This window comes from Lynx canadensis, chromosome B1, assembly GCF_007474595.2.
Source record: "Lynx canadensis isolate LIC74 chromosome B1, mLynCan4.pri.v2, whole genome shotgun sequence".
In the NCBI taxonomy this organism is placed as follows: domain Eukaryota; kingdom Metazoa; phylum Chordata; class Mammalia; order Carnivora; family Felidae; genus Lynx; species Lynx canadensis.
Window position 1 is genome coordinate 54,256,848 of NC_044306.2, and position 144,179 is coordinate 54,401,026.

The following is a 144,179-nucleotide window of genomic DNA, read 5'->3' on the forward strand; positions in this document are numbered from 1 at the left end:
TCATACAGAAATTTTGGAAGAAGTCAATAAACTTTGGCAATGTGCTGTGGGCATATGAGCTTGTTGGAGAAAACATGTAGTGATCGTGAAGAGGTGATGACAATTTGGGGTCCTCTTCTGAGGCATCTGTTTTCATTTATATTCAGTTGTTCATCTGCTAGTCATTCAGGAAGGTTTATTAGTAGCTTAGGCATATTTAAGCAGTTGAATAGTTGAATCTACATAGAAAACTAATAGTTTTTGGTCAGAGATGTTAAGACAGAATACATTGTATATATAATATATATATACACACTATATATATATATATATATATATATACACACACTACAGTAATAGTTCTTTTTTAGTTGTAGACTTAGCACTTTTATTTGCACTAGAACACATTATGAATGATGTTGTGGTTCTAAGGCAAGTAGCCATTCAGTTGTTTGATTCACAGCCTAGAGTCCATTTGTTCTAAAGTTGTGTAGTCCTGTGCCACAGAAAAAAATGTAGGCCTTTATCCCGGAACATCAGGTAAACTCATTCACATGTAAGGCATTATTTTTATGTTAAGTCCAGTAAGCTTATTTTATTAAATAGAATTCCAAATTTGTTTGGAAACAAAACACTTGGACCAAGGCACACTATACCTTTCGACCTCTATGACTACACTTTGCCTCTTTTAATGGCTTCTCATTCATTCATCCACTCTTTTTTTTTTTTTATGTTTTTTAATTTTGAGAGAGAGAGACAGAGTGTGAGCAGGGGAGGGGCAGAGAGAGAGGGAGACACAGAATCGAAGCAGGGTCCAGGCTCTGAACTGTCGGCACAGAGCCCGACACGGGGCTTGAACCCACAGACTGTGAGATCATGACCTGAGCCGAAGGCGGACACTTAACCGACTGAGCCACCCAGACGCCCCTCATTCATCTATTCTTAAGCAGAGCCCCAAATGCCCAAGACATAAAAGAAAATCATTGGTAAATTAGACTTCATTAAAATGGAAAACATTTGCTCTTTAAAAAATGCTATTAAGAAAATGGAAAGGCAAGCCAAAAACTTGGAGAAAATATTCACAACACAGATGTCAGATGAAAGACATGTATCTAGAATATATACAGGCAAGTAACTTAAAAAAAAAAATGTCAGACTGTTTGCCAAGGTGGTTATATAACACCTGCCAGCAGTGTATGAGTCTAGTTACTTATTAACTGTGTGATCTTTGGCAAGTAATGACAACTCTGACTCAGAAACAATGGTAGAATACAAAAATAATCACATCGAATCTCTTTCCAAGAAGTAGAGTCAGTCTCCCTTTGAACACTCCCCCCTGCCCACACCGCTACCATATTTGAAACCTGGTAGGACTTGTGACTTGCGTTGACCAACAGAACACATGAGAAATGAGGCTGTGCTAGTTCCAAGCCTGGGCCTCAAGAGATCTTACAGCTTCTACTCCGGAGCTTTGGGAACCCTGAGACTACCCCATGAACAAGCCCCAGCTTGTAGGCTGGGGAATGAGAAGCACTGTAGAGAGGCTCTGTCTGCTGTCTCAGCTAAGGCCCTTATAGACCAGCTCTGACTCACCAATTCATCTCAAGGACCAGCTAGCAAAGCCCCGCCCAAATTGCCATCCCCAGAACCAGGAGTTAAATTAAATTCTGGACTGATGTTGTATTTATTTATGTTTTCATTTACTCATTTTTGAGAGTGAGCGAGACAGAGCGTGAGCGGGGGACGGGCAGAGAGAGAGGGAGACACAGAACCTGAAGCAGCCTCCATGCTCTGAGCTGACAGCACAGAGCCTGTCACAGGGCTTGAACTCACCCACTGTGAAATCATGACCTGAGCTGAAATTGGACGATTAACCAACTGAGCCACCCAGGCTCCCCCTGGGTTGATGTTTTAAACCATTAACTTTGGAGGTAGATTCTTAATCACAATGGATAACTGATATGGACTTCTCATCATTAAGGTGGGACAACACAGGGGCGCCTGGGTGGCGCAGTCGGTTAAGCGTCCGACTTCAGCCAGGTCACGATCTCGCGGTCCGTGAGTTCGAGCCCCGCGTCAGGCTCTGTCTGGGCTGATGGCTCAGAGCCTGGAGCCTGTTTCCGATTCTGTGTCTCCCTCTCTCTCTGCCCCTCCCCCGTTCATGCTCTGTCTCTCTCTGTCCCAAAAATAAATAAACGTTGAAAAAAAAATTAAAAAAAAAAAAAAAAAGGTGGGACAACACAAATACCTCCCTGTTTGGATTATTGAGATTTAAATGAGATTCAGTCTATCAGAGTAAGTACTGGAGTATGTTAGCAATGATTAGTGTTACTGTAATTTTAGATAAAGATGGTTTTGTGGGGAGGATGCTTTTTCAAAAGGCTGCCACTGCACAGCAGCCTACTGTATTATCTGATAGCCTATAAAAGCTCCCATTTTGAAAAAATACATTATGAGCTAACTGGCTGAGAATGACTCTTCCTGACAAGAAGGGTGGAGATGCTTCTCTTCCAGATTAGGGCTCTTACGTGTAAATACATGGTTGGCGCAGAGAGGAAGACACTTTATGGTTCTTCTTCCTACTGACCTACCAGCTCATAATCTTCTATCAAATCAAGCTTTTTGTCTTGTGTGGCATCAAGTTGAATCAAAGAGATGTCAGGGAATGATGTGGGAAAGGACAACTTGGAATTAATATGGTTAAAAGACAAGAGTTTCCAAGAGGAATACACGGAACAAGCTTGAGCAGAATATCTTGATTGTTGTTTCTATGTTAACTGGGACTTTTAGCTGCATTCCATTAAGTTACTGCAAACAATGATGCTCCTCAGAATATAATATTTAGAATTTTATTCCAATGCATCTTTTCATGTCCCCGAGCCCAAAACTATAAAAGATATTTCTTAAATACATATTCTGAAAACTCTGAATGCTGATCAAATGTTTAGTCTTAGCATTTTTAATTTTCCTTTTTTTTTGCATAATTTTAAATTTTTACAAAGTTTTTCTCAGCAGTGAGTGCATTAACTGTTATACTAACAAGTGTTAATGTAGTTCCTGTCTTTTCCCGAAAGGACTATAAAACTGCAAGGCTTTTAGGATTTAAGGCATAGATATAAATATTCAACCCAGGTGTTTTTAAATCACCTTCCACAATCTCAAACGATGCTATACTTGAATAGCTCTGGCAGAATGTCTTAGAGTGTCTTCTGTTTGTATCTAGTTATGTTATATCCAGAAGAAATGCATACAATAAAGCAAAGCCTGCTGACATATTTATTTTTAGGATAGTTCTGTCATATGAACTTTATAAGCATATTTGAAAATCCAGCTGTGGAAAGGTATGCATACTAGATAAATGGCGGTTGGGCGTTTGCCAGACCACAAAGTTAAACTGTACGAAGCAAAGAAAATTCTAAACCAGTGTTAGAGCAACTCATTCTTTTAAGTTAAAATCTTCAATTAACCACCTAATTTCTGTCAATATCAATATAGCAATCTTTTTTATGCCTATTGAAAGTAAGAAAATATATTACAGTGTTTTTCTGAAACACTCCTAAGAGTGATGTCTTTTTTGGCTTTTAAAAGTCTTGTCTTATCTAAAGTGTTTCTATAAATATAAATGGCTTTTGTGCCCAGTGTAATCAATTTTCCATTTTCAGTAAATTCCAAAGAACTCAACCCTCCACAAGAAGTGTTGGCTCAACATCCTAGTGGATTGTTTCTATTAGCAAATGCATTATTTAGAGAGGAATGTCTCCATGTGTTCTAGACTTCAATTCTGGGAAGGCAATAGGTTCAATCCTAAGCATTGTTTCCCTCCAATTAGAAACAAAATTGCATTTATTCCCCCCAAATTAGATTCCTTGAGGCAGAATTTATGGATATGTTTAACTTGAATAATTTTCTCTTTAGAATCAGGCACACTATGATTCTAGTCCTGTGTGTGGAACAAACATCTGAACCCGAACAGTAAGTAGTGGTGATTAATGCATACGCTGCCTGGGATGTTTGGTTATTCAAATATGAGGCACATAAAATCTCTGTCACTTTGACACCCAGACCATTTGGGGAGATGTTTTCTGTCTTAAATACGGTCCTAAAAATAAAAGTGAATTTTTTTTTTTTAATTTTTTTTTTCAACGTTTATTTATTTTGGGGACAGAGAGAGACAGAGCATGGATGGGGGAGGGGCAGAGAGAGAGGGAGACACAGAATCGGAAACAGGCTCCAGGCTCTGAGCCATCAGCCCAGACAGAGCCTGACGCGGGGCTCGAACTCACGGACCGCGAGATCGTGACCTGGCTGAAGTCGGACGCTTAACCGACTGCGCCACCCAGGCGCCCCGTGAATTTTTTTTTGATGGGAATGATGTGGAAAAAAAAATGTATGTTGGCAATTTGAGCAGTCAATAAATGCAATGAGTGGAGCTAAGGCCTGCAAGATCCGGCCTGTGGAATTGCGTTTGTAAGATGCGGTGATGCAGTTACTGCAGTGAATCGAAAGTGTTGCCCATGTTGCAGGTTCAAAGATTAGCAAATGCTGTCACCATTATTTTCCTTTCTCTCCGTTGCCACAGGTTTTCCTGCTCCACTGAAATGAATGGCATGTTTTCGTGTGGAATGTATAATCAACACAAGAGTAGCGATGTGTCCTCGATATGAAGGCCTTATTTTCTCATTTCCTCAGTTTATGTGGAACATTCTGACCTTAGTGGGGCAACCAAACCTGCAAAGAACTGACTTTCCCTGCCCAGCTCTTTTGTCTGCTGCTTCCATTGTTAAGCTATGTTTTTAATTCCTACCTTGCTTACCCAATGTTTTTGCCCCTTTTGCTATTCTGGAGATAGAGGTATATATATGAAACGCTTATGTGTAGATCTAATAAACAGTTAATAACACAGTGAGAGGAAACCAAGGATGGGTACTTCGGTACTTCTGTAATGTTTGAATTTTTCTCTAGTATCTTGTACTGACTTTGTAGATTTTTTTTCCCCTAAAGTTGATACAAATATTGAAGTTAATGAAGCACGTCTTCCTATTTTAAGAAATGCATTTTTCTAGCCTCCATACTTCCCATTTACGATGATAGTAAAGAAACATTAAAGCTATTGACCCATTTTAAGAGAATGGATGAAGGGTTATCAGCAGAGGTTTCAACAAATGGCTGGCAAATGGAAATCAGGTGAGAGTGCTGCCTGGGCAGGAGGAAGGAAAAAGCCCTAGGCTGGGGTGTACCCACTCAGAAAACTGGAGCTGAGAAGGGAGCCAGCTTTTCAGGCAGAATTCTGGAGAACCTCTAGACTTAGTAAATGAGCTCCAAAAAACTTCAGAGGATGGCAAGGAAAGAAAGACACGGGATCTGAGAGATAAGGATTAAATGCCGGAGGAAGGCCAAGGAAAACTCTAATGAATGGAATGGAGTAAGTCTAGAGAGCAGCCAGCACAAGTTGGAATGAGAGGGGAGAGTACGCCATGTGGGGAGATTCTAGGAAGAAAATGCAAAATGATACATGAATATAGGATATCAACATATGAGTAGGGTAGGTAGATAGTAATTAGCGTGCTCTTGTCCCTCTTCCATAATAAGTAGGCATAAGATAATGTCTAAAGTAGACCCAACGAACAAAAAACGTAACTATATTTAGAAATACAGGGGCGCCTGGGTGGCGCAGTCGGTTAAGCGTCCGACTTCAACCAGGTCACGATCTCGCTGTCCGTGAGTTCAAGCCCCGCGTCGGGCTCTGGGCTGATGGCTCAGAGCCTGGAGCCTGTTTCCGATTCTGTGTCTCCCTCTCTCTCTGCCCCTCCCCCGTTCATGCTCTGTCTCTCTCTGTCCCAAAAATAAAACAAAACAAAACAAAAAAAAAAAAAAAACGTTGAAAAAAGAAATACATAGGCACCAGCAGAAACAGTTAAAATGTTCAGAGATTTTTCCTCTGGGAAAAAGGTGAGGAGCCATGGGGATAAGAAACCTCCGTAAATTATCTTATTTTAATAAAAGAATTAGTAATAAATGTAATGATAATATGATTTATGTACTAATTAGTAGATTTATAAATGAAAATATTTAATTGTGAGTTTACACTTGAACAAAAATTGCTATAGACAAGTATAACTTGTATAGACATAAAGTTGGAAATAGATACCAACCACCCTAATCACCGTTACCCTCAAAATACTTCCTAAAGAAAGAATACTACAGATAATCAAAGATTTCCATGTAGAGGTGTTTATCATGGCATTAATTTTTTTAGGAACTTTAGAAATCAGCAAAACCCACAGTAGAGACAATTATTTGAAGGATTGTGGTGTTGTGCTTGGCATGTTGAAGAAGGTCAAGTGTTTGTTGAACTTTTAAAAGACAATGTTTTGTAGCTATTAAAATCCAGACGGTGGGCGCCTGGGTGGCGCAGTCGGTTAAGCGTCCGACTTCAGCCAGGTCACGATCTCGCGGTCCCTGAGTTCGAGCCCCGCGTCGGGCTCTGGGCTGATGGCTCAGAGCCTGGAGCCTGGTTTCCGATTCTGTGTCTCCCTCTCTCTCTGCCCCTCCCCCATTCATGCTCTCTCTCTGTCCCAAAAATAAATAAACGTTGAAAAAAAAAATTAAAAAAAAAAATAATAAATAAAAAATAAAATCCAGACGGTGCATTTGGAAACATATTCTATGATGTGGGAAAAGCCAGGGAGTTTCATGAAAAAATAAAAATTATGTCTAAATTATATAACATTTTTTAATAACGCACACAAACCACATAAATACACACATAGAAAAAAGTAAAAGGAAAAAGGTACACGAAAACCTTAACAAAGGTTATTTCTTTGTTATGAATTCAGTACAAATTTGCTCTTTGTACTTTTAAAATCTGTCCAAATGAAAATGTTATTTTTAACATCTTGACAAATGAACATGTGGTCTATATTCAGAATAAAAACAAAAGATTGTATATTCTTATATAGTCATTTTATAGGAAGTATGAAAGTTAAGCTATAATAAGTATTATCTAAAAAATTCAGGGGCGCCTGGGTGGCGCAGTCGGTTAAGCGTCCGACTTCAACCAGGTCACGATCTCCCGGTCCGTGAGTTCGAGCCCCGCGTCAGGCTCTGGGCTGATGGCTCGGAGCCTGGAGCCTGTTTCCGATTCTGTGTCTCCCTCTCTCTCTGCCCCTCCCCCGTTCATGCTCTGTCTCTCTCTGTCCCAAAAATAAATAAACGTTGAAAAAAAAAAAATTAGGGGCGCCTGGGTGGCGCAGTCGGTTGAGCGTCCGACTTCAGCCAGGTCACCATCTCGCGGTCCGTGAGTTCGAGCCCCGCGTCGGGCTCTGGGCTGATGGCTCGGAGCCTGGAGCCTGTTTCCGATTCTGTGTCTCCCTCTCTCTCTGCCCCTCCCCCGTTCATGCTCTGTCTCTCTCTGTCCCAAAAAAAATAAATAAACGTTGAAAAAAAAAAAAAATTCAAATTTACATATTCTTTCTGACCTAAGGGTAGAGGAAGTTATTTGTAACTCATCCAAACTCATCTTTAAAAATTTAACAGGATAGTCCAGTAGTCTATTTTTACCATAAATCTATCTTAGGCAAGAATGTTGATAACCTGAAGGTTAACATATATTCATTAGCATTTTTTTTACAAAGTCAGAACAACATAATCCAAACAGTCTTATCCTTTTTTCAAACCTAAAAAAAACAAAAAAGAAAGAAAAAAAAAAAAACACATGAAATACCTTTTGAACTTTTTCCCTTCAGTTTCTCATAGCATAACATTTTTAGTTCTCATGAGTAAAGTACATTCTTTAAGCTATAAAGTGTGAGAACGTTATCCTGGAAGCAAAATGTTATTGTTAAACCACCGGATATATTTTAGCATTGACCATCTCATAACTTTGAAGATATACCAAAACAATTAAAAAACATGTGTCCTTCAACTTTAGCTTTCACAACTTAAAAATCAACTAAAACTATACTATGAGGCTAAGAACTTCTGAAAATTCTTATGATTTTCTTATGATTCTTATGACTAACTCTTGTAAGTTTTGTGTGTTTTACAAAGTGCTTTCCTGTGTATGTTCCCATTCATCCTAATTCACCTTCCTAATGAAATGGGAAAGTAAATAATTGCCATTACTTTTTACATTCCAATTTTAGATGGTAATGGTTTGTCATAAATTTTTCTATGTGACTTCAGATTTTAAAAAACCACTTTAATTTATATCGTTAAAGGATATTTCGGTCCAGGAAAATCCAGAGCAATTGATACTGTCTATGTAAAATTCAAGTAGCTTGAGTTGTATAATATACAGTATAAAATCTTTTACGTGTGTCAAGTGTTATGGTTAAAAATCATAGTTATTGAATAGTTCTTCTTTGCCATGAGAAAAGAATTAAAGAAATAAGTTTGATTTTTCCTAAAAATTACACACAATTTTCTGGATATAACATTGTACTCACAAGGCCTCTAATAATCACGGCAGTATATTGGTTCACGCAAATTTAAAGTCCACAGACGTGGCTTTCGAAGACGCTTCCTTTAGCAATTCACATACTGTTTTTAGCATTGTGCCCTTTAAGATACTGCCTTCTTTGGGTTCACATGGCAGCTTATCCTCAGGCGTAAATAAGTATCAGCTCCAGACTCGAATCCTCACACTATGTTGTATAGAGTAAGAGAGTCTCTGCTGGTAGCTAATATAGAAAATGAAAGGGGCGCCTGGGTGGCTGAGTCGGTTAAGCGGCTGACTTCAGCTCAGGTCATGATCTCACAGTTCGTGGGTTCGAGCCCCGCGCCGGGCTCTGTGCTGACAGCTCAGAGCCTGGAGGCTGCTTCCATTCTGTGACTCCCTCTCTCTCTGCCCCTCCTCCACTCACACTCTGTCTTTCTCTGTCTCTCAAAAATAAATAATAAAAATGTAAAAAAAAAAATTAAAAAAAAAAAAGAAAGAGGTTTCTCTTTCTCAAAAAGAACAAACTCTTTGCCCACAGTTGGGTTACCTGTTCACCTGTCAGTTAGTGTCTGAGAATAAGTAGAATGGGTTAAAATGTTAAGTGGGCCCACACCTGGATTCATGTCACTTAAAATTACACGCCTCAGAAAGGGAAGGCATTGTTGCCCATTAGGAAATTTGGGTGAAGTCTCCAAAGGAAGAGAAGTGTGAGAGTGCACGGCAAGTAAGTGTCTACTCTATCCATGACAACTGTATAGATTATTTTGTATTAATAATTGTTATACTTCCTCACTTTTCAGACAAAACAATCAAAATAAAAACCAATTCTATCGTCCTCAACTCCATGACCAAAGTGAACAATGTAACATGTTTTTGACTTGAAAATAGGTCCTGGATTGACGAATTCACCAAGCCTGCTTTTTCGGATCATTGGAAGAACAGAGAAGACAGGGAGTCCCATGACATATCAGAAACCGCTTTAGGTAGTACTAAGAAAAAGAATTGTATTTGAGTCCCTTAGGATAACTTTATGAAACTTCTGCCAGAAAATTATGATTTATGCAGAAACTGAATCATTGTTTGCAGTAGACATTGCACTAAACTCATATCAGTCGCATATAAACAAGCCCAAACAAATCAACATATGTAATTTTCTAGAATTAGAGGTGGGAGATTATTTATCCTATTGGACCCATTTAAAGACATGGCTCTTCAGTGATTTTTCACAAGAGTACTGTCAACATTCTTTGTCATCCATCTGAGACAGAAACATCGTTTTCCTTATCCAGCCACTCATCAATTCTTTGATTCTATTTCTTCAGTATTTCTCTTTCCCGTCTCCCCTTTGTCTCCAATACTAATTCTTAACCATAAGCCCCTCTCTCTCCTGGACAGTGTGACAGGTCCCTAACAAGTCCTTGTGCTTCTACCTTTGTCATCTTCTAATTCCCTTTCTAAAACTCACTCCCCGCCCCCCCCACCTTGGGGAATCTTGGTAAAATGAAATTCTAGGCCCCATGACTTGCCATTGTTTCACAAGGTCAAAGCTCCTTAGGATGATACAGTAAATTCTACCTCTCCAGTTTCATTTCTCACTAATGCCTGCTACCATTTTTTTTTTGACAATTTCATGCAATACTACCATGAATACTATGGATATTCTTATATAGCCTTTAAGTACCTGTCAGAATTTATTTAAGGTGTATGCCACAGTGTGGTATTGCTAATTCTCAAGATAATGCACATCTTTACCTCTATGAGATTTTGCCAAAGTATTTGCAAAGCAGTTGTACTGATTTGTATTCCTACCAAAAGTGATTAAGACCTCCTGTTGACTATAATCTTATCAAAACTTAATATTGTTTTTTTTCAATTTTATGAATCTAAAGGGTAACTCAGAGTATATCTTCATGTGTGTACTGCTCATTCAGGATTCCTTTTCTCAGTAATTCCTATTGTTTTCTGTACCCTTTTCTATTGGATCTATTCATGTATTTATAGGTGTTCTTTGTATAGGCTGAATACTAACCTGTTTGTTATTTCTACTGAAACTTCATCTTTGCTTTATCATCTCACATTTTCATTTGATGGACGAAATATTTTTAAGAGATTCTCGAATTTTTAGTGATGAAATTGCATAGGAATAAATCACACAAAAAATTAAAAATGGAGAATAAAGTATCAGCTGAGATTATGGGGAATAAGTGGTTAGAGGCCCTGGGGTTCCTCTGGGAACTTTCCTGTTTTCTACCAAATCCCAGAAGTAACTTCTGGAATCTCCAAAAAGTACATGGGCCCAGTTTGAGAACGAGGGCCCTGAAGCAAATTTCTCTGTACAGAGAAAGAAACCAAGGCTCAGAGAGCGTGAACTAAGTGCCCCAGGAACCCTAATAGTGGCCTTTCAACCAATGCCATCAGGAAGGAAAAGGTGGGGAAATGAAGGAAATAGGCTGGAGCGGCAAGGGCATTCCCATGGTGACCTTGATCTTAGAGGCTTTGTCCTCCACAGGTGTGCAAACTGAAGGCTTCAGGCAGTATTACCTCATCCCTGACCTTGTACCCTTGGCATCCAGACTGCCAGCTCACTTCTCAGTCTCACTGGCTTCACTGTGGATATAATATCAACGAAGGAATTTGAGCCCTGGAACCATTTTCTAAATGACTCTGTTGGGGAAAACCATGGCTGGCAGAGCAGGAAGGATAGATAAGGACGGTGTAGAAAACGTGGGTGTGGAATGATCCAGCCATTCTCCATGACTGGCAGTTTGAAACCTTTTGCCAGGTGAGGCTGAAAGGCTTTCCAGGTTCCATGTGAAAAAGGACACCATTTCCAGTTCATATAAAGCAACTGAACAGCTTTCGGGAGTTGGAGGTCAGTCAGGCTTGACAGCACATGCTCCTTGTTGACCGTGTTTTGTCCCTATGAACATCTAAATTACCCGAGAGACACAAGGAGTGTCGGTTTTAGAGCTGTTAAACCTCTGTAACATTGACATTTTCTCAGGTTCAGGGAGTCGTCCCTCAGTCTACGCACCGCGTCTTTGTGGCCAGGTGTCCAGTGGGTTGGCAGGGTGGATTGTCACTGGCAATCCTGCATTGGCAGGGTGGCTCATTGTCATGAGCCACGCCATGGGGGCACACAGTGGCCTTCGCACCAGTGCCTGATTCTCAAAAGCGTTCAGGATTGGAATTCCCACATGGCTACAATTTAGCTGTTTTCCTCTCCTTGGTGAGATTTCTGGGCCTCCGCACATCTAAGGTTTCCTTTACTCATCAAATCAATTACCTTTCATGCTTAAGCTAGTGTATGTCAAGCTACCCGTGCAATAGATACGGGATGCTGAAAATAGCTTCAAGTACCTTCCAGTCTGACATATTTGCGGGGCTAACTGCCGTGTGAGCAACCAATCCTCCAGGAAGACACCGTCTTTCCTAATTCAAGTATTTAGCATTAATGTCAAATTTGTTTTTTGTCTTTTACGGTTTGTGCATTTGTGTTTTAATCACTATTTCCCTACCCCAATGTCATAAAGCTGTTGTATATCGGTGCTTCTCCCTAGGCATATTTTTTTAAATGTAGATTTAGCTCAAAGGTGATGTTGATACTGCTGTTTACAGACCTTTCTCTTCTATTTTCATATTTGTCTTTGATCTACTTGAAGATGTTTGTGAACGGTGTAAAAACAGGCTGTAAATGCATTTTCCCTTATATCAGTAGCCGTGTATCCCTACAACTATTTACTCTATAATCCATCCTTTCCCCACCGATGAGTAACACAATATTTGTCATATATCTTATTCTATATAGACAGTCTGTCTGGGGGCTCTCTGCTCTAATAGCCAACTGCCCTACAATTGTTTAAGAATTCTAATTACTGTTATAATTACTACAGTTTTATAATATTTTCAAATATCTTACAGGACAAATTGATACCCCATTTTTCCTCAAAATTGTCTTAGTTATCTTTGAGGGCTTTTCTGTCTTAATTTTTATGATCTTAAATTCTGGAGGGAAAAACTGAAGGTTTTGGTTGGAATTGGGATGAAATTGTAAACTGGGGGAGAATGGACAATCTTTATGGAATATTCCTAGCATGATGATGGTAGGTCCTTCCATTAATTTAGGTTTTCTTTGTTTTTATTTTACATCAGCTTTATAATTTTCTTTTTTTTTTTATTAAAAATTTTTTTTCAACGTTTATTTATTTTTTTTTTTTTGGGACAGAGAGAGACAGAGCATGAACGGGGGAGGGGCAAAGAGAGAGGGAGACACAGAATCGGAAACAGGCTCCAGGCTCTGAGCCATCAGCCCAGAGCCTGATGCGGGGCTCGAACTCACGGACCGCGAGATCGTGACCTGGCTGAAGTCGGACGCTCAACCGACTGCGCCACCCAGGCGCCCCTACATCAGCTTTATAATTTTCTACATGAAGTTCATACACATCTTTATTACATTTGTTACTATGTACTATATTATCTACTCCTTTTCTACGTATATGTATATATATGTATATATCTATATTTAACAAAAATCTCCATAAAAAAATAAATAAAAAAGAAAATCTCCATGGCTCTACAGAAATAAAATTAAGTTTTGCATATAGATGTAATACCCCCAATCCACCAAATGCTATTATTTATAAAAATTTGTCTAATTTTGTTCTTTTCTACATAGCCCTTCTCATTGCTGAAAATTAGTGGTAAAGAGAAATCTTAAGTAAAAAGTAGAGTAAAAAGGCAGACTCTGTAAAGAACCAAAGATAAAAATGACAGACTTCTCATCAGAAATAATGCAAACCAAACAGTAGAGAGGCATCTTCAAATTGCTGAAAAAACAAACCTGTTTACCTAAAACTATATACCTGGAAAAAAACATCTTTTGAAAATGAAAGTGAAAGAAAGTCTTTTTCAGAATCGATCAGTAGCAAACTAGTGAGAAAAGTTAAAGAAACTCATTCAGACAGAAGGAAAATGATATGAGGAGAAAATGTGGCTCTACATAAAAAGCAACCAGAAATGGTAAAAATGTGGACATCTATGACTTTTAAAAATTATTTAAACCTCTTTAAAAAAGAAGGAATTGTCAGAGCCTGGGTGGCTCAGTCCCGTTAAGCGTCCGACTTCGGCTCAGGTCATGATCTTAAAACTCATGAGTATGAGCCCCGCATTGGGCTCTGTGCTGACAGCTCAGAGCCTGGAGCCTGCTTCAGATTCTGTGTCTCGCTCTCTCTCTCTGCCCCTTCCCCGCTCACGCTCTGTCTCTCTCTCCTTCAAAAACAAACATTAAAAAAAAAAACAAAACAGTCAAAGCAAAATTATTGGCAATGTTTTGTGGAGTTTATGCCACATTTAGAAGTAAAATATAACAAAACCTTGAGAAGGAATGGAAGGATGTTATAATCTTGTTATGACCTACTTGAACTAGTGCATACTTATTAGAAGGTAGCCTGCAACAAGTCAGAGATGTATACTGCAAACCTAAGAGCAACCACACACACACACACACACACACACACACACACAAACACACATACACAAAGTATATTTATAAGCCAATGAAAGAGACAAAATAGAAACATAAAAGATTCAATTAGTGCAAAATAATGCTGGAAAAGAAGCCAGAACAACAAAAAAGGAACTAAGAACAAATGGGAAACAGAAAACGAATAAGAAAATGGTAGATTTTAAGCCCAGCCATATACATCATCCAATTAAATGTAACTGACCCAAACACTCCAGGGATTTTCAGACTGGACAAAAAAAGACCAAATTGTATATTACCTTCAGGGAGCCCACTTTAAATACACCCATAGATACACTAAAAGATGGGAAATAATTACTGTACGACACTTTGTAAAAAAAAAAAAAAGCTGGAGTGGCTATATTAATATCAAAGTAGATTTCAGGAGGATATTCCTAGATAAACAGGGCCAATTTATAATGATAAAGGAGTGAATTTGTCATGAGGAAACAGTCAATGTTTATACATCTAACAACTGACTCCAAATACATGATAGAACTAAAAAAAAAAAAAAATTTGTAGCCTCCAACAATTTATAGTTGGAGATTTCAACGACCCTTCTCTCAATAACTAAAATACATCAATTGGATGTTATTAATGTTTAAAACTTCCGCATTGTGAGGGTAACATCCCTGACGTTATGGGGATGGCCCAACAGATGACCATACAGGGCAGGTGAGATCAACAGCAGTTTTAAGTTACATGTACTCACAGCCTATGGGAGGGGAACACTGCGTGCCATGCAGGGCCACATGGCAGTAACATTTGGAATCAGTGAACAATTAGGGGCTGTGGGAAGTAAGCTTTGTAGCATTATGAGGGGGGTGTGCCTCCCGGTTGCTGCATAAGGATGCGATTAATTCTGTGTCTTCTGTGAATAATTCTGTGTCTGGCACGAAACTGAAACCTGCTGCTCGGGGATAAGCAAGAATTGTGCCTGGTCTCCCGGGGAAGGAGGGCTGTTTGGCTAGGGAATCTATGCGTGGCCGCAGGATGGGTTGGGTGTGGTTAGACCATGTGAGGCCCTCCCCATTTTACCAGATGCCACGACAGCACCCAATTTCGGCCTTTCGGTCTTTCATGGCACACACCCACTAAAAGGTTGACAAAACCAAGTGTTGGTGAGGATGCTGAGAAATGGAACTCCTAAATCGCTGGTGCGAAAAGTAACACGGTACAGCCGTTCTGGAAAGCAGTGAAGCAGTTGCTCATCAAGTTAAACATAACTTTATCGTGTGACTCAGCTATCGCGCCTAGGTATTTACCCAAGAGAAATGAAAATGTGTCTTCAAGCAAAGACTTGTATTGAAATGTTTGAGCAACTTTGTTCATAATGCCCCCAAACTGGAAATAACCATCAACAGATGACACAATACAGAAATCATGGTATTTCCACATAATAAAATAATCCACTCAGCAATATGAAGGGAATGGACTACTAATACACACAATATGGATGGATCTCAAAAGCCAAATAGTATAGGATTACATTTACCTGAAATTCTAGAAATGGCAGAATTAAAATAACAAAATGCAGATTAGTGGTTGCTAGGGACCAAGGATAGAGGGAGAGGATTAACTAACTACAAAGAGTCATGTTCTGTATCTTGATTAGAGTGATGGCTACAAGAATATATACATTTGTCAAAGCTTAAAATTGGTGAATTTTGTTGTATTTAAATTATTCCATAATAAGACTGATGAAAAAAACATGAGGGAAAAAACCCTCCAGGCTTTAGGTTTCTACTATCAGCAAATTACCTCAGGGCAGCTGCTATTTTTGGCAAGTTCAAGACTACATTTCTGCTTCCTCTTGTCCCATTGGAATTTCTTCTAATTTCTTGTGATGTTTCTTGTTATTTTCTGTTGACTCTGATTTATTGATTTTTTTAAATATCTTGTCTGCCATATTGCTACAAGCAGAAATCTCATTTTCTTTCAAAATCCACTGGTTTTTATAAGATCTATGTACTTTTTTTGTGCAAAATTTCCTCACTTTTTTAACAGGAGAAACTCCTATTAAGGCTAAAAAATATCAATGCTTAACATGGAGAATGATTTTAAAAGTTCACAACTTGGAAATTAATGCTACGTGCTATTTCCCATTTTTAAATGCATTATCTACCAGATACAAAAATGTATGTAAATAAAGAGCCGGTTTAAAATTGAAATGAAGATGTTGAATTGAGCAATCAGTAAAAGTTGACTACAAAATTTGTATTATCACGTAACACGGGGGCTAGAGGAGATCTGTGTGTTGATCTATCAAACCACAAAATAAACTGAGAATGTCCTATGTGCCAGGCATTGAGCTAAATGTGGGAGGGTACATCAGTAAACAAGACTCAGGATGTCTTCTCACATGTAGCTTCCGGTATGGCAGGGAGGACAGACTTTATGCAACAACTGTCAACAATGGTTTTTATAATGTACAAATTGAAATGAAAAAATCCAGGTGCTTTAATATGTAATGGCAAGCCTAAGCTATGTTAGGCAGCAAGGGAAAGTTAACTGGAGGAAGTCAGGTTTGATCTGAAACCATGGGGTAAGTAGAAGTTGGCTAGATGTGGTACAGAGGGTAACAAACAACGACTGGGGAATAAGCAGCATTTCAGGTGAATGGAACAGTATAAGGTCATCGTAAGTCCAACACATTCAAAAACTGAAAAAGCAGTTTTTGAAGAGGGAAAATGGAACATAACACAGTAATTCAAAACATGTTGCAAAATTGAGAAAAAGATAAATGGACTACTGCGATGCTTTTATTAAAGTCTTCAACTGTGGCGAATATTTTAGTTTTCTAGTTTGAATGTCAACAGACTAACCATCAGCACTCAAAAACACAAATCAGATTCTAGACTAGTAAATTCAGGCTTACTGAAATGATGAGGCTGAGGGCGAACATTCTGATTGGGTCAAGTTTATGAATGCCTAATGGTTTCTGCCTTCCTCTCCTTTCTGTCTACTCAGACCTAATCCATCTATTGATACCGTTTCCTAAACATATTTTTTGAAATATAAGATGCATTTTTTCCTCCCTCATTTTAAAACTTCTCAAATTGGGTTGTATGTAACAATTTTTTTTTAAGTTTGTAAGACCATTTATCCCTGAATTATAATTTAAATGTAAAATATGGATTCCCAAAATCATTTTCCAGGTTTTCCAAAAGGTGACTTTAGGACATAATACGGAAAAGTTAATATGTATGCAGAAGAGGATTGCTTTTTTACACTTTGGGCAATATAATTAAGATAAAAAACCGGGAAATTTCTCAGCATACACACAGATATTTCAAGGATAGAAGATATTGTTATGAACTGTGCATGCTTAGTGAAGAATCATTTCTGATGAGACCCCAAACATTAATTTGTACAGTTTACACCTAATTTTGGAAAAAGAATGTTTTAACTCCTAATTATACATAATTCAACTGAATAAAGAAAAAAAAAAAACTAAATGCATTCAAAACCCTAAACTATCCATTCAAAAGGGAAGAGTCCAAGATACTGAACATGGGTTGTAAAAAGTTATATTTAAAGCAATTCAAAAGAATCTGTATTTAAAAGTTTATACTCAAATGTTTATGATAATAAACAATTATTGGAGTCTAAGCTCTAAGCAAGAGGTATGTAAAGGTAAACTAGTGCTTCTCAAATTTAAGGCACCTACAAATTACTTTGGGTTCTTGTGCCATATAAATCTGATTCAGCAGATCAGGTAAGTGGCTTCAGATTTTGTATTTTTAGTAAGATTCCAGTCCAGGACCAGCTAGGTAATGTATCAAACCAAACATTAATGTATTAATGTATCTCCCACCACGCAGATACTAAATTGAAGATTATCTTTAAGATCAATTTATTTTTTTTAATTTTTTTAATTAATTAATTTTTTTAGAGAGAGAGAGAGAGAGAGGAACAGAGGATCCTAAGTGGGCTCTCTGCTGTCAGCACAGAGCCCGACGTGGGGCTCGAACCCACAAACTGCGAGATCATGACCCGAGCCGAAGTCGGACACTTAACCAAATGAGCCGCCCACGCGCCCCAAGTAAGATCAATTTAAATCAAATTTAAGATAGTCTTAAATTAGAAGAAATACATTTTCTTTCAGTCCCATTGTTTCCCTCCATCTCCAGTCATCATAAACCGAGTCACCCTTATTATGTTTTTCGTAGATTACTGTCATGGCCTCCTAAATGGTTTCTCTGCCTCTAGCCTTGGCACCTTACTCATTCTCCATTATACAGCACTAAAATGCTCAGAGTCCCATCTGGTTAGATATTCTGCTACTTACCTTTTCACTAAATACAAACTGCCCCTGGGGCCTGTATGAAGAGACCTCTCACCACCATTCCCTCCTCCCACACCTCATGACACACACTCATTAAGCTAGTTTTGGTGAATTTCCTTCAAATGACCTTCCTCTCAAGACCTTTGTTTATGCCAGCCCTTTTGCTTAAATCATCCTTGGCTATCCCTCATTCATCCCTTAGGACTTAGATCGACAGCATTTTAGCTTTCTCTCCACCCCACATTAGTCAGATGCATCATGCTTCTCTTTAGGTACTTACTCTTAGGTACTTACTAGATACTGTCATTACTTATTTTAACTGTCTTTTCCTGCTCAGGCTTTTAGTGTATTGAGAACAGGAACCGTGTTCATCTTGTTCTCTGCTTATGGTCAGCGCCTGGCACACTGACCTACACCCAGTAAACAACTGAATCAGCTTTCATTCTAAATAACTCATTAACATAGAAACAAACTATGATGACCCTTTTCTAGAACACATGCTGATTAGATCCTCCATCAATACGTGTCTTCCACTGTGTGGATATAGCAGGACTGACCAGACTGCAACTTTCAACTTGATAAAATCTTACTTATCTGGAAACCTTGATTATAACTTATAACTTCATTATAATTTGATATTCACTCAGCCAACAAATAATTACTACGTACCACTTAGCTTGTAATAAATAAGCAAACAAACTATCAAATGCTAGGTACTAGGGGGAAATAAACATTGGAAGAAAGACGGAAAACCAAAAGACAGAACGGACACTAAAGTCATATAAGCAACTAATAACTACAAAATCGGTGTACAAATCAAAATTATAAACATGGCACTAAAGCAACAAAGAGGAGCATGTGCTTTGGCTTCTGCAGTTGATAAAAGGCTTTTTAAGGAAGGTACAGTGTCTTAGAAGAGAAGCAGAAATTTGCCAAATGGAAGGAAAGCCATTTTCAGCCAAAGAAACTGTGCAAAAGCACAAGTGAAGAGAGTACTGTGTATAAAGACTACAGAATTGGAGGAGAGGACTCTGGAAATGTAGATGAGACCTCAAAGAAAAAGATCTTCGCTGTCCAGGGTAAGAAGGGCTTTGCTCAGTAGGAGGAAGAGAAACTTAAAACATTTTAAGCAGCAGCATAGCATAATCGAAGAACAATTCAGAAAAGCAGTGTGGCTACACTGAGGGAGGAAGGCTGTAAGCGGGGGGTCCGTAAAGAGCACCAGCACCAACCAGAAGAGGGAATGCAGTGGCAATGGGAAAAGAGGTACAAGGATTAAGAGGATACAGGACTCCGAGTGGTCGGTTAGGAGTAGTAATCTCTGGCTGAGCGAGATTCTGTTTTGTTTCTTGAGAGCAGCTGTCACTGAAACACACCGAAAACAAGCCACCCGTATTAAAATTTAGAGATGGTAATGTGTGTTTCTTCACCAGAGTGGGGGATGAGGAAAATGGAAAGTGAGCCAGTAGTAATGGGTCTAAAAAATGATCAAATCCTGGCACCGCTCTAATACAAATGAATTGTTTTCCATTTATAACAATCAGTAACCAGCCCATAGTTTATTTTATCCATTTTTCATAAACATCCTAACAGGCATACATTCTTAGAGAAACTCAGAAGTTTCAGAAACGGCAAAATAGAAAAAGAAGTAGAAATACCATCTAGTAAGGACCCAGAAAGAAAGCACCTCGTTGGGGTAAATTTTACCGATACAGCATGTGAGAAGCTGTACGAGTAGGTGAGGCATGTACGGTCCAATCCATAGGGACAGTCAAAAGAGGTTTCAAAAAAACAGGTATAAAATAACTCTAGTGCATATGTACAAGTGTCTTTCAGGATTTCAACACCAAAGTAACTGAAGAGCTCAACCCAATTTATACGTTCGGGGATACTTATTAAGTTCTCTGTTCTTAACTTTAAAATGTTGAACACTTTGCATTTAAAATCTTCTTTAAAAACTCAAATTAAACTTTTCTATTAGTGATTTAGGGCTTGAGAGAGAAAAGTAAGACGTGCTATACACACGGTCCCTATTCCTACAAGTATTAGGTATAAATAACAATCATTATCAAACTAACATGAATTGTAGCCACCACCTCCCCAAATAAATTTGTCTCCATGTTGCTCCTGCTGTCAGTTCTGGTTTTCCTGCTTCCTTCACTCGGAACAGTATAAGAAACCTGCCATTTTCACCAGAAACATTAAAAGTCAAGGGACACAACAATTAAACTTTTAATTTTGTAGTTTAACTTTAAAGTTTCACACTACTCCACCTCTTCACCTTCTAAACAACCTGCAGCTGAAAGAAAGGACAGAAGAATCTGGGGACTGTTAAAAAGTAAAAATTAAATCTATCATGTTGTTATTTGAGCTCCGAAAGTGTTAGAGTTTGTAAAATTGACAAGGTTCTTTAATTTTTAATGCTTCCCCAAGTGCCTGTCAATTATATAAAGCCATGAGTAATGAATGGCGTAAAACACAGTTCCAAGTTTTATTTTTTAGTGAGTATATTCATTCCATGTTAAAACATCACATTAAAAATGCTACAATAAAACAAACAAAAAATATAGAACTTTTTCTAACTTATTAATCCTTATCTTTGCCTAGGATTTTTCACACAGCTGATGTTACTTTTCTTTAATCTACTCTGACTAGTACTTTCCCTTACTCATTCTTTATAGTGTTCCTATATAATCTTCATCCAGACCTATTCTCTAGTATAGACAGGGCAGCACAAGCTGCAGATGCCTCTGTTGGTAGTAAAATAAATACTTCTCATCTGGGTTATGGGAGAATTAAGGGGATGGAGTTAGTGAAAATTCCAATTAAGGGTTTAATAACATAGCTCCAAATAATCTCTCCAGGATTCTCCTTTCTCACTTTCTCAAGACCCTCAAATTAATCAAAAGGGTTTAAGGTTACAAGCTACTAACCAAACTGTTTGAGAGAAAATTTTAATAAGAGTAAAATAATAATTTGGCTATCACTTCAATAACTTCAAAGTCAAATTAGCTTTGTTTTCCACAAAAACTATGTTGTCAGGGTAGTATAAGTGTAAATGTATAGTGTTATTACGAGTTGACTTTTTTAGTTTTTGTTTCACGTTGTTAGACAAAAATATTTTTAAGATTGGATTCCAAATTTCTACTTGATAATATAAAACAACTTTTACTACATTTTCAATAGTTCCTAGTACTTATAGTATATTTGCATATACTATATGCAAATTAGGATTAAAGAAGTTTCAAATCATCTAATTGTTATGCACAGTTGACCCTTGAACAACAAGGGTGTTGGGGAAGTCTACCCTCTACGCAATCAAAAATCTGCCCATAACTTTGGATTCCTCAAAAACTTATCTACTAATAGCCTGCTGTAGACCAGAATTCTTACCAATAACTTAATGCTATGCAACACATTTTTTTTTTATGTTATAGGTATCACACACTGTATTGCAATAAGAAAAGAAAACGTCATTAAGAAAATCATAAGGAAAAGAATATACATTTACAGTACTGTGCTGTAAAAAATCCATGTTAAAATGGATCTGGGCAGTTCCAGGCAGTTCACACCTATGTTGTATAAGTTCACACCTATGTACTGTATATGTATGCTATATAAAACAAAAGGACAGGGAGGGAAAAAAGAGACAAAGAGAAAAGGGGACATTTTTTTCTTCTGTTTTAAACAAGAAAACTTGAAAAAGGTTTTTTTTTTTCTTTAATTGGAATTGAGTTTCTCAAAAGAGGAAATATAAAGTACGTTTTATGGGAAATCACTTGTTTTAATAAAAGGTAAAATACTGATATATGAACCACAAGGTGGTGCTATAATTCCATGTTGGTACTGATATTTTAGAATATAAAAGCAGTATTTTTTCTTTTATGACTGTAATATCTTGAGTTTTATAAATCTTTTATAATTGAAAAAATATAGCTAATTGGATTCATCAATTCTAGAGATATCTACTTAATACTAATTTTTAAAGTTGTAGGCTAACTTTAAAAATTCTTAAAGTCTAAAACTATGTACTAGAACACTAAAAATACTTAAAAGTTATTTCCACACAGAATTTTAACGAAATGTTAATATTTCACGTGACAGCTATCAAATCGAACATATAGACTATAAACAGATGAACCAATAAAATCTAATTAGATAATCTAAACAATAATAAAAAAGAAAAAATACTCCTTTTTTCCTTCAAAATAATGTAGTCAATTTTCTTATAGATTACCCAGGGCTATTATTACACTTTTTAATTTATAGAGATAAAAAAAGATAATTTCTCTAGTAATTTCTCTAGTAATTTCAAGTGAATTTCATTTTTTCTCTTGGTTTAACTTCATCTAAGACCTTTTCTCTCTCTAGAAAAATATGTAACTTCCCATCACCTAAAAAACCCAAAAAGACCTTACTGTGTACCTTGTAATACTGGATGGCCACCATCTGTGTCTGCGCTGCTGGTCTTAAAATGTGTTATGGAATAGAGCACTAAAATACTCAACACATTTCTCATGGTGAACTTTCTGACCTATTTCCAAATACAAAAGGAGAATCATACCCTTACTTTCTCAGCGTTAACTGAAAATGTACTGCTGCTTTTTGATTAACATTAGAATTATATTTTTATTTAATTTGCAATGAGCATTTTTGATTTTTCATTACAACATATTAGTCAGTACAGATGGCAAGATGGTATGCACGAGAGCCTCCTGGGTACAATATGCAAGTCCCAGCTGGAGTGTTTCCAACAGGATGTAAACCATGGTCCACAAGCCTCTACTTTAGAAAACATATTACTTAGCACACTGCCAACAAATGTCAACACAAAAATACAGTGCTATAATGACTTCACTCTGTAAAAGACACATACTGGCACGTAAGTTTTCCTTAAAAAAGTAAAATACAGTAAAGCAGTGTAATCGTAGCATAAAAATATTTAAGTATTTACTCAATATCGAAAAAAACTCATATACCAAATGGAATTCAAAAATTCTTCATAAAAATATTGCAGTATGTTAAAATTTATAGAAAATCCTTAAAATATACAACATGTACAGTAGCCAAAGTCCTAGAGAAGTTCACGCAGAAAATTCTATAATTAGTGATTTGGACATTTCAGTAACTCCGCAGTTTCTTCAAACCTGAAATATAACAAATAAATAATATGTTAAGTAAAAAAAAAAAGTCATAATGAGGCATAGGATTTAAGTGGCTGAAAATTATGCTTTTGAGCCCAAAATAAATTTCCTACTTTTCTTATTTACAGGTATAAAAAATAAATTAAGTATATACCATAGCCAGAGGGGAGAAATACCACTAAAGTCAATTATGAGTCTTTAATTCTTAGAGCATGAGTTATTTTAGTACTTATGAAATTTCAAAGCAATATAGTCCCCTGAAGTAGGATGCTGCATAATCATCTTACACAAGTTCATTTCATATTTCCTTTCAACTGCTTTTACTATTTCATATTTGTACAAGACACAAGTATCATTTTTAGTATTATTTTACCAATAACTGAAAGACTAGCAATACTTTAACAATACTTAAAATGTCTCCAAACCATCTACCTACATATATTTAATATCTTGATAAATGAGTTATCAAAGGTAGATAATACTTTTGATTAACTTCAACCAGAAATATCTCTGCACTGTTTAATCCTACAATTAATTCCATTAACAATATTTTACATCACTTGTTGGAAACCAAAATAGTGACTCATCTCACAAACACATAACTGCAGGGGGATTTATTATCCACTGGAGTCCTGAAGGAAATTCCACACCTGATTGAGAGACCTTTAAGGTTTGAAACACATATGCACTTTCTATATATACTGTAATCCAATACAACTCCCTACAGAGAAATGAATTTCTGTTCCCCCTTTCTGTTACTTACATTTTTTTCATCCTTTCCATTTTCTGGATTGTTGTTTCCTTTAATTTAAAAAGCAACAAATTTAGGCGATTTCTCAAAGTAAACCATCATCAAAGATGGACCGTGAACATATAAAACAGTCTAAAACATTGCATTAAGTACTGTTTACTTATCATAAAGAATTTTTACGAGAGATTAAGATTTACAGTTTCACTATTTTTCTTGCCAATGCATCTACAACCAAATCTAGTGCTTGCTTATTATCCGGCCCTTAGAAAGGAAATCATCTAAGCAGTTGCCAGTTTTTCTTACCTCTGAATTCTCTTTCAGACCACAGTAACAAACCATTGGGGTTCTGGGAATTGAATCTGATGACACTGTACTATAACCAGAGGATAGAGGAACACTCGTTTGCCTCTCCTCTTTGCCTTTTCTATCTGTGGAGAAATTAATATTTAGGTTATCTTCACAGTGTAGTCACATCTAAAAATTTTATTTGTAAATGGAAGAAAAACAGACATTTTAATATAAAATGGCTACTGGTATTGACCCAGATAAATTGTTATTATTCTTTTAAGATTATACCTAGAGATCTGGGTGTTAAAAACTGGCCAGTAAAAATTATAAAAGGTACTACTATCTTTATCCTGATAGTCCTGATAGCAAGTAGGCAAGCTCATAATTTATTTTTAAGTATCAGCTACTGACTCATGAATATTCTTTTCTGAAGATGGTTGTAACTATTACTAATGCTGAGTATACTTTTGAAAAATCAATAAAGATTCCCTCCTAAGTTAACCTGTATGGAAAAAAACAATGCCTAAAATTCAGGGTTTAAAGATTTTTTTTTTTCTAAAGAAGTGAACAACTTTCCACCTCGTACACTGATACCATTCATGCGACAAAATGATGGCAAATCTTTCCTATGACTAAATCAAATATAGAACATCACTTATAAGACATGCTACTATTAAATCAATCCCATCAGCCCTATGTTTTAGTCAAGATATATATGACTGCAAAATCAAGGCCAGAAAAAAAAAATAAGCACCCATTTAAACTGGTTTATATAGACAGTTTTATTGTAAGCCTACATAGACAACCTCAATTAGGGAAAAGGTATTAGCACCTGAAGACTGAAACAACTGGAAAGACTTTTATTTTCATTTCACACAGAGCCAGTCTCTTTTGTCTACTTCTCTTACCTATTTACTCCATACATCTGCTTACTTATCAGCATGAACTTGGAAGAAAAAGGCCAGCCTAGCCCAGGCTCAACATCTTGACTGACTTAGTATCCTAATTCCAAATTCCCAAGGGAGAGAAAATGCTCTGGCTCAACACCTTTTGAATTGGCATTCCCTGGATTAGGTGTTTACTCTTGATTCAGTTGGTCAAGCTCAGGGATCAAGATCACATAGTACAATTTTGAAGATTATCTATACCCAGCTCTTTTAACAGGGGCTTTTGGCAATAGGTAATTTCAAGGAATAACCTGAAACTAGGCAGGAACTATATCTACCATTCCCTAATCTTGGATTATTTTCCATGGATAGAGATGAGTGTCCTTGGAAAGAGCTGAACATTTTTTAAGCTGTTCAAAAATAATGAGGTTTTAAGTCCTAGGACAGGAAATAAGAAGTGGGAAGACAGAATGGAAACTGAATGGAAGGTGAAGGAACAGCTTTCTGCTCTGCTCTCTGGGGCCTAGACTTGGAAGTATCTATCTAGCCTTCAAGGGTATATACCTCACAATGGGAAAAAAGCTGGTATTAGGCAGGCTATGGAGGCTATTGGGAAAGCCACATAGGGCATTCCAGAGATTACAGAATGGGACATATACAGAACACAAGCCATATTTTAATAGCCAGATCAATGAAGTGTGTATTACTTTCTGTAACGATTTTTCCTATTGCTTTCCTAAGTCTTTAGTATACAGTCTTCGTTGTTTAAACATAATGGCTTTTAACTGTGCTATGGGAAGTTGAGAAAAGATTTGGCAACTAAGTTCAGGTTGGAAAAGATGGGGTGCCTGGGTGGCTCAGTTGGTTGAGCGTCCAACTTCAGCTTTAGGTCATGATCTCACAGTTCGTGAGTTCAAGCCCCATGTCGCGCTCTGTGCAGACAGCTCACAGTGGAGACTACTTCAGATTCTGTGTCTCCCTCTCTCTCTGCTCCTCCCCCCTCTGTGTCTCTGTCTCTCTCAAAAATAAATAAACTTAAAAAAAAAAATTTAACTTCAGGATGGAAAAGAAAGGGAAGAGTAGTAGTCCCTAGGGCAATTATTGTTTACAGTTTCAGAGTCATTGCCAATAGATCTCTATGAAGAAAGGGGATCTGTAAGATCTAGATTTTCTAGCCAACTTCCCATGACCTTTAATCTTTAACTGACAACTTTGGAGAATTACCTTACTGCATTAAGAGAACTAGTTAGGTCCTTTGCCATTTAACTATACAGGTATCTCCCGCTTATCAAAAGTTCACATTATGCCACTTTGCTTTTAAAGAAGATCCACATTAGTACCTGTTTTTGCTAACCAAAAGAAATCAAGGAGGATTTTCACTTTTTTTGAATAAAGGCAAAAAAATGAAAATAGCATTCAGCACTTGTTTCACAGCAAGTTATTTTAGAGGCATCACACACCTGGAGCAGCGAGAGTGGCCCGCAAAGCTCCTTCCCTGGGAGTTACACTCAGCATCTCAGCATCAAGCCGCCATAGCTTTGAACTGTTTCTGTGAGCAACTGCTTTATCGGGACTTATTTTGTGCATCCATTGGCAAGATGTGTCCTAAGGCATCAAAAAAGCCTACAAAAAGTTATTTTTGAGGTGTGGGAATGCTCAAAATATTTTCCCTATAAATTCATGGTACTACTTTGCTTTATGCATTTAGGCTTATGAAAGGTTTCATGTTAATGCTCCTCTTTCCAATAGTGGGGAAAACTAATTTGTAAACCAGTCCTTCCCAATCAAGGGAAAATATGTCCGACTGATTTTTGGATATTTTGTCTTAAGTATTTCATACATAATTTCGTATTTTCAAAAGTGAATCCATTTTTCTCCAACTTTCTCCTTAATTCTCTATTAAAGAGTACCAACTATGTACCCAATCACACAAGTCAAATACAAGTGGTCCGTTTTGACTTTTTCCTCTCTCTTTCACCACAACTTCTATCAGCAATCAAGAGCTATCAATTCTAACAACTAAGTAATTTTTTTCTTAATCCTTACTATCATAGCCTTAGTAGACACCCTCATTATTCTGAGATAAAGGATCTGAAAGACGCTTCAAATTACCACCCTTTCCTGTGTTACTTTCCTATAATGAATCACTTTTCTGTTTTAAGATGATTTCTCTGAAATATAAATCTGATTGTATTTACTTTACTAAAAATCTATGACCCCATATAAACTCCATGATTTTACCTTTCTACTCTTCTCTTTCAACTTCCTTCAAATGCCCACATGTACCCTTCCTTCTAGTCATACTGGATCCATACACTTGTGACACTATAACTTTATTAATTTTTTTCTTATGAGGAAAAAGGCACAAAAAAAGCAAAGCAAAAAACAAAGAGCGTTCATGGTCATGGCCTATCCAATAATTAACAACCAGGTCACTGTATCCCCAACTGAACATAATTATTTATGTTCATAGAAAACCATCATATGAGGTCACTTCATTACCTTGATGAAACAAAACAAGACCAACTCTGTCATGTCTGAATACAGACAAGGACACCATGTAAGCAGCAAACACACAAAGGACCAGCTATAGTGCTCTCCCAACTAATATTAAGTACTTCTTTTCCACTGAAAATTTCAGCATTCATTCTTATCATCACTCATCAAAGTGTTCCCGCTTCCTAACAGAACACAAACTACAAGAACGCTCATTTTAAACAGTCTCCAAAATCACCCAGTGTTAAGCGCAATCCTTATAATAAAAGTCTCTCCTCACTGATTTTTTACCAAACACAGAGACGCCTTACAGCCCCCATGGAAACACTATTTCTAATAAAGGGAAAACAAATCTGAAACTTCTCAAAAACCATTCCCAACTTAACATAATCCTAAAATGAAATTGGTGAATTATTGCTCTCAACTTCCAAGTGAAATCAAACTCTCTGGTTCCATGTAGCACGCATATTTAAGGGACAAAGTGTAAGAATTTATAAACTTAACTCTTTTAACTGATCACTGTTAGATTATAAGTTTCTTGAGACCATATATTTATCTTGTTCATAATCTACAACCCATTTCAGATGACGGCCTATCTGCCTATCACTCTAAGTCTTAGTACATTGGCTTATATTTGGTTATGTGTTAACTCAATGGCTTAAAGGTAGGTCTGTAAAAATGTTAATAAAATTATAATTGTGAACATGCAAAACCAAACTTGGAAAAGGCAAGCGTTTGCAAACAGCAGGCATTCAATACTCTTAAACTACATAAAAAACTGAACACCATTATATACAGATATTGGAGCTAGAAGTACAGACCTAATTTCTGTCTGCTATGCAGATCATAAGGTAAAGATCCTGACCTCAAAGATCTCAGAGCTGAGCTTTGACATTTGTTGAATAAATGAATGAATGATAAATTTGAAAAGGAAACATTTACCAAACCTGAAATCTGTAGTCTAATAAATTTACTGCCTGAAATAACACTTCAAATCATTATATAGTAACCTAATCATTGAAACTGTCCTGCCATAAAACTGACATGTATACTAAATATGTAGTAGTTAAGAGAAAACTTCAGAGCCAAGTTCCCCAGATTAAAATATGCTCCATTATTCAATTGCTGTGTGGTCTTTGGCGTATTTATTTAATCTCTCTGTACCTCAGTTTCCTCTTCTGTAAAATATGGATAATTACAGTACTTGAATGTTTGCTATGAGAATTAAATTTGTTAATACAGCAGTTAAGGACAGTGTCAGGTACATAGTACTATAATGCTGGTGTTGTTATACACAGTAGCTGAAAGATTTAATGATATTAAGCATCCATAGATTTTAAAATGTTTTTTTGTTATGAATTCTCAGTTTGACAAAATATCTCTTCTGCAAATATGATTTAATTATTAGCATAAGACGAAATCTAGAACTTTGTCTATTCAAAAAGTATAATAAAAAATAAAAGCTATCACCGAAAAAAAGCCCAGAAATATTAGCTTTGCTGCTCAGTCACAATGAAAATGTCAGTAATCCAGTGGAAGTAAGTGATACGGAGAAGACATTAACATCATTTAACTGATTAAATTCAAGAGGCTTGTAATACATTACAGGTTACTGACAAATGTTTTTTTTACTTATGTTATTTACAGAGGTGGAAGCTATCATGAGTTTAAATTAAAAACTCTGGAGTTCCATGTTTATTCTAGAGCATTTAGCAATTAAAAGAGTAAAATAAAATGCCTCTATAAAAGTTTGCAATTTTGTACACGGGACTTTATTCAACCACTACCTCGCGTAAGATATGTAAACTGGCTTTATTAAGCAATCCTTGGCTTCAGTAGTCCATAATTTCAATACTGTCTTTTTTCCTAGGAGATTTGCAGCTTCTAAAAAATAAGGCTTGGGACTATTAAAATTATCAAATACCTATAAAAATCATCTTCCTGAAAACCCTTTACCTTACCACCAATACCACTGCCATAATATTACAACTTACCAGAATTCAGAATATCCAAGTCATTACTGGATTCATAGTCTTCATTCACTTGACCAAAGTTTATATATTCATCATTCTGGAATAATATAATTTAGTATTTAGAATAAAATGAAAAGTGTTCTCATTTTATATTCTTACTATTCTATACTATATTCTTACTATTACTATTCTTACTATTAAGCATAAAAGATAACAAGATAAATGTTTAACTTTTAATTGTTTGTAAAGCAATACATAAATACCACTATGAATATGAAATAACCTTTCAAATGTGGAAGCAGAGGTAACATTCTTGAATCAACTAACTTTACTGTTAGGAAGGAAAGATAGACTAGAACCAGAAATTGAAATCCTAAGCAAATCAAAACAAATTTCTCAGACTTCATAAGGCAATGGCAAATTTGGTAACTGTTTCCAGGAAATTTATAACTTGTAAATAAGAAAAGGAAGTCATAATTTTATTGGTTCCTGTTCTGTCCACTTTTTTCTTTTCACTATAAAAATAGGACCTTTGTACAATTAAAGAATATAATTTCAAGCTCTTCATAAAAATCAAACATTATCGTACCTTTTTTTAAATGCTTACAGTATCAACAGCTCTAAAAGCTGAACCTACAGAGGCTTGCCAGATTATCTCAGTTGCTAAAGAGAAAAACAATAACCACAATAGCAGCAACAAAATGGGCTATATCTAAATAGGGCCTCATTTCAACTAAACACTTTCCCATTACCTAAATATTCTTTTAGTTTTTCTAAAAGAATACACACTTAACAATATATCTGAGATATCCCATAAATGTTAAAGATAGGAAATACCTTTTTAGACAAAAGCATTTCTGTTTCAAGAAGAGTGACACGACTTAGAAGATTAGCCCAGGTTTTTTCATTTACCATCACTTTTCCTTTCATTTTTTCTTCCAAAGAGTCTAATCTACTCTCTACCAAAGTCAGTTTCTTAAGTTTTTCTTGGCATTCAGCAAGCATAGTCTGTAGTGCAGTAATCTCATGATTAATTTTAATATCCTAAAATGATTAGAAAGGTTAAAAATTGTATTAGACAGACTGAAATTGTTTTAAAAATCAATGTATTTCCATTTCCACGGCGTTATTTCAATAGTTATAACAGGCATACAGCATGAGAGTTAAAAGACTATGATCTATACGGGCAGAATGCTCAGACACTGAAACTACCCCTTCTGAGATGTGTGACCTTGGTGTTTCAATTTATATATAAACGTGTTGGGGCGCCTGGGTGGCTCAGTCGGTTAAGCGTCCGACTTCGGCTCAGGTCACGATCTCGCGGTCTGTGAGTTCGAGCCCCACATCAGGCTCTGGGCTGATGGCTCAGAGCCTGGAGCCTGCTTCCGATTCTGTGTCTCCCTCTCTCTCTCTGCCCCTCCCCCGTTCATGCTGTGTCTCTCTCTGTCTCAAAAATAAATAAATGTTAAAAAATTAAAAAAAAAAAAAAAATATATATATATATAAACGTGTGTGTGTGTTTGTATGTGTGGGTATATATACACATATATATATATATATATGTGTGTATATATATATATATATATATATATATATATATATGTATTAGAAGAGCACCTGGTAGTATAATAAAACTATCACTAACTAGCTATTTGTAACAGCACCCAGCACAAAGCTAAGAGGGAATGACCAAAATATGACAGTGCTTTGAAACTGTTCAGTTTGCTATTAACAGGAAATCAGCCTAATGCCAATTATAAACTGCGGTGTATAGAAGTTACAAGAAATAGAAGATAGAAAAGGAAGTCAGCAGAGCAGTATAGATAAGACACTATAAGAAGGTCTGTGGCAATAAAGTAATAGAAAAGGTATTCTAAAAGTAAGAGAAGAAGATAGCAAGGGCCCAAAAAAGAAAATAAAATGGCAGGAGGGAGTGTGCACCAGTTTTTTCCATTCTTCAATGAGAGGGATAGATGATACAGAACCTTCACTGTACAAAGCAGTGTATTTCTGTCTCTAACCAGACTTTAAATTCCTTGAAGCAAAGTACTGTCTCTTATTCATCTTTGCATTACCCATAACACCTGGCCCCGTACCCTAAACATAAGCAGCAAATAGTATCTGTTGAATTATAAACAGTAGACTTACTTATTCTTAAATAAAGTGTTGTGTCATAAGTAATAATGCAAAAAGCTAGAGATATTCCAAAGTTTAGGTGCTGAAGTAATCATGTACGTCAAAGTAAGAAATACAGGCATCTGTTAAAGAAGTCCAAAATTCTTACTTGTTGTTCAGACTTGATTTCAGGGAACTTTACTTCAGGAACCTTTATTTCAGTAGTCTTTAAGTCACACACATCAAATGCTCCACTAACATCTGTTACTGTACTTCTCGTATCTTCAGGAATGTTAACACCATCTTCATTATACAGGTGACGGATCACCACAGCTTTTGTCTGCATAGAGAAAAATATGTCAGAGCTGCTTCAATGTTCTTCTCATACAATTATTTTCAACATATACATAATTTTGAAGAAACACCTTATCTTCCCTTTAAAATTTATGAAAGTTTAAATTATAACAGTAAGGTATATATCAAACATTGATTAAACTGTTAATATTACTAATATTTTATGATGATGCAATTGTAGTTATTATTTTTGGAGCATTCTTACATAATAGAAAAATTGAAGTAACTATTTAATAATGTCTGGGATTTGATTCATACTGCTTCAGAATTGGGGGGAAGATGTTGGAAAAGTGGTTATAATAAAGATGAAACAAGATTAACAAGGGGTCGATAATTTTCTGATAGTGGGAATTGGTACTTTTATAAATGTTTGAAACATCCCATAATAGGTTGCCACATAATTCACATAAATAATCAAGAATTGGCTCCGTGAGTAGGACCCATTACAATTTTTTTCTATTAAACAAACCGGAAAATATCAGCTCTTCAGCTAACAATTCAAAATTAATAATGACAAAAGTCCTGAGAATAAGGCATTAGGTCAAACTATGCATTCAGACAAGACTCTCCTGCCTACCTCCTTTACCTTAGACTGCATACGCACTATAAAAATATCATATAATGTAACACAGAATTCACAAATCATACTCTACAGAAGGAACTGGGAAAAGAGATAATTTGTTTTAGTACTGACTTAATCTCTAACTGTAAACAAAGGAATGTACTTACTGATTCCAACTTTTAATATTAAAATTTCTGATAAAGATCCGATGCAACTGATTAAAATGTGACTAATAAACAATACTTTAAGAAAAACAAGTCTAATGCTGTGAAATTTTGCACCTTTCCTTGTTAGGACAATATATATTACTACTCAGCCCCAAAACTAAAATAGAAGATTGAAAAATACATTTAGTTATATCAGCTTATATTTAGTAAGTGCTTATAGTGCCTGTACTAAGAACAGGAAGGTTAAAAAAAAAAGCAGTATAGGGATGCCAGGGTGGCTCTTAAGTGTCCAACTCTTGGTTTCGGCGCAGGTGATGATCCCACAATTAGTGAGACTGAGCCCTGGGTCAGGGTTTGTGCTGAACATGGAGCCTGCTTGGGATTCTCTTGGTGCCAGCTTGGGATTCTGCCCTCTCCCTCTGCCCCTCCACCACTTGCATGCACTCTTTCAAAATAAATAAAAAAAACATTTTTAAAAAAGGTGGAAGATGGGGCGCCTGGGTGGCGCAGTCGGTTAAGCGTCCGACTTCAGCCAGGTCACGATCTCGCGGTCCGGGAGTTCGAGCCCCGCGTCAGGCTCTGGGCTGATGGCTCAGAGCCTGGAGCCTGTTTCCGATTCTGTGTCTCCCTCTCTCTCTGCCCCTCCCCCGTTCATGCTCTGTCTCTCTCTGTCCCAAAAATAAATAAACGTTGAAAAAAAAAAAAAAAAAATTAAAAAAAAAAAAAAAAAAAAAAAAAAAAAGGTGAAAAAAATTTATTATTTATATTAATTCTTATATATTGGGGAAAGATACTAGATATAAACCACTTAAAAATTAGAAAATCATATAAAACTAACAAGAGTTAGGTAAGACAAGTTATCGACAGGAGGCGCCTGGGTGTCTCAGTCGGTTAAGCGTCCGACTTCAGCTCAGGTCATGATCTCACAGTCCGTGAGTTCAAGCCCCGCGTCGGGCTCTGTGCTGAGAGCTCAGAGCCTGGAGCCTGCTTCAGATTCTGTGTCTCCCTCTCTCTTTCTGCTCCTTCCCTGCTCATGCTCTGTCTCTCTCTGTCTCAAAAATAAAGAAAAACATTAAAAAAAAAAGTTATTGATATAAGAATGCTTTTCCTACAGTAAAATGTCATTATCTGTTATAGAGGCATACAAGTAGCTTTTTAATAGATTGTTGTAACTCATGTACATTGTACTAGGAAGAAATAATTCTCTGGATTTTACTTCCACCAGAAACTATTCACATCCTTTATCTAATTGCACGTTGGTTATTTATCTGATATTCTATGCTTTAATCTCAGAAATGGTTTGCCCCAAAAGGAAGATTGGTAAAAGTATACTGACCATTATAAAGTAATACCTTGAACTCAATTTCTCTTGGAGATAGAAAAGCCATCCCTAAATGTATGAGACTCATTAAGCCACAAATGCTCAGAGGAGGCAAGGGTAGGTAAATATTTACTAACAAAGAGAAAATATTAAAAAAAACTTACCCAAAACCAGATTATAGATTTAGGGACTATCAATCACTGGATAATATACACTCATGGTACAGAGACAGAAATTTGTGCAAATGAATTATCATAATGTATCACTATAACTAATGGTATGCTCCTCATACATTTCCATGTTTTAGAAAGACTAGATACATAAATAAGAGTACATGTCATGATCACATTATACAACCTTCCCAAATCATCGCTATTCTATCTGGGAAATGAGGCAGATTTAGGAAATAGAAATGTAAAAACAAACCTTGTTCATTTTATATTTCTATCTTATATGAGGACTGTTCTCCAGGTAATATACAGTATACATTGTCAAAACTCCTTAACCAAATCTGACTAAAAATGTTTTACCAGCTACTAGTCAGAAAAGTGAATCTTGTACATTTGATTAATTAGGTAGATAAATCTTTAACACCTACATATTTTCTTAGTATCTTCCTACCTTTCCTGAAGTCATAAATCTGCCAGTGATATCAATGCCAACAGATTCTGTAGATGTCTTCTCAGTGCTTGAAGAAGGTTCTGACTTAACAGAACTGATTTTCTTTCTTTGTTGTGATGGAATCTAAAAAAAAAAAAAAAGTACTGAGACTAAATGTACGTGAAAGCTGACATTAAAATTATATATTAAATTACATTATTTGAATTTTCATATATGAAATATGACTGCCAAATTACAAATCTAATGAGATATGTCTTCTGAAAACTAAAAAGTAAGGAAAACGCATTATGTTTGAACTGTTACCTTAGCTAGTAGCTCAAAGTCACAAATTTGTAAAAACAAATGACCGGTATTTAATAAACAGGTCCATCTGACTCCAAAGAATGATCTCTCTTTTTTTTTTTTTAATTTAAATTCAAGTTACTTAGCATACAGTGTAGTCTTGGCCTCAGGAGTACAACCCAGTGAGTCATCTCTTACATACGTCACCCAGAGCTCATCCCAAAAAGTGCCCTCCTTAATGCCCACCATTCATTTAACTTACTGCCTCACAACGTACCTCCCCTCCAGCAACCCTCAGTTGGAGTCTCTCTTTTTCAAAAAAAAGTTTATTTATTCTGAGAGACAGAAAGAGCGAGTGGGGGAGAGGCAGAGAGAGAGAATTCCATACAGGCTCTATTAGTGCAGAGCCTGACGTGGGGTTTGAACTCATGGAACTGTCAGATCATGACCTGCACCAAAGTTAAATGCTTAACCAACTAAGCCACACAGGTGCCTCGGAAATGACCCGTATTTAAAGCAAACATCAGGCATAAGGTTGCCTAAATCTGTGAACAATGCAGTAATTGTACTTATGTGTTAGTTGGCTATCTAGAGTATTGAATTTGTCCGCTAAAATACCAGGCAACTTAGAGTAAGTTAAAATCTATTAATAAAATTACCTTCTCAAAACTACTCAATTCCTTGTGCTTTTTCATCACACAATTCAAAATATCACAAACAATTTGGATTTTCCATTCTGCAAACCCACACTGGAGAAACTGCTTTTTTGTCAAAACTGGTTTATAATTAAATTGATCACGAAGAAGCTGTAAAGAGGAAATAGATAAAAATCCAAAATGATAAATGGTCACCTGGTCAGGAATGTAATACCATCTTCAAGAAGGAGGATCAAGGCATTAGATGGAGGTACTAAAGAGATTTGTAGGCATGGTGGTAGTCAGGACCAGGTAGGAGGTATCCAGGTAGAAAATGGGCAGCTAGGAAGTAGCAGAGAATAGATGCATGTCCAGGGAGATAACAAAATACAGTCAATGATCAAAAGGTTCAAATATCCTCATAGGTACTAGAAAAACTCCTTAACTTAGTAGAAAATAAAGAATGCCATACCAGATGTTAGAAAACAACAGATGTTTAGTTGTTATTTGTTTAGTTCTTCCACTATATGATTTCTTAGGTCAGTAGGCCTCTGAGTTCCAATGTTTCATTTGTAAAATGAGAGAAACAGACTAACTAGACCACCAATTTTCAAAGCCTATGCTCTAGAACCCTAGGATTTCTTAGAAGTGCCTCTTAGTCTTTCAAGGAAGCTGCTGGTGTTAGAGGCAAAGACAGGGAAGATTAAACAGAGACTCTACACATAGAAAAGATCCCATGTCATTAAATGTAAACTCGCAAAAAAAAAAACAAAAACAACTTGATCTGATAAATGGGTTTTATTATTTTAACAACAGTTTGAGATAACCACTGCTTGAGTAAAAATTAATAATGATCAGAAGGAATTTTTTAATCATGAGATTAAGTTCAGTCCCAATATAGTACAAGTATAGATACTAGAATAGATAGAAGATATGGTCCCAGACATCAAGGAACATGAAATCTCAAAGCTATAGTTCTTTCTTACTAACAACTAAGTTACTCATAATTCTACAAACCACAAAATTTACTCAACAGTCACATTTCTAACTTATGCCAACATGCCAAATTTTACTAAAATTTGATATAAAAAGAGTAAATGGTAACCACAGGCAAATGTTTACCAACTGCAATTTATTAGATTATAAAACATAAAGGGGACTTAAATTATATTTTGATTATAATAGGAACTGTCTAAATGAGAAATGCATATGAAAATACTGTCAACTCTATGTGCTGTACATATATTTAAGGAGTTATTATAAAACATTAATCTTAAAAAAATCATTATGACTTCTGAAATAATGTTTCATACAATCAAGTACCTTGTAGACAGTATCTATAAAGCGTAAGTCATTCTTCGCTATGAGCTCTATATTGGATTCCATCAGAAGTTCTGCTACATAAGGTGAGTATGAGGTAAGGGAATAGCTGATGATGGGCAAAGATGCAGTTGTATCTCCCTTTACCAAACTATTAGGAAGAAAAAGAAAAAGTTTTAAGGAGCATAATTCCACAAAGTTAGATAGAAAGGGAAATGAGATGCCAATAATTTGTAAGTTAACGTTATAGCCAAACAATTAGGAGATACACAAAACTCTTTTGATTCCATCTCCTACTCTAAATCAGTATAGCCAGATTGCTATGAAATAATAGCTTATTTACTTATTAGTTGGCATTTCAGTAATAGTACGGTCTATTCACCACAGTATTTGATGTTCCAAAGCTTAGCCTTATTTGATCAGTCCATTTTCTCTGATTAAACAAATGTACCACCTTATAGTGCTCCAGTACACTTTACAGTTTGGCAAACACTTGTTACATTACCTCATTTGCTCTTTACAATAAACCTGCAAAGGTAAAATATTATGAATTTTAAATTACAGAGAGGAAAATAGGGCTAGAAACTGTAACTGGGCTAATCAGTTTGCATCTTCCATTTGTATCAAGCTCATTAGGAATTTGTGCCTTAGATTACGTTAATTCTTCCAGTCTAGAAAGGTATCCCATTCTTTTCTACTTGTCTGTTATTCACTATGAATTATTTGTCAAGTTTCAAGCCATCCATAAAGCCATCCTCAACTTTCTGATCCAGACTGATCTCTTCCAGAATGAGCCCCAGGGTATTCAGTGTTTGATGCCTCAGGTTTTGTCTTGTACTGTTTTCTAATTGTCTACACATATGGGCATTATTTTCTCAATGTGAAATACCTTCACTGATTCTGCCACAACAAAGCAAGGAGGTATTTGTTCAATTATCCAGTTACGTCTATTCAACGGAAGTAAAAATGTGCTTACACAAAACTTGTTTTTCCACAAAATTCAAGACATAAAATTCCCCATCGTCACCCAATTTTTTTTAAAAAGGCAGAGAACAAGTACATATTAAAATTACATTTTATTTTTCAGTACAAATATAAATCCTCTTTTACATTTACAGGTATAATAATATTTTACCCAATGATAAAACTGCTGGCAATATTGTCTGTTAGTTCAAAACAGGAAATGAGAACAATACTTTTGAACAGCAAAATCTGTCCATTTTATGCACGTTAAGACTAGAAGACAGCCAGGTATACATTTAATACCTCTTGTTTTTTTGTTGTTTTTGAAAGTTCATTTTACTTGAAAGAGAGAGCAAGGGTGGGGCAGAGAGAGAGAGAGAGAGAGAGAGAGAGAGAATCCCAAGCAGGCTCCACGCTGTTAGCACAGAGCCTAACATAGTACTCAATCTCACAAACCATGAGATAATGACCCGAGCTAAGACTAAGCGTCAGACACTTACCTGATTGAGCCACCCAGGTGCCCTTAATACCTCTTGTTTTAACTCAAAAATCTTTGTTATCTAGTTTCTGAGAACTTTGATTAGACATCGTAAGAAAACATATTACAAGTTGGCATACTGGCCCCCCAAAAAATCAGATGCTGAAAGAAAACATTTTCAAAAAATGGATAAGAAATAGAAAGAATCAAAATATGTGTGGGAGGAGTGTGTATGAGTGTGAGGGGGGCAATCTGAATAAGCAGCAGCAAGCAGTGTTATCAATCTCAATAGACTCTGCAGAGTTACTACGTTGTGAAATAGTCTAAAAGCAATTGTTCTTAATGATACTCCTGATAGAAAATCAAATGTTTAAATGCTATACTCAAAAGACAGAAGAATAATCAGTATATTTTAGAAGTATTCCTATCCAAAATGTGTCTTAAAATGATGCTTAAAAGTAGTAGGAAGAAAACTTGGCTACTCAAACTGGTTAAATCCCAGGAAGACTAGATTTCCCTGTTTAAGGAACCAAGACATGATTAGTACATACTATGGAACACCTTCTGTTTCTCACACAGAAGGGCTATAACTGGTCATTAGAACTCAACTTTCTCCCCACTCTCCTCACTATCCTTTCATTTGTAGCCATCTCTTGGAGTTAACTCTCCCCAGTGTCCAACAGAACATTCATTCTTGTACGTAAAGCACATTACTCCAGGATTCTCTTTTTTATTATTTTAACCAAGTTTCACTCCACTCCTTGAACATATACCTAATCTGGGCTTGTCCACTGATACTAAGTCATTGAATAAATGTCTAATTACCTGCTAATATGTACCAGGCACAATTCTAGATATGGGGATACTACAGCAAACAAAACAAAGTACCGGACTTCAGTTGTATCCTAGTGGGGAATATTTTTTTAAATTTTTTTTAATGTTTATTTATTTTTGAGAAAGAGAGAGAGCATGGGGGGGTGGGGGGTAAAGACAGAGAGTGAGTCACAGAAACCGAGGCAGGCTCCAGGCTCTGAGCTGTCAGCACAGAGCCAGACATGGGGCTCTAACTCACGAATCATGAGATCATGACCAGAGCAGAGGTAGGACACTTAAATGACTGAGCCACCCAGGCACTCCCAGTGAGGAATATTTTTAATCAATAATCCCAGATAAGAAGAAAAAGGAAATATAGGACAGAAGATGACAAGAGTACCATTAGGTTAGCATGAATATAGAAGGAATGCATGTTGCTACATTTACAAAGGAAAGCAGTCATATTGGAAAAGGAGAAACTAAAGCAAAAGTTTCAAAGTGGGGTCTATTAAATGAGTTAGCTTGGTAACAATCTTTGAGCATGGTGTAAGTTCTCATAAGCAATCTATTAACTAGAATCTTCCAAATCAAAAAGAAATATCATCCAACCCAAAATATGAGAGGATAGAATACTGTACAATTAATGAAATCCATTATATTATTTTTTATGAATTTAAAAGTTCTACAGAGGGGCGCCTGGGTGGCGCAGTCGGTTAAGCGTCCGACTTCAGCCAGGTCACGATCTCGCGGTCCGTGAGTTCCAGCCCCGCGTCAGGCTCTGGGCTGATGGCTCGGAGCCTGGAGACTGTTTCCGATTCTGTGTCTCCCTCTCTCTCTGCCCCTCCCCCGTTCATGCTCTGTCTCTCTCTGTCCCAAAAAAAATAAATAAAAACAAACAAACAAAAAAAAAAGTTGAAAAAAAAAATAAAAGTTCTACAGAAACTATGCCTTACACTGGGGTATATATTGTGGTTCTACTTCTAAGAACATATTTTAAATCTCTTCAGTTAGATACAATTTTTCATTAATTCATACTTAGTAAAAAAAAAAAAAAAAACCTCCTGTAGTTACTTGCTGTCTAAAATATTTTAAACATTACAGGGAAAATTTTCAATTGACCCAGATAAAACCTATTTAAATACCCCCCCCAAAGTCAAATCTTACCTCAAGTCATTGCCAAAAAGAACACAAATAACTTTGATACATAGCTTACCCTACACAATCCACTTCTTTAGGATAATTTAGCGAGCGAAGCACTTGTTCTAAGTTCCGTAAGCTTCTTTTTAAGTCACCAGTTGCCATTATTTAACATCACATTCAGCTCCAGCTTTTGAAATGATCTGATTTTTCACCTAAAATTAAAAATCCATAAAACACTGGTTAGGTCTGTCTGTTTCTGAATCTTCTATTTTATTTGCATCCCTTATAGGAACTAACCATATTTATCTTAGCTATTTCTCTACTAACTTGACTTCCCTACTAGGCTAGTACTGTCTTCTACTGACAGTATAGTATTCCTGAATCTAAGATATGCTTTTACCCTAAATATTTTTTCCTTACAAAAAAATGTTTGCCTTATGTTCATGTTTTTAAAATATGTCCCATGAGGGACACCTGGGGGGCTCAGTTGGTTAAGCATCCGACTTCGGCTCAGGTCATGATCTCACAGTCCGTGAGTTCGAGCCCCGTGTCAGGCTCTGTGCTGACAGCTCAGAGCCTGGAGCCTGCTTCAGATGCTGTGTCTCCCTCTGTCTCTGCCCCTCCCCTGCTCATGCTCTGTCTCTCTCTGTCTCAAAAATAAATAAAAACATTAAAAAAATAAAATAAAATATGTCCCATGATACTCTACCAAATACTGTATTTTGAACAAAGTGCCATTTGGGAGGAAACATGAACTTGAGATAATCTCCAGCAATAACTATTTTAGATGCTTATAAAGGTTACATTTTAAAAAACCCATAAAAAATGGAGACAAGGGAATTTAGCACAGATTTAGTCATTATTCCCAGGGCTTTGACCTCACATAGTCACCAATAGGATGCTTTCTTTAAAAAATAAAATGACAAGTTAAAAAAGATTCAGGATTCGGCTGGTAAAATATGGCAGATTAAGCGCATGTTATCTTCATTTCTTTTCTTTCAACACTACTAAAATGAAAGTAGATGATTAAAAGCCATGTATACTCACCAGGGCAAAATGAACTAGAGGGGATTCCACATGACAGAAGTACTAACAAAATTTTGAAAGACTGAAAGCAGATGAAGGAGTGATAACCAACCTAGCAGAGCAGAAACAGGCTAATCCTATCTATTTACAAGGAAACCAACACCAGCAAGATAGTTTTAGAAATAAGTGGCCCTTAAATGCTTAAGAAAGGCTAAGGGATAAGGCCAAGGGGGTTGAAATATGGATGAGGATTTGAAAGTCCATGTAAGGAGCTGCTAAAGCTAGAATTTTACTCCCCCTGCCCTCCCATAATTTGTTCAGGTGAGCAACTACCTGTTTCCCTGGGTTTAGCAATGACTTAGATAGTATCAGAGCACAATCAATAAAGCTTTAAAAAATGGTAAGTTGTACTTCATTAAAATTTAAAACTTCTGTTCTATAAAAGACATTATTAGCAAATGAAAAGATAGTCCACAGACTGGCAGAGAGCATTTACAAAACAAATACTGAATAAAAGAAGTGTTTCCCAAATATACAAAGAACTCTTATAAGAGTAAGAAAACACCCAGTTAAAAAATAGGCCAAATAGCTGAACATACATATCACCAAAGATTATATACAGATGACAATAAGCATATAAGAAAACACACTCAGTATTACATATCACTAGGTGACTGCACATTAAAAAAAAAAAAAAGATACCAATACACACCTATTACAATGGCTAGAATCCAAAAAACTGGTGATACCAAATGCTTATGAAGAAACAAAAGAGACTCACTTATTGCTATCATTTAGTCATTTTGTAAGACAGTTCAGCAGATACAAAACTAAATGTAGTCTTACCATACAATCAGCAATCATGTTAACAAAGTTTTCACCAAATAGAATTGAAAACACAGGTACATATAACATCCTGCTCCTGAATGTTTATGGCAGCTCTATTCATAATCACCAAAAAATGAAAGCAGCCAAGATGTCCATCTATAAGTGAATGGATGAAAAATGTGGTACATCGATACAATGGGATATTTATTCGGCAATAAAAATAAATGAGCCATAAAACCACAAAAAGATATGGATGGACCTTAATGCATCTTCCTAAGTGAAAGAAACCATCTGAAAAAGCTACACACTGTATGAGTTTAATTATATGACATTCTGGAAAAGACAAAACTATAGTGAAAATAAAGACTATAGAGATCAGTGGTTTCCAAGGATTCAGAAGGAAGAACACAAGTTTGAATAAGTAAATATAGGGGAATTTTTTAGGATAGTGAAACTATTCTGTATTATACTGTAATGGGAGAAACATGACATTATGCATTTGTCAAAACCTATAAAACTTTACAGCACAAAGAGAACCCTAATGTATATGACCTTAAAAAACCATGTAAAAGCTAGGAAACCCCAGGAAAGAATGCAGACTGTGACAAGAAAATCAAACTATATTACCAATGTGTGAAACAACCTCATAGAAGGCGTTGGATGGAAAAGGTGCTAACTTTGGAAATGAGTGGAGCTTGAGAGACTAAAGACAAAATCAACTGCATGTAAACACTCTACTCTAGTTTATAAGATGTTTCCCAAGGACTTATGAGGTAATTCTGATACTTCTATGCATACACCCTGGAATTGAAAAATTAAGTAAATAGATGGTAGAATAGGAGTCTGGTTTCTCACTGCTGGAGTGGGAATTTACAGATTAGCAAGGAGAGGAGACTAGAATGAGCCATGCTTACCTAATGGATTAGTTAGAAACATCAGTATGATGAACTCATGTTTGAAACATCAGTACGATGAACTCATGTTTAGCTTTACATAGATACAGATAGTTATATATCGAAGTATTTCAAGACAGCTTAGCATACACATTTCGTTTCTCTGCCAGCGGGAAGTGATTGAAAGCAACAACTCTCCAGCAGTAAAGAGCACACCTAGCATTCAGGTCTTGGTGTGTAACATTGTTCTCCAGTAAAAGGAACCAGGACTCCCTGGAGAAATGGTCAATTCTAAGACTGGGACAGAAAATTTGTAAGATGAGCCTGAAACTTTATGTAGTTCCAGAAAGTAAGAAAGTATACACAAAACAAATGAATCCCAAATTGGTGGGGTATGTCAAAGGGACACAGGAGACAAATGAAACAGTTCCCAGTGGTCAAAGGTGAAACTCTTTGAAAGACAAAAGTAATTTAATAATACTGGATTAAATGCAAAGTATGAGCAACACAAAAATTGAATTACTATACTTCAATGCATCAACAAATAAAGGAGAAAAGTGTTATTATTTAAATACATGCGGAATAGGCATTTCATAAAATTCAACATTCACTAATGATATAATACTTAGGACGTTAAGAATAGAAGAGAACTGCCTGCATTTGATAAAGGGTATCTACAAAAAAAAAAAAAAAAAAAATACAAGAAGAAATAAAAGGAATAAAGACTAAAAAGGAAGAAATAAAAATATCACTATTCACAGATGGCATAATTGTATATAAAAAAATACAAAAAATAAGTGAATTTAGGATGATTGCTGGGTACAAGGCCAATATATAAAAACCAGTTGTATGTCTCTATATTCCTCAGTTAAAAAATTTATTTTAAAAGTTATATGTGTAGAAATCAAGTAGCCACAAACATCACAAGCATGTGACTAAGTCTAGAATAGATATGTAAGACCTCAAAACAAAAAAACATAAAACTTTATTCAGATATATTAAAGAGGCCCTAAATAGAAAACTATATACTTGTTTAAGGATTGGAAGACTCAATAAATTGATCCATAGGTTCAATGCATTCTACCACCCCCACCCCCACTGAAAAAAAAAATATCTAAAGGATTTTTTGGTAGACACTGCTAACACAATCTTGAAAAAAAATCAAAATTGGAGGACTAACCACTGGATAGCAAGACTCATTGTATAACTTAAATTTGAATTCGTGAAAATACGTACAAATAGAACAATGGAATGGAAGACTCCAGAAAAATGACCATGCATATATTGACACTAGAATTATGACAAAGTTGATTCTTAAGAAGCTATGAAGAAAGGATGGTCCTTTTCCATAAATGGTTCTCTGTCAACTTAATATCCTGATAGAGTAAATAAATCTTGACCTCTTAATGTAAATGGTACTTCACATCTTTTACAAATTAATTCCAGGTTTGTTGAAGATCTAAACATATAATGTAAGACACCTAGGCTTGCTGGAGATCACAGAGGAGAATATCTTTGATCTTCAGATAGAGAAAGATTTCTTATCTTAATGACTATTAAAATGAACCCCATTAAAATTAGCAACTCTGTTCATCAAAAGACATCCTTGAGCGTGGAAAGACAAACTATTGAGAGAAAGAGATGTTGTGGATAATGTAAAACCAACAAAAAGATGTGTATCTAAAATATGTAAATAATTCCCTTCAGAGCAATAAGAAAAAGAAAGACAACTCAATAGTAAAAAAGGAAGGAGACCTGAACAGGAACTTTAGAAAAGAGTAAATGTGAAAAAAACATTCAGTCACATTTATCATTAGGAAATAACCAAAGGAAGCCCAAAATGTGGAGCTCTAGAACATTTGAAACACAGTGCTGGGAAAGGGTAAATTGGTACCACTACCTAGGAAAACTTAATGGTGATATCTACTAAAGTTGACATATACTGGGACTATGAAATAGGAATAAAACTCCAGAAAATATATGTTACAAACAGTATGTGTATATATATATATGTGTGTGTGTATATATATATATATATATATATACACCAACAGACTAAAACAATATTTGTGATTTTAAATAAAATAGGTCATTTTTGTAAATCTCAAAGAAAATATCATGTAATTATATTTTTAAATGACTCATTGCATACTTGTAGGGCTTTCATTAGATTCTCAAAAAACATTATTCCCAAAAGAGACTCATAAAATAAATAAATGTATTGGTAGGTAAATAAATGCTTATGAACCTTTGCTAGAAAGCGCTGAAAGGCTTCTAAACTGTAAGTAGTCAATCAGTAAGGCAAAGGTCAATAAGGCACTTAAAAATATCTATTTGTAACTGACCGTGGTCATTTCATAGAAGGAAAATATATAACAATACCTTGAAAAATGAATCCTCTGGAAATGAAACCCCTTTAAAATGAAGTCATTACATTAAAAACAAAACAGAACAATTTATAAATCAGGCAGAGATAGTATAATCTTCCCCCTCCCCCCCCAGTCAACAGTCCAGCAGTTGCCCAGGACACAAATCATCTCCTTACACACTTTCTCTGTTATCTATGCATAACTAGATTTGCAAAATCCTATATTTAGTAGGTTTTCTATTTTAAGCCCCTAGCCACACAATTCTGTCCCCTTTTCTCCCCTCTTTAGGAACACAGTAACTTCCTGTTCCAAGACTCCTCTCCTTTAGCAACATGGTAAATAAGATGTTTTTGAATACAATTTTATACACTCATACTTGGATTTCAGTTTGTGTTTTCAATTACTTCTAAATATTTCAATTTTTAGGCAGAGGGAATTTCAGGTACCATCAAATGAGAGATAACTAGAAAAAGAGGAAGTGATCCTGAAATCACATTATACAAAATACTGGACAAGAAAATAAACCTTATTTAACGTCTTTTAGGATGACCTGGGGATAAATAGATATAGGGAAGCAGTAAGAGAGATGACTTCCAAAGTCCAGCCTTTACTTTCCTGGGACAGAGGAAGTGGTAACTAATCTGCTTGTAACTGCAAAAAAACAAATAAACAAACAAAAAAAACCACATTCTTAGGTACTGTATAGGCCAGAATATTATTGCATTAAGTTCCAGACCCACCTATTTTAATATGATTCTTCTCCTGGTAACTTTTCCTCTAAGACATTCTATAACTTTAATATAAATATATCTCTTTTCAAAAACTTCCTTTAATTCTTCTAGATGTATATTCCATCTTTCTACTGCATGCAACTTTGCTTTATTTAACACTTTGTGGTATCTTTCCTTTCTCTGAAGTCCTGGAACATATCAATGTCTCATGTTATTTCTACCTCCGATAATGGAATTTTTGACAACAAAGTATGTCCTTGGAACACATCCTCTTCAGTACCAGCAGAATAAATATTTTGAAGAAGAGTAAGATACAAGTACAGGTTGAATCTGTAGGTGAAGGAGGTAAGTAATAAAACGGGATAGAAAAAATACAGAGATAAAAAACTGTGAGTATTACACACACAAAAAATCACAGCTACTGCTATACATTGTCATGAAAGACTGCTAAATCTATTATAAAAATGAAAACCACTAAAATTAGGGTATTAGAAGCCAATCTACAACTTAATCGCAGTTTAGCATAGTACTTTCAGAAATGGAAAATAACTTACTTTTTAAAAAACTGATTAACATTTTAAATTTATAACCCTTAACAAAAGAAATTAACAGAAAGGAACTATTACTCTGCTATTGTAGTATAAATTCAATCATTAAGATGGAATCAATGTTGCTTCCTCCAGAGAGTTTCTCTACAAGTCATATCTGCCCAACAACTAAATTTATTGGGGGAAGGTGATGAAAACGGCATCGATGGCAGTTTATGATTTTTAATCTAGTTTACTCGCATTGCTCTCACAGGTGTTAAGTGATGCCTCCCAATGGAATGCCATTGAACTCAGTGATTTTTGTTCAGAATGAACAAGTACACTGACTTTAACGATCATGGTCCATGGCTAAGAGTTTGTGACATAGCTTACAACACTAGATAGTATCTAAAACCGTGAATCAAAAATAAAAGGAGGAGTATATGTGAGGAAAAGCTAGGTTTATGAAATTTTAGCAAAAGATATTAAGGGAAACCCTGCTCTACAACAGGGAGAAAGATCTGGAAAAGGGAAAACACTAAGAAAACAGAGAAAAACAGGCAGTACGGAACAAGAATAGAGCTCTGTAGGACTGCTGTGTTCACAGCTAAAACTGTCAGAAAGTTTGTGGGTTATTTTAGCAAAATAGCGTACCCATAATTTCGGAATCAAATGCCAAGACTGATATTTTCACTGAGGGGAAAAAAATCGGAAGTTGCCTAGAAAGATACGGAAACCCAGCGAAATGCGAGCAAAGAAAACTCAACTACCTTCACCTCTTTCTTCTAGCCAGCCCTTCGGAGGAGTCGGATCAGAGTTCAGTGCTTCCGAAAGAACGAATCAGTCTGTAACTTCCCAGCCCAGACCCTAAACTGTAACCTAACCTGAGAGAATTAGCTTCCGCGATTCTTCCAACTTCGCGGTTTATCATAAGGGTATGCCAGTTGAGTATATAAGCAAGGGGTCTCCTCCCTCCATTTGATTTAAAAGGATGAAAACGCAGACCTGGTCATTCGCTCCCGCCCGTGGTTTCGGTCAAGGCAGCAGGAGAGAGGCTTCCCTTGCTTAACCTGGGGCGCAGCCTCGCCAGCAGCCGCCAAGCAAACAAGTGGGCCCCGAAGGCCTCTGGCCCCGCACAGCAAGGACAGAGGGAGGTAGCATATGCGACCAGTGGTAGCCAGTGGAGCCCAGACTCCAGCAACGCGTCGCTGTGTCCCGACGCCGGCACCGAGGCGCACCCCTCGCGACGACCGTTTGTATTTAAACAGTGGGTCGCGGCGCGCCACGCGCCCGGCCAGCCCTTCAAAGCTGCAGGCTCCTAAGTGCTTCACGATTCCTCGCTGCAGATTCCACACTACTTTTGTCCAGACCCCTGAGGTGACTGACTCTGCAGAGGGGCTTTTCAACGGCCAGTCCGATCCCAAGTTACGGATTAAAAGTTTGTCTAGTGTTCAAGCTCAGAGGGGCTCGGGCTGCTAAGCGAGAAACAGGGAATCTATAGCGAATCATAAACATCGGGGATAAAAATGCTTCTTCTTTAAGGCTCAGAACCCGAACGTCACTTCCGGCAACAATAGGAAACGTCAAAAGTCGGGCAGTCCGCAGCTCTGGCTGCTACAGCTTGAGGCGAGCTGAGTCCAGAGGAATCCTGTGCTGCTTCTGATATCCTCACTGCTGTCACCACTATCGGCGTGAACAAGTGAAGTTTGAACCGGCTTCTCCATGGCCCGGGCACCGGTTCCCGGCTGAGCCATTTTCTTTGTGACTAAAAAAAGCCCCCGCCCAGAGACCGATTCGTCGCGGCGGCGGTGGGGATCGCAGGTCGTTCAGGTACAAGCATCAGCCTAGATATGTCAGAGCTCTTGCCTCTCTTCTTTGCATACCCTTACTTTTCTTCTCGGAAATAGACAACGGGTGCTTGCCAGTTGGCAGAAACTTGCCAACCAGCGAGACTTTGGGACCAATAGCTGTGCAGAGCATTTAGAGTGACAGCTGTGATGGCTTATTAAAATGTGGAATCTGTATCAGGAGGCGGGAGTAGGTGTGTTTCTTGTGTTTCTAGGCCACTGGAGTGTAGGTGAACTTGGGACCCCAGGTGATGACCGGCCTCATTATGAAATAAAGGCAAGAAATGGCAAGGAATCCTTTTTCTAGCCCAAGTGTTGCTTTTCAAACAGTGGTTTCTTGATGCATAGGTACCATTTTCGGTTCTTTACTTTTCAGTAATAAGAATGCAAACACTTTTTAGTTAAGGTTATGATGGATTTGCCAGTTGCTTCAGCAGTCAAACTTGTATTATAAATCTGGCATATTTTTAATCTATCTCTTGTTTGTGACTGGGGTCTACTCACGGTGAGCGTTCCAATGAAATATTATTAGGTGAAAATACATAAATTAATTCCAATCCTCAATGAAGTTTTTTGTTCTTATTTTTAGGATCTGTATGTATTAGTAATTTAGTAACTGAGTCTACTTATTTTTTAAAAATTGAATTTTTATTTTCTTGGATCCTAGATGTTTCTCTCCAATACAATATATCATGATCTTTATTACTGCAAAGTGAAGCTAATTTGTGTTTTTCATTTGAGCTTTCCTTTCAATATTTGGAGTTTGGCAACCGTATTTATGAGATAGGAGGTTTTTAAACCCCCCAAGAAAATGGTTTACAAAAGTGAGCAGATCTGAGAATGAAGAAAAAAATTTATTCTGTTTTTCAAGTTGAGTAAGAAATTTGCCATTTTTATTCACTTTAACTTGATATTTTGTCTGATGAGATACTGTATTAGTTATCCATTGCTGAGTGAAAATTACTCAAATTCAGCAGCTTAAAACCACAAACGTTGATTATCTCACAGTTTTTGTGGGTCAGAAACTTGGTTACAGCTTGGTGGAGAGCCTCTGACTCAAGGTCTTTCATGAGTTTGTAGTCAGGCTATAGGTGGGGACTGGTCTTATCTGAAAGCTTCTCTCAGGGGTAGAAGGATCACGCTTCCACGTGCACTCACATGGTTGTTTACAGACCTAGGTTCTCCACCACATAGAGAGTACAATTGAGAGTATCCAAGACTGTCAGTAGTCTTTTGTAACCTAATCTCTGAAGTGGTATTTCATCACCATTGCCACATTGTAATAGAAGTGACTCAGTAAATCCAACCAAAAGTCAATGTAGAGAGGAATATATAAGGGCACCAGTTCCAGGATGCAAGGGTCTTTGGGGGCTATCCTCAAGACTGCCTAACACAGACAGCCTGGCTGATAACTTTTAAGAGTTAATGGATGGGCGGGGGGTGGGGTGCCTGGGTGGGTCAGTCGGTTAAGCTTCTTCTGACTTTGGCTCAGGTCCTGATCTCGCGGTTTGTGAGTTGGAGCCCCAGGTTAGGCTCCGGGCTGGCTCAGAGCCTGGAGCCTACTTCAGATTCTGTCTCTCACCCTCTCTGCCCCTCTCCTGCTTGTGTTCTGTCTGTCTGTCTCTCTCTCAAAAGTAAATAAACATTAAAAATGTAAGCGTTAATAGATGGAAATAACTGAGCAAAAATGCATCCAAGTGAAATGCAGTCAGAGAAGGAGAGATGTCAACTTGTAAAGCAATAAATTTGGGCAAGCATTACCTCTCTGAAAAAAGTTGGGCTTTTGTTTGTTTTTTGTCTTTTTGTCCTTCTAATTACCTGAAGAGGGGCCTACTATTTTTCTTGGGAAATTCTGCCTGAGGGACAATGTGTGTGAGAGGAATGTTTGTATTTTTAGGGTCTACATGAGCAGAGCATATCACAGCTGGAGATTGTGTACTCTTTACCCAATTACCATCTTATATAGTTGAAACCGTATTAAAATACATGTGAGCAAAGATAGCTCTCAAGGAGGAAAGAAGTTAGGAAAAGCTAGAGGTGTGCTTTTCTGGTATAGAAAGAATGCAAGTCAGTGGCCCTCTTTATGATGGTGGAAGATCAAGTAAGGATGGGAGAGGTGAATCTGAGAATAGAAGTGTACTTTGCAGGTCTGTTTTTCAGCATTATTAGGTGGCAGGTACCTCCTATCAGCATTTCCTGGCTGTGCACCACCAGCACAGATTTTGTCAATGAATCGCATAAGCTTATTAGGAATTAAAGGTGCAGGCTTTCAGGGTTTGTTGTGACACTCTGTTGGCTGTGATCTGCTGTAAAAGTGCCTGTGCTCCTTCCAGGTTTGAAAGATGTTGTAAATCCTTACCCGCTCGTAAAGTGTAATTCAGGTTTATCTTCTATACCTTAAGTGTTTCACAGTAGCCTAAATGTGTCAATTCTCAAATTACAAGTTTGGCTTTTAAATTGGGATTCTCTGTCAGGCTAGTATTTCATTTATAGTGGTTACAGCCAGTTAACTAATGTGATTTTGGACCCTTAGATATATGCAAAATTTTAAACAGACGCTTGAGAAAATAATACAGTTGAAACACTTCCACCCACAAAATACCCTATAGTAATAACTGCTAAATAAGCTGAAACAGGCATTATAATTTCTTGTATGTGATCAGTTTAATAGGGATTTTTTATGTGTTTACTGTGCTTTTGTATAGGTTAAAAGATAGTCATTTTCCTTACTTCACAGTGTAAAATAAAACCATTGAGTCACCAAGAGATTATCTTTGATCGCAGTGCATTGAAATTACTGAAACGTCTGGTGTTACAGTTCAGTACTTAACCAAATTGTGTACAACTGTCTTTTTTCTGTATTTTGATTCAAATTTGGAAACTGAGGCTAATCCCTTGGCTGGCCTGTGATAATGCATCAAAATCATTAATACTGAAGTCTGAAATACATCTAACTCATATTGCTTTTTCATTGAATTACTTAATAATTTTAAAACAACTTTAATGGAATATAGCTACTTCTAGAAATTTCTATTCCTTATTTGTTTTTTCCTCATCACTTTGTTTTTCTGACAAATTTATCGACACAGATTCTATAATAAAATTAAACATCTTGGCTTGAATAATTTACATCGTACTTGTGGCACATACTTTAGTGACAGAGATGAAAAAAGATTTGTGGTTTCAGGCTTAGGCATTAGGTTTAGGGAGTTTAGCTCTGTGTTCATGTGTTTGTCAGGAATAGATTCCGTAAGATTTCATAAGCTCTTTGAATGAAGAAACAAGATTTTAGTTAGTGAGCCGTATTAGGAGAATCCCTATCTGCCCACACTGAGTAGTGATTTGTAGAAGTCATGAACACAGGGGAAAAGAATGGAAAGAACAGATGCTTAGACACACACACTCTCTATCACCTCTTCATTTTATTTTATTTTTTAGGATTTTTTTCTCATTGTCAGAGAAAAAAATGTTTTTCTCATCTCTATGTCTCAGAATCATAGAATTTTATAGCTAAAAGAGACCTTAGGGATCGATCATCAGGTTCAAAACTCTTGTTTTACAGGTGAGGAAACTGAGACCTCTAATTTAAGTGACTTTCCCAATACAGCTAATAAAGAGAAGGAGCCCAAATAAATGTATATTTTCTGTCTGTCTCTTTTCATTACTGGATATTTCCTCACCTCATTTCTGTCTTTCCTTGTATTCTGGCTGCCCTCAACATTATAATTTCTTGTTTTGTTTGTCTAAAGGCAATTCAGTGAGAATTAGTTTTTGTTTTGTTATCTTAATTCCTCAACTGTCATAGCAATGGACATTTTGGTCCGTGGGCACAGAGCATGGTGTGCCCCAAGGAGGTGGGTTGAAATATGCTGGTATGGCAGTTGCTGATTTTCAGTGGGCTTGAGTAAATAGTGCGGTTAAGTAAGAACCAGCGTAATTAACAATAATGCTGATGAGGAGTGTAATAATTCTTTTTGTTTGAAAGTTAAAACAGGTGAGGTATGATAAATGTATTTTATTTAAAGGTTAAAATAAAACAGTGGAACATTTCTTACAAAACAAGCCAAAGAAATTAAATAAAGCAAAAATTCTCAGCTTTTTTTTGGTCACATTTAAATGGCACATTTTAATTTTTAGATTTGTTTAGATGCCGTTTGGTGGCCCTCATTATAGAATCAAATTAAAGAACTGGAAAAAAGCTTCAGAAACCCAAGTGATATTGTAAATCTTTTTGAATTAAAAAAAAAAAACAACTACAAATGGTATGCCTTTTAGTAACAAAAACTGCTCTTGCAGACCAGATCTTTAAATTTAATGAGTGTGGGTTTTTTGTTTTTTTTTTTAATGTGTTTAACGTACCTTGTGACCTCTTAATACTTAGCTATTTCCCTTTTCTTAGAAAGACCTCCTTGTGGACCTACCCTTCTTTCCCTCAATCGTTGCCATTCAGTTTTAGGGATGTGATTTTGGTTATCACATTTTTTTTCTTCTCTTTTTTTTCTTTTCTTTTTTTAAATTTCTCCACCCAGTGTGTTCTGAACTACTTTGGTGGTCCATTCTTTTGGAAGTGGAGAAATAAATGCTGGGCTGCCACTTGATTCTAAATGTCTTAGAAAATATTTTCTCACAGAATTTCTGATGTTCTTATGCCATTGAGTAGTATCACATGGTATCAGTGAAGGATAAATGATAACATAATCAGAAAACCTAAAATAATCAAATTCTAGTTGTTACTATCTAATTGAAGAATACTGAAAATTTCTAAGAAGGTAAAAGTGAATTTCCTCATCTTTAAGTCATAATAAGATTAACATTTTCAGACTAACTTTTCTGGTATACATTTTAAATCTTTATCTGAGATAGGAAATCTCTCATTTCTGAATTCCACTATTCAGATGTTTAGGAATTATTGAAGAAAACTAACTTTCTATAGTGAGTTATTTTAATGAGATTATTTATATGTCAATCATCACAAACCAGTGATTCACAGTGTTTTCACAGGAAGAAATTTATGGAATTGGTTTGCTTCAAACCAAAGTATTTAAAGAAGTAGGCTTTTTTGATGCCTCCAGACTCATTTCTGCTTTTCCCATCTCCCACCGTGTATTTTCTACCTAAATGGTATGTAAGCCATTCTTTATTACGTGGAGTTATCTCCACAGCATGTGGAATGTTTACTGCCATGGAATTACTAAACGTACTAATTCATTTACCTTTTTCTTATAGAATAGTATTTCATTTGATGTTTGTTACATAGGGATGTTTTGATTAAAGCTGCTTAACATTTTACAGATAAGCTGTATATTAGATATAGCAACAGCTGTTACTAAAATAAATTAATCTTACTTTTTCTGGAAATACTCTTTTGAAAAGAGAACAAGACATTACAAATACAGTCAAGAATACTGTCTGTTTTAGAAATGTAGCCATCTACTAGACTAGAAAAGTATTACGGTTCTCATACCCTTTAATAAGTTGGTGACTAATATAGTTGATGATTAATTTATTCTGGCTTCTTGGTGGAAGTGCCATTGTGCTCTGTTTTGACTGAAACTGTATTTCACTTGGTAAAAATGAGAAAATTACATCTAAAATCATGTCAGAAAAGTATTGCTGTTTCTGCAATCTTTGCATTAGAAAAAGGTCAGGATCTACATACTGCTTTACCAATTAAAAGATGCTTTTATGTCATATATATATATATATATATATATATATATATATAAAATATATATATATATATATCTGTCTCATCAATTAAGACTTAAAGCAATCCTGTAAAATAGACAGGAGTGATTTCCCGTATTTTATAGGAAACAGAAGCTCACAAACCTTGTTTGAAATATCTAAGGTCATACAACATATGGCATAATTGGAGCTGTAACTTTAAATTCACTTTCCATTGTAACAGTGTCAAGAAAACTTACACATTTCTCTCAGGCAGACATCATATAGCCTACATTCTCCAATCTCAGCATAATAAAACTAGAAATAAAGTTTAAAACCCAAAGAGGCCTAAACACTTATTTTTTTTAAATAAGCTTTTCCAAATAACCCATCAATACATAATAAAAGTATGTATTATTATTAATGTCACCGTTATTATTTTAATAGAAACAAGGATTTTTAAGAATATAAGAGATGTAGGGGCACCTGGGTGGCTCAGTCGGTTGAGCGTCCAACTTCGGCTCAGGTCATGATCTCATGGCTCATGAGTTAGAGCCCCAATGTCAGGCTCTGTACTGACAACTCGGAGCCTGGAGCCTGCTTCAGATTCTGTGTCTCCCTCTCTCTCTCTCTCTGCCCCCTCCCACTCACTCACTCTCTCTCTCAAAAATAAATAAAAATATTTTTAAAAATTTTTTAAATGTTAAAAAAAGAATATAAGAGGTTTAAACAAAACTTACTCTGACTTTTAAAATCATAGTATTTGATACTTATTATTAAAATCTTCTTAGTAAATTATCAGTATTTCTATATGTTAGAAATAAGCTTATTTGAAGCAATCCGAATTAAGTTTATGTACTTTGATTTTTAATAAGTAATTATACCAGTTTTCTCTTTAATGTATTTTGCACTTCCATATTTATTAGATCAAAGAGGAGACACACAAATACCAGTTCTTTAGCATTTTATACCTTTGCCCAATTATTTTTTTTAATTTTTTTTAATGTTTATTTACTTTTGAGAGAGACAGAGCATGAGCAGGGGGAGGGGCAGAGAGACAGGGAGATATAGAATACAAAGCAGGCTCCAGGCGCCAAGCTCTCAGAAGCAGAGAGAGCAACACGGGGATCGAACCCACAAACCGCAAGATCATGACCTGAGCCGAAGCAGGACGCTTAACTGACTGGGCCACCCAGGTTCCACTTCTCAATTATGTTCTATCCAATTATTGATGCATCCTATGTAAATAGAACATAGGATTTACATCTTTCAGGATTTGTATTCCTTGATCATGTCTTCTTTTGACCCATATAGGAAGTTCCATGAAGTCAGAGATGATTCATAAGTTATAGATTTTTAATGATTAGTTGAATTTCCTGAAATTTAACATAGTTACTATTTGTCAAATGACGCTACACTTGCTGTGTCCTTTGTCATTCTCTTTAGAGCAGGCATTAGAGTTTCTCTCTGATTCTTTTTTTAAACCAGTTTACTGCTTTATCATTCACATATCAAAATTCACCCATTGTAAGTGTACAATTTTACCCTCCCCCTTTTTTGAGGTGATTGTGGATGCACGTGCAGTTGCAGGAAGTATACAGAGAGATCTTTTGTACACCTTGGCAGGTTTCCACGGATGGGGACATTTTGCAAAACTGTAATCTACTATCACAACCCAGACATTGATATGAATACAGTCTGTCAATCTTATTCATATAACCCCAGTTTTATTTTCACTCCCATGTGTAAATAGGTATATGAAACTATTCACAGGTTCGACTATCCAGCACCACAGCCAAGATACTGAGCAGTTCAAGCACCACAGGGATTCCTCATGCTGCCCTTTTATGGTTAGACCCACTCCCTCCTGGGTAATGATATATTGAATGTGTCACCATCTGCTTACGTGCCATTTGTTATATCCTCTTTGGCAAAATATCTGTTGCTTCTTTTTAAATTGAATTTTTTTTATTGTTTTGGGAGTTGTTTATGTATTCTAGATAGTGGTCCTTTGTCAGAATGTAGTTTTCAAATATTTTCTCTCAGTCTCTACACAGCTTGTGTTTTCATCTTCTTTACATAGGGCTTCACAGAGCAAGAGTTCTTGATTATAGAGATATACTTAATCAGTTTTTACTCTTACGGAGTTTTACTCTTATGGATCATCCTTTTGATGTCAAGTATGAGAACTCTGCCTAATCCTAGATCCTTAAGATTTCCTTCTATGAATTTTTCTAAAAGTTTTACAATTGTACACTTTACATTTAAGTCTGTGATCCAATTTGAGTTAATTTTTAAAAGATACGTGAAGTTTAAGTCAAGGTTCATCTAATTCAGTTTTTTATCATTGCATGCCACTCGTCCATTTGTTCACTCAAAATATTTACTGAGCACTTTATAGGGATAAGGCACTGTATTTGGTACTGGATTTATCCATGTAGCCTGTTGATTGGAATCAATTCCTCGTCTTAGTACTTAAACTCAGTTCTTACTTTGCATGGTACCATTGTAACTGAAATGTGCATATTAGAGCTTTTCACAGTCCCATGGTCACTGTTAATAGTTAGCACAATGTTGTACAAAGCAAGGACTGCCTATATACAGGCCTACCTCGGAGATATTGAGGGTTTGGCTCTGGACCACAATAAACTGAATACCACAATAAAGCAAATCAAAGGAATTTTTTTTGTTTCTCAATGCATATAAAAGTTATGTTTATACTGTACTGTAGTCTATTACAGTGTGCAATAGTATTATGTCTAAAAAATGTGCACACCTTAGCTACAAGATATTTTATTGCTAAAAGATGCTAACCATCATGTGAGCTTTCAGTGACTCATATTCACTGATCACAGATCACCACAACAAATAACGATAACGAAAAAGTTTGAAGTGTTGCAAGAATTGCTAAAATGTGACACAAAGTGCAAAAATGCTGTCGGGAAAATGGCATTGATGCACTTGCTTGATGCAGGTTTGCATCAGTCCTTCAATCTGTAGAAAACTAAGTATCTGCCAAGTGCAGTGAAACAGAGCATGATAAAACAAGGTATGTATACATTTTTAAAGATTTATTTCTTTTACTATATATAATATGATAAATGTGAAAAAATGCACAGTGTAATAGGTTGTTCCAAAGGTATTGTCTTAACGAACATGTTTGAATAAATATTAGTATTCCGTAATTAAGAAATATGCTTAAAAATATGAATCTCAACAATTGTAACATTAATTTTAAAGATCTAATGAATTACCATGCTATTCACAAAGTACTTTAAAATTTAAATTACTGGTGATTGCTGATGTTCTAGAGATCTATAGTAGAAATTTCCTCTTATTAATTGACAGATTTATTTTGTCATGCTACCGGAAGTGACTTTGACATGTTGAATCTTCCTATGGAGTCTTAAAGTTTTCATTTCTAGAAACATTGATGATGATTAAAGATGATGGTAGTGCTTAACTTCCAAAAAAGTATCTCTGTTATCACTGACTGATGACTAAGTACTTGGCCTTAATTGTCAAACTTTGTTTTTATATATAGTGTTTCAATCTAAGCAAAGTTAGAATCTTTTTCTTACTTTATATATTCACCTAGCAAAGGTAAATGGCATCTCTCCCAATTTCTCAGATCCTAAATTAATGAAATTCAGAAGCAGGACTATAACTACTCACTAATTAAATCCAAAATAATCAGGTTAATTTGAAATGGAAAAAGCAACGTATGATTATCATTTAAAGAAGTTTGAAAGATGGCCACGAAACTACCTGTTACTCTGAATTAGGTTCTTTAAATGTTATCCCCTGTAAGTCCCATGGGATAAGAATTATCCATTATCTTACCGATGAGGAAAATGAGGACCGCAGTCTATAGGTGAATCAGATTCTGTGTTGGAGTTTTAACCAGATCTGTTTTCTCATCAAAGCCTATGAGAAAAACCGCAGCCGGAAACAACAATGGAGGTAATAAGCAGTAACAGGAAAAAGAGATGAGAGCCAGCGCCGAAGAAACAGATGGTAGATTGCCTGTGCCATCTGTGGCCTCTAACGGTTCTGGGCATAAGGTTTGGTGGTTGAGAATAAAAGCTTTGGACTCACATAGACCTAAGCTTGAATCCTAAATTTTACATTCGCCAGCTATGAGATCTTGGGCAAAGATGTTTAACCTCTCTGGGTCATATTTCCTCAGCTACAAAATTAGAATAATAATCTCTACCTGTTGTGGTTGTTGTGAGGATTAAAATGAGGTAACATATAAACGCTTTAACAGAGTATTTAGCATAGAGAAAGTACTAAATGAATGTTTTATGGTATAAAAACAATATTATGTTTAATATTTATATTATTGAATATTATCCACATAATGTTATGTACAGAAGGAGAGAACACAGCCATGAATGCCAAGTCTTAAAGATGAACACAAAAAGAGTTAAAAGGGGCATTTCTTTCTACTTTCTTTCAAACATTTTCTCCATCCTTTAAAATAAAACTTTTTGTCAAAAATGGCACATCCGTTTTGATGTTTTCCTTGACAGGAGTCTCCTACCACTGGTAATCCATAATGCTGGGCATTTATCTCCTGATTAATGGTTTTCAGTCTGTATTACAGTAAACTCTAGAGCAGTAATTTTAAACTGAGTGCATATCAAACCAAGAGTTTTTTTCAAATTCACATGCCTGGATTCCACACCAAATTTCTATTTACGGAGATAGACGTTACTATTTTTCTGAACCATCTGAGACTAGGTTACGTATGGTATGCCTGAAGTGTGTTTCCAAAGAACAATAATATACTGTGACAGAGCCACTGCACAGTTATCAAATTCAGGAACTTTAACAGTGATATGATATTTGATCCAATCTTTAGTCCATGTGTTTAGTCTTTCAGTTGTCCGAATAATGTTCCTGAACTGTTCCTCAGCCTTTCTTTGACTTCATAGCATTTTTGAAGAGAAAAGTCCTATCATTTTAGAGACTCCATTTGGTTTCCTCTGATAGTCCTTATGGTTAGCTGCAGTTTATACATACATTTTTGTCAGGAATACTGCACAATTGATTCTGTGTCCTTCTCAGAGTATTGGGGCCAGAGGCACATGATATAATTTGTCTCCTATTGATAAATGTTAATTTTGGTCATTTGGTTATATACTGTCTTCATAATTTTTTTTGTAATTTAGGAGTCATATGTGAAGAATCCTGGGAAACACTATAAATATTCCATTCTTTATCAAATTCCAGATACAGCATCCACTCATAATCTTTGCCAGAATTATTTTTCCTATGATGCTTGTGAGATGATTCTTCTAATACCCCTGTATTCCTTTTATCTTTATAACATTTTTCTGTAAAGAAGAGCTTTTTATCTCCTTTATTTATATGTTTATTTATTATCAATGTAAACACATGGACTCTTTTTGTTATGTGATGGATTATAATCCATTAGTGTGCTTATTTTTATTTGGATGCTCAAATTTTCATATGGGTTGGCCAATAGGAGCTTTTTCACATCCACTCCTAATATTTCTTTTGATATTATTCCACTGCATTTGTTTTGTGTTGATTATCTTCTAGCTCACTGGACATTCATAATCTGCATTTAAGAAACACTGCTTTAGGATTTTCTGGGTAGGCCTTGAGGATGTCCCAAGTGGACTGGAAAGGTTAAAGTTGGGAGAAGGATGTACCCTTCTGCCATATTTATACAATGCAGAACTTCAGTGGGTTCCTTCTATAAGCCAACTCTCAAATATGTAATATGTAGAGTTTATGATTTTATTTATTAGATTAAGATTAAAATTAACTTTTAACTCTTGTTGAAGAGTCACTGGGTAAAATAAGGAAAATAAGCCAAGTGGTCATTGTGCAAATGCTTCAGCATTTGAATATGATTCAATGATTAATGATTGAATGTTAGATATTTGAGACAAAAAGTTGATTTGTAGATGTATGCACCTATATAAGGTTGGTGGCCCTTGCTTTGGGATGACTGGTTTGATAGCCATTATGTTGGGCTGCTTCTAAATGTTACAAGGGGAATCTTTTCTCTAGGGTTCAGTTTCTTTAGAAGAAACACTTCTTCATTTAACCCAGATAAGGGAAAGGGGTTGGAGTAGATGCCTAATCATTCAAGACACTTGTTGCATGTGTGTTGAAGGATAGCTTCTGTTGTCTGTTGTTCCATTTTACTTCTTAATAAGATTGTAAAGGGGCTAATTTTTGTCAATATTGTGTAAGGAAGGAAACAGTGAGCCAGTGATCCCTTGATTTTTGTTCCTCATTTTACTCTGAATTAATTCCTTACTTATGCTGTGCTTTGGACCCTCAAAAGCCTTTTGAAGATTCTGCAGGATAGATAAGCTTCTGTTTAACCCCATGCACTATTCCATACTATCTTTCTCCTTCCTCTTCATGGCTTCACTAGTAACCACTACTCCTTCCAATGTCATGTTACAGAAATCTGGTCAAATGTTTTGTTCGCTCAACAGCCTGTTTTCCTTCTCTTTCAGGTTTTTAAGTTTCTCTTTTTTATTTCCTCTCATTTTAATAGGAAGGAAAAGTGATAAATATATGTATTCATGCTTCAACTTTTAACAAGATGCTAGGAATTGACCATAAAAGATTTTTCCAAAAATGAGTTAGAACATTCTTTCTTTTATCTACTATCCAATTGATATCTCACAAACCATGTTAATGAGATGACACCCTACCATATATATTTATCCTACTTAAAACCTGTTTCTGAAACCATATTAGCATGCATCAAAATAGTGTTAGAGTTGAGAATACTAAAATCAAGCAATGTAATACCAAAAAAGCTTTTTTTTTGGAAGGAAAAGCAACATATATACATAATAACTCTGGATGTAACATGCCTAAAATGTTGTCAGGTAGAGGTGAAACAGATGATTTAGAGGTGATAGTGGCTATTTTTTCTATAAATGGACCTTTGGCTAAGCAAGAAGTTTTATTCATGCTTATTGCTCAATATTTATCAAAGACTATTTTTGAAAAATGCCGGAATCTTCCTAAAGTAATGTTAATTTCCATTTATTTTATTCCAACTACTGTGCCACCGTAGCATAGGACTTTAGGAACACAAAGTTAAATTTGAAGTGTAAGATAATAAACAAAAATAGGAAATTCTTATGCATGCAATTAAATTAATAAAATGGTTGACTCTTTCAGCTACTGTGACATATTTATCCACAGTACCACTGAGTGTTCAAGGCGGCTCAGGTTGGTTACCCATCCCATAACCAGTAGTGCCAGGCTTCTGAGTTTTCTGTCCACCTGAGACATTTGCATGTACATGAACTCATGTACATGAGTACATCTGCAAATAGTGGAGAATTGAACATAAATCTTTGGCCCTTACATGAAAACTGTATGTAATAGCTCTGAGATATAAGGAGCATTACATGACCACTGTATTAAAATAATCAAGATTAAATTGATAGCAATGTTTGCATAATTTCAGGAAAAATGAGATTCTTGAATAATATCCATTTGCATGTTTGGCCATTGCTTCATTTGAGAGTCTTCATCCAATTTAAAAAGGAGTTCTGGGATTTATTTTATTTTGCCTTGACCATTTTCTGTAAAATGTAAATTCACACTTAACTAAATAGTATCTAAATCTCTGCTTTTAAGTGTCAATTTTATTATCATTCTGAAAATTAAGACACTATCGCATCTGATTTACCTTGATTTTTTTTCCTATAATTTTTTCTCTTTTCTAAAAGGAAGAACTTCAATTTTGAAATCTTGTATGGAATTTTTATCAGTATATTTCTCCTGTAACCTATATAATTATGGCATTTTTATTTCCATCAGATGGTAAATAATGAAGCACTGTTTCTACCTTTGGAGACCAAGAGAAAATATCTTTGGTTTCATTTTGAAGGTCCTTAGAAAAAATCTTCTAAGTCTCCTGAACATGATAAACTTTAAAGAAAATAAATTCAAATCTGGAGGAAAAGGCATGGGACCTCTTCAACAGTATTACAGTCAATTTCCTAACTTGCAGATTTTGTATTTGTGATTTCTCCTACTCGCTAAAATTTATTTTTTGATCTCCCAAATCAGGACTCCTGGCACTGTCACAGTCATTCTCAGACAGGTACAGACCTGTAGAAAATTTGCATCTGTGAGGTGCTGTTCCCAGCTAAGGTTAAATTAAGGCAATGCTCTGCTTTCTTGTTGTAGCTCTGATATTATAAACAAGTGTCCTTTTTGTGATCTGTATAGTGGCACATTTGTACATTTCTGTCCCTTTGTGTTGATGATTTCACTGTTGAAAATGCCCCCCATGATTACTACTCATGTGCTGGGTAGTGTTCCTAACTGTAAAAAAGGCTGTGATGGTGCTTTATAGAGAAAATGTCTGTGTTAGATGAGCTCTGATCAGGTTTGGTGAGTTCAATCTTAGTGAATCAACAATGTATATTAAACAAGGTGTCTTTAAACAGAAATATGCATAAAGCAAGATTATGTATTCATCAGTTGGCAAAAATGCAGCCAGAGGCTGTAGTAACCTAACGGCATATATCTGCTAGGAACAATGGTTTAGTATTTGCTAATTCACTGTATGCAGTGACTTTATCCCACCAAACTACCACAAATTACAAGAATTGACCATATTTCTTTTATTTGTACATAGAATAGACTATGCTCTTAAGAGTACTGTTTCCTAGGAGTAAGTATCTATATTTCTCAACCTGTTTTGAGAGAATAAAATTATCAGCAGTGATTTCATCACAAAATCTATATTTATACCCAAACTATTTATTTCAAATACACAGACTTCTTTGGTGATTATTTTTTTTTTCAATTTTAGACTCTTTGTATTTTCAGTGATTCCACTGTGCAGCTTGATATTTTTTAGACTGAATTGGCACAAATGACAGAGTATTCTATCTTTTATGATGCTGTTTTTAAATTGTGAAAATCTTTATACTAACATTTATGAAAACTTTAAGACAAATCTGAATATTTTGTACTTTGAAGTCAGTCCAGATAACTATTTTCAGGAATTTGACATCATGTAAGACCCCAGCGTGAAACTGTCATATTTTATATCTCTTTTAGCACCAAATGTTGACAGATTACTAATAATAACACAAGGACCTGTTTCAGGCCTTGTTAGTGGCACTATCATAAGGCATGCCGAGGTTTGAAATTGTTTAGTGGACACAACACAGTCTTCTTTGTTTTTCAGGTTTGGGTTTACTTGGTTGGTTGGTTGGTTGGTTGGTTGGTTGGTTTGGTCATCAATATAAACAACTGCATTTATGAGGGAAAGAATAACCATGGCCAAAATATGAAGTAACTAAAAGAGATGAAGAATAGTGTGCATCAGCATGAACAAATGAGTTTATTAAGCAGGCATAACATCTGGACAATTGAAGTGCCATTAAATAAGTTTTGCCAAAGTGCTCATCAATTTCACTTTATGAAAATCTTTTCACAACAAACTGATAGCTGATATTTTCTTGATTATTAGGTGTGGAATGAACTTTATAAGCATTATCTCATTCAATACGATGATCTTTTGAACTATAGATATTACTATTATGTAATATGCAAATGATCACATACATATAAAGAAGCTAAAGCTTAGAATAGTCAAGTATATTCCCCCAAGGTCCTCTGTAAGTAATAACTAGTGGAGTCCAGATTTTAAACTCAGGTCTGTTCAGTTTCAGAGTCCACAACATTGTGTTCCCTCCATGACTCAGTTCACAGCTTCTGCAATGGATATCGTGTTGTTTTGAGAGTTTTAGCACTTTTCTGACAGTCCACCCACATTCCACATCTCTGTTATCCTAAGGAAGATGGGGAATGGGGATGGAACTCTATAAACAACCTTTCCTTTCTCCAAAGCATAAATTTATGATGTGAATCTTCCCCAAGTGGTTTATCGTTTTATGTTCTTTCCCAGTATCAAGAACTGCCCCTAAAAGAAAGGGACATTCCAAGGGGGCAATTTATGGCATTATTCAGTAGGAGAATAGAAAATGCAGTTTCCTTTGTCTGAATTATGCTTATATGAGCCTCAAATTTCCACCCCCAACCCAAGAGCCAGCTGCTAGCTTTACCTCTTTCTACCTGCCGGATGCTTTCTGAATCACATTATCCAGTGCTCAATTTAAGCGATCCCCATTAAAGTCCAGAGCCTAGGGAAATCACCCTGATTCTGTGTTCCCTAGCAACATCCCTGAGACTAACAACAGCTGCTTAACAGCTGCTTAACCAGAAAGATGCTGTAGGGAAAATACACAGAAATTGGTATTAAATGCCTTAAATCTTGAGATTTCAAACATTGTAGTTACCATGTTGTATTATTTATGTTTAGTGGTACAAAAGCAAAAGAGAAAAATCAATGTAAGTAATCATCAAAAAGGATAAGATATGCTAAATGACCTTGGCAGGCAACATGATTTTAGATATTTTCTTGCTAAGATAAACAGAAATAGCCGTGATGGAAATAAAATACCTTTCTTTATGACTTTGAATCATTTTGAAACATTTGAACATTTTGAAATGTTATGGTTGTTAAAATTAAGTTATGCTTACGTTGTTGTATGGCATGGCGTACTTAAACATTAACCAAAATTAAAATTCCTTACAAATTTTGTTGATATTCTTTATTTTTCTGTGTTAATCATATTTATTCTCTGTAGTTTGCCTTTTCCAGAATGTCAAATTATTGGAATCGTACATTATGTAGCCTTTTCAGATCATTTTCTTCCACTTAGTGATATGCATTTAAGTTTCCTCCCTGTCTTTTTATGGCTTCGTAGTTCATTTCTTTTAGTCCTAAACATTTCAGTGTATGGATGTACCACAGTTTATGCACTCACCTTGGTTGCTTACAAGTTTTGATAATTGTGAGTACAGATGTTATAGACATTTGTGTGAAGGTTTTTATGTGTACAGAAATTTTCAACATATTTGGGTGAATACCAAGGATCACAAATGCTGGGTCATATGGTAAAAGCATGTTTTGTAAGAAACTGCCAAAGTGACTGTCCCATTTTGCATTCCCACATCTTTGCCTGCATTTGGTGTTGTCAGTGTTTTGGATTTCAAGTATTCTAATATGTATGGTATTTACTATCTCATTGTTTTGGTTTGAGATTGTAGAATAACATGTGGAGTGTCTTTTTATATGCTTATTTGCTATCTATATATCTTTTTTTTGGTGAGGTGTCTGTTGAGTTTTTTGCAAATTTTTACATGGGCTGTTTTCTTATTGTTGACTTTAAAGTTCTTTGGATACCAGTACTTTGTTAGATAAGTGTTTTGTAAATATTTTCTGCAGCTCTGGAGCTTGTCTGTTCAATCTCTTAAGAGCCTATATAAAAAATACAAATTTGGGGTGCGTGGGTGACTCGGTTGGGTGTCCGACTTCGGCTCAGGTCATGGTCTTGCGGTTTGTGTGTTCAAGCCCTGCATCGGGCTCTGTACTGACGGCGGAGCCTGGAGCCTGCTTTGGACTCTGTGTCTCCTTCTCTCTCTGCCCCTCCCCAACCTGTGCTCTGTCTCTCTATGTCTCTCGAAAAATAAGTAAATGTAAAAAAAAAAAAAAAAAAAATTAAAAAAATACAAATTTAATTATTCTAATCACCAACCATTATTGTCGTATGTGTTATGGGGATAAAAGATTATTTTTTGTGGTTTCTTTGTAAATAAATCTCCCCACGTTTGAAAATTATTAATATGTTCCTTCTCTTTGTACCGCTCATACCTTAAGCTGTTGGGGTTGCAAGCAGTCAACTGTAAGGAGGAAGAGTGAAAAATTATCCTGGACTGTTTTTCTGTTTTGATCAATGAGTAACCTATTACAATGTCCATTATCTAAATAATAGCCAATAACTCAGTAAACATAAATGTGGATCATGCCTCTTTAAATCCTGAAAAAATATCTTTGACATTCTTTGAAATTCTATTCAATTTTCAAATTCCTAAGAATTTTCAAAATTTCTATTCATCCATGGTGTTTTTCTTTCTTTCTTTTTCTGTTAATTCTCATTGTAAACAGCTCATTAAAACTATTTTAAGGTTACATGATGCTATGAAAGTTACTTTAATGCCTTTATATGAAAAATAGTTTTTTCTCCCAATTTTTAAATTGCATGCACATACACACATGTTAGCAGTCAACTTGGGTTTGTAAAACAAGAATATTTTGGAAAAGAGATCATGGAATATCTGTGTTAGTTAAAAGCTCTTCCTGATTTCATTTTTCTCAATAAATTTATTAGCCTGGGAGAAGTTACTTATTTTAAAGCCAAGATCAAATAGGAAGCCTAGGCCAGTAGTTTCCTAATATTTGTATAGCAGCAGTCCAATATTTCTAACAGATAAATGTAGAGCCGCTCTGGTTTGGAGGTCAAGTGAAGGTAGAGGAGGCCCGGGGCACATCTTCTTCTTCTCCTACCTTTTTCCAGGTGCCTCTGAGGAACCCATGGGTCTGTCTGGAGAAGAACTGGAAAATCAGTTTAAATTCTGATTTTTATTTAAAGAAACAACAAAACCAAATAGTCATTACTAAGCTATTTATCACGGAGTTCTAGGTGTCTAATTTATAAGGTTTCTGAATTAGACTTCAGGGCCTATGTTACATTTTATTACAGTCTACAACTTAAGTGTAGACTGGCAAGAATTAAAGGAAAAGCCTGTTTCACAGCTGTTATGCATCTGGGAGTTTGGTTAAAAGGGGCTAGCTTAGCTTAGCCCGAGTTGTGATAAAAAGCAGGGTCTAGAGGCCTTTTAACTAAAGTCCTGTGCTCTGATCAGAGCTGCATTTAATACTGGCCCATAAGTCCACATAATTATAATTTGTAAGAGTCTTTAGGACATCAGTAACTTTTAAATCTCACCATGTGAAAAATGATTATGTCACCTGTGGACTTTAAAAGCAGCTAGCAAACTGGGATAAAGGTGATTTGATATCAAATCAAATATTTCTGCAACTTTCTCTGTCGAAGTTTTGTACTTAGGAGGTTCCAGTTCTTCTTTGTAATCTACTACTCCTTTTAACATGCTTTAATGAGGAAGGTTAATTCTGGTAAATTAGTGCTTCGGGTCAGAGTTAACCTTCTTAATACATTCTGGCTTTCTCCCAGGCTTGCAGATGGGTCAGGGGCTGTGGAGAGTGGCCAGAAACCAGCAGCTACAGCACGAAGGTTACAGTGAGCAAGGCTACCTCAGCAGAGAGCAGAGCAGGAGGATGGCTGCCAGCAGCATTTCTAACACCAGTCATCGGAAACAGGTCCAAGGAGGCATCGATATATATCACCTCTTGAAGGCACGGAAATCTAAAGAACAGGAAGGATTCATTAATTTGGAAATGTTGCCCCCCGAGCTAAGCTTTACCATCTTGTCCTACCTGAATGCGACTGACCTCTGCTTAGCTTCATGTGTTTGGCAGGACCTTGCAAATGATGAACTTCTCTGGCAAGGGTGAGTTCAACCTAACACATTTGATTCAGGCATCTCTAAACACAACGGTGCTTGCATGTTCTCTTTGTAATGGATGTATATGCATTATGAAGTATTTCTTTTAAACCTGGTTTGTAGTTTGGCCCTTTATTAAAATCTGGAAAGACATGGAGTTATCATCACAGTCAGGTTTGGTAGTGGGAAAAGGACAGTTTAAAAGAAAATTTTACAGTTAGAAGTAACCAGTCAGGAGGTGGCAGTTATCGTAAATCAGAAATGACCAGTTTAATCTAAAAATACAAGCTGTTGGGGTGCCCGACTGGCTCAGTCAGTAGCGCATGCCCCGCGTCGGGCTCTGTGCTGACAGCTCGGAGCCTGGAGCCTGCTTCAGAATCTGTGTCTCCCTCTCTCTGCCCCTCCCCTGCTCATGCTCTGTCTCTCTCACTCTCAAAAAGAAACACAAAAAAATTTCTTTTAAAGAAAAAAACCCCATGGGTAAATAGAAATTTTGAAAATCTCGGGGTTGTAAGTGGATGTAGAGATTACCTTAAAAATTAAAAAATCTAAAACTTACAAATTAAGTGAGAATTTATAATCCAAAATTTAGAGTGTTTACGTCCCTGGTATAGTTTGTGCTTCCCGTATGAAGATTGTGTGTTTTCTTATTTACGTATTTCCTCTATCATAGGTGCTCGTTAACATCAACTTTAAATGTTTCATCTACTTTTTATTTTTTCTAACCAATATTTCATCAATGAAGTAGTCAGATAGTAGAAGGCAAGGAGATAATCTCCTTGCTGAAGTGAGGGTAGATGATAGAAATTATAGCAGTGATTATATCAGTTTAAATTTAACCTATAAATTTAAGAATGTTTGGAGTAGAATCTGTTTTATGGAACTGACATTACTCCTTACATAGCATCATATACTTGGGTGTGAAAGACCCAAACCTAAAAGAATCATTGGCTATTGAGCTTTCTAGCATTCTTTATTAAGGTTCATTTAAGTCTCATTCTTTTCTCTTTTTCTTTTTTTAAGTCTCATTTTTTAATGGGACTTTAATTATGTAAAACATATCTGAAAGCAAAGGTCTTTTTGTGACTATAAATAATTTCTAAATGAAAACGAAAATCTAATGAGAGAATTAATAAATTATCCAAATAGTCAAACTTTAATAAAAAGGCATTACCAACAATGGCATTTCTAATTGAGGCTTTCTCATGCTACAAAATTACAGTATTATATAATTTCTCAGCCTCTACATAGATAAAAATCATCAGCATCATCTTATTCTCTCATCGTCGTGTTATAGCTTGGGTACTAAGGACATAAGAGGAAATTCTATTAATTCGTAGTGTTTAAATTACAGTTATTAATTCCCTAACTGGCAAAAGAACAAATAAAAATACTTTAAAACTGGCTCATTATTTATTTAAAATTTCTTTTCTGCATTTTAGTATTCCTAGCAAGCTTAATTTGTAATTCTGTATATGAACTTTGAAAAAAAAAAAGCTTATTTCTAAGCTGATCTGAATTCAATCAGAATGTATTCTTCATCTGGGATTTAAATCTGGTGTTCTTTTCTGGAAGAAGTGCTTCCTTTATTCTTACCACATTGTTATGCCTGTTTTTATGACACTTGGATTTTTGTTTCTTAGTGATAAATTGCTTCAATTTTAAATTAAAGGCTACCTTAATTTTATTTTAACTTTGGATGTGTGGAATACTTAATATTGAAAGGTTCTGTTACATAGCTCAGTAATAAAGGTCAAAAGCTAGAGGATTAAAGAAGCTGCAAAAATATTGATAATCTTCTGAAGTTCCTAAATTCACTATTTTAGAATCAGTGACTACGTTTGGTTGCTAAAAATAATGCAAGGATATAAATGACCTATTAAGAAGTTATTCTCATATTAAATTGCATATTTTACCCACTATCCTCACAATTTTGATGTTACAGGTTGAAACAGTAACTTTTGCTTTTTAACTTGTACATTATATGTGTGTGACAAGAAGTTTGAGCCAAAAATCAATTGAATGTCAGAAAATGAAAGTATTTTAATGTCTGTTACTAAAAGTAGGTGTTTTTGAGCACACAAAATCCGATAATTTGGGGATAGTCATTAAAAGTGCACTAAAATAGAATTTCAGTATTCTGTGTGTCTCTAGAGTAATGCACTTAGATTTCATGATCTATGGCATATATCCAGAATGTCTGGGCATTGTAATTATATAAAACTTTAGCTTTAAAATAACCAGTAGCTACTCTTTGCACAGAGTTGGACACAACTATCCCAGTCTTCAAAAATAGTGTGTTTTGAGATGAACTATTTGCATTTTAGGTTTCATAGAATTTTTAAACAATCATGTGTTATTGTGATAGTAAAGAAATAGTATTTTGAAGCAGGATTTTAAGCAGCTAAGCTTAATGACACACACAACTATGTCTGTTCTGAAGCTATAGCATTATAATTTCTGTTTAGTTTGCCTGCTATCACTATATGTATTGTTAAAAAAAAAAAAAAAAGGTTCTCTCCCTACCTAGCAATCTTTACCCCCACACAATTTTATGTAACGGAGACATAGCAACTTAATCCTGTTTAGTTGTTTTGATTAAGATTGCTAACTCTGGAGTAAAACTCCTTGGATTCAAATCAACTTTTTAATCTCTTACTGTGTCTGTGTTTCTTTATCTTTAAAACCAACATCATAGCATTGTTGTAAAGATTAAGCAAGTTAATACTATTTCAATGTTTTAAATAGTGCCTGGCATCTACTAAGTACTCTGTAAATGTTATAAATAAATATCTGTCATTGCTATTATTAGCAATAGGTTATATTTAACTTCAGATGAAACTCATGAATATTAATCTTTATAACTCAGAATCTTTATCAGAATCGCCACATTGAAGGCATTTGTCAATCATACTCTATAGGCAAACAAACAAGTTACAGAAGTTAACATTTTCAACATTAGAGCTATAAATTACAATTTTATTGTATGTTACTTTTATAGCGTGTATATACATATTTAACTTGTATAGTAATGTTTTCTCATCTGATTTCATCTTATAGGTTGTGTAAATCCACATGGGGTCACTGTTCCATATATAATAAGAACCCACCTCTAGGATTTTCTTTCAGAAAATTGTATATGCAGTTGGATGAAGGCAGCCTCACCTTTAATGCCAACCCAGAGGAGGTAAGTGGAGAACTTGAATATTTATAATAGATGAACTTGATTACCACCTTGTCTCAGCTTTGCTGCAATATAATATAATAAACTTGCAAGTAAAGTAACAGGTCGTTGAATGTTCGAAACTATTTAATTACCTCTTATTGTAATATATTAGGATGATCAAAATGTGAAAACAGTGCTTTCACTGATTTTTCCCCTACTTTCATTTTACTATCATTCTAGAAAATTCCAAATTCTCAGAAATTTTTTTTTTCTCAGAAATGTTTAAATGTCTATTAGACTTATTCTTAGAAATATAATGGAGGGGCTCCTAGGCCGCTCAGTTGGTTAAGCATCCGACTCTTGATTTCGGCTCAGGTCATCATCTCAACAGTTGTGAGATCGAGCTCCGCGTTGGGCTCTGTACTGACAGTGCAAAGCCTGCTTGGGATTCTCTCTCTCTCCATCTCTCTCGGCCTCTCCCCATGTTGGCACTCTCCCTCTTTCTCTCAAAATAAATAAACATTAAAAAAAAAAAAAAGAAATATAATGGAAATTATACAGCACTCAGAACTACTGCTTCTAGGTGACTTATTTTCTGTGGAATAAAATAACTGGCAGTGATATTAATTTAAATTTTCAAAAACCAACTTTTTTCATCTCTTGTAGGGGTATTAAGAACTATTTAAATCATGTAGCCAAATACTTTTTATACACTTAAAAAAATTTTTTTTTAAGTTTATTTATTTTGAGAGAAGCAGAGACAGCACAAGTAGAGGAGGGCCAGAGAGATTGGAAATGAGAGAGAATCCCAAGCAGGTGTCATGCTGCCAGTGCAGAGCCTGACACAGGGCTCGAACCCATGACACCATGATAACATGACCTGACCTGAATCTGAGACAGACGCTTAACCAACTGAGCTGCCCAGGTGCCCCGCAGCAAAATATTTTTAAAAATATCTTAACTTTTGGTATGTTAGAATTAGAAAAATGTTTCTCCCCCATGCACAATATTTTAATATTGGACAAAAATACTGATTTTACAAATGTGCTTATCATAATACAAATGACATGTTTTTAAAGTTTCTTTTGAGAGAGAGAAAGAGAGCAGGGGAGGGGCTGAGAGAGGAGGGGATAGAGAATACCAAGCAGGCTCCGCGCTGTAAGCGCAGAGCCCGACATAGAACTCAATCTCATGAACCAAACCGTGAGATCATGACCTGAGTCAAAATCAAGAATGGGATGCTCAACTGACCAAGCCACCCAGGTGCCCCAATGCAAATGACATTTTTAATATTAAATTGATTTTCACTTATTACAAACGATTTCTTAAATTTTTCTTGTACACAAGTAAAAAAATAACACCATGCATACATTATCAGTTATGTCTTAGCACCACAAATATAACAAAACATATGTATTATAAAGCCTGATATAAATATTGAAATTAAGAAATTTGTTCTCACTACTGTTTGTTTCGACTTTCAGTGAATAGAGGACTCTTAATTTAGAAGGCAAATGAATGGATAAACTAAACTATCATAAATTTAGGTTTTGTAACTTGGCCCTTAATTGCAATTTTGTTCTGATGCATTTTATCATAAAATACATGTTTTTACTTTATTTTTGGTCGAATCCAAGTTCTCTTCCATCTAAATATATAGCAATAGTAAGCCTGTCACTTTTTGATCGTGCTCTATGGCATAGCTACTGTGTACGAGAGATTCTTCTATACTGACATGTTTGAAGAATGTCATAGTTTCAGAGACTTCATTATTCTTGTTTGTTCAAATTAGACATTACTTGTAGCTAACTAAAATCGTTCTTATGACGAACTTTATAATAAGATACACATTTTGCATTAATCCCTTAAGTTTAATCTAATGATGATTGCTGGAGAACTGAGGCAGAATAGTACATAAGGATGACGAAAGGCAGCTAACACCAGCGCCAACCTTTTATGTCCAATTTATCAAGGCATTCTGGTTCCTGTCATGAATTATGCTGATAATGAGTAAAACTGTCATCTCCAATTCATATCACTTGCAAATGTTACATTCTAAGGGAAATATAACTTGGTAAGTACTGAGTTTTAGATTTACAAAGTCAGAAAAGTTGGATGTAACTGCTTATGTTGATTATGGTAAGTAGTCATGCCTTGCTAAAGGAGTATCAATTTTTAAAACAAATTATAAACCATCATTTTTATGCAAAGATTAAACCATAGATAGGCCCTCATATAGTAGAATATGATATCGATAGTTTTAAATATCTAAATTGGAAAAGCTAGATGTCAAAATATGTTTCCATCTTTGCAGCTACATATATCAGACTACAGAGTTCTTGTTACACCTCCTCTACTGTGTTTGGAGGGGTGGGCAGAGGAAATAGGGTAAAATTAAAAGACCTCTTTTTATCTCACAAAACTTAAAAAAAATTTTTTTAAGTCGAATGTTTACTAAGAGAGGGGATTGAAGTTATTAGGTAAAATAAGATTTTAGATCTTCAGATTTTACTTATCCATCCTACCTTCCATTATTATTGAGAGTTGGCTGTATTTTCTTTTTCTTCATTCCCTTGCCTGGTATCCTGGAGCATTCCAGAAGTATTGAATTCACTATTCTGAAAGGGGCACATAGTGCCAGGAGGCATAGAGCTGAACCTTTCAGAGTGACTCATGGTTCCAGAATTCTGACTCTATGCTTTTATGAACATCAGTAACAGCATGTGTTGCCTGATAGCAAAATAGAATCCCATCTTTATCAGAATGCACCCAGGTTGTAAATAGACAAAGAAGGACATTGAAATATACTTGTAGATACAGAGAAATGAGGGAAAGTATTTTAATGACTATAATCTTTACTTTATTTCATTGACTAATATACACAATATCAACTTGGTTGTTTATCTGAGTCAAGCCTTCAGAATTGGAATCATGTAATTCAAAGAGTTATCCTAATAGATATTTTTATATAGAATTATCTGTATGAGTCATACTTTTAGCCAGGTCTTAGAATGACTCTTGCCAAGTTTTTTGAGTGCTAGAAATCAGAAAGTACTTTCTGGATGTTTTTTTCTGCCCTCATTGGAGCACTGTCATGAAATGTGTTATTTTGGGTTCATTTAAGCCTGAGAAGTAAATTAGTTTTGATGATATGTTTAAATATGTGTTGTTTATTGTTAGTACCTGAGATATGATGTGTGTAATTATTCAGTGTTATAAAAACTCTACTTTTCCATAATTTCTAGTTCTGTACTTATCATTTTGATAGCAAGCATCATTAAAATATTATAAAAATAAGAATACTTACAGCCACAGGGAACAAGATTCTCCAAAGGACATCGTTCATGTCACGGATATGGGTAACCAAACTCCACAGCAACTGCTGGCAGTGGCTCATGGGGTGGGGGAGAACATCTGCACAGTTTGTGGTACGATTATCTAGCACGCTGCTGTTATCTGCATGACGTTGTGATCTCAGCTGTATGTAAAGTCTTGATCTTGTGCATGAGCTTGTGTACTTTGTGGCAGGTGACCACATTCTAGTAAAGGAATGTGCTGAAAACCATCCATTATGTTAGGCTGTTTTCCCCCTGCATGTACAAGTTACGTGTGTTGATTTTATTCTGCTAGCAGTATTATAATAAAGTAATTTTTTCTTATCCCCCAATTAGCTATATTCCTTGAGTTCCATTTAGTATGAAACATTTTCTTAGCAAACATGATTTAATTTCAAGATATTATAGTTTTTATTTTTGCTTGTGTAAGCATGTTTTTAAAAAGTCTTTTATATTCTCATTGGGGTCAGGGAAAAGTAGTCTTTTTTGTAACTATACAAGCACATTTTCTTTGTGTTCATAAAGGATGGCCCACAAGCATACAATTTTATGCATAGTTATTAGTGATGTGGGATAGATAGAGTCTATTATGAGAAGAAATATTTTAAATTTGACCTGTGTACACATTTTAGAGGGAAGTGCATAAGCAGTTTATTTTAAAGATAATGATTCTTTTTGTTGTTTGTCCAGCTAAAATATAAACAGGAAATTGTAGTTCTCCATTATAAAAAGGAACTCAGAAGTTTGTACTCAGATGTTAAATCTTAGTTTTTGCTCTAATATACAGCAACAAAATGCTCATTACCATTACTTCATAGCATAGCAACAATGATGAAAACTATTTTTATTCCTAAGGATAGAAAACCCTATCAGAAATTGGTGTCATCAGAATGTACAGATAAGCATTTCCCAAATGTATTCTTTGGAATAATTGTTCCACAGGATAATAGATAATCAAAAGAGTTCCCCAATCTAATAAATGACATGTTATGATTAGCTGGCTTATTTAAAGAATAACTTTTCAGAGCCTTTATTATATTTATATACAGTTTGAATATGAAAGAGGAAGTTATTGTATACGGTATTATTCAAATTTATCTGACATAGTGGCTTTTGGAGTTTTTTGTTGTTGTTTGGTTTTTTGGTAAAATAACATTTGAGGGGACTCGTTCTGTACATGCTAATATAGATTATCGGTAATCTTACTATGTGTAAATAAATATGTGTTCCTAACCGGATAGACACCTAGCTTGAATAATTGAAATGCCCTCTTGTTCACTGACAGTTAATCTGATACCTATTTTACTTGTAATCCTCTCTCTTTTTGAAAGTCTATGAATCTATATCTGTTCTCTTTTGTATGATAGTATTATAAAAAAAAAAAAAAAAACACCTTAAAACTGAGAGTTGTGTCTTGAAAGATTGAGAGATTTATCTATGTTCTGGATTTTGGTTGTCATCTAATATGTTAAAGAAAATGTTACTTTGGAAAATAAGGGCAGGACAACAAACCTGATAGGCATATTGAATTCAAATATTCATATATGATATGAGCAGTTATCCCAGAGTTATTTCCATGATACACTGATCATATCATGGACTCTCAAGGTGTGTTTACTTTTGCCTTCTTTTGATAAAAAGTTGTCCACCATCACTCAAAACATAACATGCTCATATGAAAGTATCCTCACCACAAAGAGCACAAAGAAATTCTCTTCAAATTCCTTACGCTTATTAGGAAGAAAACTATCCTTTCAGGTGCCTTCAGTGTACTTTTGTTGATTCCTAATGGACATACTGAATCATGGGAACATTCCTAGACCAGTTAGGAACAGAATAGAAGGGATTGCATGATTGGCTTAGAGTTAATCATGACTGAGCAACCGTGGCTGAAATTCTAAAGACAAGGAAAAGACTGAGATTGCTTTGGGCTAGGTCTCCAAGCATCCGCAACATTAGTTTTACTAGTGAGCCACTTGTAAAATTTGTTATTCTGCCTCTCTTATTTCTGGGCTCTACTGGTTTAGAAGTCTTACCCAAAGGAAGAATATTGATAAGAGGTACAACAATTCAAATTGGTTGCTGACACGACCTTCTTGCCACTTTAGGTCCTCCTGCCACTGAGCAAAGAAGATACCCTTCCCCCCAAAAAATGAGGATCAGTAATTATTCTGTGGTTGAAGTAATTAAGCCTAATTATCAGTGGGAAATAGTTTCCCCCACAAAGTGGGGAAAACAGAAGGATATAAGTGGAACTCAGGAGATGTCTTCAAATTCCTTCTACTACTGCTATATCCTATTGTAAAAGTAATTTTAAAAAAATCACACTAACCCTATGTGGGGAAGGTTGAAATCACATCACTTAGGCTACTCACTAGGTAAATAATTTGAACCAGCTGAAAGGATTGATCCATTTTCAGCCTCCGAAGTTGAATACAGATGATTCCAAAACCATCATGTTAATTTTATTTCCCTTGCCTCTCATGGCATCCATGCAATTCAGTTCTGGCCTGTAAATTGGAGGAAATATGTGCAGAGAAAATTTTAAGTTTCAAAAAGAGACAAAAAAAAAAAAGTACTGTGGAGTATCTATGTGTATGTGTACATACCTGTCCATGTGTATACTTCTGGCACTAATATGTGAGCATATAATGACGGGAACGGAAGCAGCCATCTTGCAGCCATGAGGGCTATTAATAACAGTGCTAGTAGCACATTAGGAAGAAAGAATTGGGTCCATGAGGCTAACAACTGTGGAGCCAAAATACTTTACAATTTGTTTGTTACACAAGGCAACAAATCCTTTACGGTTTTGAATTGGGGCTCCTGTTGCTTGCAGTCCAAAGGATTCCACTGCATCGTCATCACTGCCATCATCACCCAGACTCATTAAGAGTTTTATATGTAATCCTGAACAAATTATTTTTATAAAAATAAACAATACTAATTTTCATTAGCAAATTAATTTTATCCCCATTTTGCTGATGAGAATTTAGTCAGAGCAAAGGAGCTAGTTGACACTGAGAGGCATCCCTCACTGAATATAGCTTAGAAAGCTTTCTCCTCTATTGGAATGATTTACCCAAAACAGCTAAAATACTCAAGCTGATTGGCAAAACCCCTTCCCCTTGATTAGCATTAGAGTCAAAGTGAAAAACTGTGCCTCGCAGACACTAAATATTATCCTCTGGCTAGATAATTATGACTAGTCAGGTTGTACTGAACTGGAAGCCATTTACTTTTTTGCGGGCAACGTGGCATGTGTATGGGTACGTATCAATATATCTCTTTTTTTTTTTCAACGTTTATTTATTTTGGGGACAGAGAGAGACAGAGCATGAACGGGGAGGGGCAGAGAGAGAGGCAGACACAGAATCGGAAACAGGCTCCAGGCTCCGAGCCATCAGCCCAGAGCCTGACGCGGGGCTCGAACTCCCGGACCGCGAGATCGTGACCTGGCTGAAGTCGGACGCTTAACCGACTGCGCCACCCAGGCGCCCCAATATATCTCTTTTTAATCTGATCAATCATGTGTTATATTTAAGAAGGTAACGTTATCCTATGTCATTCAGGTCAATACCCTGCCCTGACCATAACATATCTTGGCTACCCTCCCATTCCTTTGTCTTCAGGAGTCCTTGGAGTACGTGCTATAGAATCACTCCATAGAACTACATGGATTCAGGGTAAACCTTTTAGAAGCTTCATAGGGAAATAAATTTCCCAGCCCCTTTTGTCTTAATGTAATTGAAAGAGAGATTAAGACCTAGAGTATCCTATAGTTTAGTCATCAGGCAAACCACCTGATGCATTTTGCTTTTGTTTTCTATAGTTATCACAGGGGATATTGTTGTCTCATTTAGTGTGAATTATCTAAGGGCAAAGGAAACAAAAATTAGTGGAAAATGTATTGATCTAGGACCTTTAAACCAGAAGAAAGAATAAAGTTAGAATATTTTAGTACCAAAGCACCCATACTACAAACTCTTAAATTTTAAAATGTGCAAAGCTAAAATGAGCAAAAATTTTTCTTTGTTTGAATTTTACTTTTGTTGCCAATTTAAATAAATATACCTGGCAAGTTTACAATATTGTGTTAATATTTTAAGAACATTTCAAAGATAAATCTGTTTACCTGTTACTTCCTTACCATGTCCTGACAACCTTAATAACCTCCATGTTCTTTGTTATTTGATGTGTCCACAGTTTCAATAAAATTTGGCAACACTTTCTAGATCTAAGTTCTCAATCTTAATGTCCAAAGTAGTTGTCTCTCCTACACATCTTATCTGAATTTAGCAATTGCTAATACCAGTGTCACTCTACAGTATGAATTCTTTATCTGAAACCTAAAAAACAATATATCCTCAGTTCTTGGATGTCTTCAGTTGTAGAGCATCCTTTGAAATATTGGAGTATAAAAGAAACACTACATTAAATGCAAAAGTTTGAACTAAAACTATAGTATACATTTATTCCTAATGTTATATAACATTTTCTTTCATGTCATAAAATTTTTGAAGATGCTTTTATTATAAAAGTGATAAGATCATTGTAACCACTTGTGGCCATTTGTTAGCAGGTAAATATAGAATCATAGTGACTGTTGCTTTTTATTATTTGTACTGGTGACTCTGACTTTTGAGAGTTTACAATGTGAGGCATTTCAAAGTATACTGGAGTTTTGATCCAACTCATAGGTTTTTGTGGTGGTTATCTTCTTTTCTTTTTTTTAACTTCAGTTTAATTATGTAATCCTTAAAAGTTTATAGCTTCTCTTGAAAGCCAGCTAGAGGCCTTGTACAGATTCATTCATTTTAAAAATATTTATTAAGTATCTCTCCAGTTACTAATTATATATGACTTTGACCTTGGCAAATTATTTAATGTTTGCACTCCTGTTTCCCCGTACGTAAAATGGGGACAATAATATTACATATATCATGGTGTTACTGTGAATATTAAATGAAATACTAAATGTTAAATACTTAGTGCCTCTAAGTGCTTCCCAGAATGTAGGTTTCATTTATACTAGAGGTACAACCATAACAAATTACACTGTCAGGAGGCAAGTACTGCTGTAAACTGTGAGGTTCTTCCTCTCTTGGAACTTTTGGATTCTAGTAGATAGATATTTGACACCTGAGTAATGGCCCTTCATAATGTATGTATTGGTCACACCAACGTCTCCTAGCTTTAAATGGTAATACCATTTGCCTTTAATATCATTTCCTAGTATGTGATGAACAATCTTTTGCATATACAGTAACTTTTGTGCCAGTGGTGATACTTAGTGTAATGGTTTTTTTAGGACATTTTAAACAATAATTAGGTGTCCAAAATTATGTTTAAATTAAAACATGTGTTCGGGCTCTGGGCTGATGGCTCGGAGCCTGGAGCCTGTTTCCGATTCTGTGTCTCCCTCTCTCTCTGCCCCTCCCCCATTCATGCTCTGTCTCTCTCTGTCCCAAAAATAAATAAACGTTGAAAAAAAAAATTTTAAAAAAAAAAAAAAAAAAAAAAAAAAAAAAAATAAATTAAAACATGTGTCGTGGCTGAATATCGTGATGAATAGATACTTTACTTACATGAGTAAGTACACACATGTGCTGGCAATAAAACTACCATTTAAATTCCAGCTTGCTTCTCTGCTTGTCTACTCTTAAGATACGAGGTTTTTCTTAATGTGTATTTCAAAATTGTTTCAGAGCCGTCAAAATATATTTATAAATGTACATATGAGAATCTAGGTAATATGAGAAAAGTGCTTCTTATTTACCAAAGTGGAGTTTGTCATTTAAATATATACATATACACACATATATTACTGTGAATGCAATATTTACATGTAGTTTTTATAAAGTGGGGATTTAAATTAGCCAACATTAGTATTCAAATGGATCACTTTCTCATTAGTTTGAGTTGTTATTAATTGCACCTTAATCTAATAGAGTTTTATTTCCAGATTTTGATTAGAATGCTTTCTTTTTCTGATTTACAAACAGTTTAGTGAAAGAAGGGGCTTTTCCCAAAAGCTGAAGCTTACGTCAGCTACCAGCAACTTGTCAATAATATTAGCTCTTAGTACTTATTTATCATTTAAGAATTACCTTCATGTTCTTCATCTTATTTACTTATCCCTGTCATGAGAGTGATACTTTTGGAGACTACTAGGACTCAGTGTGATTCTTTTTCTGTTTGAGTGTATTAGAATTAATTAGTAGGAACTTTTAATTGTTATTTAAAACCTAGATAATGACATTTATGTTATTTTGTCTGATGTCATTGCTTTCTCTCCTATGAAAAAGAAGCACAACGATCTGTCTTACTTTTCTCCTCCATTTTCCCTGGACTCCATTAGAAGTATTTTCCGTTTTTGTTTTGATTTTCTTTGAACTGCCCCTCCTTTATGTAAGATTTCCTTTTGACATCTTTTGGCTGCAAATAATTTAGGGTATATATATATGACTATTCTTAGCAGTTCATCAACATTGTGCACTTCGATGTATGGAAAAGTCCTCCATAAATTTTTTTCAGGAAGCTGAAATCCAATCCAATTTCATTCCATATTCCATACTTAAAAAAATGAATAGTATGATTCTTCATTATTCTCTAGAATCTTTTATTCTGAGCAATTTCAGTAAGGAATTGGCTGCAATATATCAGCATTTTCTCTTCACGTCTATCACTTCCTCCACATAAGCATGGACAATGTGTGCTCTGTTTTTCCTAGGGAAGAGATAAGACAAATTTGCAGTTCAGATTTCAAACTGACATCAAAATTATCTTCACATTTCTTTCCCAGTTGTCATTACCTCCTATCCTCTTATTTATAGCTAAGTCACACAGAGGCTTTCTGTGAATAGCCTACTTACAGGCACCTCAGTAAGAGGTAAACTTCATTTACTACTCTTATAATCTTTTCATATAGGACAACTTTAACAACTTGAGCCTAGTTTTTACTTTAGTCTTTGAATCTAGTAACTAGATTAGGAATAATGATTATAATATGTATAAATAGCCTAAATTATAATGAATAAATGAAATACATTACATTTCTAAAGTACATGTGGTAGGTCAGTGTTACAACAGAGGAGAGTGGTGTGGATACTTCCAGAAGAAAACACTGCAAAAGTTAGTGGGTAAAATGAAATGAAATGACACAATAAAAACATTGATACCTAGTCTTAAAATGTGCTCATTAGGTAATCTTCTGCATTTATTTTGCTGCAGCTAAAAAGCACCGTGTTGATTTATTACTTGAACAGTGTATATCGCCAAATGAATCTCACCTGTTCAAGTTCTATGTGGGTTTTTCCCCCTTAACTATAAAGTGAATACATATTCTCTGATTAAATATGGAGAGTGAGAACTGCTGATGAAACAAAAATTAGTAGGTTTTATATTTTGCTTCAGTTATCCTAAAAGTACTGTAAAAAAAGAAGAAATAATATCAGAGCAGTCGTCTGAACCATTGTTGCTGTTTTCTAGCAAGACAGTGGGGTACTCCATGTAACCTATGGAGGGCTGCCCCTCTGAACTAATTATTTTTACTATCCAGAAAATAACCATCCATAATTGTTTTTGTATCTCAATTTTTACATTACTTTTAATGCAAAAGGATGACATTTCAGTTGCTCGTTTCACTGAGGTTAAAATGCATGTATGAATATTATTATGTCAATTCTTACTGAAAGAAAAAGTAGAAATCTAGATTGAACTCTTCTGTTTTATAAAAATTTATTGTTAAAATTTAAGGATCAGTATTTTAAAAGTCCTCTAATAAAGTCCTCTAAAAAAATTAAATGCAGTGTCCGTTTTGCTTTCCATTATATAATTATATTAGCATTATACAATACTGTAAGGACAGATTTATTGCCTGAAAAGTAGTAGCCATGGCAAATTTGAGCAAAGGTAAATTTGAGCAAAATTAGCTAGAACCCATCTTTGTCTAAATTTCTTTATTAGGCTGTTCTGAAGGATACAAGGGTACCCCTTACTTTGTCACAATTTTGCTATATACATGATTGTTTTTATTGATACAGGCTGCTACACAATGTTTCTGCCAAGCGTCTATGCAAATAGCCAGTACTGTCGGTACCAGTAGTCAATGTTTGGTTTTTTAAATTAAGACTATAATTTTTTAAGTCAGTTTTAGGTGTGTAACAAGAGTTGATTCTTTTGCATTTGGCTTCGCATACCTAGTGTTTTAGAATTCACTCTGTTCCTAAATGTATGATTTCTGGCCCTGAACATAAGTATGGTAGGTTTGGCTTTTGAAGTACACCATGGATAATGACTTTAATCGATAAGTAAGGCTTTATTAAAAGGGGAGAGAAAACGTGGGTATCGATGTAATAGAAGAAATGAAACAAAGTAGAGGTATCTTAAAATGAATTCTGTGAAAAGAGCCATTCTTACAATCATAACATAGATAAATTGTATAGGTGACTAAGCCCCAACACATCGTTTTCTTCATTTTGAATTCCTTCTTAATATTGGTGTAAGCTGTCTATTCATGATTTCTTGAATTGTTTGTTTGCCTCCTAAACAAATTACATCAAAACAGCTCACTACTCTAATTTGTGTAAATCTTGGGGCTGTCATTTGTATAACCATTTTTAGTGACATATTCTGTGCTGTCTACTTGACAAAATTTCTTAATTGTTCTCTCTTGGATTACTGTAAACATGCGTTCTATTAAAGAAAACGTAACATGAATTGACATTCATGTCACCTGGGTTCTCGCTGCCACCTGGTGCTCTTTTTGTTTATTCCCTGTTGTGCCTGAACCGTTGTGATAGACATCTTCAGCACTTCACTGGGAGATCCAATTCAGCTCTCTTTTCCAACTCTTTCTAGATGGTTCGTCCACCCGAAGAAGAAAACCAATATGCACTCTGCTTTTTGCCTTTATCACTTTCTTAACATAACCTGTCTCCTAACCGTTACTACTGCCCTGTCCTCCAGGCTCAGAAAGCATTATCAACTCCCTGTGTCTGCTTTTGGTCCAAGATTTTTCTTTCCTTCTTCTGATCAGCTTCATTATTTCCCATTATTCTATCTTCTGTCTCACTTTTTTGTTCCTTTGCTTTTTCCATCTTTATGGTCTTTGCCTCCCGTTGGTTTCGAATTTCGGTTACCGTATTTTTTACTTCGGCCTGGTTTTAAGCTCTTTTATCACTGTGGTAAGGGACTCCCTGATGTCTTCTGTGCTTTTCTCAAGGCCAGCTACCAATCTTATGACTGTTACTTTAAATCCTGGATGAGGCATGTTACTTGGATCTGTTTCGATTGGATCCCTGGCTGTGACCATTTCTTGTTCTTTCTTTTGGGATAAATTCCTCCATCTTGGCATTTTGTCCAGGTCTCTTTCTTCTTCTGCGTGTTAGGAAAGCTGTTATGTTTCCTGCTGCTGAGAGTAATGGTTTTATGAAGAAGACACCGTACAATGTCCAGGGCCTGGCGCTTCAGGAAGTGTCTCTGGAGCATGTTGTGTGTACTCCGCAGCTGTGTTACGTCCGCTCTATCCCTCAGGCCGGTCCTCCTCTGCAGGGATTCTTCTTTCCTCCAGTGGGGAGTGTTTAGACCTCGGCCAGCATGGCGAGTTGTAACTTTTTTCAGTCCTTTCCCCTGCTCCCCTTTTCTCTACCTTGCTACTCCCATTATCTCCTCCTGCTCCTTACGTCAATCTTTTACTCACTGTGCTGGTTCTCTTTCTTTCTTTCTTCCTCGACGTGCATGGGTCAAGATTTTCTTGAAAAACCGTGTTTCCCTTATTGACCTTTAACGTTGCCGTTTATTTTTCCCATCTTTATACTAATAATTTTTCAAGTGAGTGGACTATCAGTTTCTTTACCTTGAGCTCATTCCTTAGCTTTCTTCTTAGACTTGAGCCCCCATTACTCTGAGGAAGGAGACCTTGAAAGGTACTACTTTCTCTTTCTTTTCTCCCTGTCACCAAATCCATTACCCTCTTTCCACGTGTTCATCTCTTTGAGCTCCCTAAAAGAAAAAGGAAACCAGCCTTGTTTTATGCCAGACACTTTCAAATCTTCATAATAGCCACTTAAATAAGATTTTTACTGATTAGGAAACCGAGGTTCCAAAAGTTTGCGTAAATTATGTTCACAAGGTCATGAAATGGCAGGGCCATGATTTGGTCTCTCTTGGAACAACTAGGCTCTTTCTCTTTCTGTACTATGGAATTGCACCGTATGCCCCTTTCTTTACATTTCAAAGACTTTTACCCCCGGGACATTATTGTATCCCTGCGTTATTCATTACCTACTCCTTTACCGATTCTTCTTATTCAGGATCCTTAATCTGTACCTTCAACCCTCACTTTTTTCATTATCTTATTACATTGCCAACGGCTTCCTCTGCCTCTCTAGTTGTACCTGTCATCACCTGAAATTCAACATTTCAAAGTCCACCCTCATTACTCTTGCCTTTAATTCAGCACCGTCTATAAACTGTGGAGTTTTTTGTTTTGTTTTTTTTACCCCTGTCCAGGCATTTCCCTTTTCATCTAAGCCAGAAGCATCAGTTACCTTTATCTTTCAGTTTTCATTATTCATTGGCGCATGGTTCCATGTGCTCTCACTTCTCATTTTTATATACATTTGTAGCACATGGGTTTTGTATATATATGTGTATGTGTATGTATATATATGTGTATATATATTCATATGTGTGTGTGTATATACACACACATATATATGTGCATATATATGTGTGTATATATGTGTGTATATATATGTATATATATACATATGATTTTAGAATAGAATATTTCCTTTGCATTTCTGTTGCTTTTTCCACATGTTTAAGCCTGGACAATTGTAGTAGCCTACTGTCTAATTTCCATTTTATTACTTACTTATATTACTGTCAAATTTATATTGCAGGCCATTGCTTCATAATGTTAAAAAGTCTTCAGAGGCTTCCAGTTACATATAGGGTAGAAAATACACTTTATACCCTAAAACTCAGCCCTATTTCTCCTATAGTCTGATTCCAGACTTGCTCTGAAGTCCAAGATAGTTCGCCTGTTTTTTTGAAAATAGTCTGATTTTTTTTTTTTTTTTTATCTTCTAATGCTTTGGCTCATATGATAGAACATCGACTAAAATATTCCTCTCCAGTGTTCTTCTCATTCTGGGCTATGTAAACCCCTACCATTCCTTCAGAGTAGATATTCCAGGAAACATGATTCAAATACCCTTTCCTACAGTGATTTTTTTTTTAATTGAACTACTGAAATGCTTATTTTTCATACCAGTTCATTTAGGTCTTAGTTGACTGTCTTGTGTCATTGATTTGTCACACATGCCTAGTGTGGTTATTTGTGTACCTGTCTCATCTCCCCAGATAAACTTTAAATTTGCTTAATGCAAAACTTTCGTACTTTTCAGTGTCTGTCACTGAATACCTTGCATATTTACCATTTGCTTAATACATTGTAAATGAAGATGTAGATGTAAATGAAGATGTAATTTTAATAGGTTTGTTTTGATTCAGTGTTTCAGAAATGCTTTTAAAGAAGATGCATAGCTATCTATATGAATATATACACATACACACAGACATACATATGTCAGTTTTACAAACTAGTCTTTGGGTGTTCATCTTTATATTTAAATTTAAAGTTAAATAGATACTTTAAAAGAAATCACATTACGAAGGAATTTAGGATTTGTAATATGAATATTATTTATGTTTATGATTTTCTGGAGAAATATGAATCCTAATGTCTATATGAAATCTATTTTCATAATAAGAATTTTATTTATCCCACTGTAACTTTCCTTTAAAAAATTTTTTAATGTTTATTTATTATTGAGAGACAGACAGAGACAGACCATGATCATGGGAGGGGCAGAGAGAAGGGGAGACACAGAATCTGAAGCAGGCTCCAGGCTCTGAGCTGTTAGCACAGAACCTGACGCAGGGCTTGAACCCACAAACTCCGAGATCATGACCTGAGCTGAAGTCAGACACTTAACCGACTGAGCCACCCAGGCATCCCACTGTAACTTTCCTTTAATACCATTCATTAAATAAAATCCATTTTGGTCAATAGTTTTCTTCCAGATGACAGAAACTTCCCTTTATGCTATGGAGCCAATTCATGAAAGGACTGACTCCGTCATGATTTATCTTTGAGTTATACAGCAACAAAAATTAAATTAACCAAATGACAAACTATTAGCCTTGAACAGCTATAGCTCAGAAGCACGCTCTTCCTTACATGGCACAAGCCTGCCTCCTTATTACTGACATTTAGTAACCGTACTCCTACATCATCTAAAATAGGATTTCTAACCTGAAGTTCTTAGATGGGCTTCAGGCATAAATACATATATATATGTATGTATATATGTATGTATATATGTATGTATGTATATATGTATGTATGTACATACATACATATATGGGCTTCTGAGTGGCTCAGTGCGTTAGGCATTTGACTTTGGCTCAGGTCATGATCTCACAGTTTGTGAGTTCAAGCCCCACATAGGGCTCTGTGCTGACAGCTCAGAAACTGCTTCTGATCCTCTGTCTTCCTCTCTCTCTGTCCCTGTCCCTTTTTCTCTTTCACGCAAACACACTTTCTCTCTTTTAAAACAAAATGTTTTAAAATGTGTGTGTGCATTTTTCTGGGAAGACGTTCTATAACTTTCATCAGCTTAAGATCTTCACTGAAGTTACAGGGTCTATCTTTTTTCCTTATGATAAAGCCTTTCAGGTGTCTTAATCTTAAACTTCTTTCCTAAGTATCTTTTTTAGGCCTAATATCCCTAGATGCCTCAACTCTTCATTATCTAACAGGACTTCTAGACCCTTCAACAATCTTATCAGGTCTTGATTTCCTTTATCCGGATAAGTTCTAGTTTATCAATATGGCCCATAAAATGTGACATCCAGAATCAGACACTTTTATAGTGAATTATGTAGACAGTAGTGAGCTACAGACTTCTTTTTTTTTTTTCTGGAAACTATGTTAATATAAACTAACATTAATGTTCATGATTTGCTTTGTGAGACACCACACACATAGCTCACCCTGCTGAGAGCGCTAGTCCTGAAAAGTAACTAACATGCTATGTGGTCTGAAGGGAACTCTCTGTACCATTCTTCTAAAACTATATTGAAAATAAAAAAAAAATAGTTATACCACTTATTAAACAAATGTACAGTTATTCAACAGGTCTCATACTATGTTTTCTTTTGTAGTTCCATGCTTACATAATAAGATAGGAATTCGAATGGTTGCCAGCTTGCTTATTGAAGAAAATTATAATCTGTCTCATGCCTTTTCCCATTTCACATCCCTTGACCCTTCAGTCTGATAGCCCTTCTAAAGTAATCTTCCTTTCCAGAGGAATCCCAGGCTTGAAAACTGATGCTTCCTTTCCTCATAAAACCAACAGAGTTGGCTTATTTCAGGTTGTGTCCCTAGTTTTCAGGCTTCAGTTTAAAACTGACTGAGTTCATGCCTACTCCTCTGTATATGGTTGATTTTGGAGACTTCAACATTCTTAAAACACGTGTTCCTTAAAAAAGGAAATTGTCAACAGCATATTTTTAGGATCTCACATGAGGTAAATACCAATGTTCATTTATAACTAAGAAGCATTAACTGATGTTAAAATGCACATATCATATAATTAGAGAATTATGTACTATTTAATGGATCATGCAGTGTTTTTTAATATTTTGTATAATTTTAAAAAGAACTAGTTTTACATGTCCTAAATATTGGCTTACAAGTAGGTATAAATAAAGAACCCATTACATAATATTTAGTTGGCATTCCTCTTTGAATCACTTAGATTAAAATTAAGCACTGGTAATACTTCTGAAAAATTGTTATTCTTTTAAGTGGAGGAATTTTGGAAAGAAATCAAACCTGGAAACTTTTGCTAAATAGATCATTTAAAACATACAGTCAACTCTCGATTATTCAAAGTAATGGAGGAAAGGATGGAACAAGCATTAATATTTCTTTAGTTCCTGCCCCTCAAATAACTGCCGAGAGCTTCATTCCAAATTCTTGGGCTTTCCATCTTGACCATGTTACATTTCCTAGCCGTGTATCTAGGATGCAGTCTGAAATGTGGCTTACGGTTGAGTTGACACGAACATCTCATGTTATATTCTGCTTTTATATACATTTCTTTAAATCAGTGCTTTAGCACTGCCTTTTACTATTAAAATTCACATGAGAAACTGATAACATTGCCATTAGGATATTATCCTGATGGCTCATAAACTTAGATTTATATTAAAAAATCTTTTGTTTGAATTACAACTTACAGATAATTATAACCTTTCAAAAGCATTACCTCATGGTATCAAATTGCTTTTTAATTTTTTTAATATAAAAATTTTATGAGACTTTTTATTTTGAAGAGTCTTTTATAAAAATTCCTTCAACTTTTTGAATTCTTAATGGGTGCAATATTTCTGAGTACTATATGTAAGTGTTTGTAAAAGGGAAGAAATGCTGAAGGAATTTATGTGTGAAAACAGTATGTTGTGTGTATATAATACATCATTTTCTCTACTAATTAACTGCACACAGTGTGCTATTATCCAGACATAAGTATTCATGGGAACGCATGTATCTGGATAACTACGAGTTGAAATAAACACACCTGCCTTTTATTTCAATAACTGCACATTCAAATCCACATAAGGTATTTATTTGAATGTGACCTCCACATACATGAGAGAACATTGGCTTCAGTGTTCTATTTTTTTGTTGATGTTTTGTTGTTGTTGATTTAAATCTAAAATAGGTACAGACTGTGGATAATGCTTCTCTGGAAAACTTTGCATGCAGGGAAAAGGAAATTCAAAGATAAATCCTATGAAAAACCATTGAAACTGTTTTGTTTTATTGTATTTTGCCTCACTATGTATTGAAGCTAAATTCTTGTAGAATGTAGCAATGCTTAAAGCCAAAGTATGTGTACAGACCCTAAACCCACCTGGAATTGTGCCTACTTTAAGTTGAATAATGTAATTATTTTTTTTTAATTTTTGGTTTTCGGTTTGTAGAATCTTATCTCAAGTTATTCCCTTGAATAGTGTATTAGAGCATGTCTTTAAGAAATCATGTTTTCTGTTAGGCAGTGGAAGTGTTTGTTAAAAGGCTTAAAGTCTATAGCGTAGTTTCCCCTTGCCCCCACCATTTACGCCATATTTCCGTAAAGTTAGTTTTAACTGACATGAGCCAGAAAATTGAATTAGGATTTCTTTGGGAGTCTTAACTTTGAATTTCCTACTTTTCATTGCATGTAAACTATCAACCACAAGTAATAGTTTCAGTTCAAGTTCTAGCTTGTATTTTGCATGTTAAAGCTATAAAAAGTCTATTAATGCTGGAAAGAATTTATGGCTATTGTTCTGCTATCGCCTGATTGTTAAAATTTATAAATAAAGACCGGCTTTATTTATGTAAACTTGTCTTTCTGCCATAGGGAGTGAACTACTTTATGTCCAAGGGTATCCTAGATGATTCACCAAAGGAAATAGCAAAGTTTATCTTCTGTACAAGAACACTAAATTGGAAAAAAACTGAGAATCTATCTTGATGAAAGGTAAAAAAAAAAAAAAAAAAAAAAAAATTACGTCTTCTTTAGAATTAGCTAAGTAATGTTTTTGATGAGTTAAACTTTTCTTTAAAAACTATACCACATAGCAGTCATCTAGTTAAGAAATTTCTCTCGCAGCTATTTATAACTACCATTGCAGCCTAAACGCAGACAAACAGTATGTGAACCAATGACAGCTTTTTTTTAAATGTTTTTTTATTTATTTTTGAGAGAGAGAGAGAGAGAGAGAGAGAGAGAGCGAGCACGAGTGGGAAAGGGGCAGAGAGAGAGGGAGACACAGAATCCAAAGCAGGTTCCAGGCTCTGAGCTGTCAGCACGGAGCCTGACGAACATGGCTCTCTTCTAATAAAATTTTGTTTACAAAACAGGTAGTGGGCCCTATTTGGACCACTAGCTATAATTTGCTTATCCCTACCATAAACAATTGATAGAAATTAAAGATGATGATCATACAATCATGATTGAGCTCAACAAGAGTTGAAGCATACTATACCAAAGTGTGACTATTAGAATGCCATTGATAAAAAATACTTATAATTATATATGTACACACATATACTTACACAAGTATTTATATAGTTGTAAATAATCTAAATGTTCATAAGTAGAAAGAAGGGTACTGTGGAGCCATTAAAAAGAATGATTTAGATCTGTGTGTAAAGATATAGAAAGATATAGAAAGCTGTTCACAATATACCATATGAACTAGGAAAAGCAAATACTAGAAAAATATATAGTACATGTTGACATTTTTAAGTCCACATAAATAGTTGTCACCTCTGGTGGTGTGGACTGGTATGGAAAGTGAAAACTCTTAATTATTTTCATAGTTAAAAGCATAAAGAATTTTGTTCTTATTTGGATTTAGTCAAGAAGACGCTTGAAAAGAAGCTGTCCCTTTTAATGTTGCTAAATTTATCTTTTCTTCATTTTATAATTAGAATTGCTAGCTTCAGTTGCTTTATAATAACCCATTCACAAAAGATTTTAAAATTAGTGTCTTAAATAATCATAATCGGATTTTTTAATTTTAAGGATTATGTATTACTTTGTAGGATTAGCTGATCTCATAATCAGTAACAAAGTATTTTCATCCAAACAGATGATGATTTATGAGTGCTTATCATTTTCTTAGTAGAGAAATGGTAATTAAAGCTGTATCTTTTTTCTTTTTCCACTAGGAGAGATGTCTTGGATGACCTTGTAACATTGCATAATTTTAGAAATCAATTCTTGCCCAATGCACTGAGAGAATTTTTTCGTCATATCCATGCCCCCGAAGAGCGTGGGGAGTATCTTGAAACTCTCATAACAAAGTTCTCACATAGATTCTGTGCTTGCAACCCCGATTTAATGCGAGAACTTGGCCTTAGTCCTGGTAAGAATATATATAGTGAATTCCTTCCATCTCCCTTCCTGCCTCCAGGTAAAAATAGTAGTATATGAGACATTTTTTCTCACCGTGGGGAAAGATAGTTTGAGTAATTATAAATAACTTCTCTTAGTACTTGTAGCAATCACTAAATATACGGAAAACTACATTTATGTGAGCTTAGAGGAATAGTTTGTTATAACTGTCCTTCATATGTAGTAAACATACCATTTTATTTTTTTCAGTTTATTTATTTATTTTGAGAGAGAGAGAGTGAGCAAGCAAGCAGGGGAGAGGTAGAGAGACGGGGAGAGAGAGAGAATCTCATGCAGACTCCTCATTGTCAACGCGGAGCCCAAAGCAGGCTTGCACTCACGAACTATGAGATCATGACCTGAGCCGAAACCAAGAGTCAGATGCTCACCTGACTGAGCCACCCAGGCGCCCCTAAACATACAGTTTTAGAAAGAAAATGAGACTTAGGTATAAATTCTTTAAAATGATTCTGGCCTGAGCATTGCATATTATTATTAATTTAACTAAAAACTTGAGAAATCATTTTTAAAGCTTTTCATAGTTCACATATTACATAGGTAACACCTAGAACTTTTCTACTAAAATTTAATTTTAATATAACGAATCTTTATCATCTGTGTCTGAGTATGTGTCTGTGTGTGTGTGCAGTATAGGCCAAGGGTCCTGCATATTTTTTCATTTGACTGAGCTTTACTTATCTCTTCATATCAACAACTTTATCATGCTTATCTTATTAAGTGGCGATTACAAAACATTCGCCCATCATGAAATTTGGTGAAAATGCTTTTACAAGACGTACTGTTTAACTTAGCTTTCTTAAGATTGCAGGATTCTGTAATAAAAACACTATAGTAGTAACAAGTACTTGTAGCAAATAATACTAGCAAGTATCTTGAGGCTTGTTACTTTTTTGATAGGAAGCATCAAATACTGCCTTGGGCATATAAAATCATTTTGTTATTGTCTCATGCTGCTCAGGTTTAGCAATCTTTTTCCCTAGAAATTTACATTCTAATCTTGATTTCTTTAAATGGTGACAAGTTTTGCATTATAGGGTGCCTTGGGGACCACATTTTCCAAAGCAGCTAATAATTTGAGGTGTTTCTTTTTAATTCCAGATGCTGTCTATGTACTGTGCTACTCTTTGATTCTACTTTCCATTGACCTCACTAGCCCTCACGTGAAGAATAAGATGTCAAAAAGAGAATTTATTCGAAATACCCGTCGTGCTGCTCAAAACATTAGTGAAGATTTTGTAGGGCATCTTTATGACAACATCTACCTTATTGGCCACGTGGCTGCATAAAAGCACAATTGCTAGGACTTCCACTATTAACTTCAAACTAAAGTTACCCAAGGACTTATTTAGCAGTTATGGGGGTTACATTAGTGCTGGTCATCCTGGCCTCTGTATACAATCAAGCTTGAGTGTACACCTTTCTTTTTTTCCTTTTACTCTTTTCTTTTTTAGTAATTTCCTTGGGGAGCTAAAGGATTTTGCAGAATTTTTCTTAATTTTGCTTATCATGTTTTGCACAAAGCAGAGCCGTTGTCTGACACAGCTGTTTAAGAATGTTAAACTGACATTATACTCTAAGGGATGGTATATTTGTGCATTAGATTTGCTTGAAAAACTATTCGTTTTCATTCTTTTTAAAAATACCATGTAATGTGTACATATTTAATGAAAGAGATTTATAATCATAATTATTTTATTGTAAAGATTTTAACTAAAGCCTTTCCTTTTCTCTCAAACTGAGTTCTGAAATTTATTTGATTCTGATCTGAGCTTTTTACTGTCTTCATAAAAGTTGGATCTGACTTGGATGAAAACCAATACCCGTTTGTCTTTCCTTTGAACTTTGAAAAGAGTATTTATTGTTTTGTTGCTAGTAACAAGCAAAACAGGCACTTATTTTTATAATATAAATTCATCACTTGACTTCCCATTTTTAAAAGTTTCCTCATTTGTCATGTTTTAGTCTTGTCTCAATAAGTCCTTTAAGCCATTTGAGATAGCAAAATGTATTAAATCTAAGATTTACATACATAGGAACAGAATGTTATTAGAACTTCTATCTGATGTCATTTGTCAAACTTTACCATTCTCTTAACTTGATAATTTGTGTTTAGAACCAGTTGAGTAAGGGATGTTGTGAATGAATAAAGGTTCTTTATTCATTCATTCATTCAATAAATATTTACCAAGGGCCTTCCGTGTATTAAACACTGTGCTAGGTAGTAGTGATACCTAGACATGGACCCTGCCTTCATAGATGTTACATGACTAGTAACAAAAGGAAAAATACAGCTTCGTGGAGAGCAAATGAAGAATAGCTTAACTAATAATCATTTAATTATGAACCACTTGGCATTGAAATGGTAAAGACTAGTATATTTATATGGTAAGTCAGAAGTTTTCTGGAAATACTAAGTGCTAAGTGAAAAGCACCAGCTTTGAAATGAGACATTATGTGATGGGTCGAACTCTAGTCTGGGGGGGGGGGGGGAGCTTGGAGGGGCAGAAACTTGGGCTGGAGGTGTACAATCCTGGCTTCTTTAGAGATCTGATCCTAAGTAAATAGCGGTCTGGTAACATCTCAACTACAGTGACGTCCTACAGAATTTTCAGCGACACGACATAAGGTCATCAAACAATGTCAGAAGTCAAAGGGACTTTTAGACTGGGAGTAAACAAGTTCTCAGATCTTGAGGCAAGTATCTACATATTCACATGTGCATAATTTCAAACTCCATGACAAAATAATCCCTTCTAATTTTAACTTCAAAACTAATGTATGGAAAAGTTTCTAAAGACACTGATGATAACGTTATTGTTTCTATTTTCCAGTGAATGGCAGGCATCTTGCCCTCTCTAGCTCCCCCTATCTTGTCTTTTTTTTTTTTTTTTTTTCTATCCCCAACTCTCCCTTACCATTAGGTCCTTTCTACATCTCTGTTTTAGCTTTACTCTCTCTTTTCTTTCCTTCTATTTCTTCTTCTTCTTTTTTGTATCTTCCATTTCCCAACTTTGTCCCTTTTTCCTGTTTTATTTTCTCCACCCTGACCTGATTACCTGATTATAAATGTAGGCCGGCAATATTCTTTTTTTTTTTTTAACATTTTCTTTGAAATTTTTCGAACGTATAAAAAAGATGCAGAAAATGCCTGTATAACCACTGTGTAGATTCTACAATTACATTGTAATTGTACTCACTTTACCACATATTTGTACATCCCCCTGTCCATCAATCAACCCATCTTATTGTTTTGATACAGGTAATCCCAAGTTTCAGACATCAGTACGCTTCATTCCTAAAGCTTTCAACTTGTATATTGTTAGCTAGAGAGCTACCTTGTTTAAAGTTTTTTCTTTATAGGTAAAATTTACATTCAATGAAATGCATAAATCTTAGGGACACGAATCCATGAATCTTCATAAATGCATATACATGAGTAAACCAAGCATGTATCAAGATAAGCAACTTTACGCAACCTGTTTATAGGTAATATTTGCACTCTTCACATAAAGTATAAAAACCTTGTAATCACATACAGTGTTTACCCCATTCTCCCATTTGTTGCCTTACAGTTGTCATATGTGTTACATAGAGTGTATGTTATAAACTCCACAATGTGATAGTTTGCTTTGAGTAGTCGTATACATTTTAAACAAAAAAACAAAAAAAAACCCTCCTTCATATTTACACACATTGTCATTTCGAATGCTTTTATTCCATCCTGAAAATCTAAGTTTCCTTGTGGTATCATTTATGTCAGCCTGAAAAATTTTAACATCTATTACAGTTCAGATCTCCTGCCAATTTATCATAGTTTTCTTTTACATGAAAATGCCTTTATTTTGTTTTTCTTTTTGAAGAACGCTTTTGCTGAATATATAATTCTGTGTTGACAGTTTCTTCCCCTGCCCCCTTTGATACTTTAAAGCTATTCCTCTACCGTCTTCTGGTCTCCTCTGTTTCCACTAAGAAGTCAGTGTAGGGGCGCCTGGGTGGCTCAGTTGGTTAAGCGTCCGACTTGGGCTCAGGACATGATCTCGCAGTTTGTGGGTCCGAGACCCACGCTGCGCTCTGTGCTGACAGTTTGCACAAAGCCTGGACCCTGCTTCTGATTCTATGTCTCCCCCTCTCTCTGCCCCCCCCCCCCCCCCAGTGCTCATGCTCTGTCTCTCTCTGTCTCTCAATAATAAATAAACATTAAAAAAAAAAAGTCAATGTATTCAACGTGTTTTCTCCCTGTGTGTATAATAATGCCATTTTCCTCTCACAGTTTTATTTTGTCACATTTTTCTGCCTCATTTTCTCTTTCCTCTCCTTTACACATGTGCTAGAACTTTTGATATCATCTCACAGATTTTTTATCTTTTTTTTTCCTCTCCAACTGGATTATTTCTCTTGATCTATATTCTAGGTCACTGACTCTTCTGTAATCGTCCTTCTTTGAAGCCCATTCAATCAACTTTTTTTCTCTTAATCATGATGTTTTTCGGTTCTAGAAATTCCTTCTGGTTTTTTATAATTTACATTTCTGTACCGAGATTCCCTGTCTTCATTTACTACAAGCACATTTTCCCTTACAACCTTGAACATAGTTAAATAGCAGCTTTAAATCTTTATCTGCTCATTTCATCCTTTTGACTGTCTCTTCTTTTGAGAATAGATTGTATTTTCCTGTTTGTTCAATATGTTAGTAATTTAGTTTTTGTCCTGGACACGGTGAATAAAATATGATGAAACCCTGGATTATGATATATTTCTCCAAATAACTTTTTTTTTTTTTTTAAGCTGGGAGTTAACTGGCAGAGCTCAGTTGCAAGCTCTCACTCCCCTGAAGTTGGTGGCAGCTCAGATATCAGTTTACTTCTTTAACCTGGCATCTTTTTTTGTCTGTACAGACTTCAGAGAGAAGCCAGAGTTTGGGGCACAGTTCCTACAGAGAAACCAGGGCCCTCTCTGGTTCTTTTCTTGCCATTATTTCTTTCTTAATTTTCTAGCAACTGCTGTTGCCCCAAACTCTGTCCCCTGGTTCTTCAAGTCAGTGAAACCATAGGCTATGATGCAGACTGGGGACTCACCCTCATGCAGAAAGTATAAAAATGGGAAAACTCATCCAATGCCACCATCTTCCAAGAATTCTCTCCTCTGTAGGATCAGCCTGTATTGGATTGCTTTCCATAACTTTCAGGTAGTGGATTTCCATATTTTGTCCAGAGTTTGTGGTTTTATCTGTTCAAGGAAGAGCTATTTGGCCATCGTTTGAAGTAGAACCCTCTTTGAGCAGCATTCTTTTCAATACTTTTTAATCCTTTTAAAAACGATGTTTTTATTGATGGAGAACACAAGCAGGGAAAGGGGCAGAGGGAGAGGGAGAATCTTAAACAGGCTCCAGGCCCAGCACGAACCATGAGATCATGACCTGAGCCAAAATCAAAAGTTGGACGCTTAACCAACTGAGCCACCCTGGTGCCTTCTTTCTCCTATACTTACTGAATAGGGATTTATCCCTGGCATTTTAAAACATAAGTATGTTTAAATGCTCTAGTAAAGAAAAACTATCATAACAAATGTTTGCTGAATGCTTAACTCAATTAGAAATTCAGTGTTTTCCAGGGGAAGTCCCGCTGGCTTTTGGGGAAGGATATTCATTATGGGAGACTGCTCCCTATAGCATAGGAAGGACATCAACATTCCTGGATTTTGCCTGCTAGATGCCAGTAGCATCCCTCAGTAATTGTGACGTACAAATAATGTTCCCCACGTATTTCCAAGTGCGTGAAGTTGGGAACTGGTGGACCTTCTTTCTGATCAAACAAGTTTACCTTTGTAAAACACAAACTCTTTATGGTACATCTGTCTAAAGTCTTTCAGTGTCTCCGTTTCTACAAAACTTCTGTACAACCTGGCCTCAGCTTATCTTTTTTTAAAGCCTCATCTCCAACATTCCTCAAATGTGGTCTGGTCTGTCTTTGCCTTTTACAAGCCGTTCTGTCTGAGATATCCTTCTCTCCCCTCTATATCTAAAGTTCCCCTACTCATCATCTAAGATCCACCTCAAATAGAAGTTATTCATCAAAGCTCTCAAATACTACCTTTCTTTTATAAGGCCTGAACTAGGTAAGTGGCAGAGGATTTAGAAAGGATGAAGGAATAAATTAAAAAAATACTGAAAATTGACAGGATTTAGTGATTTTGGAGGAAGATTTTTGATCTAAGGGTCTGGTGGTCCGCTATCAAAGGTGTAGCTGCTAAGAGAAGCAACCAGTGGAATGAAATGGAACAGATAAGGATCCCAACTTTTGGATATTTTGTATTTGAAAGTATCAATAGAATGTTGATCACAGCTGGAGAAGAAGACTAGAGTTTCAAAAACTCAGGGCTGGATATGTAAGTTTGGGGGTCATATTAGCATGTAAAATGTGTTTGAAGTGAAGTATTAGAGAAAACTCCTCTAAGAAGTTTGAGTAGAGAGAAGTATTTGGAAAAATGGCATTATAGGTTTTGGTAGAGGAAAAGAGGGTTTGTGAAGACGATAGAAGGACCAGAGAAGAATGGTATCCCAAGAGCTCGGGCAGTGGAGTTTCAAGAAGGATGTTGAGCTTGCGTTTGGTGCAGCCCAACCAAGTAGTTTTTTTTTTCCCATCTACACTCAAGGCTCTTTGAGTCCACCTTTTCCACTTGAGGCTGAGCTCTTTAGTTAGTAGCAGTGCTAATGGCTTTTATATGGTCTCTGACCAAATATCCTCTTGCCTGGTGTGTAATCTGAGCTCTTCTGAAACCCACAAGAGTACATATGGTCCACTGCAACTCAGGCCTGTCTACACCTTCCATCCCCACTAAGGGCTGTGCTGTTTCAAGCCTGGAACACACCATATCAACGGGGTACTGCTAGTGCATTTTTCCTACACACAATCACCAGTTACGTTTTCTAATATACAGATTTTTTTTTAAGAAAGGAAGGCAAGGAAAAAATGCTTAAAACCTTTGAGTCCTCCAAATTTATCATCAACAGGATTTTTCCTAAGAACATTTTAACACTCTCTAATCTCGATGAACCCTGTATTTTCATCTTTCCATTAATTTTGCTCTGTTTTCTTCTGGAAAGCGTGTAACCTCTCCCTCACATTTACCTGTTGAAATGTTATTTGTCCCTCAAAGTCCTCTTCGACTCTTTCCCCTCCAGAGACAATTCTTGCAAGTGGAAATTTGATTCTTATATCTCCCTCAGTACCTAACACAGACCTTGGCCCAGAACAGTTCCTCAATAAATCCAACTGAATTATCTTAGATCTGGTTTAGTTTCTACATAAGCACATAAAAAGATGGCTTTACTATGCCTGTTTAACAAATAGATATTTGGAGTTTTCAGTTGTATGCAATTGTATAAATTGCAGTTGTATGCAATTTATAAATTGGAATATATTAGAGCTCTTCAAAGTATTTAAAACCACAAATTCAACTATGTATTCTAGATATATATTCATTTCTAGAGGGCTTCTAATTTTAAATATTTCAATGAATTGCTGTAAGATTGTCTTTTTTTTTTCAACTTCAAGAGTTTAAGTCATTGAACTTGCCTACACGGAGCTTTGACATTTTTTACAATAGTATAAATACGGTGCTCCATGAGAGTAAGCTTATTCAGAAGTCAACATTTAAAATAATAACTTGTTTATTGTAATTGGAGTCTGTTTTCCTGTGTTTAAAGTGAACTTCTTAAATAACGCTGTTCACTGCCCACTTTCTTGGGAAGCATTCATAATTGAATACGTCCACTGTGGGAAGCCATCCTAAGGAAATAATCCAAAATAGGGAAAGGGCAGTACTTACACCATTAGTTCCGTCATTGTTTTTAATTTAAGAAAAAAAAAGGAGCTAACTGTGGAATGCCCAAAACTTGGGGCTGTTAAAACAAATAACTAGCAGATATTTGAGTGCACAGCATATCTCAGAACCTATGCTAGCCACTGGTCAAGTAGACCAAAATACATCCTTACCATGTATTACTGTGCAGCTATGATGTTTATGAATAATATGTGAAAGCATTATAAATAATGATGAATACCAAAAGGATATGAAATTATAAATATATGTATATGTGTTCCTATATATGTGCGCGCACACACACATTAAGTTACTGTGTAAAACACTGCAAAAATCTATGAATGGAAAAAGACTGGAATAAAATATATCAAAATATGGATAATGCTTTTTTTTTCTTATTTCCTCTTTCAAATAGTATTAAGGATCATATATTTTAGATAGAACTAAAGAAATTCATTGAACTATCCAGAAAATAAAGATAAATGGTGTCCCTAAGTCAACTAGTATAGTTTCCCCTCAGAATGTTTCCATGTATTTTTACTCAAAATTTGTTTTATTTTTAAAAGACACTTGGTTGATCTGTTAAATCATTTCTGGACAAATGTTTTGTTTTCAAGCTTAGAAAAGTGGATTGTTTTATATTATTTTTGTCTAATCGAATTAAAGACCAACAAGAGAAAGATACCAAATCTTTACAGGGAAAATTTTCATTTGCTTAAAAAAAAAGAAAAGAAAAAGGCTTTCTTCTCGGCATGGTCGGACAGGAAGGTTGGATTTAATTTAAAATGATTAATGAGATTTTGTCAGGCTCCTTGACTTTACCACCGCTGCAGTTTGTCAGTGCAACAACCTGGGAAGCCCGGACGCCACTCTGTCGCGCAAAACCACTCTCCCGGGAAGAAATTAACTGGCGAACCTAGTGTCAGGTACACGTCAGTGGCGTTGTCTCTTGGGTATTGACAGTTTAAAAGTCTGAATCAGAAATATGTAAGTTCTGGGGACGCACGTCCCTGAGATACGGTTTTCACTCTCTTTGCAAGTGGCTACTCACTTTTTCAATATGTGAGCTGTTGATGCTTTCCAAAGGGAACCTTTTTTTTTTAATGTTTCTTTTTTTTCTTTTTTTTTTCAATATATGAAATTTATTGTCAAATTGGTTTCCATACAACACCCAGTGCTCATCCCAAATGGTGCCCTCCTCAGTACCCATCACCCACCCTCCCCTCCCTCCCACCCCCCATCAAACCAAAGGGAACCTTTTTAAGCCAACCTCTTTACTAATGTCTCTCCTCCCGGATTTGTTTTAAAAATGAAGATAAACAAGAATTGTAGGATCTCAGGTTACGTGCTGTTTTCTTCGTTGGTTTGTTGGTTGGTTTTTAAGAATTAAAGTGAAGTGTTTTTTGAAAAATGAAATAATTTTTCACTTTTGGAAAAAACTTAGCCATCGGCTTGACCCAATTTTATAATCAAGTTTTTAAATTAAGTTGAAAGGTTGTGATCTGACTTAACCCACCCTTTTATACTTAACTTATGTGCTTATGTTTAAAAATACGATGATCAGCTAAAACCAAGCCACTGAACGTGGTTAGTTATTAGATGGCACATGCAATGTGTAGTTTTGCTTTGGTGTTTAACTGCAAAAGAAAGCAATACCAGACTTTACTGTCTTATGTAAAAGCCTGTCTGAAAGAGTTCAGGCAAAAGGAATTTTTTCCAACGAAAGCATAGTGAAGGTTTGAGGGTATGAGAGACACCTGAAGACTACCTTTGTAATAATTTAATATAATGCATATTTGCCAAATTTGTATCGAAGCGAAACATGAACAAAGCATGCTTTCACGTTGAATGATTTCAGAGGAGTCATCTCTTCTGAGCTGTGAATTAGGCACCCTGAGGAGAGAGACACTCTGACCAGCACCAGACTTGCAATGAATCGGCTTGTGCTTCTGCTGGGGGCAGCCGGAGAAAAAGCACAGAAGAGTGGACACATCTAGAAAAGTTTATCAAGGCCGCTGCTCTTACTAACAGGATAATAAAAAGGGCAAAACAGAGTAGCTGTGTGTATATACCTGCACACTCTCATATCACATCGCTCTGCAGTGAGTGTCTCCCAAAGCAAATGTCATTTTCAGTCCTGAGGCCATGAGATCATTTATTGCATCTCTAAAATGCTCAAAAATTATATACACCATTTTTGTTTCTTTTTTTTTTTATTTTTTTTAACGTTTATTTATTTTTGAGACAGAGAGAGACAGAGCATGAATGGGGGAGGGTCAGAGAGAGGGAGACACAGAATCTGAAACAGGCTCCAGGCTCCGAGCTGTCAGCACAGAGCCCGACGCGGGGCTCGAACTCACGGACTGCGAGATCATGACTTGAGCCGAAGTCAGACGCTTAACCGACCGAGCCACCCAGGCGCCCCTATATACACCATTTTTAATATGTGTCCATTTTTGTGTTATAGAAATTTAGCAGCTTCATTACGAGTTTCCTCTAAAAATGGACTGCAGTATCCAATGTAGGTAATCATATTTATGAAGGAATTCAGTTATTCATTTCATTTCACTTTGGAGAGATTTGTTTCTACTACATACCTCAAAATATATATACGTATTTTCTCCTTCCCTCAATCTTCAACAAAGAAAATAATACACAGTATTTTCCAAAATGCCATTCAAAAAAGATTATGGCCCTTGTCAATAATAAACCAGAAAAATGAAAAACTCTTGAGTGAGGTCAAGCTCAGATTAGATTAGTTGAAATCCAATGCCTTTGGAACAGTGTTCCCAGGGTAGCATTTATTACCATGATGAATTTGTTGGTTCTGGGTCTGGTTCTCAGCCTCAGAAATGTGGTTTTATCAACAGACCTCATAAATGTATTCTCCATGGCATTGATTTTTCAATCTAGAACTGAAGGAAACGCTGAAATGATAACTTACTGAATGTGAGTTCTCTTTACCAGTCTACACAAAGTTGATTGATGATCATGGACTCAGAGCGACAGAAGTTACCAGAATCAAACACTTTATGTATCATATCAAACAGCATAGCCAAATGCATCACTCTCTCGGTAGAGATGGTCGTTGCACATTTAAAATTTGATAGCTTAAGTCACTTTGCACTAGGTATGGCCGAGAGTTGGTTCCATTTTCCTTTTTATTTTATACTGTTCAGGGGAGCAATGTTTTGCCCTAGCCTTCCTCACCAGTTTCCCTTTTCATTGACTCAAAATGTTTCTCATACTTTCTCTTTTTTTCAAGTTTTTATTTAAATTCCAGTTAGTTAACATACAGTGTAATATTAGTTTCAGATGTACAATTTAGCATCTAATACTTTCAATGACTATTACATCAATTTATTTAAAACTTTCATATGGCTGATCATGTTACAGGAATGGCCTAAAGTCATTCTGAAGCATTTTGCGCTTTTCTCACCATTTAAGGGAAATCTCATTTCTCACATATTCAAGTTCACTGTACCTTCCCCTTCCTCTCCTCCCCAGTACCTAATTTGGGGCATTATATTACATTACAGTGAAGTTTTAATTTAAATATTCAAGTAAGCCTTTAAAGACAGCTCATTTTGTGCAAGGAAGGAATTAACTAGGTGCGAGGAAGGAGAGAAAAATGAAGAAAACTGTCCCTTATGATCAAAGTCTTCAGTGGAGGAAGGCAATGATAATCCATACAGTTCTGTAATACTTCATATATAACACCACAGTTTGGCAGAGGTCTGGAGAAGTTATGAGACTTTTGGAGGTTCGCGGGAACATTTACAGGGATCAAGAGAGGCTGACCTCCAAGTACATCTTGTATATTATTAACTTTAATGAACAGAAGAAAATGTGTTAAAAGATCTTTAAAAAAAAAAAAAAAGTAGCGGTTTAGAAAGAGGGAACAATTAACACTCACTGGCTGAGTGTGAAGGATGAATATTACTTCAGTAAGTATCATGCTGGGTGGGGGAGGGGGACAGCATGATCAAATGCATGGAAACATAAACGTGTAGGAGGGACACGGAATGGCCACTAATCTGCTGGAACTGGATGGCAGGGTGCGAGCAGTGAGTTAGCAGCAAAGAGGACCGGAAAATACAGATTGGAGAAAGTAAGCTAAAATAGAGAGTCGGCACTTTATTTCTGTAGGCAATTGGAAGGTCTCGTGAAGAACGGTGTCATTTCTGATCCCTAATTCAGGAAGATCTTTCGAAAGCCAGTCTAAACTATGAAGTCGAAATGCAACAGTACGCGGTACATTCCAGGCAATCAGTGACGAGGCCACTGTAACCATGCAAGTGAAATGTGGTGGATGGCTGACCTTCAGCGTCGTGGGGCTGGGGATGGAGGAAAGATTTGGGAGAACTTTTGAAAGCAAACCACCTTGGCGAGCTACCGGCTGTTGGATGTAAGAGGAAAGAGGTAAAAATTACTCCAAATAATCTGAAGAAGGTATTGCTGTTACAGATAGATGGACACAAACCAAGGACACGTTTGCTTGGGCTGGGGGTAAAGTGGTGATTAGAGGAAGAGAATGAGTTCCCTTTTGCTCGGATTTAAAGTACATAGAGGACAGTTATGTGAATTGTTATTCAGCAGTTAGTTTGGAAATGCAATATAATGCAGAGCTCAGAGATAAAAGCTGAGCTAATATTTTGGGAGAGTCCTCAACATAAAAAATGTAGAAGAGGGGCGCTTGGGTGGCTCAGTCGGTTGAGCATCAGACTTCGGCTCAGGTCACCATCTCACTGTCTTGTGAGTTCAAGCCCCACGTCTGGCTCTGTGCGGGGCTCTGTGCTGATAGCTCAGAGCCTGGAGTCTGTTTCAGATTCTGTGTCTCCCTCTCTCTGCCCCTCCCCCACTCATGCTCTGTCTGTCAAAAATAAATAAACATTAAAAAAATTGTTTGATGTAGAAGAAATAGCAGCATAAATACACATATTGTCATGATCACTTACACAGTGCATGAAAAATTGTAGGATCTAAATAAATAGTTGTCGAAGGAACACTGAGATTGATAAGTATTCTCAAACCACATATCCAAAAACCTCTTAGTACTTTAATAAAATGCCTTGGATATAAAAAAAAAAAATTCATCCTGTTTCAATTTTAAAAATCTTTCACAGTACAATTTTAGAATTAAATAACCAAGGTACTGCCTGTTCAGAAAATCTTCCTCTTATCTGTCCATGTCCTTGCTAGGACATGAGGTGTTCTATTCATCAACTATTCTTTGTAAATTGATAGACTGTAATTGGTCCTATAATTGGAATTCTCAAAACTAAAATTATCCTATACCAAATTAAATCTTGTACTGCTGATTAAGACCCATACAAATCCTCCCCTATCCCCCACCTGAATATTTCTCAGAATCCCTCACTGAGAATCACACCTCACTGAGGTTAAGGGCTCCAAGGCATCTTCTAGGTTATGTCTTCTTGCCCTCATTTCTTCACCAGGATGCAGGTCGCTAATACACTTCTGTTTGCAGCAGTTCTCACCGTCTCGGAATAGGTGTCTTTGTAACAGACATGGGAGGAGGAATCCTCTCCCCAGAGTGCTTAGCCACAGTCTTTGAGGCCCTTCTTACTCCTCCACTGATTCTGCCTTTCGCCGTCCGTGCCTTAGTTTCCCCCAAGGCCTTCTCTGTGTGTGACTCGGCCAGATGTCTTAGTGCCACCGACCTCACCAATTTCCCAAGCAGACGCACACTGGCCTCAGGACCACCCCAGTGCTCCTCAGCCTCTCCAGCCAGACACCTGCCTCATAACTTGGGGGACTACAGAGTTTATTGTCTACACCAGGACACTTTGGAGAGTGCTAAAATGCTAAACCAGATGGTACTTCAAGACAACAGGCATAAACTAGGAAGTATGGTCACCCTACCCGTGACTATAATACAATGTGATAAATGCAATAATAAAAGTTTAAACACTTTTCAGTGGAAACACTGTGCATGTAATGCACCAAAGGGTCAAAATTTGTTTCCAATAAAGAACATCTCTAAATTATTTTCCACTTGGTATTCATGATAAAAACCACACCATGAAGCTGGGGCTATTTGTACTATGCTGCACTGCAGAGCACTGGCTCTAGAAGGAAATAATCTTGCAGCCTCTTGGAAATGTATTTTGTGACTTAGGATTCTTGCAGAGAAGCTCATTTTGTAGTTTGGTCACACCACAGGCAGCTGAGCCTCAGAAATCTCTGGGACGATTGTGAAAATATTTAATTGACAAGAATGATAATAAAATCAAAATGATAGTTAACATTTGTCGTATGGCTCTATCACGATTAGAGGTAAGGGCTTTGTATTCTTTAACTCATTCAGCGTTAACTCATTTTTTTAAAATGTTTATTTATTTTATTTTGACAGGGAGGAGGGGGCAGAGAGAGAGGGAAAGGAAGAATCCTAAGCAGGCTCTATCCTCAGCAAGGAGCCTGAGGCCAGACTCCATCTCACAACTGTTGAGATCATAACCTGAGTCTAAATCGAGAGTCAGACGCTCAACCAACTGAGCCACGCAAGGCTCCCTGAACTCATTTCGCCTTTACAAGTACACTCCAAAAAGATCCACATGGCTTTAGAAAACATAGGCTGGGGAGTCCTAGGTACACTGGCTATAGTGATAGATAGGTACATGCATATCTGTATCTATCTAAATATAACTGTCTCCGATAAAGAATATCCCCAAAGCAGAGGGAGAAACAAATGCAAAGACTGTGAGGCGAAAACATTCGTGTACAATCAAATTAAGCTTCAGAAAACAAGGTACTGTTGTATTCATTTCTCTATCTTAAGCACCTTAAAAAGTTACTGAAACTGGGTAGCTCAGTCGGTCAAGGGTTCAACTCTTGATTTTGGCTCAGGTCATGATCTCACAGTTCGTGAGTTTGAGCCCCGCGTGGGGCCCTGTGCTGATGATGCAGAGCCTGCTTGGGATTCTCTCTCTTCTCTGCTCTTCCCCTGCTCATGCTCTCTGTCTCAAAATACATAAGTAAAGTTAATTTTTAAAAGTCATGGAAACATAAGAAAACATCAATAACTATTTTGCATGAATGAGTGAATGAATGAATGAACAAATTCTTAGAGGAAGGTGGGTTTCGAGAAGAAGGCAGAGCTCATATCTTACATGGCCTGGTAAGTGTTGGTAAGGAATTTGGATCTTATTCAAGTGCCACGGACAGTTACAGAAGACTTAAAAAGAAGAGTGATGTGTGATTTATGTTTTTGAGACAATATTTTGATGGCTGTGTGAAAAACGGGTAACTAACTGGCTGGAGCAAGAATGAAGGAGGGAGGCTGGTTTTATCTGGCTTCTGAGGTTGTACAGATAAAAGCCAGGGAGGCTCAGGAAAGGACAGTGGCAGGCGGGATATTAAGAACTGGGTGCTTCTAGGTTTTTGGCTTTAAAAATTGGGTAGATTCTGGTGCCATTTGACTGAGATGAGGAAAATTGGGAAGGAGTATGGTTAGAGAAGAAATCCAAAAGAGTTTATCCATTAAAAGAATACAAAAACCAGTTAAGAATCAGGGGAACTGTTTATGATAAAATGTTAAGTAAAAAAACCAAACCACTATTCGTTATGTATACAGTAATTATGGCTCTGAAAACAACATGTTTGTGTATTGAAATAAATGAATAGAAATTATGGTTGAATAAAAACTTGGATTTATTGAGAATTTGGGTTTTCTTTAAATTTTTTAATTTAAAATTTTACTCTGCTTGTTGTAATATTATAAAATACAAATACAATTCTGTAAAACAAAACAAAACAAAAAAAACAAAACAGTAAGTCCATGAGAAAAGCTCAAAATGATTGCCATCCAGAACACAAATTCATTATAATAAATTCATTAAAGCATTTTGTAATGGAATTATTTTATTTTATTTTATTTATTTTATTTTATTTTTGAGAGAGAGAAGGTGCAAATGAGTAAGGGGCAGAGAAACAGGGAGAGAGAAGTGGGGCTCGCTACGGGCTCATGTTTTATTTATTTATTTATTTATTTATTTATTTATTTTATTTTGTGGGGGAGAGTGCAAGTGGGGGAGGGGCAGAGAGAGGGCTACAGAGGATCCCAAGCAGGCTTCTCACTGACAAGCTGACAGCACCAAGCCGGATGTGGGGCTCGAACTCAGGAACCAGGAGATCATGACCTGAGCTGAGACACCCAGGTGCCCCACCGGGCTCATGTTTTACCCAAAGTGGGGCTCATGCTCACCCAAAATGGGACTGGAGCTCATGAACTGTGAAATCATGACCTGAGCCGAAGTCAAATGCTTAAGGACTAAGTCACGCATGCTCCCCTGTAGAATTATTTTAAAACCACTGGAAGCCCTATTCTCAGGTCTTAAAATCCAAAGCAGAAGTAATGAGGGTTTGAGGGAGAAGAGAGATAGAGAATAAAAAATAAAATAACATAAAATAAAATAAAATAATAAAACAAAATAAAATAAAATAAAACTCAGGCTATTGATATAACATTCTACTGGTAAAGACCTCAAGAGAAGGAAATTCCATGAACTCCCATTACAATCCATTCCATTACTTATAACTTTAATTTTCTTAAAATTCTTCCACCTTTTTGTAACATAAGGTCCCCAAGTCTCCCTATGCTGAACTTTGAGTTAAGCTGTCAGTACGGGTAACAGCCAGTGTCATCTTCAGTTTAGAAGCACTTTATATACCCAAACCCTTTTCAAGTGTTCCTTCTTTTGTTCATACAATCTTTTTACAATGAAAATTACATTAGGAATAGATTTTTCACTAGTAATCCCATACTATACCTTGTTTTGACTACATTTTTTTAAATGTTTATTTATTTTTGAGAAAGAGAGAGCACACGAGTGGGGGAGGGGCAGAGAGAGAGGGAGACAGAATCCGAAGCAGACTTCAGTCTCTGAGCTGTGGGCACAGAGCCTGATGCGGGGCTCGAATTCACGGACCGTGAGATCATAACCTGAGCCGAAGTCACTTAACCGACTTAGCCACCCAGGCACCCCCCCCCCCACTTGTCTTAACTACATTAAGCGCTACAAATAAACTTTATCCAAATGATTTCTGCATGAAGTAATCATTGTTTTCAATCAATAAATTTATTATAATTCAACTATATCATAGAGCCCCATGTCAAGCGAGCAGATACAAATTGATGCCAGTTGTGTATTGAAAACACTAAGCTTCACATAAATGTTTTCACTTTCCATCACACCATAGTTACCCTAGAATTCAGATTACTCTAAAACAATCACACCTACCAGAAAACTCATATTTCCCATTTCTGTATAAAAAATATATATATATTTGCTTATTTACAACTGTTATCAAACCTCCTGGGTATGATTCATGCGTTTCAAATGTATTGAACATTACCATGGCCAAAGGGAAAATGTAAGGAGAAAATTTTTAGTGGTGCATATTAACATGTTAATGTTCTACTAATTATATCCTTAGGAAAAGAACACACAGACTTGTGTGTTGGAGAGAACATCTTCACATAAAGAAATACTTACCTTTAACAACTCACTTTCATATTTAAAGAACACTCATCAAAAAAATTTAAAAAAAATAAATAAATAAATAAATAAAAATAAAGAACACTCATCTGGAAACAAAGATCCTGACTTATTATATAGTAGATAAGCGCAAGAAAGTCTTCAACTCTATTTTCAAACAAGTCTACAAGTATTGCTACATGTTCTATAAACCATTTTTCTAATAAGAAAATTATTTTTATCTCTTTAGGAGATCTAAAGATGACAAAGATCTAAGTTCATTTGGGAATAATGTCTTAATTCTATCCCCAAGAAGAGATCTGATTAAATGAAATAACTTTAAATCTTCACTATTAAGTGTGAGGTCTCATTTAAGGGGTCTCTGAAAACAAAATAAATGCATGATTGCAGGTATGTACATATTGGCATATATGTTTGATTACTCATCAACATGGATGTTATTCCAATATGTTAATGTTTTGGACAATAACTCCCCAAATTTGCAATCATAGTATGATACCTAAGTTTACCTAAGTAAATTTGAAAAAACTGACCCAAGGCTTTGTGGGACCCTATGCAAAACCAGATGTTCAGACCCTTAGGCAGATTTCTATAAACCACAAACCTAGGAGTACAGAGAAGTATGGAAAGGGAAATAGCAAAATTTCTTTAGATAAGCTAGGGGATCTTGTAGACAGACTTCTATGGAATGCAGCTGGCTGTATTCTTTCCTTGAAATGATGAGCCCCTAGTAAGGAATGCTTTGTAAACTGAACACAGAATGTTTTTTGACAATTAGCTACTATTTGTAATGCTGAAAAAGAGACGTTTCAAGCAAAATATGGTGGAAATTTTCATAGAAATACTCTATCCTTCGCACCAAAGTTTGCTCCTCCTTGTGGTCAGTTTTGCACATTTTGCCACCTAGTGGACAACGTGAAAACTACAGGATTCCTCCCCACTCCCACCTCCCCCCGCCCCCCAGCTCCCGCCCCCACCCCCAACTGTCGATTTCCATACTCACCAGAAAGAATTGCCCAACTACCTAGGGCAATGATTTTGTTTGTTTTGTTCATTGGTGCTCCTAGAACAGTGCCTGGTACTCAGTAGATGATCAAAAAATAATCGGAGGTAACTCCATTTAAAGACTATTCTTATGGAGAACGTAATTTAAAATATAGTTACAGTATGATATTGGCGACATGAGTTTCCTAACTAAATTGGAAGTTCCAAATTATTTCAAAAGTAAATGGTGGATTCTATATTGTCAGGTTAGAGATGCATCTACTCTTCCACCCCAACTGCTCCAAATAAAACTAAATCTACCCTGGAAAATGCCCTTTTGTCTTTGTCTTAAAACCACGACTGGTTTTCTTCTTGCTTTGGGCTGTGATGCTCACTATTCCCTTTTTCTGTTGCCCCAAATTATGAAGCCCTTTCAGCTCTCTTTTTAAAAAAAGTATATATGCATACATATGAATATGTATATGTATATATATGTATATATATATATGTATGTGTGTATATGCTTTTTTTTTTCAGAATAGCATTCCATGTTTCTACTCCACTGGGCCTAAAGTGTTAGTGACTCTTAAACATATTTCTCCTGGCGTAAAGATTGGTGCTTTTAAAAAATACAGTAATGATCATAATTTTTAAATAGAATATTCCTCTAATGCCTTTTTGATTTTGAGACTTTTTTTTGGAGATCTTTTAAAAAGCAAAGCATATGCCTATGTTTCAGCATCTTAAAATTTGAGCCAGAAAAAATTCATTAGGTAATCTACCTCAAATTTCTTTCTCCAGAGGATTATATTCCATTCTAAAATCAGCAAAATATATATACATATAACATATAGCAGTATGCTAGCAGTTCATTAAAAGAACTTAATCATTTGTTTTCAAATCAAGCTGATCTTTGACAATAGCCTAACACAATAATGTATTGTTGAGATACAAATCATTTTTTAGCTGCAACTCTATATTCCTTATATAAAATTCATTTATGTTGCATAGAATTGAAACTCTCTCCAGGGTTCATAGTTTTAAACAACATGCACACAAATCCAAATAAATATTAAGTCCAAAGCAATGCCTTCATTTTGACCCAGTCAAATGGAAATACAACCTTACATACATAACTTGCCAATACATTTAGAATGACATCTTTGAAGAAGCCTACTTTTTTTTTAGAATGATAAAGCTATGTTACGAATTAAAATATGCAAGATTCAAAGACTTTGAAAATGGAAGTTGTAATGCAATTGCTTTCTAAGGTATTTTTGCCCTTCTAGGGGGACAAAAGGGGGTTTAAGTAACATTTTATAGGGACAATTATTTCTTACCTCTCTGTGTAACTGAGTGTAACTAACATTCACATGCACATGTAAAATAACATACACAAGAAAAACAAGTTTAGAATACCATTTTAATTATTTTTTAGTGTATGTGGAATTACTTGCCTTTCTCAGCTATATCCCCAGGTCAAGGTCTATAGCATTTATTTGAACCAGCAATCTATCTTTTATTTTCATACAGGTCCCAGGAGGCAATAGTCATACATTGTTACTCCAGCCTTCACAAAGGCAAAACAGTACAGAGCCCTGTCCTGTAATAGACAACATGGGACACACACACAATTTCAGTTCCTGTTACGTTGACAAGACTCCTTCAGGTAAAAAATGAAAACATTCTTTTATCATTATAAGGTTAGTGACCATTTTAATAGAATAAAAGGATTATTTCTGCTACATTGAGGATAGAAAGTTTAGGGTGTGAATATGTAGTAAAGATGTCTTTTCCTTTTATGCTTGTGTTCATAAGCTCTCTTAGAGCTTATTTAGTTGAAATAAAGCTATCTCCATAATTTCGATATTTATGAATAAAGCTAATGAGCACACAGATCATATAGAGAGCCTGTCCAAATAATTCAATGTACATTTTTGAAACATCAAAAGGAGGTAGGTAGGTGATTTTCCCAGGCCGAGAGGTTTTACCTTTGAACATCAACAATATAGCATTACTTATATTTGCTTCACCATGGTGATGAAAGAGACATTCTACATTTAGTTTACTCACCTTGCAGTAATGATATGTAACATTTTTTAAATAAATAGGAGTTTCAAAATTAATTTTCATGCCTAATATGCACAGTTTATGTGGGGAAAGACCATGAAGGTCACCCAAATATTCACACTTGTAAATTATGGAAGAGAGACAGAAGAGAAAGTCCAAGAAATATAATCTCTAAAGTTTTCAAAGTGCTTTCAAATAATTAATTACTTTAGATTTTATATTTTGATAACATTTTCTGCTTAAACAAACCATCCCTCTTTTGAGAAGGAGGCTTTTAAAAGATAAAAATAAACCAACATAGGTGATTACAATATTTGTTTAACTAAACAACAATGCTTCCATTCTGCTACAAAATAAATACAGCACAAGTAAACTGTATTTCATAAAAGTGTAAAAGGTATAAGTGGGTGTTTCATATGGTCAGATATAAAATTTATTTAAGTTATGTTTTACAAGAAAGATTATACAGCATTTTCATATTGATTTTTAATGATTTCTTGCAAATATTCATGTATTGCTTGCCAACCCATGTCTAGGAATTAAGAAGAAAAGATTATTTAACCCAAAGAGTTAGTTGTTCTTTCTTGGCTTAAATGGGATAAATTCTGATTTCATTGAGGGGAATGTATTATGATAATTTCTAAAATATAACCATGCTTTTACTGTTTTATGTCTGTGCCAGCAGTTAAAAGATTTCATTTTAAAATAACTGTGTATGCACTTTGCACACTGTACCTTAGCCAATTTGACAAGAAGAGATATTAAAAAATAAATAAATAAATGAAATAACTGTGTATTTTTAAAAGTCAAATATACTATCTGCTGCCATAGTGTTATAATTTGATAGGGAAGCAATACTTTTTCTGCAAAGTTTTACAAGAAAACGTCATCAATGTAGGAAATCTGTGCAAACGACTAAAATACATTTTATTAAATTGGCAATGTAATTTTTTCATTATAGCTATCATATAACTCTTAAAAATTAGGTGAACATTTTCTATATGGTTATCTTAAATGTTACGTGTGTCTTTCTAAAAACTTTTAATTCCTTCTTCTTTTCGCTTTAAGGGTGCTCTGGCATGTGGCTAGCACAAAGCATCCCCGACCTGTTTCTGAATCTCAAGTGTGCCACGGGAGATTCCAAACGGAATTAAAAGATCACTCAAAGTCTTTGACACAATTGGAGTAATATTTATGAATAGGAGAGGGTTGTCTCCTTTCAGGCTTTGTTGAGCAGAACCACTGATAGATCTTAGCATCTTAACAGACTGCCACCAGAACTAGGCATGTCGCGTGGCCTTAGGAGATTCTGAGTGTGTTGCGAGGGGAGGGCGAGGGGATTCGTAGTCTTGGGCAACTACCTCCCCGGGCCACTGGCTACACTTACAGGTGTGGGGGGGGGGGTGGGGGGGGGGACAAGGAGGGAGGGGGAATGGCCGGAACGGTGTGATAAAAACAAGAGGCAAGTAGAGAACAAGGCTAAATGCCTCCAAGATTCCGGGATTTTACCAACGAGGAACACTTAAGGCATCCTTCATATAAGGTCTTCCTACTGCAGGGCCTGATGCCCAGACACAGGCCGCTTTTCAACGAGGCGGGGCAGTGGGGGTCGAGATGGTGTTCGGGGACCTAACAATAAAAGGAACGCGAGACACGTGTTGCGTCCCATGCCGTTTCAAGACCATGTCCGCGTAGCTTCCTGGCACCAAGTAGATCACAAAGTGGGAAGAAATAGAAACTGCAAAGGGGGTAGTACCCTCCCCCCAACTCTGCCTCAAGGGAAAATCCAAAACACTGGTGCCCGACTTCAGTTTAATTCTTTGCAATCTTTCTAAGTTTTGTGTTTTGTTTGGAGACAGTTTAAAAATAAATGTTTGAACTGCTGGGCTAGGAAACAAACGGAAAGGAACCTGAAAAGGTCAAGTCAGCTTTCACGGTCCTGGTCACAGTTTTCTCCCTGGCCTGTTACCCGAGGACTGCCTGGAGGAGGCGTTTACTCGGACGCCGCCTGCTCGGGTGAGGCACCCTGCTGAGAACCGTGAAAGGCGAGAGAGGCGCTCTGGGATCTGATTGCTTAAAAAAAAAAAAAAAAAAAAGTGTATTTGTAACCGGATGGAACCAGTCTCGCTCCTTCGTGGAGAGCGCAGTTTGGCCGCTTGCCTGGCGCTGGGGCTACGGCCGCAGTCGCTGGTGGGTTGTGGAGAAGTTCACGTCTTAAAATAAATGATCAGGGATAATTCTTTCCCAAGGCAGAAGGCCCGTCCCCCACCCCCGCTAGCAAGGCGATTCAGATTGAACTCTAGGGCGCTTTGTTCCCACCGACCGGGTACGGGTCTCGGATTTGCACGCGCCCTGGCTTCTCGACCGCTGCCCCCTCGACCCCCCACCCGGGCTCTGCTGGCGCGCGGCCCCCAGGACCCCCGCCAGCCTCAGCTTAGAGTTCCCGGAGGCCCGCGGGCCAGACAGGTCAAAGAACGCATATACTTTTCAATTAACCGAGGGGTTTGAAATTGAATCCAAGCTAGCAGGAAAAGCTGCCATCTCGCTGTGGAGTTGCAGAGCGTCGGGTGCGGAGGTTGCGGCAAGGTGTGCAGGTATCCGTCCCCTGGGCTGAGCAGTCCTGCGTTAACTCTGTCGCAGCTCCCAAATACAGCCTAACCGTCCAGGTTTACGGCCGACTTGTGTCACCAGCGCATAAATTACTATCAGCCCGGACGGAGGGTGCAGAGCGATCCCGCACGCCCTGGACACGCCGGCCGGAGGCAGGTTAACTGCCCGGGGGGCTCCGCGCGAAATTTCCGGACCCGGAGTATTTGCCCCAAAGAAATCTTTTCAGCCGTGTCACCTTGACCCCAAATACGTGCCTTGTACAGACACGCAAAAGGCGCCGGGGCTTCGAGAAGGCTCTAGCAACAGATCGCGTCTGCTCGAGACGGCCTGATTATCGTCCAAAAATCAGAGAATGCAAGAGCACATCACCAGATCTCATTCTGTGCATGGGAAACCCTGAGCCCATCAACATTAAAGTGACATTCTCAAGGTCACATCAAGCAGTGGTAACACTGCTGCCTGATTTCTTGATTCCCCCTTTCCCCGCCTGACCCCCTCCACCCTCCTGCCTCTCAAATTTATTCCTTTAGAGATGACAGGATCTAAGGCTGCCTGTAAAGAACGAGTCACCATTTACTGTCATTGCAAATTATCAGGGTAATTTTCAGTGTGATATCTCCACTTATCCTCCCAGGAATGAACTTCAGATCTTTTCTCGTGCTACCTCACAATTCAGACAAGAGGAATCTCAGGCAATCTCAGATAAGCGGGGTTCTAGACACCCAGTTCGCCTCCTGGCCTCTTGGGCCTCTGGGCGAGGGATTACCAGCACCCATCTTTGTGAGGGAAAGCATTCCTGCAAAGCGGGAGGACTAGGAGAGATGAGGGTCAAAGAGGGTGGGCGCGGGCTTGGAGAAATGCTGTAGTGAGCAAGTGGGCAGGCAATCAACTTTCACCTTCTTGTAGCTATTAGAAAAGGGACTGGTTTTCGTCCAGCAAACTGTACCCTCAGGCGTTCAGGGCTTGACGTTATCGTGATTATTCCTCACTATTCACATTAATTATTTTAGGAAAATACACACCCCCCCCCACGCTTTGAGTAAAGGGGAACACGAGCCATTTCAGATTCTTTGTCCAGTTTCCTTTTTGTTGTTGCTGTTTATTTTTTAAAAATCTGGGTTAGATTGTTGGTAGCCCCCAAAGCATTGATTTCTTACGAGGCCACAAAGTAGTGGTCTCTCCCTTGTTCTTCTCATTCAAATTCTCTTTCTCTGTCTCTGTCTCTGTCTCTCTCCCAGTCCAAGTAGAAAAGTAGAAAAGAGAGAAACCTCAGCCTTCAACTGTCAACTGTTTTCCAAACACCAGATTAATGTTCCCCAGGACTCGGTAGTAACGTGACCTTTCTGTTTTCAGATGTGTTTTTCAACATGTAATCGTTTGTTTGTTATGTCTCTCAGCATGGAATAAGAAAAGCTGGGGGAAGGGGTGCCTGTTGCCAGAGGGGGGAAAAATGGATTTGGAGCCTGTTTTTGTTCCCTGCTCAACACAGGAAAGCTCCAAGGGTTTTTATTTTTATTTTCCAGAAGATAATCCCCAGGAAAAAAAAAAAAATCCACAATACTGAAACTGAAAAGAAATCTGAGCATTTGATGAGCAACAATTTAAAAGCAACATATCCCCAAATAAAATATCTAATAAATGGCCTTTTTTTAATGAGGGGGAACTTCTGAATGTGGGTTAACCCGCCCCCCATTTTTTTATTTAGATAGTTACATAAGAAGCGTTTTTAAAAATTATTTCAAGCTTTTTGCTTATGATTTATGTCCCTTTTTGGATTGCTACAGTTCAATAATTTTTTTTTTAATCTGAGAAATAGGAAACCTTTGAGGTGTGTGTCTATATGTCACTATCTTCTAAAACTTACTCCTAAAAAGTTTTCAAAGCAATATGTTTACCAACAACTTGATTTCGAAGCCATAGGTTCTGAATGAAATTGACAACAACATACTTGAATTCGTTATTTGGCAGCCAGTATAACTATTGGATCATCGTTCCTAACATATTAAAATATTAAACAAGCAATGAGAGTTTAAGGCTTGTTGTAAGATGTACCTGAAGAAATTTAACAATGACAACAACCAGACTTCACATTTTAAAACAGTATTTAATTGAGACGGACTCCTATTGGAAAAGGTTTTATCCCAAATGAGAATTTAAAAAGCATATCACCCATCCTCAAAAGTGAATTCCTGCTAGAGAGCGGCCAGTTTTAAGCTTGTTTTCCCTCCATAAAAGATTATTAGGCTGCTTTCATGGTTGGTGATTAAGCATTTCACCAAGAACCTAAGACTAAATGGCTGTCCCCACTTAATCAATAGCTTTTATTGCTGGTATCAACCTCACTAACGACCCACTGTTGTTCCCCTACTCCTTATTTCTTCCTGCCTCTCACCACCCGTTGCCAACGCACCCCGAGCTCCCCCTCCACGCCCTTAAACTTGGAGAACTCGCGGTTCCCAGTCTAGGAAAGTATTTCCCGCGACAAATGGCTTTATTGCTGACTTTCACCCTCTTCCTTCTTTCTCCTTCCGTAACGGATGCTCTATCACCGGGCACCACTGCTGAACCCTCAGTGCCCACACGGAGGCTTCGCCGCCGCACGACTTTATAGGCCCTTCCGCGGTTTTATGATTGGTTGCTGCGGTTGGAATGTTTATAGATAATAAACAACTAATCCATTTCTGGCCTAATGAATTGCCCCACCCGCGTACCACTTTAACACCCGTAACTAGCGCCAGGATCGATCCGAGCAAATGAGTTGCGGGACCGAAACCACCCGACCTCTCTGGCGATCAGCCTCCAAGCGGAATAACCCAAGGTCAGCAGACGCGTTCACCAATTTTCCAATTCCTCTCCCTCGAAAACCACCCCCATCAATTCGGGCCCTGCTTCGCCCGCTCCTCTCCCCACAGGTGCCAGGGACGGACCCCAATGAGGGGATGCTTCTGTGGGCTCTGAAAAAAAAAAAAAAAGCGACCCCGCAGTCGGGGAGCCTGGGACGCGCTGCGACCTCAGCGCACCCGCACGGACCCGGCGTCCGTCCTGGGGACGCACCAAAGCTGGCGTCCGCAGCAGCTCAGTTTGTCCAGATCAGCCGCTCCGGTGTCAGGCAGCACACAACCTAGGGACGGTGTGAACCGTGCTCGTCCCGAAAGCGGTTCGCCCGCGCGCGGGGAGGAAGGCGCGCGTTTGCCAGGGCGTTCACCCCTGCTCCCCGACGGCCGAAAGGGGAGGCGGACAGGTAGTGTGGGAAGTTCCCAATCCCGTTAACACTTTGGAATCTAGTCCGAAATAAAGAAAGTGTACGTTCAGACTCCCCAGAGACCTGGAAAACGTGGAGGATCTGCCAAAAAGCATTCCAAGAGCGGAGGAAACCAACGTCTGGCTGAGATTCTTTTATACACATTATGGCAGCTGCGCATGGCCCCCGTCAGTAGCCAGGGCAGGGGGTGTGATGACTGTGACGGGGGCCGTGCAGGGGGCCGCCGGCACCAATCGCCGGCATCTCCTACGGTGTTGCGGTGGGAGAGGCAGCTGTCTGGTCTGGTCTGGTCTGTGAGCGACCCAGACAACGGGGACGTTCGCCACGGGCCATTCCCTTTCCTTTCCGTAAGCACCCAGCGGAGGGGAGCCGGGTGAGAGTCTCCAGAGGAAGGGCCAAGAGCAACAATCCTCTCGCGAGAGCCGTTTCCAAAGCCCATGCATCAGCTGCATTTTGAATGAATAGATTTCTTTTAGGTAGACGGCAGTTTGAAAGCTCTGCAGCGTGGCGTTTATGAACTTAATTTTTACAAAGCGAATGTTTACGGCGCCTTCCCTCGGCGCCCCCAGTTCGCAGGATCTCTTCTAAGAACCCAAGGAAGGATCCTTAGAAGCGCTCACTGCCCTGCGCACCCCAGGTGTGACTTCGCTCCTCTTTATGAATAAAAGAGTAGGTGAAGGTGTTGTCGAGGCCAAATTTATTTTCCTGGGTGGCCTGGTCTTCTTGCTTTCACTGGTCATGATTTGCAAATCCGTCTGATCCTTGGGGTGGGGGGGGGGGGCTGCCGCGTGCGTGCGCGTTTGTAGGCGGGGAGGACTTCCATTGTTCTATCATTCAGTCGACAACTAGCTCCTGAATGCCCACGGGTCCGGGCATTGGGGACGCAGCAGTTCACAAAGAACAAAAACCTTTCCTGGAGCTTTCACTCTAGCAGGGAGGGTTAGGTGTGCCTTAGAACTCACTTTGGGCTGTACACTGAGAGAATGTGCTTTTAAATAAAAGCATAGGGCACAGTCCCGGCCACCTGGTTGGAACCTCTCTTGTTGTCACCTAAGAGGTTTCTTGATTACGTGTAGTTTAAATCACACTGCCTCCCTTTCCCCAGTCCTTCTACAATGCGCCGGAGGCACTAAATAGCAGACAGGACCCTCCATTTCTTTCCCCTCACAGGGCCCATTTCCACATGTGTGGTATTGGGGAGAAGGGCACTCCGTGCCACTGTCGACTAACGTTGGTCATTATTCAAGCCATGAGGTCAACAATTCAATATTTTTAGTGTCCCCGAAGGAATCTTGGCCCCGTGAATCTTCAGTGACACGAGGCCAGCTTCAAAACAAAAAGCAGGCCATGTTCCCTGGTGACAGAGGGGATTTTCTGTTTTCATCAGCATCCCTGTTTGGACCGTCCCTCTACCTGGGATCTCACTCTCCTCCACCCCTCAGGGGACATAAGTGTTGCCTAGGGAAGAATTAGCAGCTTCTCACGGTCAGCCAAAGCTGGCCAGGTTTCTGCAGACAGTGGCTGATTCTGCTGGAAGGTCTTTCAGTCCCTCTCTCTTTCTCAGCTGAAAGCCTCCCCTTCCGTGGGAAGGAAAGTTGCCCTTTTAACACCAGGACAAGGAAGCTTTCGGGATCCAGGGGTTTGGCCGGGCCTCCTTGCCAGCTTGTACTCTGACTTGCGGGCAAGGATACTCATTTAATTGCCCCTGATGCAAAGAGGATTTAAAAAGATCTGCAAAGAGAAACTCGAATAATAATAATAATAATAATAATAATAATAATAATTTTTTTTAAAAGGCAAAAAGCGCACCGTGACCTGTTTGCTTATTTTCTCTGACATTGTTGTTTGATTTGAACCCGCCTCATCAGGAATAAAAATAAATAAGAACACAAAACGTTGACTGGTTCTCCGGCACTGAATGTGTGCGTGGTTGGTATAGAGAAAAGAAAATAAAGCCCGGTTAGTTAATGAAAGGAAGAAGTAATTTGCGTAAATAGATCTTGAGAACAAGAAACAGAACGCGCAGGAAAAGCCCGCCGCCACCGGCAACCACTGAATCACTGTACCTTCGCAGACTCGCGGGGACTGGGAAGCGGGGAGTGGGTGAGTCATCGAGGACGCCCCCGGGTTCGCACAGCCCTAAAAGCCTGGATGGAGGCGCACATCAAACAGCGGGGAGCTGGGCTTCACTTTATTTGATCATCAAAGGAATGGATAAATCAGCAAGGCGTTGATGCCTGCATTCCAGGTAGCCGAGACCTTTGGAAAGGTGTTTGCACTTCGCTGTGGCTTTTTCTGAAAGTGACCGACAGCAGCCCGCAAAAGAAAGGCTCTTACCTGGTGGCAGGCACAGCTGTTGCTTGTGCCTGGACCGGTAGACATGGTGGGAGCGCGAACACTCGCACGGGCCTGGCACCTCCAGCCCAGGGGGCGCGCCGGGCGGTGTCCTTTCCCACAGAGGTGGTGGCTGAAGACTGCTGGGGTCAGCAGGGCTATTCATTCTTCAGCCTCAGAGAGCATCCCGGGTGACTCTCCGATGGGTCCGCGAGAGGGTTCAGGCGTCACAGCCTGCAGAAAAGGGAAATGCCCCCTGAAAGTACCTTTTCAGCTGCCAAGGGATTAGGTTGCAATATTGCTGTGTGCGTCTGCAAATTTCATACACAAATGGGGGGACAACTGGTAAGAAAATCTTCTGTAGAGCTCTTATTTCATTTCAGTAATATTCTCTGCCACCTCCCCGTTAGCTCCCACGCTCACCTGAAGTTGACATTTACTGAAACTTTACACAGTCTTTATAGTATCCAGTCTTGTTGGCTTCTTCCTTCCTAAAGTTAGGCTGCCTGCAAACTTGGCTTTGGAGTTAGCCAAGGATCACCGTCAATGCCAAAGCACAAAATTAGTGTGTGTGCAGAGGTATGCTTTAAGGGAATCTTCTGCCAGGGCAGGCCTGGAGATGTGGAATACTAATTTGCACATAGTGAGTCATAGATATAGCTCAATTTTACTTATCACTTGAATGTAATGTAAAAACTAGACCTAACAGGCTTTTTTTCTTCTCCCTTCATGTTACAAGTTGTGGAAATTAAGTAAATATTCTGCCTCTACCTTGCTGCAGGGAGAATATCATTAGAGAATTTGTGGCATCACATTTTACCTTTGTACCCTAGAAGAGCCTTTAGCAACATCTTTCAGTGCAAAAATAGGGGCATAAAATGTCAGTGTGTATTTAAAAAAAAAAAATGGTGCATAGATTTAAGAACTTCCTTACCTGAATTTGGGGAAGAGTGGATGTGTTTTATGAAAGAAACAGAACTCAGGGTGAATATATGTTAGGCATTATTTTTGGTATTGGTGACAACAGAAGGCTTTCTAGTAAAATTCAGTTAAAACAAAAATATTTATCATTGACATGATCAGAAGAATACAGTATTCATATCAGAAAAGAAAATTTCTGGTGATCTGGAGGTAGGAGCTCTGCTGACCCAGGGGAGGTTCAGATGAGGGCTGTCCTCCACTCTTCACTAGACATCAGCGCCCCCCCCCCCCCACTTGACTCACAAATCTCAACTTTTCAGAGCCTGGGTTTCCTATCTCTGTCCTGTTACTCAGGATCCCATTCCTTTTCTTGTTATCCTCTCCACTTGCCAGCCACCGGGTAACTTACAGTTCCCTGAAGGGGTAACTTAGGAAACATTTCTCTATCCCCCTCCCCCACCAAAACTTATCAGGTTTTCTCCAGGCATCATTAAGTCCCAAGGGTTGATAGACAAACTTATTCATATGAAGTGCTAATGGATGGCTTAATGTGTCCTCCTGTCCAATCTATTATAGTTCCTCTAAAGCTGATGTTTCCAATGCCTTCGAAAAAGGTGGAACCAGAAGTGGAAATTCTAGATGGCTTTGTCACAAGGAGAGATATTTTGGGGGAGGTTGCTAATAAAGGGCCTTTCAACCACAATAATGTCTCATCTGTCTATTGGTTCCCCTGGCCAGGAGCCACCTTTAGTAGTGAGCGAATTGTTGTCCTTCATATGAGCAAGGGAAACCCCTTCTCCAAAAGGACTTTTACTTGGAAGTCTAACACGTGAAATAAATTTAAAAAGAAATGCCTTGGGTGATAGGATGTTGGTGGACTTATTACCTGAAAATGAAGCTAGTAGCAGCCCAGCATCCTTGTCTCTTTCACTTCTTGGGAGTACAGTTTGAAAATCATTATTTTGCATGAGGCCAATATGGAAGATGCTGACATCGCTGTAGACGTAAGAAACAACCAGTTGGAGGTAGGGAGAAATTGTGTAAGAAGCATTATCGGTGACCATGAATGAAAATAATCCCATGTATGTACATAGTATGTATAGAATTAATAGGTCCCACATTCATACATAGATTCATAACTATGTTTATAAACAATGATTGCTGGAAAAGGGTTCACTTTTATGTCTTCCTCGAACCAAGGGTCTGGTAAGGTCACCATCTGTGTTGAGGAATGCACACTAGAAAATCAAGGTCTGGGAAGAGAGCCACGGGAATGAAATTCTGTGAAAGTCGTGGAGATATTTTTCTCTGTTATCCCCATTCGCAACAGGTCAGACCGTACTGATAACAGCTGCAGAAACAATTGGGGACCTTATTCATAAAATCAAAGGCACAATGCCAGATGGCGACCAACCAAAGGAATTGGGGATGGAGAGGATTACAAAATGCTGGTGAGACAGGGAACAAGTCCTCTGGGGAATAAACATCCCTGTGTTTTTGCTACAACATAGAAATCAAATATTTTTGCGTGGAAAAGTGCAACCAGGACAGTATAAATTGAAAACAACAAGTGTTTGTTAATTAGGAAGTTTATTCATGGAGAACAACAATTTTCTTAGTAGAGAGTTTGATGGGCTGTTCAGGCTGCTCCGTCATTTTTCTTGTCTCTCTTCATAATCTCTATGTAATCCAGAAACAGCCAGTAAAAAAAGAGAATCTCTGCTTCTTTAATTACTTCCTGTAAATTTGACAAGTTCCACCTCAGTCTCATTGGCTAGTCTACGTAGAAATAGACCACTCTTTCAAAGACAACATAATTATTCGGGTACACCTACTTCCCCAGCTATATATCATGCCTATCAAAGCTAAGTGCTTCCAACCTGCCTTAACAGTATCTTAACATCTCACGTGAGCAGTAGCCTTACCCGTTAAATTTTACTTAATTCCTTAGCTGGTAAATGTTCAGGCCACTGATGATAATATAGACCCACGGTCGGAAATAAAACCCAAAACGACATCTATCAAAATAGAGGATAAAAAATAAAATCGGTCTTTGTGATGAATCAGAATTATTGAATCCTACTGAATCCCACTCAGTCTTGAATATTTTGTGACTTACTACGTTATACTTTATACTTTACAGCTTTATGCTTATGAGACTCTTCTTGGTGAAAGGCCCATAGGAATAAAAGTAAGCTTATAACAATTTTATATGTGTGTGTTTAGTTGGGAAGGAAATATACCATTAAGAAAAATAACCAAAACCAGAAGTATATTACAATTCTGGTGATTTAATGAGTTACTAAAGTTCTTAATCCTGAAATACTAGTATTTTCCATAGAGTTCTGAGAAGAAAAAAATCAAATATTTTAAAGTGTTAGTGCTGATAGATAAAATAATTTAGACTGACTCTCTAAAACTAGAGTTTTACTTTTTATAAAGTTTATTTATTTATTTTGAGACACAGAGAGTATGAGCAGGGGAGGGGCAGAGAGAGAGGGTGAGAGAGAGACAATCCCAAGCAGGCTCCCTGCAGCTGACATGGGGCTTGAACCCACCAACCAGGAGATTATGACCTGAGCCGAATCAAGAGTCGGACGCTTAACCCACTGAGCCACCCAGGAGTCGCTAGAATTTTAGTTATTGGTTCAAGATCCTATTTCCTAAGAAAAATTAGACCTTTATAATTAATATTGAGACTGTGAGCATTATTTTCAGTGCAAGGCTAGTTAGAAATATCCCAACTGAAGGGACATGTGTGCCATGGACATTAAAGTTCTGTTTTGTATACTGTGAACTCAGGGAAATAGCTGGCACCTATGACACCAGTTTGATCCACCCAATGTGATAGTTAAGACTCTTTACTGGATTTTGAAGGATTCTAGCTTATCTCCTTTGGCTCTCTATTGACCCTGTAAAGCCTTTGATGACAAACATGTACTTGATTATGTACTGCGTTTAGGTTAGTATTGGAGGCATAGTGCTGGGTTATGGATTCCAGCGCTTGACCCCTGAGTATTACTTTATAGCTTTATGTAAAAAAATATTTGGGGTTTTTTTTGTTTCACAGTTTGGTATATACATTGAAAATAAGAAGAAGAAGCTGGGGGGTATCAGGAAGCAATAACAAGGTGGGTGGGCTCTCATGTCATGTCTAATATGTGCTACGTGAAGTGGAGACGAACACAGTTACGAAACGAAAGTTTCGCAAACATGCCTTCAGTGAATTTGGAATGCTGCAGAAACGGGAGATTTCTAAAAGGAAACAGAATCGTCCATTACAAATCCGTGATTCTGTGAATCTTTGTATCAGCAGATGTATCAGAACCAAAGGAAATATGGTAATATGTGCTCATATCTGGAACACATTAAACTATTGCACTAAAACAATGCACATCTGCATATGTGATTAGTCATGCTTTAATTTTCCTTTAGTGGCTGTGGATGGGGAGGAAGTGTTTGAAAAAAACCTACCGCTTACTTTTTTATCCTTCTTAATTGAGGAGGAAGGTGGCGGAGAGTCAGTCTTACCATTGAATAGTCTATCCCAAACTTGAAAGAAAGAATGGCACAATCAATCAAGGAATATTTGTGTGACAGATATTTCTATAAGGAAGCGAAGGCACACAGTCTCCATAAGTGGGAAGATAATATGTAAGTACTCAAAATGTTAAATAACTATAAAGGAGATAAATAGATACATATTTGCTTGGTACAAAATGCTGAACATATCACAAGTCAGTAAATTTTATTTGCTTCTAATAAAATATCTCTAGAAGGATACACAAGAAGCTGATAATGTTGGTTGCTTCCAAGAGGAACTTAACTGGTTGAAGGATGGGGTTGGAAGAGAGACACTTTTCTTTATATACACTTTTGCACCCCTTGCATTTTGAATACCAAGAATGTATTACGAAGCTGTATCAAAACTAACCAAATAAAATAAATACGTTCTGAAATAATGTTCAGATGGACACCATATACTTGGAATTCTTTGTTGGGTCTTAATGAAGAAATAGCATTCGGACTTAATATTAAAAGATAGATATTTGAATGGGCTGAAATGAGGGGGTAGCATTCCAGGCAGGGCAATTATGCAAAGGTCCTAGGAAGGTAAATATAAGACCCTTGTGGTCTCAGTAAGTAGATCAGGCAGACTATAAATAATTTGGGAGGTATGGCAAGAGATTAAGGTACAGATTATGAAGGGCTTTGAATGCCAGGATAAGACATTAATAATACAAACAGCAAGAAGCTTTCTTAGTGTGAATTGAGATGGGAAATATTGGAGCCAATGTAACATTCCAGGCAAGGGAGTTGGGGTGTAGGTGTTGGGGTCAGTTTGTAAAGCTCAGAGCAAAGAGATGGAGACAAAGTCACGGTGACTGGAGCCTGAGGAGAGGGGGAGGCTGAATGCTGGAGTCTCCCCAGAGAAAGTGTCCTCATCAGTATCTGATTCTTAAGGATCAAAAAAAAAAAAAAAAAAATGAGGGTTGAGAAAATGTTATCTTATTTATTGATTTGTAAGTAGTTATTGAGAAAGTATAAACCATGTATTTTTTGAGTGTACATTTTCATGAGAATGGAGGGGCGGGAGTAGTAAAAAGTGGTAAGAAAACAAAGGAAGCACTCATTAAAATGAAATAATCCAATACAAGCAGTATTTTTTGAATGTTTACTATGTGCCAGAAAATGTATTAGGCATTGAGGGCACAGCCTGAAACAAGATGACCTAATCTCCAACTTTATGGAGTTTAGGGATCTCTCGTGAATATAGACATGAAACAGGTAATTAAGATGACTGGCTCATGTGTCACAGAAGGAGAAGACTGGGTGTTCGGGAAGTTTCCAGCAATGAAAAGAAGGATAGAAACAGACAAAATAGCTGGAAGAAGGTGGCAGGGATATATGAAGTGTTTTTTTTTTTTTTTTTTTTTTTTTTTTTCTCCCGACTGGATCCATCTGTCTTTGAAGGTATATTGGAAAGGGTCTGCGGCAGAGGCAAGAGCAGACCACTGATGATGGCGAAGTCCTTGGGAGATGGGATTAAGCGCAGGTAGAGGAGAGGTAGAGAAGTTTATCTGTGGAAAATAAGGACTTTTTTCCCCCCCTAGTAGGAAGGAAGAAAAGAAAACTACAGTGTAGACATAATGCTGCTTAGAGGTTGGGAGAAAGAAAACCAGTAGTCTTCAATTCTGGGTACTTCACCCTTCAAGTATAGTTGGGGCCTCAGGAATATGACGAACTGGTTTCCAAGGTTGTAGACAGCACTGTTAACCCCAGGTCAACTCGAGGCAGCGGTATGGCGAATGGGTGACGTGCTCCCATAGAGCCTGGGGTGGTGAACCGGTTTGATATACTTCAAGACAAATCTCTTACCACTAACTGAAAATCCTCACAAAATATGCTCTCAATGGAAGCTTTTGAAAGCAGTAGGATTGTATAAAAGGCATTTTATTTCTTTTTCATACTATGTGAAAATAACTTATATAATTTACTCATGTAGGTAAACCTCTCACACGGTAAGCAGTCTTGGTATAGTAAAAAAGAATACTTTTTATTTTCTTACTTTTTAAAAAAACAATTCTTTTTTTTTAAATTTTTATTTATTTTTGAGACAGAGAGAGACAGAGGATGAACGGGGGAGGGGCAGAGAGAGAGGGAGACACAGAATCTGAAACAGGCTCCAGGCTCTGAGTTGTCAGCACAGAACCCCGCATGGGGCTCGAACTCACGGACGGTGAGATCATGACCTGAGCCGAAGTCGGACGCTTAACCGACTGAGCCACCGAGGAGCCCCAAAAGAATAATTTTTAAAAAGTATGGGTTGACCTGAGGCATCTGGGTGGCTCAGTCCATCGAGCCTCTGACTTCAGCTCAGGTCATGATCTCGAGGTTGGTGAGTTCGAGCCGCACATCCGGTCTCCTCTTGTCAGCCTGTCAGTGCAGAGCCCCTTTGGATCCTCTGTCCCCCTCTCTCTACCCCTCCCTACTTGCATTCTCCCAAAAATAAACGAATTTTTTTTTTTTAATTTTAAAAAAAGGATGGACTGAGTCAATACAGAGATGTTCAGCTAGCTTGGGAAGCTCCCTAAACGTGTGTTATCAGAGTACAGGGGCAACGGACCTCTCAATGAAAGGATACATTTAAGAGTGCGTTAGGTGGCTTTTGCCTGAGGTGTCTTGGAAGGATAAGAACTCAGGAGACGGAGTACTTCGGGAGCCTGAGTCAGGGGGCTGAGTCCACAGGTTTCTATTCCCAGCCCCAGTTTCAGATAAAAGCAACTGTGAAATGGGAAAAAAAAAAAAAAAAACCCTTCGTGACTGGTGTTCCCCAGGGATAGACAAGACCGAAGTATCTGGAAGGGCCGCACTAGTGTGTGCTGGGGGCAGCCCTGGAAGGAAAAGGACAGACCAGCGGCCAGGTGACTGGCCATCTGCTGCCCGTGGGTCCCTCCCTCACATCTGCTCTCCCGACCAGGGGACCCCTTCTTCCTCTTTACTTCAGCCAACGAAGAAAGCCCTCCTCTCAACAGGCCAGGAAAGATGAAGGCTAGGGATCCAAAGCTGTGTAGATGATAATCAGGATTTACACTAGTGCATTTAACACATTTCATAGTTTGGGGAGTGTAATCCAGATTTCAGTACCCAGAAAAAGGATATAACTTCTGGCTAGAGATTGGACGGTATAAATCAAGTGTTTCCCTGGAAATACAGTGTTGATGGGGCCACTGTAGTTCATGCATAGAAATTTTAATGAGAAAAAGCTACATATTATGTTGTCATACACTCCCTGGAAAATCTTTCTTTGCCATTTAGTTGTGAATGCATTTCCATTTTATTAAACCATGTTGCCTATCATTTTATATCATGTGATAAACTGCAGCTAAATATAAAAAGTTACCGCAATTTAAAGATGGATATAATTCCATTATTGCCGCATTTTACAGGGCATCAGAAGTCAATCTGTCCTCATTATTTTTTTTTTTAAATTAAATCTATCAGATAACCTAAGCCTTTAAAGCCATATATCCTATTTTAATTAAAAAAAAATTCTGGTTGTGATCATTGTATAGAATTAAAATCCCACGTAAAATATGGGAAGAAGGGAGGTAAGAGGAGGTCATCTAGTGTTACCTGATAAAAGGAGACAGTAATATTTAAAATGAGGTAAGTGTTGCACCGATTTATGATGTATTTTATCTTCAGGAGAAACCATAGTTTATCGTGGTGCCGTTCAGCTTGAATCGTCAGCTGTATATCTTTGACTTTTTGAATGTAACTGTTGAAAGGAAAAGACTTTCAGAGATGTGAGCTATGAGGCAGATCAAAAGCTTAAAGCAATTTTGCTTTGCTAGCTCGAATATATTTTTATTGAAACATATTTTGTTGTCATGTGTGCATAAATATTATATAGCATCAGTTAAAGAGGGTGAGGGTCCCAGAGTTGCCGGGTGTTGTTAGGAGAAAGGCAAGTAAGAATTAAAATATCTTTATAACTCCTATTATCTCAAACACTTGGCTCTATTTTTCTTTTTTTAACATCTAACTTTGCAGTAGCCACTCTTTTCCGTAGGTGATTCCTATTGTAGAAAATAAAATAAATTCCTGATGTTAGAGTCACAGACTAAATTTAACATTACATTTAAGGAACATAAATCCTTATGAGATAATAGTAAACATTAATTGGAGACTTTTAAGAAGTGTATTATAGTCCCACATTCTACAGGAACCATACACATAATCTATACTGTTCGTTTTTGGTTTTCAACTTCTTTTTTCTTCTGTCATTTTGTTTGTATTTCTTTGTTGTTTCGAACTGTTAACACTGTAACCGGTCATTAAACAATTAAAACTTGTTAACAATCAATAATCTGACAGCGCCTTGTGGATTTGAGTTAGATCATTTATTTATTTATTTATTTATTTACTTCAGCTTCAGATTTTCTCGCGATATTAACATTTTCCTTCTCTTTAAATATCCTTAGAAACCAAGAAAAATTTTTTTTTCTTTAACTATTGGAATTAATTTCTATGATTTTTAACATTTCCCTTTTCGGGAGTTGGTTTGTTTAGAAAGGAATAATAAAAATAAGCTATTAAAAGTCAGGAGGGTCACCAGGAATAGGATTGAACTAGCAATGCTATAGTCTGAAGACAGGAAGGAATTTAAGTTATTTAAACAGTCTGTGGAAATTAATCACAAAGGATTTAACTTATTGGGTTCAAAAATATTTATTAGAAAAGACAAGGGAGAACATGAGGAGATATTCTACTGTTTGTTCTATGCTTTTAAAATCTATTTTCTTTTCATTTCAGTTTTTAAAGACTACAGTTGATAAACTGATCAGAGGTTAATTGGCTTTTCTGTGCCCCCCTCACTGATGTCTTTTTAAAGAATAAATGCCTAGAATGTGGTCTTGCTAATGTCATCCTTGGTACCCTCAATAGAGCTAATGGTTTGAGGTTTTAGGGGGGAAAACAAAATCAGGGCTCATAAAGTAAATGTTCTGGCTCCTTCCTCCAAAAAGCATGGACATCTTATAAAATATAGATTCTTCACTGCTGTGTTCTCACCTCTCTGGGAAACAGAAGAGTAACACAGGTTTTCATAAAAGGATTTAAAAAATGGTACAGCAGCTTAGTGTTTTCAGTTGGTGTAGCAATTTATACAAGGACCTTGGAGACTCTCATACAATTCTTAGTATTATTTAGAGAACAGCAGCTTGAAGGGTTCTGATGTCTTGTATATCTTACCCAGACTTTATTAGAATGTTTACAAAAGGACTCACTTCATAACTCACATCCTTTCTTAAAGCAGTAACTATAAAGCAGCAAACATATGACAGATGTGTGTCTGTGGGTCTTTTCTGTCTTGTTTAGGCTTTATAGAGAGTTTCTTTTTTTTCCTTTTAAGAAAATCATTAGTGGAGGATCAGTTCACATTAACATGGATTCTTTTGTTTGTACTCTTTTTTTTTTTTTTTTTGGCTTGTTTGAAAATGTATTTTCCTTAGGTCCATCAGAGAAAATAATCGTATAAGTTTCTGTATTTAATGTAGGTCACTCCAGACTAAATTCACATTCACTACACTTCATGGTAACAGAATACCTTTTAATATTTTCCCCTTATTTTATCCTTTGCTCATTCAGAGACTTTTTTTTTTAAGTCTTTCCCCTCCTATCCCCCCCCTTTTTTTTTTTTTGGTACTTCAGCAAGGTGAACATCTGATTGAATAGGTTTTAAAAATCAAAAAGCATCTTATGAAAACATTTGAGAAAAATGAGTCCTAGAATTTCTTACAGTTAAACAGGCAATTATTATAACTGATGTATATACAATTATTATAATATATAAATACCCCAATATATATACTGAATGAAAACAATGCCTGAGGATAGGTTAAGTAGTGAAACGAATACTGAATACTAGAATTGTAAACAAAAATAAATCCATTTATTGGGAAAAAATTTATTCATGATATTTTGTAAATATGTTATTGGCAGATATTGCATTAAATATTTTAATTTTACAACCTAACCAACACTATCAACTATTTTAATTTCTCATTTTTCAGAAAGGACTTGAATATACCATATATGATAAAATAGCACTAATCCACATTCCACTCATTTATCCTTTTGTTTAGATGGCAATAAATTAGTTCCACTAGTGAACACTATTCGTGGAATTAAAAACAACTTAGAGAAAAATAAGTTTACTAAAATGATTACAGTAAAAAAATTATTTTCTGAAAATATTTGAGTCCCAAGGGCAAAGGAAAAAAGAAAAATTTAAAACGAGCTGTTTTTACAGTGTGTCCTCAATGTTGAAATACAGCACATTCTTTCCCTGTAAAATATTTCTGTTAATTGTAGTTCATGTGTTAAATTCTAATGGGCAAAAATGTTTCATTATAGTATAGTTATAGTATCATAATATTTTAGTATATATTTAATATTTTGATCTATTTAGACTTGTTATCAATTCTTAACGTAGTACATTTCAATGTATCCTGTATTTTGGAATCATAAACCACCATTTCTTAAAACATGGTATAATTTTGACTGCACATGATTGAACTGATGTCTTTACTCTGCCTCTTTTCCCCCCAATTTTCTCTTGTTTCTCATTTTCTGGGAAAGACATTTTCCATCATGTTTATCATTGTGGTCTCATTTATTAAGCTTTTGCTTTTCAGATACATTTTAAGGTTTTTTTCTCTCAGTAAATTCTTCTTTGACATTACATAAAGTGTCAGTTTATATTGTTTTAGGAGCTGCTTGATGGTTTAGGAGGGACTTTTTCTAAATTCTTCCTAACAAGTTCATTAACTGCCTTCCAATTAACTGACCCTTTCAGACTTTTGATAACCCTTTACTACAAGGGAATAGCATTCAGAGCTCATTAATTTTTTTTTTTTAAATAGTGAGTTGGTTAATAAAAAATAATAAGGGGGTTGTAATGATTTTAATGATCATATTAATGTATTTCATTACTAATTTATAATCATCTTTTAAAGTGTTTTTCTTAGAAATTTCATATCTTTCTGTCACCTACCTTGCCAGCTATCAAAGTCAATCATTTGCTATTACGAAAAAACTATTCAAGTCTTCCAATGTCCTGAAATCTGACTTTATTATTTGCATTTTACTGTAGTAGTGCTATATTTGAGAAAAATGTCACTATACCCTTATAACTCAAAAGCATTCAGGGTAAAAATTCTTTTATTTTAAGTCATATTAAAATTATTAGTTAAGTTTTTTAATAACCAGTATAAAAATATTTGCAATAACTAAGCATGGTTCCCATTAAATTATTATTAAATTTATGATTAGTACCGGATGTCAAAGTAAAGCTTCAAGTCTAAATGGCACAAAACGAAAAGTTATCTGAAGCTAACCGGTTATTATGGGACTTACTGTCTTTTCCTAGAAGCCAAAAGCCATCGTGTTGACCGTATTATTTCATTATCATGTATATTTTTCTGATCATTAAACATACATACTTTATAGAGAATGGCATTTTATGAATTGAAGTAAGTCACTGGTGAAAAGTAGAAGGCGTTGTCAGCTTTCGGTCTATTTAATAGTTAAGAGCGATTGTAAAAGTGCATTATCATTTTGAATTCTGATCATGTGCCTTTTTATTGCTGGCCAAAAATCAAGCCTTTCTGCCTGTTACATTGCTACAATTCTTCCGTCAGAAGACAGGACTGTGAAAATCTGCAATAGCCTTCAATGTGACTTGATGAATAGCGAGAGAGCTTAGTGGAAATGTTGAACTCCTTCATGATTAAAAAGCAAACCTTTAATGTAGTTTTTGTTTACCATGTCATAAGTGCAGCGTTGGAAGTTACTGCCAGAGAGTCATTGGAACAGGCATCAGTAAGGCAATGTCAGCCAGCCAATGCTTTGAAAATGATTCAGTTCCTCTAGCCTTATGACTAAAATAATATCCAGTGGCTCCAGCCCCAAGCCTGGTTAATGCATCTGTCCAGAACACATAATTACTCGGTCATAACATTCCCCCGGCCACCAGCCAACAAACCAATCAGCATTTCTTCCTAACCTACCAGAATTTTTGCTGTGTCAAACCGTTTGATCTCTAGGTAGTAAAAATGCAAAAAATGGAAGGACACTGCACTGGAAGGTTTTAATTTAGAATAGTTTCTCATGGAAATTAAATTTGAAGAGAAACATGTTTTTGTTGTCTTGACTGAAGTTGAAATTTTAATTTGGTATCCCTTTGCATATCGTGTAGTTTATTTTTTTTTCTTTATAAACTCACGTATTTCAGTCATTTCAGTGAGGAAATCGTGTAACGACAAAATAATGGTAAATATATCTCCGGTTACTGCTAAAAATGATTTTGTTTCCAAAACATTACAAATATAGTGGCACAATTTGCTTTTTCGTTAACATAAATATCGTATGTGCACATATTTGTGTATACAGAATGCCTCGTACCATCTTCCTTTGGCAATTGCAAAAGTATGTATCTATTCATATACACGTATGGGAGCATATACTCTAAGTTTCTACATAATCATTACATGCGAATAATTGTACATGAAATCCTTAAAATTGCTCTAGATTAAGTTATGTTGTTTCCCATGTTTTTCACAGACTAGTCTAAAAATGTTTCAAAATGGATTTCAAAAATCATTTTTGATGAGGTGAAGGATCACTGAGGTGTGAAATATAAACTTAGCCATAAAGAACGAATAGATTTAAGCAACCAGAGGGAGTGAGGAAGAACACTCCAGATAGAAGTCAAAGCATGTGGGAAGAAGTGTTAAGTGTGAAAGAAAACGGCGTGTGCAGGACAGTATAAGAAAGTTGGTCTTTCTGGAGTGCAAAGGCCACGCGTCAGGGTAATGGGAGATGAAGTTGGAAAGGTTGGCACGAGTGAGGTTGTGAATGACCTTATATACAAAATAGAAGCATAAATATTAGGGCCGATAATTTGAAGAAATGGCGCTGGGATACGGCCAGGGGTTAATTCATGGGCACATTTGAAATTATTTTCTCAAGTATCTGTCCCCTCTTGACTTCATCCTGTACCAGGTGGAGATGGCAATGTGCCAATTGGATCATATTCTTGGCTTCATGTTTGGTAGAAGTAGAAAGAAGGGTAGAACTACTTTGTTCTCACGAATTGTTGGTACATTTCCTATAGTACCACTTCTTTATCTCCGGCACCTCACCCACAAGAGAACAAGAACGAGACCCGAAGATAAAAGATCATGTCACAGAAAAAATATTGTCTCCTGGATACGTGGTTACTGAACGTTCTGGAGGAAGAGCACAGGAGATGTCCCTTTGGGTTTGAGAGGGGAGAATTATCATATGCATATTATATATACCCACATACAGGCGCATAATGCTTTTTGCCTCGTGTCTTTGTGTCCTCTGTGGTGCCATCATGGATGTGTGTGTGTGGACATCCACATTTGTAGTTTATGGGCTGGTCTTCATGGATCATTTCATGTCCCATGTACTGTTCACAGTGCTGTTCGCATGTCAAAACCTTGAAGTATTTGCCAAGATGCTGTAATAAATAACAAACACGAACCATCTCTAAGAGATACCTCCTTTCCTTTTTTAGTAATTGAATATTTTATAATTCCAAAGGTGACTTGAGCTTCCACTTGTGCTGATAGGATGAGCTCCTACCAAGAAGGTGATTCCGTGGGGAGAATGTGTAAAGTGCGAAGCTGCTCCTACAATTGAAAATCTGCATTTTTCCGTCCAACTATATCCTTAAAAGTAGATCTAGTGTTTTGTGGTTTTTTTTTAATTAAAAAAAATTTTTAATGTTTTATTTATTTTTGAGACAGAGAGAGACAGAGCATGAACGGTGGAGGGGCAGAGAGAGAGGGAGACACAGAATCGGAAGCAGGCTCCAGGCTCTGAGCCATCAGCCCAGAGCCCGACGCGGGGCTCGAACTCACGGACCCTGAGATGGTGACCTGAGCGAAGTCGGATGCCCAACCGGCTGAGCCACCCACGCGCCCCTTTGTGTTTTTTTTTTAATGTTTATTTTATTTTTGATGGAGAGAGAGAGAGACAGAGTGCGAGTGGGGGAGGTGCAGAGAGAGAGGGAAACACAGAATCGGAAGCAGGCTCCACTCTCTGAGCTGTCAGCGCAGAGCCCGACGTGGGGGTCAGACTCACAGATCGTGAGATCATGACTCAAGCCGAAGTCCGAGGCTCAACCGACTGAGCCCCAAAAGTAGATCTAGTTCTTAAAGATCTAGTTTTATGTCGACCCATCTTGTTTGATGAGTCGACATAACTCTCAAAGCGATAAATAAATTTGAGAAACTACCTTAGAGAGAAAAAGACATAGTGTTCGTGAATTACTATGTCTCTACTATTAATAAACTCTATATGATTTTAGTGATTCAGTGATTTCAGAGAGTGGGTATCAAGCATGGAACTTTCCATTTCGAGGTAATGGAATTCATGCTCTAAGGCAGCAGTCCCCAATAAAAATAGAACAAGAACCTTATATGTAATTTTGAAATTTGTGGTAGTATAATTGGCTACATTAGAACAAATTTTAAAAAAAGCAGATGAAATTAATTTTAATAAGATTTTATTTAACCCAATATATCCATAATGTTGAATCGATAAAAGTATTAAGATTTTTATATATTAAAAAAATTAAGTTTCTTAAATCCAATGTGTCCATGAGATTCATAACAAATCTCAATTTAGAATAGCCACATGTGGCTAGTGGCTACCGTATTATACAGCAGAGCTCTAAGGTGAGAGAGCTGAACTCATTATGGGATGCTAGCTTGGAGGCACATTTGAAACTGATGTATACCTTTATGTTTTGGTCCTTGGATAGCAACATCACAAAGACATTCACCGTAGAAGTTTTTCATTTTTTCAAAAAAATTTTTTTTAAGTTTACTTATTTATTTATTTTGAGAGAGAAAGAGACAGGGCAAGTGGGGGAGGGGTAGAGAGAGTGAGGGAGACAGAGAATCCCAAGCAGGCTCCGTGCTGCCAGCACGGAGCCCAATGCAGGGCTCGAACCCACAAAATCATGAAATCATGAGCTGAAACCAAGAGTTGGAGGCTTAACCGACTGAGCCACTCAAGCGCCCCATTGCAGAAGTTTTTTTTTTATCAGATACTTTATTCATTTAGATTCACCCACATAGGTACCATATTTGTTTATTACTTCTTGAGTTTTTGAATTTCTTTTTGGATAAATTTTTTTCAGCCTGAAAAATGTTTTAAATGCAAGTCCGCTGGAGATGAATTTTCTGTTTTTGTTGGTCTGAAAATATCTTAATTTCCTTTCATCTTTATCTTTGGAGGACATTTTGGCTATGCATATAATTCTAACTTAAATCATTATTTTATTTAAATATTTTAAGTATAGCTTTAAATATAGCTTTCTGGATCATTTTTTGTTTTTGTTTTTATTTTTGCTTATGTTGTTGTGTTGAGGGCTCAGATGTCAGTCTGTGGTCTTTTTCTGAAAATTTCTGTTATGATTTTTCTCTTTGGATTTTTTTTTTTTTTCAGCATTGTTTTCAATGTCAGTTAAACCACAATGTGAGCAGGTGTTGATTTCTTCTAGTTTTTCTTACTTGTGCTTTGTATGGTTTCTTGAAAATGTGGCTTGATTTTTTTTGATCAATTTGGTTACCTTCTCAGCCATTTTCTCCTTAACTATAACTGCTGTTATATATCCATTCTCTTTCTGTTCTTCTGGAATTCTCATTATATTCATCTTAGGCTTTTATACTATATCCTTTTATAATTTATATTTTTTCTTTTCTGTATTTTTCATTCTTTAGTCTCTCTATGCTTCATTCTGAAAATTTTCTTCTGACCTATACCTCAGTTTGCTAATTTTCTCTTCAATTATCTTAAATTTATTGTCAGGTCTGTTCACTGAGATCTTAATTTTGGTAATTAGTTTTTCAAATGTTCTGGAATTTCTATTTTAAGAAGTAGATTTCAGTTCTTTACTAAAATTTATAATCTTATCTTATGTCCTTGAGCAGAGTAAGTATTAACTCCAAATTTGAAGTTCTTGTGGGTCTGTTTCTATTGTTTGTTTTTGCTGTTTTTCAGTAGCATTGCTTTTCTGTGCCTGCTTTTCCCCAAACCCCTGCCCCAGATAATGTGTTTACAGAGCTCCCTTAAAAATATTCTAGAAAAGAAGATAATGTTTTAATTTCTAGAGAGGATTTACTTTTCTCTCAACCAGGCATCTGGAAGCATTAGCAAGATGGGGATCATCTTAATCCAACTTCATGTATTGAGATGATTTTAAGCTGAGCAATAGTCCTGCAAGTCCTATACCCTTCATTCTTATCCTTGTCCTTCACCCCTATTATCTGAACGCCCATTCCTCCAGAGTTCCAAACCAAAGTAAGGCATTGAACCGGAAACTCCCTTTGGGAGTCTCTGGACTGTTTCTCTTCTCTCATTCAAAGGTACTACTCATTCTCTAACTCTTCCTCTTCCAAATTGGGTGAGGTGGGATGGGGGGGGGGAGATGTAAAGTGGTTACAAAGCTGGGCACACTTTTCTGGTTCTCTTTTGTACCTCAGGATCCCAAACTAGTAACTTTTCACTAACATGTTAGCTCTCCCATGCCTTAAAGAAAATATGTTTTGTCCAGCTTTTCTGATACATAGCAGAGAACTACTCCAAATTATCTAGTCTACCATTGTCCTTTTAAGTCTTTCTAATTTCTAAAACTGATGTTACTTTCGTCCATTTTATGATCAAACTTACCTCACTGTAGCAGCAACTTATCTATCTTTGGTTGAAGCTGATCTAACAGATTAAGGCAGAATCCCTCTGGGCTAAGCATCATATTTTAAATACATTAATATTTTTCACCCCAATTTCTTTTTTCCACTGAAAGTTAACCAGAATATACCTCAAATGCTTTCCCATTATGTTATATTTTCTTTGAGATAAAGTAAATATTTTCCAGGTATATGATGTACCCCCAAATAGGTCTGGTTATATCTTGAGATTGTAGTATCTCAGTAAAATATATGTTAAATATTAACTTGTACAGAAGCCTCAAAGGTACTTCTGTTTACAAATTGTTTAATGTGAGCAATTTTTAGCATTGCTTTTGAAGACAATTGATGTGTTTCTTTTCTTCACGTGTAGCATGTTTTCTAACTGCCCTGTTACTGTTTCAGCCACACTTTGGGGTTTGTGTTTGACTTTTTTGCTAATTTACTTGCCAGCGAAGGAAATGGCATTTGAAAAAACAAAAAACAAAAAACAACAACAACAAAAAACCCCTAAGGATCAGTTACAGTAGCAGAGTTCTTGGAGTCTAATGGAGATGTTCATATAGAGTTTGTTGGTGAGTGCTTTAGATATTCGGAGAAACTTGATATAGCCCAGGCCCGGCTAATTTAGAAGAGGAAGAGATATGATTTGATTTGTCTAGGAATTCTCAATCCTATTTCCCTTAACTCTGAGCTCCTTTAGCTAGCGTATGTATATCAGAGTCAATTTATGCACTCCAACTCCATATACTTGCCTTGCGGTCTGACGGGAGAGGTCCCTGTTTCTACAGACAAACAGGCTCACTGTGGTAGCCGCTCACTATTTCCTCATGTTGTTCACGAGCATGCCCCTAAAACAGCAACTCACCATCCTCACTGAACATCTCTTTCTCTAGCCCTGTGGCTTCCCTATCCCAGAAGCAAGATACTAAGGTTTCCACTGGGAGCCCATGCGTGTGCAACCGATAAGTGTTAATCATGCCCTTGGGACAAATTTTGAACAATGAAAGGCTGGTAGATAAATTCTACTCTCTTCCTCCATCATAAAAAGACTGTTTAGAGACTGAGTGGCTTCATAAATGCACACTGAAGATATCTTGTGAAAATGAGTGATTAGCTCGTCGTGAAGCTGTGTCCAGCATTACTTGGTTTTGATCTCCCTCCCTTTACCCCTCATGCCTATGTTTCTGGATAGCATTCCTCCATAAAGTGTTAGCACATCTGTTTTTGCCTGGGCTCTGTTTCTCAGAAATGATCCTAAGATAGGCTGTATCAGCAACATAATGAATATTTATGACTGTGATATTGCTAGCGTAGTAGTAGATTCTTGGTAAACCCATGTGGGATCTTGATTAAAGACTTACACTTACCAGAAGATACTTTGATAAAGATGTTTAGCCAATTGAAGTTTAAAATGGCAATAATAGCAAAGATTTAGTGAAAATCTACTGCCTGCCAGATACTGTGATAAATGCTTTCCAACTGTTATCTCTGTTAGCTTTTAACAGTCCAACTAGTTGGTCCTCCTATTAACCCAATTTTTACATAGGAAGAAAGTCAAGTTCCTAGTGGTTAAACAACTTCATTAAGATCACGAGTTAGTGTCAGAGCTGGATTCAAATTAGACAATTCCAGAAATTCTTGACCACAAATTGTGTTGTCTGCCCGAATTTTTATTTTTCTTTGTATATTTCTATTTTATTTAGGTATGCTGGTCATAGTTTAAAAAATCTATTCCGTTTCACATATTAAACAGCTGAGGAAATGTAAAAAAATGATTAATGTTGTTACTACAACTAATGAATAAGACATTTGTTAATTCAGGTTAATTATCAAAGTCACAAAACACGTTTTGCTGAAGGAAGAAAAATGTGAAACAAGTAGGTGGTTAAAGGCAATTCTTATACACTATCTTAATCATCCCAAGAAATACTATACTATTGCATTATATTATCAAGAACATTCAACCTGGTTTTCCACTTCAAGTCAACTGACTTAAACAGATAAAATTTTTTACATATTAGCAAATTAAAAAAAAATAGTTTGAAGCAACGAGAACAGTACAGTCACATGACTAATTTATTATTCTTTTTCTTTAGGTGAGAAACATGATTAAAATGACATTATCTTAGCAAAATGTTGCTAAATCAGGATTTAGATGGTATAAAATCATTAGTAAATATTCTTAGAATCTATTTGACTTGAAATGCATTCTAAGTAGATAGGCATACATCTCAGCAGGAAAGCTGACATACCAAGTATTTTCATAATTAAACTAACATTCAACAAGTTTGATCCTACTCTCTGTTTGGCACTGTTTTAGGTGCTAGAAGCTTGGAAGTGAAAAAAGACACAAAATTCCTGCCCTTGTGAAGCCTACTTTCTACTGAGGGAAATAAACAATACAAAAACATAAAGTATTTTTTCAGAATGAGAGAAGTACTATGCGAAGTAATAAATCAGTGTGGGATAATAGCCCTTGTTGAGGGGGTCATAGTGGAAATCAGCCATTTTATCCAAGGGAGTCATTTTAAAGAGTCTTGATTCTCAAATACAGAATGTTGGTGATGATAAGGATCTAAAGATTTACTCTTCTGTGCCATGGATGTCTGTAGGTATAGATCAACATGGAATCACAGAGGTAGAAAGGTCTTTGTCAAGCCCCTTCAGGTTGTAGACAAGATTGAGAACAGAAATTCCAGTTGATTTTACCCTACCTTACACAATAGTTAGGAGGAAGCCCAGCCCTCTAATTCAGGTTTCCTAGTTCTCGGTCAAGTATTCTTTACAATGTTTTATTCACTATGTCTTTGTATGAATAAAAAAGGATGATTCGACTCCAGACGTCCACAAAGCTTCTTCCAATCTCACATTTTTCAGGTCTTTATTCAACTTCTCAGTCTTTCCCTGTCATTTTATGTATATGTCCTCCATGTTGAAAGGTGGGTTTGGAGGGACTTTCATCCTATGCTTTGTCACTTAACATAGGTCCCACTTGGAGAACTTTGATAACTGCAAGCAACACTTCCTTTCCAGGGGGACCACATGCTCTGAGAGCTATACTCATTGTGTAGAAGCCATTAACTTGGTTCTTTCTCTCCCAAATGCTAAGTTGTATCATCAGGGTGATCGTAAATGACCTTCAAGGGTTTAAAGAAACACCATCAGTAGATTATGTATGTAGCCCTCAGATTACAGTGAAGGATCCATCTCTTCTAATGAGGCTACTCTTTCTTGGAAGTATCCTAGGGGGATAACTGACTTCTTATTATAACTGAAGCTATTCCTACCTTGGGGATCATACCACTTAGAAAAGCTGGTATGAAAATGGATGCCTAACTTTAGCAAAAGTGACTAATGATGCCACTTTTTCTGGAAGTCACTCAAGGTTAGCCTCAACTCACCAATCAGAGTGGTTATACAAGGTCGATCTGCCCTAGACTTCTCTTTGTACCTGGATCCCTGCTTTGAGCAAAGTCGAGAGGCCAAAAAAAACTTTAGGAGAAAATCACCTGACTTTCTTGGTAGACCTTGATGGTTTCTGGAATTTGTTCATATGGTTGGATCTTGGACCCTGGGCAGCATGGTTGAGATCAAGATTGGCCTCATCCTGTACCTCGGCATTCTGTTGGTCGTAGCCTTAATAAAAATGCTGTATGGAACAAATTGAATAGATTTGGTAGAAATGAGGAACTGATATTACTGGGAGATAATTCTTCACGTGTCTCTCATGTTTCTTTACATCCTGTGAGTGAAATTCTGATAGCTGTTTATTCTTGACTATCTTTTTAAGAATGCTTGTATGGCTAATATCTTTGGAAGAAGAAAGAGTTTTGCCTTGTAAAACAAAGAAAGGCATAATTACTTCTGATATAAAGAAGGTAATATTCCCTCTGGGGAAAAGATCAGGCAGGTTCACTATCTGTTTTAAAAGATTCAGGTTCCCTAAGCTCATTGTTCCTTTCATATAATGTAACCCACTACATGTGCAGGCATTATCTGGCCTTCTCATCACCCTGTAGGAATGCAGCTGTGAGGAAATGTACAATTTGATACTCTGGCTACTGCTTACTCTAGGTAATAAAGTCCTTTGTCTCTGGCCCAGGAGTCTTGTGTCTTCTGCTCGCACCCAGCAATCTATTGCAGGTTAATTGTCAGCTCGCCAACAGGGTGAATTCTCAGACCCTTTGCAGTTCTTGACACTACCCTTCTTATCACTTTCCAGGTTTGTTTTTCTTCATCTTCGCCTCCGTCTCCATCTTCTTTCTCTTCTTTTGCTTTTTTTTTTTTTTTTTTTGGTGTTTTTGTTTTAAGCATACATCATGATCTAAGATATCACACGTATAATTTACCTATCCTGTTTATTATTTTTCTCCTCTAGTAGGAGCTTTGTCTGTTTTGTTCACTGCTGTAGCCCCAGTGCCTCGAAGAGAAATGGGTCCATAGTAGATAGCTCACAAAGATATATTGCATCTTTGGCACCCATACAGATAGAAAGTAGCTAAATGGATTATGCTGTGATCCAGACTCATGATCGATTTTGTTGATAAGGCTCATGTGTGGACAGAGTTAGTATGTATGGACGTGAGCTGATAGCTCCATTTATGCACAGAAAACTGCACCATACAACGTAAACTCCTTTGTATTCTCTTTATTCCCCTTAAATAATCTGTCTGTAGAGAATTGCCTTATCCTTTTATGTTTGGGGGGAAAATGTCTGCTGACTCCTTAGAGAGGTTAAGCTTACCTATGCTCTTGTTATCATCACTGCTTGCTTCCTCTAGGTTTTTTTCTCCCAAATTATTTTACATCTCCTATCTCCTCATTTTTAGCCTTTTTTCCCCCCTGCATTCTACCAAGGGGCCATTTATCCCTTGTTTTAAAACTATGTGACTACTTCAAACTTCTTTTTACTGCACTTTTATTTGCCACTAAATTTCTTACAAGGATGGTCTATGCTAGGTGCTATTCCCTTTCTCGACGTTGGCTTCGTTTTCAACCTTTTGCTATCTGATTTCTTCACTCACCACCACTGAAATTGTTCTGTCATTATTGATGATCTGGATTTACTCAATCCAAAAATCTCTTCTCAGACTCCTTCCTAAAACACTTAATGGCTGTGTCAATTCCTATCTACTCACTACTTGTTATATTTCTTTTCTTTTCTCTTTTGTTTCTACCACATAGAGTGATCTTGTGTTTATCTTCCCATATTATGACTGTTCTTTTGAGCATTTCTCTTCTTTATTGTTTACTGTCCTAAATATACATAGGTGTTCATTAATTCAACAAATATTTATTGAGTGTTTGCTATGTTCTAAGTACTTAGACTGCATTAGTGAACAGAATGTTCAGAGATCTCAACCTTCATGAATTACATTCTCTCTCTTTTTTTAAGTCTTAAATGCTTATTTTATTTTTGAGAGATAGAGAAACAGAGCATGAGCAGGGGAGGGGCAGACAGAGAGGGAGACACAGAATCCGAAGCAGGCTGTGAGATCATGACCTGAGCTGAATCGGATGCTTAACGGGATGAGCCACCCAGGTGCCCCGTGAACTTACATTCTAACAAGGGCAGTTGGGCAACAATAAATATAATAAATAAGTTAAAATTATGTAATATCTTAAAAGTCAATAGAAAGAAAGAACATTCAAGCAAGATATGGGGCATCCTGAAGGTGAGTGTGGGTGCAGAAGATCGAAAGCAGGAAGCAGGTTGTATCAATAACAGGCCCCATTGGGAAGAGAGTCCACCAAGGGCTCACCTCATTTTCCTCTGTATCACATCCCTTGGGGAGCTCATTTACTTTACATTCTACAACCAGTATCTGTATGCTAGTGGTTTCCTAATCTATATCTCTAATATTACCTCTCCTTTGAGGTGTCATCCTGTTTAAATCTTAGCATTACTCATTGATTTAACCAAGTTTTGAGCACCTACTGTGTGCCAGTATTGTAAAAGTGATGCGGAGATGAATAAATCAGTGCCCCGGAATTCAAAGAACTCCTATAGTAGGACATACTGTGATTTAGCAGCATCGTTTTAGAATCACCGGGAAGGGCATTAATAGAAAGGTGGGAATACTAGGGGAAGGAGTCATGGAAAAATTCCTGGAGAAGGTGACACCTCATTTGAGACTTAGCAATAGTAGGAAGGAAACAAGCAGAAAGGAGGAGTCATAAGGCCTAATATGCCCAGATGCCATGATTTTTTTTATTCCATCCCAGCTGAATAATACCAATCCTGCCTTTGGACCCTCATCTCCCACCCAATAGCACTTTACTCACATTTTCTTCCCTCTCCTAGGAGAGACATCATGTACTCCAATGTGTCATAAGCATCAGAATACTACCAGGTTGTAATGGCAAGTCTGACTTACCCATATTTGTATCTACTGTATGTGTATACAGTGCTTGTTTATGGGATCAAATCCTACAAAGAAGTAGGTTAACGAACCAAGTGGAAAATGGAAAATTACCATGTATTTTTGACTTGTTTGTGCAAAGGTCCAAATGTGCTGAAAGGGAAGGAATTCTGTGTAATGTAGAAAGGATGTAAATTTAACGTTACAAATCCCAAGCAAAGGGTTTTCGTTTTTTTCTTCTTTCGGTTCAGCCTCCTCAGACATCATCACATCCCCCAGCAAACCACTCTTTTTTGCTGACTCTTTGACTATTCCAAGGTCCTGCCTCTATGACAACCACCTCTTCGGGATCTGGCAACTGTAAATTGCCGGTTACGTATCTCCAGACTAGAATAATGTCTAGGATCATTTGCATGGAAATCGCTCTGATTACATAGCTCTATTTCAACTGAGAAATTCCATGTTACGTAATAGTTGTTATTATTCATAGTAGCCGAACCTGAAAGTTATTCCGAGCCGGCTTCACAAATAGTACAGCTAGGGGAGCAATTCGTCTT

General features: G+C 36.7%; 2 protein-coding genes across 6 annotated transcripts; one reads left to right on the forward strand and one right to left on the reverse strand.

Moving 5' to 3' along the window:
- Positions 1-20,695: 20,695 nt before the first annotated feature.
- Positions 20,696-48,239, reverse strand: CEP44 (centrosomal protein 44). Of its 5 annotated transcripts, XM_030312737.1 has the most exons (13): positions 47,918-48,239; positions 46,395-46,573; positions 45,668-45,699; positions 40,612-40,750; positions 37,148-37,295; positions 35,849-35,995; positions 34,908-35,030; positions 32,052-32,222; positions 30,605-30,811; positions 29,789-29,864; positions 24,427-24,551; positions 24,136-24,173; positions 20,696-23,375 (listed from the first exon to the last, which is right to left on the reverse strand). In XM_030312737.1, the coding sequence occupies exons 4-13, from the start codon at positions 40,698-40,700 to the stop codon at positions 23,333-23,335; spliced, it is 1,167 nt and encodes a 388-aa protein (XP_030168597.1). In that variant the 5' UTR covers positions 40,701-40,750; positions 45,668-45,699; positions 46,395-46,573; positions 47,918-48,239; the 3' UTR covers positions 20,696-23,332. The 5 variants fall into 5 exon arrangements, with proteins under 5 accessions (XP_030168597.1, XP_030168598.1, XP_030168599.1 ...); XM_030312738.1 differs by lacking the exon at positions 46,395-46,573; XM_030312739.1 differs by lacking the exon at positions 45,668-45,699.
- A 222-nt stretch (positions 48,240-48,461) lies between these two features.
- Positions 48,462-95,103, forward strand: FBXO8 (F-box protein 8). The gene is given in 7 exon segments (XM_032592876.1): positions 48,462-48,742; positions 67,557-67,893; positions 70,948-71,074; positions 89,880-89,969; positions 89,971-89,999; positions 91,196-91,392; positions 92,541-95,103. Coding segments are annotated over 6 exon segments (960 nt in total). The 5' UTR covers positions 48,462-48,742; positions 67,557-67,564; the 3' UTR covers positions 92,729-95,103.
- Positions 95,104-144,179: the final 49,076 nt, after the last annotated feature.

Excerpts from the sequence above, each read along its gene's own strand:
- CEP44 (XM_030312736.1), bottom strand. The coding sequence starts at position 40,700 with ATGGCAACTGGTGACTTAAAAAGAAGCTTACGGAACTTAGAACAAGTG. Across the intron at positions 32,223-34,907 it reads GATTTATGACTTCAGGAAAG|ACAAAAGCTGTGGTGATCCG; the intron begins GTAGGAAGATAC and ends TTCTCTATGCAG. Across the intron at positions 24,174-24,426 it reads GTCTGAAAGAGAATTCAGAG|GAAACAACAATCCAGAAAAT; the intron begins GTAAGAAAAACT and ends TTTAAATTAAAG.